The 113,218-nt window shown below is 38.6% G+C and overlaps 4 protein-coding genes across 18 annotated transcripts in view; 2 read left to right on the top strand and 2 right to left on the bottom strand.

Annotated features, from left to right (window-relative positions):
• Positions 1-254: 254 nt before the first annotated feature.
• On the top strand, positions 255-25,150 carry map1ab (microtubule-associated protein 1Ab). The gene is made up of 6 exons (XM_067379485.1): positions 255-285; positions 9,586-9,668; positions 9,832-9,969; positions 10,053-20,403; positions 22,455-22,684; positions 23,356-25,150. Exons 4-6 carry the CDS (start codon positions 10,206-10,208, stop codon positions 23,509-23,511), a joined length of 10,584 nt encoding a protein of 3,527 aa, XP_067235586.1. The 5' UTR covers positions 255-285; positions 9,586-9,668; positions 9,832-9,969; positions 10,053-10,205; the 3' UTR covers positions 23,512-25,150.
• A 7,589-nt stretch (positions 25,151-32,739) lies between these two features.
• ppip5k1b (diphosphoinositol pentakisphosphate kinase 1b) lies at positions 32,740-84,720 on the bottom strand. 15 transcript variants are annotated; one of them, XM_067380208.1, is made up of 32 exons: positions 84,596-84,720; positions 71,767-72,167; positions 71,483-71,675; positions 69,914-70,004; positions 69,736-69,827; positions 69,423-69,577; positions 69,252-69,353; positions 69,018-69,179; positions 68,808-68,929; positions 67,839-67,940; positions 67,608-67,694; positions 65,442-65,517; positions 64,765-64,874; positions 63,816-63,839; positions 61,652-61,737; positions 61,455-61,580; positions 59,561-59,602; positions 58,237-58,358; positions 56,252-56,434; positions 56,023-56,164; positions 55,642-55,865; positions 55,438-55,565; positions 54,181-54,304; positions 53,983-54,090; positions 53,790-53,906; positions 53,509-53,646; positions 51,508-51,604; positions 50,477-50,584; positions 49,206-49,268; positions 41,380-41,517; positions 38,345-38,482; positions 32,740-33,546 (listed from the first exon to the last, which is right to left on the bottom strand). In XM_067380208.1, the coding sequence occupies exons 2-32, from the start codon at positions 71,911-71,913 to the stop codon at positions 33,452-33,454; spliced, it is 3,642 nt and encodes a 1,213-aa protein (XP_067236309.1). In that variant the 5' UTR covers positions 71,914-72,167; positions 84,596-84,720; the 3' UTR covers positions 32,740-33,451. The 15 variants fall into 15 exon arrangements, with proteins under 15 accessions (XP_067236309.1, XP_067236313.1, XP_067236311.1 ...); XM_067380212.1 differs by having other exon boundaries at positions 38,369-38,482; XM_067380210.1 differs by having other exon boundaries at positions 54,181-54,295.
• Positions 84,721-96,692: 11,972 nt separating this feature from the next.
• Positions 96,693-102,999, top strand: acanb (aggrecan b). The gene is made up of 17 exons (XM_067379299.1): positions 96,693-96,768; positions 96,853-97,236; positions 97,332-97,506; positions 97,687-97,814; positions 97,904-98,197; positions 98,482-98,778; positions 99,060-99,243; positions 99,370-99,497; positions 99,585-99,878; positions 99,968-100,063; positions 100,161-101,201; positions 101,306-101,419; positions 101,822-101,980; positions 102,063-102,145; positions 102,234-102,378; positions 102,600-102,782; positions 102,907-102,999. Exons 1-17 carry the CDS (start codon positions 96,693-96,695, stop codon positions 102,990-102,992), a joined length of 3,867 nt encoding a protein of 1,288 aa, XP_067235400.1. The 3' UTR covers positions 102,993-102,999.
• A 4,767-nt stretch (positions 103,000-107,766) lies between these two features.
• Positions 107,767-113,218, bottom strand: part of hapln3 (hyaluronan and proteoglycan link protein 3) — a 10,547-nt gene continuing 5,095 nt past the window's right edge. Inside the window, exons 4-5 of the mRNA XM_067379238.1 lie at positions 110,548-110,850; positions 107,767-108,542 (exon numbers count right to left, since the gene is read on the bottom strand). Of these exons, the coding sequence (XP_067235339.1) occupies positions 108,256-108,542; positions 110,548-110,850 (590 nt within the window). The 3' untranslated portion in view covers positions 107,767-108,255. The remainder of the gene's footprint in view (positions 108,543-110,547; positions 110,851-113,218) is intronic.

Raw genomic sequence — 113,218 nt, 5'->3', positions numbered from 1 at the left:
AACAATATTAGACATGAAAGGGTTACTTGTGGTGCATTGAAAGTCACTAACTCCCCCTCCTCCCCGCCTGCCCCTCTTCTTCAGACAGTAGCTGCATCTGTAGTTTAATTGGCGGGTGGCTGCAGCCAGAGTTGCTGCAACCATCCTGCTCTTCTCGAGAACCCAAATCTGCCAACCTCACACGCTCCCGGCCCCTCCCACACACACAGCAGTGACTGCGCTCCCGAACACCCATCAGTCGCGAGACACACGACGCACTGTTAAAGTGGCCCGCATCAGCATACGGTATGTATCACTTTCTGTCATGCAGACTACTGAGACAGCGTTCTAGCATGCAATGCGGTGACTGGCGTGACTTTTACGCAGTGTCGCAGTGGTCGGGACAAAGAGTGCAGCTAAAAACAGTCAGTGACACTTTGCTTAAAAAACTGACGTCGTGGAGGGTGCGTATCCTTATTTGACCGCGTATTTGTTTTCTTCTTGACATTATTTATGACTTTGCTCGGGTAATCTGGGTTTATGGAGCTCGCGACATACGCATAATGATGCGTTTTTGCCGCGTTCCGTGACGACGAAAGAATTAGGTAATTAAATACCCAGACAGTCGTTTAAATCTACCTGGAATTGCGACATATGTCTGGGGACGGTGTGTTCGATGAACGCCTTCCTGTGCTTTATCCAAACTAACTGGATTAATTTAAGGTGATGGACGGAGGTTGGTGGAGAGCTCGTGCCGACAGACTAACTTTGTTGCCTTGAAGGTTTGTTTTAACAGGTGAAATTATGTGTGTATTTGACTGTTGCTATTTAAAGTTGTTTTTATTGTTATTATTTTTGAGCAAAATGATTACCTCAAGTGATTATTTGCAGCATGACGCATTTCTGCGTATTTTAGGTAGGCTGTGTTAAGATGCTAAACGTGTAAGTCTTTGTCTATGAATATATTATGCTCAAAAGTTTTGAGGCGTAATCTTAAATATTAATGTCAGAGTTAGGGAAATTATTTGAACGACTGCAGTTCATTAACGATTCTTTTAGTACTTTTGTGGAAGAAATATTTGGACAAGATTATGTAATTATTATCGCTGCCGTCAGATAAAATGAAATTATTATTATTATTATTATTTTTTTTTACTTATCTTTCAAAGATGTTTGAAAAATATCAAAATATTTTTCCTAACTAGCCTATATATTTAATAAAAAAAATAAACTGTTTAATTTCAAGTTTCATTAGTCCTACTGTAAATGTAACACAACACTATTATTAGTTCATGATGAAAATATCTAGTTAGAAACTTGCGGGTCATTTATGATTCATAATTTAAAGAGCCGGTGTTGTGCCAAATTCTGACCCCCGGCAGATTATTACCCGTCCAAGTCCCTGGTATAGGTAGGTTTAGGATTAGGTGTGGGGTTGAGGTTAGGATTAGGCAATCAGGTAGCGGCTTCAACGAGGGGGGTAATAATTTGGCAGGGAGACCAAATTTGGCACAACACCTGTTCGTAAGAACCGCTGTATGTTTTGATTAACTAAAAAGTATCGACCCAATTCATTCGTTCTAGGATCTGACTACACTAATCACACAGTATGTTTTGTGCTTTATGATTCAATAAAAAGAACAGACTCAAAAGACTCATTCCTTCGAATATATTTAAAATCAAAATAATGATAAATAATATTGGCTCTATTTCAAAATCTAGTACGCTTCCTTCCTAGACACCTTGTGATGCCCAAAAATGCTCTCTAGGTACAGCAGGTTTTGAGAACAGCCAATACACAGTCATCTCTACCACTCTTCTTATAATTTATTGGAATACATAACCCCCCCCATAAAAAAAAATCTTGATACATTTATAAGCAATTATCAATCCTAACACCGAGCTGCCTACTTAGACAATGTTCCACGAGACTATTATGCCCGAAAATGCTGTCTAGTTTATCAGTAGGTTTTGAGACACAGCCACTGATTTGTTTGCCCTCCGTGACTCAGCGTTGCTGTCTGTGACTCTTTCTCTCCTTCCCTCTTTCTCTTTCGTTCGGTTTGCAATCCATTTGCACATCTGGCCGCTTAAGGACCATTCATGAAAAATAATGACTAAATAGATGACTCGTTCTGTGTTTGAAAATAATTGTGAAGGCTAATTAAACTCACAAAATGACTCTTTCGGCACAGCTGACATTTGAATCTACTGTAATAATATATTCTGCTCTTGATGAAATTATCTGTATCATAGGAGTACAAAACAATTAACTAAATCAGACCTGTTTGAACTAAAAGTAATCTAACTGATACGATGAAGAGTTGATAGTCTAAATCCACGTTAGCTTTTAAGGAGATACTGGAGACTATTTTAAACACATCTCACAGTTCTGAAATGATTCAGTCGTTCCTTGGTTCTCTTTTCTGGCACAGCTGTTTGGGTGGGATTTTTACAGAGAGAAACACCCACTGACATCAGTGGGTCTAACAGCATTAGCTGCTGAGTCATTGTCCCATTGATACTGGTTGTAGCCCAAAGCAAAGTATAGTAGAGGTGCAGAGTGGACCTGCTTTTATAATATGAGATGGAAGTTCCTTCAATATATAATCCTTATTTAATTCATCTGTTTTGTGGCAGTGTGCTGGGTTATTAGGCTTAGAGAGATTCATCATTAAGCTTTCATGATATCATTGGTGCTAGGCTCAATGTTAGGACACTGAAGGGCACATCCATCTGCCACAGAGTAAAAATGGGCCATTGAAGACTTTGAAGACAAGGGTGAATGGGTTGTGAGGCTTTACCAAAGTGACTCACGCTTTGTTCCGTTTGACATTGGAAAATGCTGAAAAAGGAACAGCTATTTTAGACCTACTGATTATAGTTTCCATGGACAACACAAATTGTCCAACTTAGAAAATATTAGCAACTCAACTTTGGACTTACTGGATAATCTTTCAGGATTTAGGAACGGTCAGTTGAGACAAACAACCTCTCAGTGGTGGATTACTCAGCGGAAAGGGACACGACCCAAGTTGCAGGAGGTGCCTGTCTGTGGATTGTAGCACTTTTAATTACAATTCAATCTCTTGGACAGGCATGCAATTTTGTTCATATGTTTTCCCTTCAAACATTTAATCATAACGACTGTTTTGCTGCAGTCAAAATAAACCGTTAAATTCTAATTGACTTGTTTACTCTCAGTATTTATACTAAGTCAGCTTATTAGCTGATTTAAATGTATACTGGTAGATCTTTATGTAACGGCTCATGGCACCTGCTCATTAAGTTTATATTAAAGCAGCATTCATCATAGAGCGTATTCGAACAGTCTTGATGAAAGTCATGCACACAAGCGTGCTGAAAACAAGATGTGATGTCATGGTGCACACTGATCACTGTCATGGTGAGGTGGAATGATGTAAAGCTGTCCCATTTGCTCCAAAGTCACCTTTTGGTGAAAGATTTCAGTCTTTTGAAGGCGTTTTGTGTTGGTGGGTATGTGGGTGAGTGCGCAAATGGCCATCATCCCTGGGAGCTTGCAAATTTAGTGTGGGAGGATCACCCTCTCTTTCATTTGTAGTGCTGCAGTGAGAATTCCTCCACTGCTGCTGAATCACTGTGGTCTAAATTGGTCAATAATTGTTGCTTGTTCTGGTTTAAGATCTTTTACCTTATTATTTGCTAATCATACAGATTGCCTTAGGAGATTTTCTGTGTTTAAAGGGTGTTTCTTTGGTACAACTCTTTGTGTGCAGTGTAACTGCGGCAGGATATTGGGAATGTGGAACAATAGAATCTGTGTTATATGTGAATTAAATATAAGCTTGAGCTCAGAAATAAATCTTGTATTTACTTAATGCATAGAAACGAGGCATTGATACCCAAGGGATATCAAAGGGATACCGTACAGGGAGTCAGTTATTTACATACAATAAAAAAACAGGCATCAGGACTTAATTTGGATCTATTATTTGATAATGACTGGCTGACTTTACATTATCTGGTTTATTAGATTGCTGCTGACCAAATAAAGAAATATTATACACTGACAAGAAATACTGATTTGGGTCGAAATTATTTAGTAGATTATTTTAAAATTTAAAAAAATAGCCTATTACACCGTAGAAAACAAAAACTCCCAAGCAACGAGACAAAATGGCAACAATATTAATAAATACATTTAAGTCTTGCTATTATTATTAGCCTAATCTCCATTCCAAGTTCCTTTTACTATGGAGTAATTAGTCCATAACATATTTAACGACAACATAACGTTGTTCTCGATTTTATATAACTTTATATAGTTATAAGATCTTTGTGTTTCTTATTGTTTTTTCTGAGCAATTTTTGTACAGTTTTATGGTCACAATTTTCTGCTGTTTTATGTAGTCGGCAGTAATAATTGTTTAAAGATCCATCCCAAGATGGTGCCAATTGGAATTATAACATGCGTTTATATTCAAAGAGAGACCATGAGCGTTACGAGGGACATAAAAGTAGCACCAGTATGTTGCCACAATGGGAAATGGCCCAATATACTGTATACTTTAGTAGTCATGATACAAAAATACTTAGTATTTTAGTGCTCAACACTTGTGTATAAGATTTGTTGAGCTGTGTATAAGAGATAAAAGATAAAATCGTTTTTAGAAATTGCTTATTTATCACCACTATCATTTTAATCATTAACAGCTTTTAGGTATATGGGCAGTCATAGCTGAGGTTCAGTGGACAGTTGTTCACTTGATTTGCAGTCACTACAGCTGGGATACAATATTAAGATTTCTAATGAAAAATTTATCCACTTATTTGTAATAGGATCTCTTCAAATGGCTGAATACTGTTTAGAACAAGATTATTTATTTGAAAATAGGCTAATTTTCCAACTCTCCTAGAGTGAAATAGTTGAGTTTTACCGTTTTCTAATCCATTCAGCCGATCTCCGGGTCTGGCGGTACCACTTTTAGCATAGCTTAGCATAGTTCATTGAATCTGATTAGACCGTTAGCATCTTGCTCAAAAATGACCAAAGAGTTTCAATATTTTTCCTATTTAAAACTTGACTCTTCTGTAGTAACATTGTGTACGGAAAATGAAAAGTTGAGATTTTCTAGGCTGATATGCTAACAGTCTAATCAGATTCAATGAACTATGCTAAGCTATGCTAAAAGTGGTACCGCCAGACCCGGAGATCGTCTGAATGGATTCAAACGGTAAAACTCAACTGTTTAACTCTAGGGGAGTTAGAAAATGAGCCTATTTTAAAAAAAAAGTGGAGTGTTCCTTTAATACAGCATATCTGGCTCTGCTCATGTAACTTCTAAAGGCCTTGAGTACTACCGTTTGTTAATAGTCATTTAAATTCCTTACTCTAATGTTTAATGAATTATGCATGAAACATTGCACATTATTTCCATTAAAATTACTTCATTTATATTCTTTGATTTTAAAGATGGCAACATGAATACTCGATATATTTACGTACTATCAAATGTTAAAAGTATATAATTCAAAAAAGGTTAAAACCTCAGCCTGTCAGTTGCTAATTTTCAAGTCCACCCCTATGCTGTCTGTAAATCATCTGGTTTGAGGACCATGGAAACAGAGGAAATGCTGACTCATAGAACAGACCCATGTTCTCTCTTAGATCAGAAGGTGTTCGCTATTTATACTGCTTTCTACCTGCTTCATAAGCATGCCTCTGTATTGCATTTCAAACCTGTTATTAACATCTGAGCATGTGTATTTTTTCATCACTTGCTGTATACTCATGACATTTTCCTTTATTTGAACTGGCAGTGCTGGGTTATATTATATCTTTACTCAATAAGGCCAATTATAAAAGATGCACTTATCAAGCACTTACTATTTTCTTAGGTCTAAAGCTTTTCTTCATTTTTTCTTTTGTTTCTGCCTATTAAATTGTCACATTTATGTGGTCATATTATGTGTAATCTGAAGTTTTTGTGGCACTGGGACATTGAAATGGCACAGAGTTGTGGAGTCTCTTCAGTGTTGAAGAAACATCCAGCCCTTATTCAGAACCACAAAGATGTGGCTTCAAATGCTAATGACCGGTCTGTGTGGTGGCATGATCTCATAGTTGGCTCAGGTTTAGGCTGGAGTTTTCTGCCCCCCTTGGAAACAGTGGTACAGCACCAACAATCTTCTCGTACCCTTTTCTTTCTTTAAAACTTGCTTCCTCCTTAGTCCACATCTTACCTAATGTGCTCCTCTCACAATGCGCAAACTGAAGTCTATATTTAATGTATACTTAAATGTCTAACGTACTGTGTGCATTAAAAATTTTATAAAATAATGAAGATAAAAACTGTTCACAGTTGTTAGAGCAGAAGAATATTCTAAATATCAAGAGTGTTGCTTAAATATAGGAATGCAAAACCTACTAAACCTGTTAAAAGGTTTGGGGTCACTGTGAATATTATCATATAACATTAAAATAAGTTGTCTTGGTGAAAAAACGCATCGAACAAAAAAAGTATATGCACAATTACTTTCTTTTAAGTGTTTATTATAAATTTTATATTGGTTTCGATTTTACTTTTTAGCCTTATTACTTATTTTATATATTACAATATTACATATTACAAAGAACTCTGTATTTTGCCAGTATAAAAGCCACAATCAGAAATCCATGCAAATAAGGCATAAAAGCACAACATGCACTCTTGCTGGGGCATTGTGCCGCTGCCACACCCTTTACCCAGGTGGCTGTCTGAGATTCAGTGACACATCCACGATAAAAGAGGCTTTAATATGCTTAACAGCAAAATCATTCAGCATTGCCAAATCACAGGACTAGGATTACCAGAAGAAACTAGGGCACTCGCTTCTTGTGTAGATGCAAGTCCAAAGAAATATTGGGCAGCTTGTTTTAGGGTTTTATAGAGTGTATAGAGCACTTACATCATGTACTATGGCAGAAATTGCTCATCTGCACAAATGATATGGTGGCTAGCGCTATATTTATAATAATTTCTGATTACTACTTTAATGGTCTTTTTAAGTCTCCCATCATACTTCTCTCAACCACCAGTGTAGACTAAGACGACACATTTATGGGATTACCATAAGCCCCTCAAGTAACATTAATTCTCTCCGTGCTGAAAAGCTAGTTAGATAAAAACAAACACCTGTAGTGCTTTATGCCTCATGAATGTTCATGTCAAATTGGAAATAATAATAAAAAGAAACCTCTGTGTCATCTGTACATGCAATGGGAATTAATGGTCTGTTCCACTGGGACAGACAGATTTAGCATTGTTAATACAGCGCACCACAGCAAGATGTGCCGTTCACAAGGTTATTTGCTCCCAAAAGCACATAGGATGGTGGCATGACTGACTGTTTTAGATGCTCGGATGAGGCGATTCTGTTCCCAAACTTCCACGGGCCTCAATCTCTTGGGTGACCATATCTAGAGCAAAATATCTGGAGCAGTGCGGATGCTTGGTCTGTCTTCTATCATAGCACTGTTTGAGCTTATTTTAACAGAGTGCTCTCATTTCTAGAGTTCATGAGCAGATATTTATATCAAGCGGGTCAGGTGAGGTAGGACTGGATCTCTACACTAGACCTTCTTAAAAAATAAAATTCTTTTATGATGCTAATGCAATTAAGATGTTTCTGCTGTCAAACCTAAGCCATTAATTAATAATCAGCAGTTATGAAGTTGCTTGTTCAACAGATACATTGGATACCTTAACTTAACCTTGGACTTTTAGACTACTGTTACAATGCTACATTCTTTCCCATTCTTTAGTGACTGTGGAAAAATGCCAAAGGGAGAAGTGGAAAACTGGAAGCTGGCTGAACACACTGCTCTGCAAAACCATCTGTTTATTCAAAATGGCAAAGGAGTTTTGTGGTTTAAGTTTCGAGATCATCAATATGCTAATGTACTCCTAAAAGTTGGCAAAATTCACTTTTAGCAGATAAACATTTAAAATTTACAGTCTTTTTGCAGGTTTGTAAATATTCATCCATATTTTTTTTGTATTTAAAAAATGAAATTAAAATGAAGTAATTTAAGTTAAATTTATACTTTTTAACACTCTAACATTGATGTTTTAGCTAATTTTGACTGTCACAAGTTTCAAAAAAGTGTCATTTTTATCACCTACTGTACATTTGTTAATCTTCTGAGCTCTGCCTCTTCCTAAGATTTTCATCAAACAACAACAAAGAGAGCAACACACAAAGTATTCATTACAAAAAGCCAATAGACCCATGTAGCTCTGGGCATTGTGCCAATGGCAAGGCATTGCAGTGCCTGAGACTTTCTCTTGTTTCTTTGTACTTTGTCAATCTGCAGAGAGCAGCAGGGTCGGAGCTACTAGTTTGTCGTTTCCGTGGCAGCCTGTATTATTTGCATTCAGTTTGTCCTGGTGAGATCTGCCTCACCCGTTTTCACATATGTTGTACTTTCACTTCTGTACTTCCATCTCATACCATCTGGCTCATAGAAGCAATGCTGGGCTTAGGCCAGCTTGGTCCAAACCCCGGTCGTGCTGCGTTCAGCAGCTCTTTGATTATCCCACTAATTCCTCCATACACCCTGCTCCTATAACACTCTTTACACAAATGAAAACACAGGATAAATGTGTTTGGACTGGACTCTTAAGACAATGTAAAGACATTGCATTTGTGATTTCTCCCTATTAGCTTCACATGGACATCCTCTTATTGTAATATACACTTAAACCCCTAAACCCCTTACTTCTGACTATAATCCAAACATCCATGATGTTTCATTAACAGGACTCTTGCGGGATTGTCCTTGAAATGCATTGCACTAAGGTTGTTTTGTAGCTGTGGACATGCTACACTGTCCATCTTGGAATCCTTTTCTAAATGAATGAAGATTGATTTGAGTGATAGCTATGCCTTTCAGGGACATTCATTTTAATTAACGATGATCAATCATATGCCTACTATCATTGACTTTCAAATGAACAAATCAATACAGTGTTGTTACAGGACATGCTTTGGAGGATTAAGCTCTGGCTGTGGTGTTGGGTGTTTCAGTTACAAATTAGCATTTAGCACTTTCCCAAAGAATAATTTTGATTAGTGTGTTTCTCTTTTTTAGAATACTGACATACAGTTTTGGTGACACTTTTCAAGTAACAAGCAACCTAAATTGATTTGTCCTAAAGTTGGATTCAATCTAGTGAATTGGTTCATCCTAAAGTGCGATTCATTAAGTTGAATCAGTTAATTTGGCAGTAAATGAACAGAATCAAAAAAGAATCATTGATACAGTTATATACCTAAGGAATATTCTTATTTCATTTGTTATATTTATTATAAATTGGTGAGATCAAATTTGATGTCACTCTATTTTGGATTATTCATTTATTCATTCATTAATTTCTTTGTTTTTGTGCCAAAAAAGTGCAGTTTTGATGAAATTATAAATTTATATCATTGTATAGTTTTTTTTTTAATGTAACCTGCTTAAGTAGCTTCAGTGAAGTTAGTAGTTTGTAGCTTAGCCAACTACTTTCACAAAACAGTAGTCATAATGTAGTAACTTAATATCTGAATATCAATAATAAAAAACATATTTCTTTCTTCCAGGACAAAGGACTCTGCACCACAAAAGTGATGTTCTTGAGACTGTTGTATTAGTAAACCCGTCAGAAGATACTGTTATCTCTGAGGTAAGATCTCTGGACAAGGTGCTGTATGTTTCTAATAAAGATTGATGAATATGTTTTATGTTAGACTTAATAACCTTGTTTAAGCATAACCTTGCTGCAAACAGAGAGACTCTAATAGAATAATGTGTTTTAAATGTCCTCTATGTCTCTTAATATGTCCTAGATCCATTGTCTTGTATCTGACCCAGCTGTGCATAAACTACTGGTACTGAGTGGGCAGAGCTCTGACCAAGGTGACCTGGTTCTCCAAACTGGAGTGTTCAGTCATCAAACCTTCTCACGTGTGTTTTCTGACTCTGGGGTAAGCTTAGATAATATAATTGTATTTAAATTGATTTAAAAAAAATACATATTGACTAATTTTAACTTGTTTTCCTCATGTAGGTCAGTAATTTACTGGCTAAATCAAGCTCTGGACAGCAGGGATCACTGACTGTGTCTTGTCGTGGTGAGGCAGGCTGGAGCTCTCTTGGGCAACAGCAACACATTAGGGAGTTGCTGAATTATAGGCTGAATCCAGAGCCCATACTCCCTAAGATGGAGGGGGTCACTGAGTTTACTGAATATATATCTGAGACTGTGGATGTACCATCCCCATTTGACCTTCTTGAGCCTCCAACCTCTGGAGGATTTCTAAAGCTCTCAAAGCCCTGCTGCTACATCTTTCCTGGTGGACGGGGGGACTCTGCACTTTTTGCTGTCAATGGTTTTAACATTCTGATTGACGGTGGCTCTGACAGAAGGTCATGCTTCTGGAAGCTTGTCAGACATTTAGATCGTATTGATTCTATCCTTCTTACACATATTGGTGCTGATAATCTTCCTGGGATCAATGGACTCCTTCAAAGGAAGGTTGCAGAGCAGGAGGAAGAGCAGTCTCAAGGCTCAACCACCTACAGTGACTGGATGAAGAACTTGATATCGCCAGAGCTTGGAGTCATGTTCTTCAATGTACCTGAGAAGCTTCGCACATCAGAATCAAATTTGAAAGTTAAGCGAAGTATTGAGGAAGCCTCTCTTACATTGCAATACCTCAGCAAGCTGGGAATTAAGCCTGAGCCTCTTTTTCGAGTGGTTAGTAATACCATTGAGCCCATTACTCTTTTTCACAAGATGGGTGTGGGCAAGTTAGACATGTTTGTCCTGAACCCTGTGAAGGACAGTAAAGAAATGCAGTTCCTCATGCAGAAGTGGGCAGGTAACAGCAAGGCCAAGACAGGGATAGTGCTTCCCAATGGAAAAGAGGGAGAAATATCTGTACCGTATTTGACATCTATTGCAGCTCTCGTTGTATGGCTTCCTGCCAACCCTTCAGAGAAAATTGTAAGGGTTTTATTCCCTGGAAATGCACCTCAGAACAAAATCCTTGAAGGGCTTGAAAAGTTGAAGCACCTTGATTTCTTGAGGTATCCAGTAGCCACACAAAAAGACATAAATTCTGGCGTTTCACCTTCAGCTGTAAAACAAACAAAGCTAAAGCAAAGAACTGACAGCAAAGAAAGTCTCAAATCATCTCCCAAGACTCACGCACCAGCTAAGCCTTCTAAGAAAGAAACCGATGAGCATGAGGATGCATCCATAGTCGAAACAAAGAGTGACTCTGTCAAAGAAAACAAGATTGAGAAAAAAGAAGAAAAGAAGCACACCAAGCCATTGAAACCGAAAACAGAAGTGACCGAAAAGAAAAAGTTATTGAAGGAGAAATCACTGAAAAAACACCCAAAGGAAAGGGTGTCCAAAATGGATGAAAAGAAAGACAAAGAAAAGAGGGAAGTTAAGAAAGAAAAACGTGAAATTAAAAAAGAAGATGCTGTGAAAAAAGATGAGAAAAAGTTTAAAGCCAAGGACACATCAAAACTCGAACTTAGGAAAATAACTAAACCTGACCTGAAACCTTTCACTCCAGAGGTCAGGAAGACCCTCCACAAGGCCAAAACCCAAGGTAAACCCAAAACAATAAAGAGCAAACCTACAACTGCCAAGGTAGAGTGTGCAGAGATTGCGGCAGAACCAGTGGCTGAGAAGATCAAACTTGAGGAACAGGAGAATGGGTCAGGAGAAGCCATAATTCCTCCATCTACTCCCGAAGATTTAACAAAAGACTTTGATGAAATAAGACCCACTGAAGCAACAGATCAGTCTGAAGCCCCTAAAAGTGCCCTTACTGTCTCCGGATTGCCAGCTGAAAGAGATGATGAAACCTCAAATGCCGCAGAGGAACACGAACAAGATCATGTTACAGAAACTGATATTGTGGAACAGAAAACTACAGAAAAAGAAGTAGCGCTATCAGCAGAAATCAAAGAAGTGCCATCAGCAGAAGTGAAAGATCAACAGGATGAGCCCCAAACATCAGAATTAGAGAAATTTGAGGATGAGGGTGCTGCAATTGAAGATGAAGATGATGAGGAGGTTGAGATACAGCCTGTTAAGAAGACAGAGGAAGAGGAGGAGGAAGACATGGGAATAGGAGATGAAGAGGATGAAGGGGGAGCAAAGGAAACCAAAGACTTGGAGGGAGTGGACAGAAAACATGAAGTTGAGGAAATGGAGAAGCAAAAACAAGCAGAGGAAAGAAAGATTGAAGTTGAAGAGGAGCAGCTTGAAGAAGAGGATGTGATTGAAAAAGCTGAGTTAGAGGAAGCAGAGGATTTGGATGCCATTGCAGATGAAGAAATAAAAGATCTCTCTGCTGAGAAAATCAAGGAAGAAGAGGATGCATACTTGTCAAATGTTGGAGGTGTCACAGCTGGCATTACATCTACAGCCCAAGGAGCTGCTGCAGCAGAAAACTTATCATACATTCAGGATGAAACCATACCAGGTTACTCTGAGACTGAGCAGACCATCTCAGATGAGGAGATCCATGAAGAAGCAGAGGACAGGATACCACACCTTCAGTATGAGGTTGGTAGCTATGATGTCTCTGTCCCAGACCAACCAGGCTCCTTTGATGCCATCCATGGAATGAGAGAAATGCAAGCAGCTGCAGTGGGCAATGGAACAGGCAAAGTAGTGATGGGTGCACATGAGCCAGCTATTTCTATCTACACCAGCATACTCGCAGCTCCATTAGCTGAAGAGGAACATGTTTCTTCAGCAACATCCATAACAGAGTATGACAAACTGTCTTCTTTACCCACTTCTGTTGCAGAAGATCAGTCAGTGGCATCAGTCACAGCACCTCAGACTGAAGACACTGGAAAAAGCTCCCTGGTCTTGGACACTGTTCAACCGGTTTCTCAGACTGAGGCCACCCAAGGAAAAGATCACCTACATTCTGCTGGAACCATCTCACCAACATCTTCCTTAGAGGAAGACAAGTGCTTCAAATCATCTCCCTCTGATGAATCTCCTCCACTTCCCTTAGAAGGCAAAACCGAGGGAATTGAGATGGCTGCCCATTACGATGATGAAGAGGAGGATGAATATGAAGATCAAACACCAAATGTTGACATCTCACTTGGAAAGTTACAAGAAGGATATGCCTCACCTGATAAACTTGATCACAAGGAGAAAGAAATGGACAAACCCAAAAGTCTTGTGCCTTCAGTTCCTGATGCTTCATCTGATGAAAAATCCTCACCTCCTGAAATAGAGAATGCATCTGTATCACCTCCTAGGGAGGGTTCGTCTTTCGAAGTACAAACAATACCCTCTTCCCCATCGCACAGTGTTTCTAAGATTCCTGTTTCTGAAGCTAGTGTTTTTCCAGAGGTGGAAGACCGGTGCATTAGTCCTGATGACAGCACTGTGAAAATGGCTTCTCCTACACATTCTGGACCACCTAGTGCATCTCACTCTCCCTTCAGAATGTCACCTGTGGAAAGGAAAGATAAAATGCTCCTTAAAGAGACCCATCAAGAACCAGGAATGCCACTTTGCACTACTGAAATTAAATTTGAAAAGGAGAGTGGGAAACAAAAACCTGACATTTTAGATGAGAAGGAAATACCTCAAGCAGAGGAGGAAGAAAAGAAGATAATCCAGGAAGCAACCTCTGCACCATCTCCACTTGTTGATGACTTCTTAGCTAAAAAGGAAAGTATATCAATTCTACCATCAAAAGAAATTTGTGATACAAAGGTAATGCCTGATCCAAGTGTTGAAAAGAAGGGCGAAGTTGAAGAGGACTTAAAAGAGAGCAGTAAGGCTGTAATCCTTGAGGATAAAGATAGCAAGTTATCTGATGATCATGACGTTGAAGAAACTTGTGATTTAAAATCATCTACAGACAAAGAAGAGAAAAGAGAAAAGAAAGAAAAGGAGGGTGAGAGAGATGATGCTGAAGAGAAGCATATGGAGAAAGACAGATTATTAAAGTATGCAGAGGTTACAGATAAAGGTGATGTAATATCAGAACCTGAAAGAGCATTGCTCTCTAAAGAGGATTTTGATAAGAAAAATGCAAATGTAGAAGAGTTTCAAGACAAGAGTTCTCCAGCAGTTTTGGAAAGGTCGGAGACAGAGAAACAGGAGAAACAAGAAATTGAGTCAGAGAAAGACAAAATTTCTTCTAAATTGGTAAAGGAATCCATTGAGAAAGATCTGACTGATACATCTTGTCAGATTTTAGAAAGCCCAGACATCAAAGCAGAAACATTGACATCTCATACAGAGACACAGGACACTGTAGAGACAGATATGACAACTAAACCGGAAAAGACCTCTGAGCAGAAATCAGAGTCAGCTGATATTATACCTGAACAGGTGGCTTTGGTGGAAACTGATTCATCCATCTGTATAGCCCAGTTTAAGGAAGACACAGATGGCTTCAAATCTCAAATACAACAGTTAAGTGAAAAAACAGATGTTACCTTAGTAGATGAAGAAAAGGCGGAAAGTAAAAGTGAGGCTGAGCTGACATATGACAAAAATATTTCAGCTGCCAAAGAACATGAAGAATCTAATGATAAAAATGTAGAGGTAGTAAAATCTGATACACAAGAGCAAATTTCCCTCTCAAAACCAGATGTTCCATCTACAGAGATTCATGCAGAGGTGTCCATTATAACGAAAGATATGTCTGCTAAAGATGAACAAGAATCTAAAAGGAAGTCAGTGCAAGAGATGGAACCTCATATATTAGGGCCAACTCCAGGTGAGATGGAAATTACTAGTAAACAAGATGAAGACTTGAAGGAGAAACTATTGGAAGAAACTCAAACCACACAACATTTAGTAAAAGCAGATGTATCATCCAAAGAAGAGCCTCAAATTTCACATTCCGTCATTCCACAGGACACAGATGATGTGCAACAAACTAGCCAAGATATGGAAAAAACTGTAGAAGACCCTAAATCCAAAACACAAATATCCATTTCAGACAAAATGGATTCCTCACTAGTATCAGACCAAGAATCTAGAGATGAACCAGCAGAATTGATCCAAGGTCAAGTCTCGCTGTCTGAATCTGAGAAATTAGATTTGTCTGCTAAAGATGATCAGGACCACAAAAACAAAGAGGTTGTGAAGCTAACTAGCAAACCGGATGAAGAATCTACAGAATGTCAGACTTATGAAAAAACAGATAAGCTTACTATCTCTAAATCTGATTTTGAATCTGAAGTGAAGAGTGAATCCCAGGCAATAAGAGAACCAGAGAATAAAGTTTTGCAAGCTAAAGAGGATGAAATAAGCAAAGGCATATTTTTCAAATCTGAACAACCAGTTGAGTTTGAAGACATATCCTCAATACCATATGAATCAAAAGAGTATGCAGAACATACTCAACTTCAGATATCTACAGATCAATCACCATCTGACAGTAAAGGTATGGCTGCTAAGAAGGACCAACAGTATGAAGAAAAACACACAGAAGAGACTGTAACTGAAGTACCTCAAACAAGTATGGGAAAAGATGCACCATCAGACACAAAACAAAAACTTGAGACCATATCTGTGGGAGACGAAAAGACAGAACAGCTTACAACAGAATTAAAATCTGTGGTTTCAAAATCAGAACACGATACTGTACACCTTCCCATTGTAGAAGATAAAACAATTGATTCAAAAGTTAGCAAAGAGTCTGAGGAGCAATTAATGAAAGAAGATGCATCAAAATTGGTGTCAGATGACACTAAAATGGACTTGGGAACTAAACAGAAATCTCTGGATAAATCTTCAGAACAAATTTTTGAGACCTCAGATCGGAGCTGTGAAGAAAATTTGAAATTGAAAGATGAACCTAAAGAAGATATTAAACAAGACACATCATTACATGAAACGGATACCTTTCTATCATCAGACATTGGATGCAAATTAAATTTAGATTATAAAGAAAAATGCATTGAAGAAACCTCAACTGTAGACAAAACAAAAGACATCAAGTCAACCTTTGAAACTACGTTTCCAACCAAATTTTCAGATGAAGATGAAAGTACCGAGGAGGATGAAGGAGATGCTGTTTGTATGGGAGGTGCTGGTTCAAGACCATTATCAGTGGAACCATGGAAGTCAGAGGAACCAAAGGTAAGCAGTTCTGCACAACCATCTGAGACAAGTATGAAAAAAGAGGAAATTGTGGCCCATTTAGAAGAGAAAGAGTTGACCAGAGATTCAAGTGGCACATCAACTGAACCACTTAAGGTGGATACCACATCACTTACACCTCCTGCAGATACAAGTAAAAAAACTGTCTTGGAGACTCTAACTGAGAGCAAACCAATGAGTATCACACTGCCTAGCTTAGAAAATCAAGGCAGTGTTGAGGATAGCCAACATCAAACATTGATCTCTGCAAAGGAAGTCGCAAAACTCGAGAAGGAGGTTGAGAGGGAAAGGGAAGGAGAACGAGAGGCTGCCTCTCCAGGGTTAGAGTCACATTCTGATTTTCAAAAGACTGACAGTGCTGATGAGAAATGTGCTGAAAAGGTTGATAGTGAGAAAATGAAATCTGATGACAAAATGATGTATGAAGTGGAAAAAGAAAGCTATGAAGCTTCTAAATATGAGCCTTATGAAAAGCCCATTTCAAAAGACACTGAGAGAGAAAAAGAGGAAGAAGACCAGTACCCTAGTCTGGATAGAGATTCAGATGAACACAGAAAAAGTCTCGCCTCTTTGCTTGGAGCTACTTGTTCAGTAGAGGAACAAAGTGATGATGAGCCAGTGTCTTTCAGCAAGGTTGATTACCAGACTTCAAGTATTCACAGCAGCCAAAGTGCCTACTCAGAGCAAGACAATAAGGAGCGATACCAAGAGGAAGAATTGGTTAGAGAAGAGAGACCAGATCTTTTTGTCGACAGTAGTTTTACAACTGACAGCAAAACCATTTCTGCAGCAGGTTCAAGCTTGTTTGCCTCTAGTGATTTGCAAGACAAATCAGAGAAATTGGAGAGAGAAGAGAAGGAGAAGGAGAAAGAGGTCACACATTTTCTTCCTCAAGAAAAAGATGATGAAAGTCATGTTAAATTGTCAGATAAAGAACCATGTACATCTGCTTCCTGCCTTTCAAAACCTGATACGCAAGAGAAAGACCATAAAACAGAAGAAACATTGGCAATGTCTCATTCAGAGGACTTGGACAAGACCAAAACCCATGGGACTGAAGCTTCCACTACACAAGGCCCTCTCGCATCATCACAAGATCAAAGTCTCCAGAGTCTAACAACTTCATCAACATCTGCCTATGATGAGAACAAAATGGAGAGTCCAATATCAAGTCAAGGTAACAAAGATAAAAACAAACTGGATTCAGCTGAAAGCAAAGATGACCCGTTTTCTTCTGGTCGGTACTCACCACCTGAGAAGGACATGCTGCCTGCCAGGTTATTGGCTGAAGATCCCAGCACCGCCACTGCTGGTTCTTCAGGGCAGTCTGTGAAAGTTGATGACAATGTTCTTGCACTTGAGTGCACTGGCAAAACAGATTCTCTTTCCAGCAAGACATTGATTGTGAGTGCAGAGACAGAGGAATGTTTGGTCAGAAGCCAAAAAATATTTGCAGAAGAAGAGGATGATTATGAGGATGAGGAAGAGGAAGAGGAAAATGCAAGTGATTTGGATGTTGAAAAGGGTGCCAGAGAGATGTCTGAGAAAGAGTCCAAAGCAGCATTTGATACCACGACTACATCTAAACCACTCGAAACTAAACAAGAAGACACCACTGGTTCCTTAGCTTTTGGAGCAACTGCAAAAGTTCTACAGACAGACATGGTCAGTGACTCATACACAGAAAAAAGGTCACTCGCAACAGAGACATCATCAGTACGTGAAGAGCACCATGATGTAATCAGCAAGGAGGGTGAACAGTCCAAGAAAGAAGATACTAGTTCAATCCAATCTGACATACCTAAATCCAGCGATGGCAAACATGAACCACAGAAAACTTCTGATAAAAAGCCTGAAGTGTCTGAATCCCTAGCTGTTGCTCAAGCGGCCATGTCTGATACAACTTACTCATCATCTTCATCCTTTAGTTACTCTTCTTCAACCTCTGCCTCATATTCAACTGGTCAACATCTTGGAGAAGGGCTAGAACCACCGATTAATATTCCTAGTGTCCAGCTAAGGTCAGATGGAGACAGTATATCATTTGAGTACTCATCCCTGAAAGAGGAAGAATCACCCATTATGGATTTACCATGTTTAAAAAAAGATGAATACATGGAAGTCTCCGATCGAATGACACCTGCTACAACAACAGCTGAGTCAATATCCAGTCTTGCCAGGTTTTCTCCTCTCAGTCCCCTGGAGGAATCCAAATCATTTCTTCAAGATCAAACATCATCGGCAGAGGAAAAGTCAGAGGAGGATATGTCAAGCATTAAATCTGACAGGGATCTAGTCTCTGATCCTAAACATGTAGCAGAACCACATTCTTCAAAACTGCCAGAATCAGCAACTTCTGCAGCTCACCCAACTGAGGTGGTATCTTCCACATCCCTCAAGTTTGACATTGTACCTCTGGAGAAGGCTGACTCTGCAGACAAACACTCACAAGAAAAATCCTCTGACGATGAGCCTGAGGACAACAAAAGCAATTTTGAGGAAGGAACCTTGCCATGCAGAATTGAGTGTGAAAGATCTTCAGCTACTGAAAAATTAAGCACAGCGTCTTTACCAGAGCAACATACTGATGTAAAACCCTCAACCACAACAATACATTCATTTGATCTGCACACCACAGATGGACCAACAGAAATGACAAGTTCTCAGAAGGTGCCAGTCACAGCTTGTGGGACTCTCAGTACTAGCACACTAAGTGAACAACAAAGTATGAAGCAAGAAGGGGCAGAAAAGTCTGAGGAAAGTAAAGACTTGGCTGAGAAAGTACAGGAGAGGGTTGAAATTAAAGAATCAAAAGCGAGCAAGATGGAATATGAAGAGAAGAGTAAGACAGATGAGAAAGAAGAAGTAAAACATAAAGCAATAGAGGAAGAACAGATACAACCTGAAAAAGAGGTTGAAGTGAGGTCAGAAAAGATGGGAGAGATCCTAGATTGTTGCAAGAAGTCAGAGCAAAAGAGTGAAAGTGAAGGTAAAATTGAAGAGTCAAAAGTAAAGAAAGAGGTAGAACAAACTGAAATGTTTGTAGAAAAAGAATGTAAGGAAAAAACTGAAGAGAATAAAGAGCTAACAGTAGAAAAGATGATGGAAAAAGACAGCAAAAAAACACATACTGTTGAGTCTAGCCAGCATAGTACCCTTGCGTCCACAGAGCAGCATGAAGATGTTGTATGTCTAAAGGCTCCACCTGGCTATGGGGAAGATGTTCATGAAGGTATAGATGAGGAAGAGGGGGATGAAGAGGAGAAAGTGAAGTATGATTCAAAAGAACGTCCACCAACTCCTCCATCAGGAGCACAGGCTTGTTACCCTGAGGTCTCCAAGAAGTCAGATGAAGGATTCACTCGACCCTCTGATCTTGGAATGGAGGCCACATCCTCCCATTCACCTTCACTTTTCAAACACCGTAAAGGAGATATCTCACCGTCCTTTATTAACCCAAGCCCACAGGAGCTATCAAGTGAGGAGGGAGAGGAAGATGCCAGAAGCGATCATTCAAGAGATGACGAGCGTGAGCAACACTCTGTCAAAAGGAGATCCCACAAACAACAGCATTGTCATCCCCACAGTCGCCACGAGGATGGCAAAGAGGGATCGCACAGCATTCCGAGCAGTACAGCAACAGGCCACGGCATTATGCTAGCAGGGGAGGAAACTCCTCCTACATCTTTGAGCGAGTCACTCCCATCTCAGTCTGACTCAGATGTTCCTCCAGAGACTGAAGAATGTCCATCAATTACAGCAGAAGGAAACCTTGACTCTGATGAAGATGCAGAACATCTACCAGTGGACAAAATGTCTGCAGCTGGCAGCAGTGGAGGAAGCCATCATTCCTCCTCCCCGAGGAGTCACGATCCTCCTCCCATCCCAGTGAAAGACCCTCTTCCTCACCCACCACACCCTGATGTGTGCATGGTGGACCCAGAGGCCCTTCTTAATGGCCAGACCCACACAGAACGACCAGTGAAGAAAGACCTTAAAACAAATAGAGGCTTGAGGAAGACACTAGGAAAATCTGCATCGCCATCACGTAAAGGAGATGCAAAAGGCAGGAGATCTACTACCCCTGTGAAGCAGACATCCAAAGACTCCTCACCTCATGCTATTAAAAGAAAAGATTCAGAGAAGACTTTTCGCTTGTCCAAAATGTCTGAGACACAGGGATCCAGGGGAGACATCTACAACCCAGGAAGAGGATTGGTCAATGGCGTTAAGAGTAATGCAGGTACAAATAAAAGGATGCATGATACATTATTACCCTATAGTACAGATTTTATTCATTTATCGGTCGAAAATTAATATTGCTGTCATATAACACTCACTTTAAGGGTTAGTTCACCCAAAAATGAAAATTCTGTCATTAATTACTCAACCTCATGTCGTTCCACACCCGTAAGACCTTCATTCATCTTTGGAACACAAATTAAGATATCCGATGGTTCAGTGAGGCCTGCATTGCCAGCAAGACAATTAACACTTTCAATGCCCAGAAAGCTACTAAAGACATATTTAAAACAGTTCATGTGACTACAGTGATTCAACCTTAATGTTATGTAGCGACGCAAATATTTTTTTTGTGCCAAAAAACAAATAACGACTTTTTTCAACAATAACTATTCATGGGCGATTTCAAAACACTGCTTCATGAAGCTTGAAGCTTAATAAATCTTTTGTTTTGAATCTGTGGTTCGTAGCGTCAAACTGACAAAGTCACGTCATTTCAGTAAACAAGGCTTCATTATGACATACACTACAGTTCAAAAGTTTGGGATCGGTAAGATTTTTAATATTTTTAAAAGAAGTTTCGTCTGCTCACCAAGATTGCATTTATTTAATTAAAAATAAAGTAAAAACAGTAATATTGTGAAATATTATTACAATTTAAAATAACTGTTTTCTATTGGAATATAATATTAAATGTAATTTATTTCTGTGTTGGAAAAGCTGAATTTTCAGCATCATTACTCCAGTCTTCAGTGTCACATGATCCTTCAGAAATCATTCTAATATGCTGATTTGCTGCTCAAGAAACATTTATTATTATTATCAATGTTAAAAACAGTTGTTTACTTTTTTTTCAGGATTCCTTGATGAATAGAAAGTTCCAAAGAACAGCATTTATCTGAAATACAAAGCTTTTGTAACATTATACACTACCGTTCAAAAGTTTCGGGTCAGTAAGAATTTTTATTTTTATTTTTTTGAGAAGAATTTAAAGAAATTTTTCAGCAAAGATGCATTAAATCGATCAAAAGTGACAGTAAAGACATTTAAAATGTAACAAAAGATTATACTTCAAATAAATGCTGTTCTTTTGAACTTTCTATTCATCAAGTAATCCTGAAAAAAAAAACACAAATATTTTGTACATCTGTACACAATAAATGTTTCTTGAGCAGCAAATCATCATATTAGATTGATTTCTGAAGGATCATGTGACACTGAAGACTGGAGTAATGATGCTGAAAATTCAGCTTTGCCAACACAAGAATGAATTACATTTTCAAATATTTTCAAATAGAAAAGTTATTTTAAATTGTAATAATATTTCACAATATTACTGTTTTTACTGTATTTTTAATTAAATAAATGCAGCCTTGGTGAGCAGACGAAACTTCTTTTAAAGACATTAAAAATCTTACCGATCCCAAACTTTTGAACGGTAGTGTAAGTGTTTCGAAATTTCAATGGTTCACCACTGGGGGTGTGACTTTGGCAGTTTGATACATGCTCCAAACCAATGATTCGAAACACAAAAGATTAGTAAAGCTTAAAAGCTTAATGAACCAGTATGTTTTGAAATCACCCATCAATAGATATTGTTGAATAAAGTCGTTATTTGTTTTTTAATTTTCTTAATTTGTGTTCTGAAGATTAATGAAGGTCTTACGGGTGTGGAACGACATGAGGGTGAGTAATTAATTAAGAGAATTTTCATTTTTGGGTGAACTAACCCTTTAAAGTAATGCTTCAAAAACACTATTTAATAATACTGTTCAGTTTAATCTTTGGCAAATCTCAAAATGAAAATCTGTTTTTTGTACTTTATAATGTCATGATGCCTAAATTCACTTGTAGCATTCAAAATAACTGATTTCAGTTTTTAGTGCTTTGTTTTTAATTTATTTAGACAAACTAGTACAGATATTTTATATTGTCCATTTATTGATCATAACTAAAATAAATATCAGTATAAGCTAGACAATTATCTTGACTGCACAGCAGTGGTCCTGCACTAGACCATGTATGCAAATAACCAGTCTTATATTCTTTTAGGCTCCAACGTGAAATCCAGCACTGGGACTCCACCTGGACCACCAATCTATGTCGACCTAGCTTACATTCCCAACCACTGCAGTGCTAAAAATGTTGATCAAGAGTTCTTCAAGCGAGTGCGAGCAGCATACTACGTCGTCAGTGGAAATGATCCAGGCAGTGGTGAACCCAGCCGTGCAGTTCTAGATGCACTCCTAGAAGGGAAAGCGCAATGGGGCACTAATCTCCAGGTACCATTTGGCTTTACACTAAAAACAAAAAGTCATGGAACAAAGTTTGTCTGTTGTTGTAGTACTCCCCTAAAACGGGTTTTCAAACTGGGACACAAGGGGCTGTTAGGGAGTATTATTTATTTATTTATTTATTTTTAACAAAAGTTTTTTTTTTTATGCAGTCAAAGTTAAAGTGCACTTAAAATATTTATTAAATATGTTTAATATAAGTATTTTTACATTGAATTGAACAAATTTCGTGAAATAGTAAAAATAATAATATTAGTTTATAACTGTTTCTAAACTGTTCAAGATTTTTTGTTCCATTTGAATTTTTTATTAAATTTTATTTTATCCTATATTTCTATTTTAATATTCTATTTTTCTTTTTATATATTTTTTTATTTTCAATATCCTATTTACTGTACTAGTTTTTAACAGTAAGAAAAAAAATCTATATAGTTTTATGAAGAAAAAAATGTTTTAGCTTTAGGACAATGACGATATAAAAGCCAAGTATTTATTTTTTTTGTCACACATGAAATTACATAGATGCATTTATATTTTAGGAAAGAAGGTCCCTCGAAATGTTTGAAAACCTCTGTCCTCAGGTCTCACTTGCAAGCAGAACACAGACTTTTATAGTTAATCTGACAATCTCTGACAATGACAATCTTCTTCTCATTTAGGTCACTTTAATCCCTACACACGACACAGAGGTAACTCGGGACTGGTATCAGCAGACCCATGAGAAACAGCAGGACCTGAATATAATGGTCTTGGCCAGCAGCAGCACAGTGGTCATGCAAGATGAATCTTTCCCTGCCTGCAAAATAGAATTTTGAATTCTTTTTCTTTTGAAATTACCATTCATTCCTCATTCATTTCTAATATTTTAGGTTTAGAGTTACTCCACCCACAGCCTTCCATCTGCTGCCATTTATAGTTTATATTCTAATCCTCAAAAATGCAACAAAATCCTAGTGCTGTCAAAGGACTTTATTGTAAGCTTTGGTCCTGAATCTATTGTACATTTTTGATTGCATCTGCAAAGCTTTGGCAGAAAACTGAATGTTCACTAGCTAGCTGCTATGAAATAGTAATATAATGTTCAACGTAAGCTGAAGTTAAATTGCAAATTGAATTTACTCATATTCTTTAACATGACTTAAAGAGACCAAAATTTTGTCCTGCCTATAATTCGAATTCGAAGCACAAAAAATGCCCTCTGTAAATTGGTTAATGCATCATCTGATTCATCCGCATCCTTTATCATCAATCTTAGCACACGTACCACATATAGACACAGTTGCCTGGTAAAAATACTCTAAACTTAAGGTCACATGGCCTTAGAGCAAATAACTTAAGAGAACAGAGTCAAAACAGTTCTGTCTTGTGAACTACTATTACAATGAGGCTAAACAGTCTCCCCATGAGATCACATACCAGCATATATAAAAAAATAAATAAATGTGCTCTAAATTGCTAATCCAAAGAGGATTTGTGCCAAATCTCAATTATTTCAAATGGCATAAAAAAAAATAATCAACCATAATCCCAAGATTTATGTCCTTTAGTTGACAAGAGATTAATCATTCTTTCCAATGCAATTCAACAGTTTTATCTCAATAAAGTGATGGTAGTGAAGACTGTACATGTATATACATGCTTTTAAGAGTAAGGCAAAGTAGATGGCATCTTTACAAACTACCAACTCACTGATATGACAGATTTTGGTTGAATAGGCTTTGATATGAAAATGTGACTGGTTATAGAAGAACGAAAGGTTATAGAAAGTATAACAGTAGTTTTAATTTGGTATTGCAGTTACTTTCCTAAAGCATGATGCTCTTCAGACTAAACTTTGTAGGTACATTAATCTAGTGATCTGTTTGGGGGATCTGTTGGGGTCCACTCTTTAAAAAGTGACTAATAATGAGCAGCTTGCGTCCCATCTGTCCATTATTTGAGTAGACCACCATTAGAGACAGATGCAAATCTTATTTTGTTGCCAATTACATTATGTTCTGTTGCTTGAGTGATTTTGTTATGATAATTTTAGATAAAATCAACAAAGTATGATGGAAATGCGGCCACTTTAGGATCAACTAAATCTGTTTTATATTTTAATGTGGAGGATTCAGACATGCTGAATGTTTTGTTGGTTTAATGTTGATATACTTGACCTGATTTTTTTTTTTTTCCCCAACCTGAGATTCCCTAACCCACAAGCACTTTAGGTTTAACTGGTTTAAATGGAAACTGGCAGTGGAAATTATACTATATATATCAAAATGTAGCAATAGTGACATTTGTTTTAGAGAGACTAATAAATAAAATTGAATAGATTTCATGGATGTTGTAAGAGCAGACAGTGAGGGTTACCCTCGTGTGCCTTTTGCGTGTTGTTTAACGAAGAAAATGCAGAGTTATTACATAGACATTAAATATATATATATATATATATATATATATATATATATATATATATATATCGTCTATTAATATACATTTATTTTGGATTATCTGGAATTAGAAATTCTTTATAGCCTTACTTCAAGTTTACGCTAATACAGTTAATACAGTTTTAATTTAATGACAAGTTAAAGTATTATAAAAAGCAGCAGGTGTTTATAATGATAATATTGCACCAAGTACGAATGCACTTTTCTAAAATGAAGTCAGTTTGGTAGATAGGCATAATGTAAATAATTAAGTAACATTAATTTATTTGAAAAAGCAAATATAAAAAATTGTATTAAAATGACTGATTGTCAGTTACATATGTTTTTTTTTTTTTTTTTTTTGTCTGACAAAGTGGAGAGAAACTACTTAAGCTACCATTACCTAAGCCGCTTTTCCACTGTGGGGGCGAATGGTTGCAAGAACGGTAAGGAACAGTTCCAGTTATTTTCCACTTGAACTTGGTACTGCATGATTACAAATCATTCTCGGCCAGGAATTCAGAAAACTGTGCAAGTAGAATGCGTAGTAACGTGGCCACTCGGGATTGGTCACTTGTCTGTTGCCTGCCTGGCTGCCAGTTTCACTGTAGCTGTCCAAGCGCACTATTTGAGCGAAGTTAACGCAAGTTAATGATAAAATTAAAAGAAATATCTGATCATCCTCTAAAACGTAGTCGCTATTTACATCTCAGTTTACACCAAGGCAATGATTTACACATTGGTGTTACATTCCAAAGAGCTGTTATCAGCCCCGCAGTGAAATAAAACCATATCCATACCGGCTGAGCCGGATCGGCACTGAATGTAATGGTTAAGCAACGAGAACACTTTGGCCTGACAGTGGAAAAGCGGCTCTATATTGTATGAAGGTCAGTTGTTGAGAACAGAGCTATATTAATAAATTAATTGCCATTTTTATGAAGCTTAACTCTTTTAATGATAGTAAAATATTCATTTAACCTAATCTGAAGTTAAACTATTTACAAAAAAGGCAGGAAGAACATATTAGGAGTCTGCATATTAGGAGTATGCATTTTGAACTGAAATAGACTTGATTTGAGAAAGCTGCCCTACATCTTCAATTACATTGTGAGCAGTATCTTCAACAGCAAAACATCAAGGCCTCATTGGTAAATGCACAGTTGTTCTGTCCTTGAAAATAGCCTTGCTTTTAAGGCAGCAGTGCCATCATCTATTCTTTTCCAAAACGAGCTCTGAAATACTGCATCCCTAATCTTAATCCAGTATATTTACAGTGAGTGGATCTGTTTTTAGTCTGTCTTGATTTTTTTTTTTTTAAATGTAAAAGTCAGTATTTAGCATATTGTGTTATTTGAATATCTCTCAGACAAATTCTTTAAGATGGTCAAAGTGACAGGTTCTTTGTGTACTTTTACTGAGAATGCACAGGTTACCAGTGGTGGTCAAATAATTTTCCTCTAGGGCCTCAAAACGACAGTAGCCTTGAAGATCAAACTAGATCATTGATTAAATATATACAGTTTAATACCCAATTCCACCGGTGTACACAAATGAAACCCACACTGAGACCAAAATCTTTTTTTTTTTCTTTCTAGAAGGATTATGTTAAAATGGGCTGAATCTGTACTGTACGTCCTAAGGTGTGGATATATTTTCATATTTGAAAACGTTTTATTTCAAATACCTGGCCTTAGTAACAAGTACTATATGGTCTTGTTAATTAGCTGTGATTTCTTTACACAAAATAGTTTTGTGTCAAAGATGAATGCACTAACTTTAAATAATATTTTTGAATGTAAAAGTTGCTTTGCTGGATGCTGCTTGAACAAAACAAAGAACTAGCAAAATATGCACATGGAACAGTGAACCTCAGAAAATGGGTCACCGAAAGAACAGTGGTTACAATCGTGAGTGACTCATGACAAAATATTACGTTCAGCTGTTGCTGATTTTAATAGAACTCTCTTAAAAATAAGATTCAACAACTTTGGTTTGCAGAGGGCTACCAACTACACACTGAAAACTGAATACACTACAGACGTAAGGAGTCCTCCTTTACAGTGACTCGAAATGCCAAAATAGAAGTCAAAACAAATGGCGTAACCTGTACATATAAATCAAAATAGCTGACGTGGTCATTTATGTGAAACGCTTTCTCTTCAGGAAGTTCTATGGTCATTGTAATTCTAATTTCCTAAAGGTAAAAAAAAATACTGCAAAGTTAAAGTACCTCTACGAATCTCTATTAGTTCAGTTTCATTCCACATCAAATGCATCATCATGTGATGGATTCATTTGGCCATATGTCATGTATACGTATCCATCTTTGCATGTGACCTTATTAGTTATACTCCTGAATGTAATCGTTTAATGATCAGAATTAAAACAAAACTATTTTAAGAAGATATATTTGAAGCTAATTGTCTTTATGGTACTGAAATATGCATATATTATTGGGCTTGGCTTCTGTTTACCCTAAGATGTTGTCGAGAAGATGCTGTGATATTTCCTCGTTCTTTGGCGCTGTATGAATCTTAGTTCTTTTCTTCTTTAGTGCAATATTCAACATTCTGTCTTTAAAAGCTCAATGCAAAAGTAGATTTCTGCTGATTTACTGTAAAGGGAACCATCCTGGTCATCATCAATAAAAAACACAAAAATTTGGAAAACTCTGTCTGTGGTTAATTTTTTTCCCACTTGTCAGACTGTTGATCCAAAAACATGAAAAGAGTTGTATATGGACCAGTATTACCATCACAAAAGTCTGGGAGTATTACTGACCAGATATGGGAAATACCATGGGTCTGTGCTGAAATTATACCAATTCTGATATGTTATTGAGGTATTCTTCCAAGCAACGGCCATTTGTTGCCATGACGTGACTTTTTTTTTCAGGGGACATTCCTACCTTTGTGCCATTCTGCCCTCCCCTTTTGGTCATTCGTGTTAAACTGGATTGGTTGCTTTAAGGCTAAACCCACCCCCACAAGACACAGCTATTGGGCCATTGAGCACACAGACTTTACCAATGAAATGACTTTTGAGGAAACTTTAAATTTATCCCACCCAAAACCTTGCAGGTGAGTAATTTGATTGGTTGCAGGCCAGGTGTGCAGTTAAACTCCAACCCAATACAAAAATACAACTTCTACTTTCAGTTAAAGATTTCAAACAAAAGCAGTAAATGACACATGAAATGTGTCCCAGTAGATTCCATTCCTCACTGTAGCTCCTGCATGCATCCACATCAACAACAACAATCTTCCTCATCTTACATTGAGCTCCACCATTTCTGTCCTTTGAAATGCTCTTTCTGTTTGTCTCTGTTGACCTCTTCTCCTGCAACTGCAAAATAACAGTAACGTAACCACTGAAAACACTCGCAACAAATTAATAACAGCATACATATTTAAAAAAATTACATTGTTTTATCAATTTCTAAACTTACTGTTGTCTCTCTTTTGCCTTTTTTTGACTGTTTCAGCTGGGCCTTTCTGGGATGGGATGCAGGATACATAAGACATAAAATGTGGTTAGTAACAGAAAATATTTAGTTGGATAGATAAAACAATCGAAAAATGGATATTAAAAGATTCCAACACCCTTCTGAATGTTAATTTTTATAATCTCAGAAGATAAGTTGACCCAGTTTAAGGTGTAGGAAACTCTGGAAAAGAGATAAAATATAGAATACATATAGTTTTGATGTTAAATATATTAGTTTTACACAATATAGATAACCAGTCTTACCTGGTTTGTGCATCATGTTGAAGTGGATTCTTCTCAGAACTGCAGGATTGTGTTTCAGCCTATAGCTGTTGGCTGAAATGGCTCTTCAAGAAGTGGGGAGAGCACTTACTTGCCCCTGACACCTCACTCGCAGCACTCATTCAAACTTAAAAATATAGGACATATCATTCGTTTCTTCATAAATGCAATAAATATTTTGATTTATAGATTTTAATCTGCAATGTACATTTATGTACAGGCAAAATGTATTGAATGATGGAGAATACAACATTGCAGTCAAGTTGAAAATAATGTCCCATCGTCTGTGCCGATAGCCTTGTGGGCAGCTCGGGTGACCCGACTTTGAGTGCCGGCTCATGGACCTTTTCCCGATCCCGTCCCCCCCTTTCCCTTTTCCACTTGTTTCCTGTCTACTCACTGTCCTATCATAAGCATCGGTTGCTAACAAGTTGCTAAAAGGGACTTTTTCCTTTGGCGGGGACTTTAGACGTCATCGTGACAAACAGGAAATTTGGACAGCATTTCTCATGAAAAAGTGGATAAGTGTTCATTACACAGCACAGATCATAATCAGCGAGTATATTTTTTAAATAAAGTTGTTTCCTAAATAAAGTTTGAGGAAGCTTGGTGGTGGTGACGTTGATCCGCGACCATGGTGTGCTGTAGTCCGTTTATAGCCTTCTGTTAGCTTTTTATATCTGACGACTTTATTTAGGCTTCAAAGTGTATAAATGTAGTGTTAATTTGTAAAGATTATCTTGATAGACAAAACGTGTGTCATAACCCTTTGTTAAACAGAGAGCTATTTTTTTTGCGATTTTCCAAAAGTCTATGGGAAAAATGCATTGGCTTTCGATCGAGGGAACCCTTGTGCTGCTAACTTCCAGGTTTACCTACAAAAACACGTAATCTCTGAGGTACAGAGGGTAAGCACGTGACATCACCGTCGACCGTTACGCCTGCGGTTACACCCACTGAGTGGCACAAAGACTGAGCGGCAGCATTGGTTTTCAGTGTGAATGCAGCGAAAAACACACAAAACACATCCAAAACAGAAATGAGCTTTGCGATTGACTGTACAAATAGCTTTGACACAAATATTGTGTTGACAAATCATCAATTAAATATTTATCATATATTCTGCATAATTGGGTGTTTTTAAATAAACACTGACCAAAACTATACAAGTTTTAGGGCTGGACGATATTTACGATATATATAATATTGATATAGGTGATTATTTGGATTTAAACCTACCTATTGTAGTTATATAAAATATTCACAGGCAGATTTGCTTTATATGGTTCCCCGGCATCGAAATCAGGCACATATAAATGTTAGGAAACACGACTCGGCTACATGCCAATATCCATGGATTAGGTTTATTTGACAAGTTGTAAGAAACACTTTCGAGCCAAACCTTTAGTGTAATCGTTTGTTTTACTCGCGTTTTCGCAGTTTCCCCTATTAAATCCAGTCACACATCAGGTTCTTTGCCACTCAGTCCAGCTGAGGGAGCGCGTTCCTGCGGGAAAGTGATGTCGATGCATACCCTGAGGGGTATAGAGTGCCCCAGGGATGACGCGTTTTTGTAGGCAAAACCCGGAAGCGAGTTAGCATTTTAGGACTTCCGGTTCCAACGCCGTAAAGTCTATGGGTTTTTTGAATGGGTTTTTGTTAAATCGCCTGAAATAAGGTCTGTGGTTAACAAAGCCTTTAAATATTTTCACGTTTTGATCTATGACATAAAACACACCAGTTATAACCCACTTGTGATTTTTTAAAATTTTACTGTGTTAAAATCGGCGGTTGCTAACAAATTGCTAAAAGGGACTATTTCCTTTGGCGGGGACTTTAGACGTCATCATGACAAACAGGACATTTGGACAGTATTTCTCATGAAAAAGTGGATAAGTATTCATACACGGCACATATCATAATCAGTGAGCATGTTTTTAAATAGAGTTGTTTTCTAAATAAAGTTTGAGGACGCTTGGTGGTGACGACGTTGATCCGCGACCATGGTGTGCTGTAGTCCGTTTATAGCCTACTGTTAAGGCCAGAACACACCAAGCCGACGCCGACGAACTAGTGGAGACGAAAGCAGACTGCGGGGTTGGCTCACGTCGGCAGCGTCTGTGTCCAAAGTTGCCCTGACACACCAAACCGACGCTAAACAGCCGACGGCCAAGCAGCACATCAGTTCTGCGCCTGCGTGAGATGAAATGCCTTTCAGAAACAGCAGGCGGCAGTAGCTGAGCAGCCAATCAGAATGATCAGATGGCCCGACGGACCGACGAGCTCCAACACCGATTCAACATTTCGAATCGGCCGAAAAAAGGCAGACGAGGACCAACTTCAGCCGACAGTGCGGAACACACTGAGAAAACTTAGTCGGCCGACGAAGAAAAACTGCCCGACAGCCGACCGTCGGCTTGGTGTGTTCCGGCCTTTTATATCTGACGACTTTATTTAGACTTCAAAATCTATAAATGTTGTGTTAACTTGTAAAGATTATCTTGATAGACAAAACATGTAAGTGTCATAACCCTCTGTTAAACACAGAGCTTATTTTCTGAGATTTTCCAAAAGTCTATGGGACAAATTTATAGGCTTTCAGCCGAAGGAACCCGTGCGCCACTAACTTCCGGGTTGGCCTACAAAAACGCGTCATCCTTGGGGCACTCTATTACCTTCTACTCTATGTCCTTGCTTTCTGTGGGAGATAAAAAAAAAAAAAAAACACCTCGGATTTCATCAAAAATATCTTAATTCGTGGTCTTGTAGTCTTGCGGGTTTGGAAAGACATGAGGTTGACGACAGAAATTTTATTTTGGGGTCAATTAATCCTTTAAAAAGATATACAGATTAAGAACCATGAATTAGCCTAGGCTATCAGAAATTAACGTAAACTTTAACGCTTCTAAATTTTAAACACTCCGAAATTCATTGACTTCCACTGTAAGTACATTCATATTTCTTTCTTTAACCATCTATGGGATGAATCCAAAGTGTTTTCTGAGGAAATCTGGTGTTGCTTGCTGTCGATTGATCGATGTATTGCAACAGTCGTTTAAACAGTTTCTCCTCCTCTCTCTTTACAATGACATTACCTCATATTAAATGAGCATCCACAGCAATCCACATCCCTTCCAAAAATCTCTTGGCAGAAGCTGAAGTGGTTGTTATCCTCCAGTCTCTGGGCACCGGCCGGTGACACACTTCTTAATTCTCGAGCTCACCGCCGCGCAGTACTGGACTCGAGCTGTTGCTATGACGATGTCTTTTATTACCAGCAGGCCAGATTTTAGGACAGAGAGGTGAGAGCAATTTATGATAGTGTCTTTCAAACCTGATTAATGGCCTCGGTAACCTGTCAGAATTTATATCACACATAAATTGTGAAATGAATTATGTAGCTACTATGCAATTCAAACTAGGCAAAGTGAATATGCATGATGTCGTTCACTTCAAAGACCCAATTCAGTATATTTCACAACTCCATCTGTCCCTGTGGGAAAATATCTACTGAATGTTTGGCGTATGTGTGCCCACATGCATGAAAATGAACTAACAGCACAGTATGACTTTAGCTCCCAGGTTGCCTGTGATGACTTCACACACACTACTTTGCAGTCACTCATTCAGAGCGGCTCACAGTCAGTAAGCAGATGAGAATCCGTCACTATAGCAACGCAGCAGCACAGCTGAGGGCAAAGCATGAGTCATCATTATTGTTTTGCATCACACTCGCACCACAGATTGAATTTCAAAAACTCAATTAGGTCTGAGAGAACAAATCATGCCAGGTATAAACCAGTGGTGACATATACGGCCTTTCATTCATAAAACAGAACACCACACGCAAATACACTTTACAGCAATTTTATTAAGTAATGCAGTTCTCTAAAATTAAATATACTTATTTAAACTTTACAGAGTAAACACAACAGCAGATTGCAAACAGCTGAACATTCTCGAAAAAGTCTATTGCAGCTCATTCGGCACACATTTATTCATTCCCAAACAATACCTTTTGCATTTCACATAATAAAAATACAATTTTCAAAATAAATCATGTGATCAAACATCTAAAAAAAATCATAAAATAATTATACACAAATCAAAGAACAGTGGTAAAATTACATTTTCGCAACTGTATCTGATTAAATATTCATAATTCTTGTGGTCTTATTGGTCTATATGCTCTTTTGGATATTTATTCGTGTTGCATTATTCTGTGCAATGTAATTACATTGGTGTGGGGTGACAAAAAAAGATGCACAGACAATTACTATTGTCTGTAATGTCTCTGTCTCTGCCCCTGAATCTGGGATCATAATTACTATCCGACTCCACCGGAGTGCAGAAGTACAACGGAAGACCTAATTACTGGTTCCAGAGCTGTATTTGCTGACAGATTAAACTATCAGCTGAATCTTAGCCAAAGTTGCTCTATATTGTTCAGGCAGAAGTGCAGATAGCGCAATATTAGCAGCTTCCAAGTGGATAACTAGGACCATATAAATCTTAACATCAATTTTTTAAACATATACTGCAAAGCTGATCAAAAGTGTTTCCAAGACATCTACTCATTGTTGAATCCAAAGTTGGATGAAGGCTCTGCTACAGATGGAGACGATGGCCCGGCACTGGATACAGTACTGGAAGGGCCGCTGGTGTCTGCAAACAAGAACACACACAGAGTTAGAGGTCCATTCCCTGGTTGCATGAAATGGATTTCTTTAAGAGCATTGCAACAAACACCTTAAAGGGTTAGTTCACCCAAAAATGAATATAATATAATTAATTATTCACTCTCATGTCGTTCCACACCTTCATTCGTCTTCAGAACACAAATTAAGATATTTTAGATGAAATCCGGTGGCTCAGTGAGGCCTCCACTGACAGCAATGCCATTCAAACTCTCAAGATCCATAAAGGTATTAAAGATGTCTTTAAACAGTCGATGTGACTATAGTAGTTCTACAATAATTTTATGAAGCGAAGAGAATATATTTTGTGTGCAAAAAATATACAAATAACGACTTTGTTCAACAAGTTCTTCCCTTCCGTCTTGGGCCTCTGACGAGAACTCATGAAAGCACCACGACAAATGCACGGGAAGATGACGTAAAAGTCTTTCTGTATTTTCTGGTTCTGATAAGTATGGTTCGGCAAAAAAATGCATCTTTGTTGAAATCTGCTGACATACGAAGACTGTTTTATGTACAGAGCGCGTCTTCCTTTGTGGTGCTTTTGTGAGCTCTCATCAGAGGCCCAAGAAGGAAGAGAAAACTTGTTGAACAAAGTCGTTATTTTTATTTTTATTTTTTTTGCGCACACATAGTATTCTCGTTGCTTCATAAAATTATTGTAGAACCACTGTAATCACGTCAACTGTTTTAACGACGTCTTTAGTACCTTTATGGATCTTGAGAGTTTGAATGGCATTACTGTAAATGGAGGCCTCTCTGAGCCACCGGATTTCATCTAAAATATCTTAATTTGTGTTCTGAAGATTAACAAAGTGTCTTACAAGTAGGGCTGCATGATATATCGCATGCGATTATCACGCGCATTTCGTCAGTAAAGCCGGTTCCCTGATTGCCGCTAAATCGCCATCACCTGCTTTCAAATGAAGCGGCATTTAATAGACAGAACCGTAGATCACTGAGTGATAAGCCACGCAATATCGCGTTCATATCGCAGATGAATCACCTTCGATAATGAACGCGATATTGCGTGGCTTTTCAGTGATCTACGGCTCTGTCTATTAAATGCCGCTCCATTTGAAAGCAGGTGATGGCGATTTAGCGGCAATCAGGGAACCGGCTTTACTGACGAAATGCGCGTGACAATCGCATGCAATATATCGTGCAGCCCTACTTGTAAGACACTTTGTTAGCCCAGCCCTACTTATGAGTGTGGAACGACATGAGGGTGAGTAATTAATGACAGAATTTTCATTTTTGGGTGAACTAACCCTTTAATCGTCACCCTTACCTAAGTGTTTATACTAAGCATTGCTATATCTATGAAATATCCCACAAGAAACAGAACTTAACATTTAACGAAATATACAGCTGTACTACAATATTTGAGTTATGGAGATTATTAAAGGGGGTCTGATGGACGACATAGAGGATCCTAAAATTCGAACACATTGTTTCTGTGATTGTGCACACACCGATGGCGTTCAGGTATGACACCTCGCCACTCACATAGTTTTATATTTTTTGTTTATGTTTGCTAATCAATGTTTATATTAAGGCTGCACGATTAATCGAAAATAAACTGCACACCATTCGGAAATTGGCTGTGATTTTTTAATGCGCATCTTGTCAGTGAAGTACAGCTAAATGCTGCTCCATCTGAAAGCCAGAGGGCGCTCTCATGCAGAAACTCCAAATATGCTCCGCAGAAGAAAGAAAACACACATCTGTCCAATAATCCCTATGGGCATCACACTATTGCTGTAGCTGAAAATACAGAAGACTGAAGGAGCAGCATTTACTACTGATCAGAGAGCTGTGCTTTACAGACAAGCTGCACATAAAGAAAAAAAAACGAAAAAAAAAAAAAAAAAAAAGAGCCTTTGCGATTTCATAACCACGCTATGCCAAGCAGTGTAAGCGCGATTTCTTGGTTAATTGCGATTGATCGTGCAGCCCTAGTTTATATGTGTGTAAAAGCCTAAATTCAATCTGTTCATCATACAAAGCAACAAAGTCTCTTCAGAAAAGTTGGACTAAACCGCTCAATTCATATGGATTCGTTTTACGATCTCTTTTGAAGCATCAAAGTGGTAGTTGCATAGATTGTCAACGGAGAAACAGAAATATCTTCATTTGTGTCCCGAAGTTGAACAAAAGTCATACAGGTTTGGAACGACATGATGGTGAGTAATTAATGAGAAGAATTTTAATTTTTGAGTGAATTAAACCTTTAAGCACTAAAGTACAGAATGTGCCTAGTCCTGTGTGCTAACCGGCTTTAAAGTACTGGAAGCAAGAAATCTAAACCAAACAGGTCCAAAGACAAAAAAGCTATTCTTTTAGAAGACAGGGTAAAACACCCAAGCCTGCCGCTATAAACAGTTGCTTTACCATAAATCACAGGCTTCAGCTTCCAAAGCTTTTAAAGCATTTGTAAACACACAATTAATAATAATGTCATCAGTTTTACCTTAACAGTTTGAGCCTGAGTCAGATTCTGAAAATGTGGATGATCAAGCCAATCGATCAGAACCAACTTTGCAAGCACAATTTGAGCAGAACTTTTGACAGTGGTCTTTGTACAGTATCTCACAGAAGTGAGTACACCCCTCACATTTTTGTAAATATTTTATTATATCTTTTCATATAAGAACACTGAAGAAATGACACTTAGCTACAATGTAAATTAGTGAGTGTACAGCTTGTATAACAGTGTAAATTTGCTGACCCCTCAAAATACCTCAACACACAGACATTAATGTCTAAACCGTAGGCCACAAAAGTGAGTACACCCCTAAGTAAAAATGTCCAAACCGTGTCCAAAGTGTCAATATTTTGTGTGGCCACTATTATTTTCCAGCACTGCCTTAACCCTCTTGGGCATGGAGTTCACTAGAGCTTCACAGGTTGCCACTGGAGTCATACGTCACAACCTCTGGATATGACGCTGATCACGTGCACTCATCTTCTTTGGTCAACCATGGCGAGGCCTGTTCTGAGTGGAACCTGTCCTGTTAAACCGCTGTATGGTGTTGGCCACCATGCTGCAGCTCAGTTTCAGGGTCTTGGCAATCTTCTTATAGCCTACGCCATCTTTATGTAGAGCAACAATCCTTTTTTTCAGATCCTCAGAGTGTTCTTTGCCATGAGGTGCCATGTTGAACTTCCAGTGACCAGTATGAGAGAGTGAGAGCGATAACACCAAATTTAACACACCTGCTCCCCTTTCACACCTGAAGTCTTGTAACACTAACGAGTCACATGACACCAGGGAGAGAAAATGACTAATTGGGCCCAATTTGGACATTTTTACTTAGGGGTATGCTCACTTTTGTGACCAGCGGTTTAGACATTAATGGCTGTGTGTTGAGTTATTTTGAGGGGACAGCAAATTTCCACCGTTATACAAGCTGTACACTCACTACTTTACATTGTAGCAAAGTGTCATTTCTTCAGTGTTGTCACATGAAAAGATATAATAAAATATTTACAAAAATGTGAGGGGTGTACTCACTTCTGTGAGATACTTCATATATAGCCTGCGTTGTACACTCCCAGGTTCAGGAAGCTGTGCTCTGTAAAAAGCAAACTTTTTGGTTGTACTGCTCAGGAATAGCTTCAGAAATAAATCTTAACCTCTGAAAGCAAAGCAGTTTTGCTTTCGCATCCAGTTACACAGCGTCTCCGTGGCATGACGTCAACACACTTCAATTCACTGAAGCCTCGTCTTCTCTCTTTGCATTTGCTTTTGGGTGGCATTGTGCTAATATCTCACGTTGTAATGTGGACGTTTGAGGAAGTAATATCTGGACTTGGATCAAGGCGTTTTAGGCAGGTCTGGATCAGTGTTCTCTGTTAGTAAAGCCAGGCACACATTTAACGACTAGCTAAAACATTCTAAGACTGTGCTCAACACACAGCGATTGTTTCCTGCGACTGAAGCACAAGATTTGAACACCGACTGTAATCGCAGACTGAACGCAACTGGCTCTGACTGGACGTGTTTGAGCGCGATCAGTCATAAGTATCAATTTACATTCATAATCGGCCTTACAATCGTTAAGTGTGTCCTCGGCTTAAATCGTTTTGCGGGAGATTATGAGCTTTGTAACTTTGCAGATTGTATACATGCACAAAAAGATACATTACACACTAAAGGAAAACATTAAAAAGCATCATATGACCCCTTTAAAGCACACTCAAAATGAACCTTTAACAAAACAAAATAAAAGTCAGCCAAACCAGAACCTGTTGGTATTTGTTTCATCAATCATCTTTCACATGACCGCGTTTATATAACCGATATCCTGCTGTATTGTCCTACATACAGAGCCTCATGGAACTAATGTTATGTAACCAAAAACAGAACAATTACACCATTAATATGAAAGATACATTTGTCTTCCAGCATGTTCCTGGCCCTGCTTTCACAAACAATGATATTATAGTAAATGGGTTACAAAGAGGCAGACATGGCAGTGACTAACGCAACCTAGATTTTTACTGAAAGCTGCTGCTAAAGCCCAGACTGAACATAAATCACTAAACTCTCAGGGGAAACTTTGCGGCATTAAAAGCCAACAGTAATCATCTAAATGGCAAAGCTAAAAACTAGAATAAACTCAATGACTTAACTACTTTTTGCACCAAATATGGGGTTTCACATCTCGTCTCATAAGAGTGAGCATTTGAAGTGTCCTCAAAGTTCCTTACCCTACTAAATAACTATGATGGTTAAGAGATGACGGTATGTCGATATATACCATGGTAAAGGGAGGTGTACTCACACCAGAGAGGCTGTGCAGCCGGTTGGTTCAGCTGGACCGGGATGGACACTGGGGTCTCCGGACTATCAACATCTATGGATGGCTGGGAGTGTGACTCAAACATGGCAGACAGAGCTAAAGAGAAAAGAAAGTGTGATTTGTACACTACCGATACAGAAACATTTCTTGTTATAATTCTTATGATGAAACATATACTATCACTTTTGCTCAATTTAATGTATCTTCGTCAGGGGTGCTGATGATGCAACCCTATGATGGGCATAAGAGATTTTACCAAAAATATTAACAAAATCTTAAGTATTCCACACATTTGACTGCTAGTGCACTAGCCTGATGCGGTCATACTCAATTCTAGTTCGAATATAAGTCTGATACTGCTCCATTGGGCTTTGATTATGGGGGCGTATTTCAACCGATCCAGGAAAGACCTCAATTGGATAGACCTACAACCAATCAGAGCTACAGAGTAAGTGATGTATGTTGAGCGACGCATAGTTGTCAACAGAACTCAACTGCACACATGCTGGGACTAGTAGAAGATGAGCGTAAACAGTCTTTGCCGGAGTTGTAAAAAGAATAAGTATACACGGAGTACTTGCCAATTAATGCGCTGTCGATATCTTCTATAACGGACGCGATGGCGGAATCTACACATCTCAGTTCTTCAACAACAGCCATCATTGTTGTAAAATAATTCAACCCAAGCGCTCTTTGATGACGTGGCTGATTACGTTTCTGGTGACAATCTGTCAATCATCGCCCTGACAAATGTGATTGGTCTGAACAGTTTCTGTTCGGGCATAATTACTCCTCTACGGATCGAGTCTAGACCGAACTCCCCGACATCAAAATGTTGTGGGCGGGGCTAAGTTTGGCTGGCATCCAGGCTACTAGTGCACACCAATCAGGCACAACATTATGACCACCTTCTTAATACTGTGTTGGTCCCCATTTTCCTGCCAAAACAGCCCTGACCCGTCGAGGCATGGACTCCATTAGACCCCTGAAGGTGTGCTGTGGTATCTGCACCAAGATGTTAGCAGCAGATCCTTTAAGTCCTGTAAGTTGCGAGGTGGAGCCTCCATGGATCGGACTTATCTATTCAGCACATCCCTAGGATGCTCGATTAGATTGAGATCTGGGGAATTTGGAGGCCAAGTCAACACCTCAAACTCATTGTTGTGCTCCTCAAACCATTCCTGAACCATTTTTGTTTTGTGGCAGGGCACATTATCCTGCTGAAAGAGGCCACAGCCACCAGAGAATACCGTTTCCATGAAAGGGTGTACATGGTCTGCAGCAATGCTTAGGTAGGTGGTACGTGTCAAAGTAACATCCACATGGATGGCAGGACCCAAGGTTTCCCAGCAGGACATTGCCCAAAGCATACTGCCTCCGCCGGCTTACCTTCTTCCCATAGTGCATCCTGGTGCCATGTGTTCCCCAGGTAAGCGACGCACACACACCCGGCCATCCACGTGATGTAAAAGAAAACGTGATTCATCAGACCAGGCCACCTTCTTCCATTGCTTCGTGGTCCAGTTCTGTGCCCGGTTGCATAAAGCACCTTAAGATCGCCCTTATGTTTCCCTTAAACTTAAGGGTGTTGCAGAAAATAACCGTCAAGTATTACTTAAGGGTTTCTTTAGGTGAAACGTCATAAACCCTAAGAATTTCCCTTAAGTGTGTATTTTTCACTTAAGTAATCCCTTAAAAAACCGTAAGTGTTGCATAAAGCCCCTTAACCGTCATTTTCCTAAGTATAACATAAGGTTAGGAAAACTTCACCTTAAGTGTTACACGGAGTGAGCAGGTTCAATCCAAGTCTTCTAACGAGACACGATCGACCGTTTTATATGATAAACAAATTGTACTTTAGCGGTTTATTCACATAAACATTGATGAGATCACAAATGTAGCACATATCTTATATGGTCAACGGAAGCGCAAACGTGCGTACATCACACGCAAAAACAAGCCTCATTTGGTTCTTGCACGCACGTTTGAGCTTCCGTCACAGCCGTAAAAATTTGGATGTTTTTCAATAAATGGACATAAATGATGAGAGAATATTAAAAATATCTTTATTTGTTATCCAAAGATGAATGAAAGTCTTATGGGTTTGGAACGAAATCTCAATTTTGATTAAACTATTAATTTGAGTTTCTCGTCTGGTTGTTCTCTTTCATATTTGGCTTTCTTTTTTGTTTTCCTTATCCATCTTATGTTGTTTTCTGTGGAAACTTACCACGATATGTATTAACAAATAACGTGTCCATGGCAACAGTAGAATTTTATAACGGCAAAACCTGGGTTGCTGTCGTGAAACACTTAACGGTTTCCCTTACCTAAGTGAACAGTTTAAGAGATTATATGCAACACCCTTAAGTCATTCCCTTAGTTAAGGGGAAATCACGCCTTAAGTGTCATACTTAAGGGAAAAACTTAAGGTGCTTTATGCAACCGGACACTGATGCTCACGTGCCCACTGTTGGTGCTTTCAGCGGTGGACAGGAGTCAGCATGGGCACCCTGACTGGTCAGCGGCTATGCAGCCCCATACGCAACAAACTGTGATGCACTGTGTATTCTGACACCTTTCTATCAGAACCAGCATTAACTTCTTTAGCAATTTGAGCTACAGTAGCTCATCTGTTGGATCAGACCACACGGGCCAGCCTTCGCTCCTCACGTGCATCAATGAGCAAACATGACCCTGTTTCCAGTTCACTACTGTTCCTTCCTTAGACCACTTTTGATAGATACAAACCACTGCAGACCAAGAACACCCTACAAGAGCTGCAGTTTCACCTGTCAGTGGTCATAATGTTATGCCTGATCGGTATATATAGCTAAATGCAAAGGCCCATTTTACATGTAAATTTCAATGCATTTGGTGTCCATTTGTAAGTTAATTATAGTTTTGATGCAAAAGTGATCAACATCCTCATTTAAATTAGATTTCATGATGACCAAGTGTAATAATAAACATGAATGTATTTGTCCACTTACATTTGAGCCTCTTGAATTGTGCCTCGCTCCCGTTCTTACACAGCGCCGTGAGGAACTCGTCCACCTGCTTGAGGGACAGCGAGTTGTGCAGTGTCTCCAGTGGATAGATGGAGGGCACCAGGGAGCAACCTTCAAACCCTGCAGCAGATTCCAAATCACAAACTCTTTCAGTCGCAGCCATCATTATAGATATCCCACAAACAGTCTTTGAGCTCTTATACACGAGACACATGACGAGCATCAAGCCAACCTCATGTGACCTACAAGCACTGTATGGCCATAAAAACTTCACCCAACACCATTTAGTCATTGGGTATCCAGAACTGTTTTTAGGGGACAATTGCAGCCCCAAAAAAACCCAAAGATGGAACAACAGCACCATGATGGAACTGAAAATGCATTTTACCACAATGGCTTGTGACACAGAATCTTCACAATTAATTTGACGCTAATGAAAACAAGTTCTAAAACTTTGGTCTACCAAAAAAGTTTTTGGCTTCTCGTATGCAAGGTATTATCAGTTTAATGCCTAAAGAATTAGGCCAGACTGCTGCACACTAATAAACCAATTAGGAGCTTTACATGTTTAACTAACCCCCAAAAAATAAAAAAAGATTAGAGAAACTGTCATTTGAAAAACAACACTTTAATGACCCTAGACTGAAATGGGTTTAATTACTTCTTTGTTTGCTAATGTGTTTAGGTTAGCAGAAATGGAACTAGATGATGATAGAGAAAATGTTTAAAATTGAAGTGGTACGCTTTCCCAGTTTAATTACGAGAACATACTCAACTTAGAGGCAGTTTAATTCAGCACTTCATATAAGTAAGATTTGCATATTGTTACAAAAATAAAAGCTTTATCTCTTGAGCTGCGTGCAATGTAATTCTTGTCTTTCCTTTACAATTGTTGGACTGAACGGTGTCACCTCCAGTGAACTGTTAACTTGAGTACTTCAGACAGCAGATCATTCAGTCAGTGAGTTGAATTTGTGAACGAATCAGTCCCGATTTATGATGAAACATTTTGTTTCAAGGAAGCAATCAAGTGTGTCAGGCTGCTTTGTTTTGCATAGTAAATCAAGTCATGCTGTTTGTACACAGCATATGGCAACATCTACAAGCAAAAACAGTTAGACTACTCTGGCTGCTTTTAAATCCAGATGAACCAGAACACTATGAATCACCAAATAAAAAACAAAACCTTAGTATGATTTAGGCACAAAATGGCTTTTTCTTTGTCCATTTTTGTCAATTACTCTAAAAATGTGTAAAAAGATGCGAGATGGCTTCATAAAAGCATACTTACTCTATGCAGACGTCAACATAAGCAAGTGGTCTTCACATTCATCGAGCCATATGTACATTCATGCGGTAAGAAAAGAGGAACAGAGGTTATGAGGTGTTATACAGCAGAAAGAGAGGCCACAGAGTGAAGAAAAGCAAGAAGTCAGATAAAAGAGCAAACCAGACACTGTAACGGTTTGGTGTAAGCTGAAGCATCACACATTTTGTTGCACGTTTGTGTAAAAAATGGGTTAATAAGACCAAAAGCAGAGGAATGACTGAGCGAATGACAAGAAGGCTGACCAGAGAGGCATTCTGGGGGTTTCTGGCCAGCACAGAGCAGGTGGGAGGAGCAGCGGTGTAGGTGGTCAGCAGAAAGCCCAGCTTAACAGCTTTACTGAAAGGATGCAAGAGGTGAATGTTAACAGGGAAGGACAACAAATGTCTGCAGAGAGGAATTTTGGGAAGGTAGAAGAGAATTGGGAAGGTAATGAATAGTGTTAGATTTGAATGGTACTTTGAATTTGTCATTTGTATTGATGAAGAAAAAAAATAAGGAATTAGTAAATAAATTAATACATTTATTTATACTATAATTAAAAAAATTCTGGGAAGGTAGAGAAGAGAGAAGGTAAAAAAAAATAGTGTTAGTTTTTTAAGTATTATTCATTTCTCATTAATGAAGGAAATTAAAGTCCATCTAAAACTATCAATTATATATATATATATATATATTCAATTTAAAGTTTCAATTTGAAAAAAACTTAATGTCAAAATTAAAAATTAATTGGTTAATTTTATCATTAGTTATTGAGGAAGGAGAGTCAGATTCATCAGCAGAAAATTTTGAAATCCATTAAGTAACAGGAGGAAAATTCTGAGTAACAGGAGGACGAGGAGGGAGAGTAGGAGGATAGGAGGCAGAGGGATGAGGTAAGCAAAGATGTGGCAGAGATGGAGGAGGGATAGTGTGGGCCGTAGGGAAGTGAAGGCTTCGGGGATTCAGGAGGGAACCAAACACAGCAGGTTGAGGGGGAACAAAAGGATGACAGAGATGAAGGAGGAAGGAGAGGCCACTGCAGCACACAGCAAAGAGCCTCGACCCCTGCTGAGATGTTTTTACAGGAATGACTCAGCAACATATAATTGATGACCTGAAATTAATGTTTTTTTGTTTTGTCAGGACCTACAACTATTTTCAGAGGCAATCAGAGTGCAATTAAAGTCCATGTAAGAAGCAAAGCCTCTGAACACAGCCTTAAGATTGAGCAAAAAGCTCTTTGCGTTATCCTATGCTATTTGTATGTGAATGAAACATCTGAAAAGATTAGGTTTCACAGAACATGCAAACACTGCTGAAAGGGATAGTTTAGCCAAAAATGTTCATCTTTGAAACACAAATTAATATATTTTTGATAAAATCCGATGGCTAAGTGAGGCCTCCATAGACAGCAAGATAATTAACACTTTCAGATGCCCAGAAAGCTACTAAAAACATATTTAAAACAGTTCATGTGACTACAGTGGTTCAGCCTTAATGTTATAAAGAGACAAGAATACTTTTTGTGCGCCAAAAAAAAAAAAAATAACAACGACTTTTCAACAATATCTAGTGATGGGTGATTTAAAAAACACTGCTTCATGAAGCTTCAAAAAGCTTTACAAATCTTTTGTTTCGAATCAGTGGTTCGGAGCATGAATCAAACTGCCAAAGTCACATGATTTCAGTAAATGAGGCTTCGTTATATCATAAGTGTTTTGAAATTTCAATGGTTCACGTGACTTTGGCAGTTTGATACATGCTCTGAACCACAGATTCGAAACAAAAGATTCGTAAAGCTTCAAAGCTTCATGAAGCAGTGTTTTGAAATCGCCCATCACTGGATATTGTTGAATAAAGTCATTACTTTGGGTTTTTTTGGCGCACAAAAAGTATTTTTGTCGCTTCATAAGATTAAGGTTGAACCACTGTAGTCACATGAACTGTTTTAAATGTCTTAAGTAGCTTTCTGGGCATTGAAAGTGTTAATTATCTTGCCGGCAATGCAGGCCTCACTGAGCCAACGGATTTCATCAAAAATATCTTAATTTGTGTTCTGAAGATGAATTAAGGTCTTACGGGTTTAGAATGACATGAAGGAAATTAATGGCAGAGTTTTCATTTTTGAATGAATTAACCCTTGAAGTTTCATAACACTGCAAATCGCTCTTACAAAGTCAGCTGTAACAAGAAGCAATAATCTTGACCTGAAGCAATTTTCCATGCACTTCTGTTCTATGCAAGTACTAAGCATCCAACTAATTTCACAGAGCATGCATAAAATACAAACTTTTGCCTCTATTATATAAGTGATATACTTATCTGTTTTTAGACTGAAGAAACAGCCCAAATAAATTTATATTACCAATTAAAAGTAATTAATATTAATTACATAAATAATAATGAAATGAAGTTACAATAATTTGTAATAAAAACCTTAAAAGGCCTTAAAAGTGTAAAATGCAACTGATGTCAAATTACAATAATTACTAATAATTTTATAAATATTAATTTAATAAATTACAAAATTAATGAATTAACTAAGCAAAATTAACTGAGCAAAATGGTACTGATATCAAATTACAATTTATAACAAAATAAAAAATACAAAATTAATAATAAATAAAACTGACATTAATGCAAAATGCCATTGATGTCAAATCAAATTATAATAATTAATAATTATATAAATAGTAATTCAATAAAATTACTAAATTTATGATAAATAAAATGACTGACATCAATACAATTATAATAATTAATAATTATATAGAAAAGTAATTCCAAAAAATGATAATAAATAAAATGACTGAGATCAATAGCGCAACATGCTTAGGTAGTCAAAAGGTCAGACTCTCACATTGAAGTCACAGAAATTCAAATCCTGGATGCTTTATTTCTCACTAAGGTTAGCAGGCGGCATCTGATTGTGTGATTTTACTGACTTGAGTAAGTTGGTCTGCATTGGAGATTCATATTTTGTTAATAAAGTGGTAAATTATATTTTTTGTGCAAACAAAACACTTGTGTCGCTTCCTAAAATTTATGTTAAACCACTGGAGTACTTTAATGATGTCTTTACTACCTTTCTGGGGCTTGAAAGTGGTAGTTGTGTAGACTGTCAACGGAGGGACAGAAAACTCTCAGATTTCATTAAACAGATCTTCATTTGTGTTCTGAAGATGAATGAATGTCTTAAGGTTTTGGAAAGACATGAGTGAGTGATAAATGACAGAATTTTCATTTTTGAGTGAACTAACTCTTTAAATGCATCAGTAGGCCAACAAGTTCAACTGCATCATCCATTACAGCCTGCAATTTTACTATAAATTACAATGCAAAACCTAGTCCTTATGCACTACTAACACTATATCAGTGGAAAAACTGGATTTTTCATTTGTGCTGACAGCATGTCAATAGACAATCTTCCTCAATCTTGTCAAATATGCTAAAAGACTGGAAAAACTACTGACACATGTTGATAGGGAACACATGGATGGCCTGTCTGGGTTTTTAGATTTGTGGCAAATAATGAGTTTCCCTCAAGCAGTGTTAAACTGTCAAATGAAATAAGCAGTGTTTGATCATTTCAACTCTTCCCTAGGCTGTACTGAGTTGAGAAAAACACTTCAACCTCACCAAAACCCAACTGAACTAGATTCCCTACAGAGACATGAACATTCAAAAAAGACAGAGGAAATGGACGGAAAAAAAGCCTAGTGCTAAGCATTTTTTTCATTTCACAAGGGTTCATTTTCACAAAAGTCCATCAGCAACAGACTTTTTTTCAAGAGCAAACTTGGAATGAGTATAATGATCATCTTAAACATTTTGTATCTCAAATGTCAAAACTAAGCAAAAGTCAAATGCTTGGTAAACATTAACTGAAACTTTGACACATAAATGCCAGCTTCTTAATGATAAGATGTACAGGATAAAAAACAACCAATAAGAGCATGCAAATGTAATGCCCACATACAACATTCAGGTTTGTTAAAAAACATAATTTTCATATTTTATTGTAATCAAGATAATGAATCAAGTGGGGGAAAAAAAAAAAAAAATGTTAACCCTCACCCCATTAGCAACTATGATCATCATGCAAAGCACTGTATCCAAACTACAATAAATATATTTTTGTCTTGTTTTACAGTTATAATACAGTTTAATTATCATTAATATCAATATTCTTATCTCAAATACAAATACATTTAAAAGAGGACCTATTATGCCCATGTATTTTGTTTTTGGGGTCTACTAGAATAGGTGTTCAAGCTTGAATGTTCAAAAACACTTTTTTTCCACATATTTTACATTGTTGCGGCACCTCTCTTCCCAGTCTGTCAGTAACGCTCTGTTTAGTTCTGGTCTCTATGAAGCCACTCCTTCTGAAAAGTGCATTGTGCTCTGATTGGCTGGCTGGATTGATCATGTGTTGTAATTTGTCAACCTCTTCAAGCACGTTTTGGAAATGTCACGCCTCTAAAGGTCCTTGGCCACTGAGTATGAAATTCTCATCCGAAATTTCTGCACATTAAAAAAATAAATACGACCTTGTGTTGGTGTCAATCATATTTACACACTGCCTCCGAAACTTTTGTCCGTCATAAAAAATTCAGATCAGGTTAAATTTTCTGCGTTTTTCGCATCCGTAGCAAGCATTTTGAGAGGTTACTGACTTGAAGCGAATGCCAAAATCCAGAATGCCATCTGACAAGCTGATCCACTTGACAAACAATGTGCGGAATACAAGGAGATGAATAAATCTCTCCACAACCATTTAAAGGTGCCATCAAATTGAAAATTGAATTTTCCTCAGCATAACTGAATAACAAGAGTTCAGTACATGGAAATGACATACAGTGAGTCTCAAACTCCATTGTTTCCTCCTTCTTATGTAAATCTCATTTGTTTAAAAGACCTCAGAAGAACAGGCGAATCTCAACATAACACCGACTGTTATGTAACAGTCGGGATCATTAATATGTATGACCCCAATATTTGCATATGCCAGCCCATGATCGAGGCATTAGACAAGGGCAGCCAGTATTAACATCTGGATCTGTGCAGAGCTGAATCATTAGACTAGGTAAGCAAGCAAGAACAACAGCGAAAAATGGCAGATGGAGCAATAATAATTGACATGATCCATTATATTTTAGTGATATTTGTAAATTGTCTTTCTAAATGTTTCGTTAGCATGTTGCTAATGTACTGTTAAATGAGGTTAAAGTTACCATCGTTTATTACTGTATTCACGGAGACAAGAGCCGTCGCTATTTGAATTTTTAAACACTTGCAGTCTGTATAATTCATAAACAACTTCATTCTTTATAAATCTCTCCAACAGTGTAGCATTAGCCGTTAGCCACGGAACACAATCAAACTCATTCAGAATCAAATGTAAACATCTAAATAAATACCATAAAAACCCATACTTTTGCGATTAGACATGCTGCATGACGAACACTTTGTAAAGATCCATTTTGAGGGTTATATTAGTTGTGTGAACTTTGTTTATGCAATGATAGAGTCAAGAGCTCGGGAGGGGGCGGAGAGCGCGAGCATTTAAAGGGGCCGCAGCCTGAATCGGCACATTTCTAATTATGCCTCAAAATAGGCAGTTAAAAATTTTTAAAAAAATCTATGGGGTATTTTGAGCTGCAACTTCACAGACACATTCAGGGGACACCTTAGACTTATATTACATCTTGTGAAAAAACGTTTGATGGCACCTTTAAAATCACCAGTTTTAAATGCAATTAATATTAATTGCTTGAAGAGTCCATTTTGTATTGTTTTGAAAAAAATTCACAGCGGATTAATATGCATCAGACTTTTGCCATGAAGAACCTTTACCATAACCGCAAGTTTCAACACACTATCAATGCAACTCAGCCAGGCCTTGCCTCTTTTTTTGCGTATGCCTTGGGCGGGAATTACTTAAATGAGGAACACTGTGACATGTTTGATCCTGGAATAAAACAAATCGAGATGTTTCAAGGGAGTTCAGAAAAGGTGCTTACTGATATAGAGAATAATTCTCTTTGGAAACATTACTCACTAAAGAAAGTTGAAAAATGTAAAAAAGCATAATTTTAAGATTTTTTTTTTTTTTTGCAATTAAGATGCCTATTTTTGCATTTAAAGTAATGCATAAGTTATGTGATCAATGAAGCAGTAATGGGGGTGGAAGGGTTAACCATTTCTAAATTAAGTGGATGAACATGAAAGGTGGTCACACGAACAACAATATATCGAGAGATATATTCAGTACACAACCCATGCATCTAGCCAATCAGGAGGAATGAATTAAGATGGGTGTGTCTTGTGAATTCAAAGGAAAAAGATGAAGGAAAGCCTCCCTAATTTATGAAAAGAATGAAACAAAAATCACAAACGGTGCTAAATTACGAATGCTATGTTGAAGCAACGGCAGAGGACATGCAGGAGAGTGTCAAAAAAAAAAAAAAAAAAAAAACATGGACTCCAAACATACCATTAGTCGGATGCCTGGCATACGACACAGAAAATCTCTTTACTGCCGGCATAGAGAGCAGCTCTGAGGAAATAAAAGAGGCATTTGGCATTACTCGTCTCACTGGGCACCTCATGAGCTTTTGGTCTTACTCAAAACTACCAGCTTTTTTAATCTTCCCCCCATCAAGCTTTTCTGTCCCTCATAAAATTTTCTATAACAAGAAGGTAAAAGTATCAGTGGGGCAAGATGTTACCCTTGAATGTGGGGATTGAGAAAATATAAAAACGACAGATGGTCACAACAAACTATCCAGCATTCCCTGTGCTACATCGTCCTTTTGGATGCAGCATGACATGGCAGTATTTTGAGTGGTATTTCAAATGTCTTAGATGAGGAAAATTTCAGAGACACAGCAACACCCTGTGGACAAAAATGTTAATGCTGCTACCAAGGAGTGAGGGGTGAAAATTCATTTCAAATAATAATACATTTCAAATTTAATAAAATAATATAATAATAATAAAAAATATGAAAATATTTTTTTCCACTGTATGCAAGGAGTGAGGGGTGAATATTAATTTCAATAAATAATTAAATAATAAATCTAATACTATTAAATAATGTATTTGACACTGATGAAAATTAATTTCTTTACCATGTATGCAGGAAACTGGACTGCAATTTCCAATAAATGTTTTGAAAATAATCATAATATCCAGAGTTATTTAATTAATCTTTAGGGATTGACATTTGTGTTGCCATGGATATTATCCATCGCAATCCATCAAAGCACAAGTGTCAAAGGATGCTAAAATGTTTCCCTTTTTCATACAATTTAGCAAATTAATGAGCAAATGTTTGTTTACATGCAGCATGCAAATAATTGGTTTGGAGTTAGCAAAGGTGACAAACGATTAGTATCAAAATTATTCGGCTACTGTGGAATCCTAATTTCCCTAAGTGAGACCTTGATAAACAGTAAGACGCAAATGGTCAAAGAACAGCTCCTGCTGTGTGTAATGACTTGATTTGGGATGTTTTTAAAGGCTAGAATAAAATTTCAAACAAACTGAGTGAAGTATGCTGAAAAACAGTCACTAGGATAGATACTGTTTACAAGAAATGGTATTACAGGAATGTGAAAAGCTAATCAACAGTTTTTGTTGCATTAGGTGAGAGTGGAAGGAAATATTTGAAAGTTATTTGGAAGAATTAGAATCTTCATGTCTTCTGGTCACAGGGGGATGAGGTACATTATAACCCTGTATGTGCATGTGTTTGGGACATACCGGCTTGAGAAGACAGACTCCTGAGCGAGGAGGGCTTTTTGCGGGGAGCTCGTGTTAGGTCTCTCAGGTTGGGGAAGGAGGCACTGAAGAGGCCCGCACACTGAGCGCCTGCGAGTGGGAGGGAGGCCGTGGGGTGGAGCGGGTGGGAACGGGATAGGAAGGTGGTTAGTAGTGGTTAGTTTTCACAAGAGAACATGCAGCTTCTCATTTAAAAGAAGTTAAAGGGATAGTTCACCCCAAAAATGAAATGATCTGTTCTATAGTTGAAGTATTTCTGCATTTAAATGCAAAAAAAGATAAAATATCAGGGTGATACAACTATCATAACTATCAAAATGTAGTTTAGCATTATTTTTTAAATATTAAAATATTATAAATATTACTATAAATCATCTATAAATAATTTGAACCATCCTTTAAGCTTATTTCCAGGCGCACAGATAACCTTAGCAAACAAAACCCAGTTAAACTGCCTGGTCTTCTGCTGGGAACATAAATATATTTCCAGTGCAGGAGGGTGAAACTGACAAATGTAATTCAAGTAGGCATGTGGCTCCAAAAGATCAAAAGGCCATCTCTACCTTCGGCCACTAGAGGGCAGTACTGATAAAACAGCATTTTGTTTACAAGCTTAAATGAAAGACATGCCAGATGCAACATGCACTTAGTTATAAAATAGTGATCTGCAAATCATGCTTTAAGTCTTTAGTAAGGTGCAACCAAACCCGGGAAACAGTGTGCATTGTTGCCTTGTGAAATTTCTTTGGAGATGGAAATAGTCTAGACAAGAATAGCAGAGAGAGTCCTGCCAGCAGCCATATTTAGACCACTATTGGCAGCATGGACACATTTCCGACGCAGTGGGCATGGCAGGGTCCTTGAACGGTGTCATTTGTGATAAACAGAAACAAGCGCGTTTAACGGTCAACCACACCATGTCACTTAAGAGAAGTTGAAATGTTTCTCTAATTAAACTGATGACAAGAGAGATTTGCTACATGAATACAACACAAATAAAATGTAATTCCCACCTAGCCCGCTGGGTTTGATCTCAGGTGACTGACGGGAAGTCGATGGAAAGATACGATACGCCAGTCCACGAGAAGAAGTGTTGCTCTCTGAAAGAGCCTGCAAAGAGGGGAAACAAAGGCATATGGACAATAGGGCTGGGACAATAAATCGACTCTGAGATTTTCCGAATGCATCGTAATTCTCAGCTTAGTTTTTAACAGCAGATGGTGCTCTAGGCTAGATTTTAACCGCGCGCTCAAATGCTTATGAAGAGGAGCACTCTTGCGTTCGGCTGAATGTACTTGCACCTTAGAATGCCTTTATGATGCGAGATTAATGTAAACAGCCCACTGCAAACATCCTTGTAATTCGCTTCAACTTTTTTGAACTTTATGAATGATTATTTTATAGTGGTGTGTGTAAGGTTTTGAAAGAGAGCAGAGTAAGGTTGTTTCTAAAGCATGCAGCGCCATCTGCTGTTCAGCTCAGAATTGATTCGAGAGAGAATCGTGATGCATTCAGAAAATCTCAGAATCGATCCAGAATCATTTCTCAATTCGTGATCCAACGATTTATTGTCTCAGCCATAATGGACAAACATAAACCCCCCCCCCCAAAAAAAAACAAATCTATGAAAATTCAGCTTATTATACAGTTTAAATTTAATTTATTTTTTTTTAGATTTACACTACCGTTCAAAAGTTTGGGATCTGTAAGATTTTTAATATTTTTAAAAGAAGTTTCGTCTGCTCACCAAGATTGCATTTATTTAATTAAAAATACAGTAAAAACAGTAATATTGTGAAATATTATTACAATTTAAAATAACTGTTTTCTATTGGAATATAATATAAAATATAATTTATTTCTGTGTTGGAAAAGCTGAATTTTCAGCATCATTTCTCCAGTCTTCAGTGTCACATGATCCTTCAGAAATCATTTTAATATGATGATTTGCTGTTCAAGAAACATTTATTATTATTATACAAAAACTGTTAAAAACAGTTGTATATATTTTTATTTTTTCAGGATTTCTTGATGAATAGAAAGTTCAAAAGAACAGCATTTATCTGAAATATAAAGCTTTTGTAACATTATACACTACCGTTCAAAAGCTTGGGGTCAGTAAGAATTTTTATTTTTATTTTTTTGAGAAGAATTTAAAGAAATTATTTTTTTTTTTTTTCAGCAAGGATGCATTAAATCAATCAAAAGTGGCAGTAAAGACATTTATAATGTTACAAAAGATTAGATTTCAGATAAACACTGTTCTTTTGAACTTTCTATTCATCAAGGAATCCTGAAAAAAAATATTGTACACAAATATTTTGTACAATTGTACACATTAAATGTTTCTTGAGCAGCAGATCAGCATATCAGAATGATTTCTGAAGGATCATGTGACACTGAAGACTGGAGTAACGATGCTGAAAATTCAGCTTTGCCATCACAGGAATAAATTACTTTGTGAAATATATTCAAATAGAAAACAGTTATTTTATATTGTAATAATATTTCACAATATTACTGATTTTACTGTATTTTTAATTAAATAAATGCAGCCTTGGTGAGCAGACGAAACTTCTTTTAAAGACATTAAAAATCTTACCGATCCCAAACTTTTGAACGGCAGTGTATATTTATGGGCTTTTTGTGCCTTTATCTGGAGAGGACAGTAGAGAGCAGACCGGAAAGCATTGGGCGGAGAGAGGGGGGCAGGATCGACGGGAATCAAACTCAGGTCGCCGTGAACGCGTTTGCGACATAAATTTTTTAATTAGACCAGGGGGTTTAACTTTTTATGCCAAGAACTCCCATATAATCAGACCACAGTTACTTTTTTATTGATTACATGATTACACGTAATTCATGTTAACTTTTAAAGCCTAAAAAAAAACTAAAATGCCACCCCCTAAAATGGACCCAAATTTTATTCAAAGTATTTTTTATCATGTTATCAGTTACTTATCAAATAAAGAAAAGTAAAGCTTAGTAGCAGAGTTCACGGTACAGCACCGTACCTCCATAGACCCAGCCTTGCGGTTGCGTATAAGTGGCGACTTCCTCTGAATGTTGATTGGCTCAGTCAGTGCGGCTCTGTCGGGCTCATCTTGGGAAAGGTCTTCAAGACTGCCAGGGTTTGTTTGCTTCTCATGATTCTATTACATATGAAATGGGTGTGTTGGAAGGAGTCCAGCATGTAATATTTCTTAGAAAGTTGTATATATAATCCAAGGTTTAGCAGAGTAATATGGTCCAAAATAAATACATATAATCCTTAAGATGAGCAAAACACACAGACCTCTGAGGAGGCGGGCCGGAAACCGAAACCCATTGGTGCATTATCCTCATCCTTGCACCCCTTCACCCCTGGGCTAAAGTGCAACTCCACGTGAAAACGTTCCTCTGAGGAAGGGTCCTACAGATACAAATGCCAGCAAATTAAATAAGAACAGAAATTGGGCACAAAGGACTGAAGTGGGCACATCTCATACCTTGTTATTGTCCTCATACAGCATAATAACAATCTGTGTCATATAGTTGAGTTCGGTCACGGCACTGAGGTAGTCCATAGCCTGCTTCCACTGTTCATCTTTTTGATCCTAAACAGACACAGATGAGATAAAACAGTAGTAACCTGCATTAAACATGATGCCGGGCGTAATGTGCATGTCTGATGATTGCTCACTCACGTCTAACAGGCCTCCATAGCGGAAGATGCTAAGCAGGGAGTGTACGTGGCTCTCGCTGGTGAAATAGAGCCGGGTCCGAACGTGCCGACCCGGAGACATCACTCCCCGCGAGTACCTGAACCACCAGGAGGGATGAAATACACAATCTGATCACTCACAGGTTCTGTAGGTCACGGCTGAGTCTTCAGAGCTTCTACAACAATGTGAAGTTGTACAATATACAGTAACTGAAAGCATCAAATGTAGATAATGCACTTGTAATGGTAAAGTGGGACTTTTAAATATGTAGTTTGTCAGTACGTCAATGTCTCAATACTAGGACTTGCAATGTCAAATGTCAACACTAACTGTATAAAACTGCTCCATCTGAAAACCAGAGGGCGCTTTAAAGTAGAAACTCCTAATATGCCCGGCAGAAGTACCCTATGGCATCATACTATCGCTGTAACTGAATAAACAGAAGATTGAAATGCTTTGATTGATTAAATATGACTAATAAACACATGACTAATGCAATATATGGTTTATCTGAGTTTTTCAAGCCTTCTCAAGTATTTTCATGATAATAAAGTATATTTATAATGCAATGCTAATGCAAACTTGAGGTTATGAAGTGAGTTTAAACATGTTATTAAATGTTGTCTTTTGTTGGACAAGAGGTTCATAAATACTTCTCATGTTTGGAAAGATGTTTGACACATGTTGCTTTTTCAAATGCATGTTATAAGCGACTCAAAATCTCAGTGCTTTCAGAAGGAGCAGCATTTACTACTGATCACAGAGCTGTGCTTCATTGACAAACTGCATATAAAAAATTACATAAATAAATCGCAGCCTTTGCGATTTTATAATCGCACTAAGCCAAACGGTTTAACCTCAATTTCATGTTAATTGCAATTTATCATGCAGTCCTAATTTTAATCAACAATATCGACAAAAAAACAAATCGGCATGACGAACATCAAAACTAACTATGACTGAAACATACAAACAAACAAAAAAACTGTACAAGTGAACACTGTTTGCATCAGACAACTGTCAAACCAATCCTCTTACATGGCATGAGGAGTTTTGGATAATATTAGCCCAGAAAGCATGCATGGATGCTTACTTTCAAAATCCACAGGAAATGATACACCATAGTGAAATGTACCAACAGTAATTTGACACACTAAACAGGATGTATAGTGCGCAAAATGTGATTAAGCCTTCACACTGTCAAAAACTTTGCCGTTGTGCCCCAGTACAGAGACTCACAGTGGATGCAGCTTGTTGACGGCCTCGTCCTCATGAGTCCTCTGAAGATCCAGCTGAATCTTCTTGACCAGAGGTAGGCAGTAGGCACTAGCGATGTCCAGCTTCTCCGCTTTAGTGATTCCATACTCCTGAAAGACAGTGTTAGGTAAACACGATGAAAGAGAAAAAACGAACACTGTTAGCCACGTTTATCGAATCCTCTACCTGGGGAATGATGATGTCCGCAAGTGCTCTGGACAGACGGAAAAGCTCCAGCGTGTCCTCCAGATTCAGAGAACTGTTGTGCTGGGTGTCATATTTCACACAATCATAGATGTCCGGGATCTTACTAATGTCATAGCGGCCGTTCTTCATGCGAAAGTCACGCTCCAGTTTGGACCAGCGCTGCAACATGAGCTCCAGGGTCTCGCTGTGGTATAACTGCAGGTCTGTGAATGTCACACATAATATTTATGTTTAATAATACATAATATGTTTAATATTTACATTTTAATTAGAGTTATTGAGCAATAATAATACTGTAACACTTATATGAACAAGTCTTGAATGTTAGAAGTGCATCCTAAGAAGACAAAGAGCTCCAACCTGCAGATTTGGGGTCTTCCAGCCTTTTACAGATTTGGTAAGTAAGGCTTTTAATGAGGGTGTGAACTTGGTCACAAGTCCTGACTGGATTGACAATTACCCTCATGGAGTTTACCAAAGATGGGCTGCTTGTTGGAGCCAACTTAAAGAGACAGGACACATTTAGGGCTAGTTTAGTTATACTGAGATAATGAGCCATTTTCAAATAAGCAGCTGCATCTTTCTTCACCTTGTTGTAGTCCTCCTCACTGAAGTCTTTGTTCTTCTGCATGATCTCATGTAATCGAGCTTTGACTCTCTGCTGACAGTCAGTGAGAGAGTCGCTGTCACTGTCAAGCAGTCCGTTCATGTTGGCACTCTTCACCATCTGAACGAGGATTGGAGTCAACTCTCCTTCCAGTGCTAACAGACCCTAAACACAGACATACAGGTGCTGGTCATATAATTAGAATATCGTGAAAAAAAACATTTTTTTTATTGTAAATTATTTAAAAAAATGAAACTTTCATTTATACTAGATTCCCTACATGTAAAGTAAAACATTTCAAAAGTTTTTTGTTTTTTTTTAATTTGTTGATTAGAGCGTACAGCTAATTAAAGTCCAAAATCCAGTATCTCAAAATATTAGAATATTTACATTTGAGTTTCATTAAATGACCATCCCTACAGTATAAATTTTGGGTATCTCTTGTTCTTTGAAACCACACTAATGGGGAAGACTGCTGACTTGGCAATGGTCCAGGAGACAATCATTGACATCCTCCACAAAGAGAGTAAGTCACAGATGGAGATTACTGAATGTGGTGGCTGTTTACAGAGCGATGTATCAAAGCATATTAAATGCAAAGTTGACTAGAAGGAAGAAATTGGGTAGGCAAAGGTGCACAAGCAACAGGGATGACCACAAGCTTGAGAATACTGTCAAGTAAAGCTGATTCAAACACTTGGGAGAGCTTCACAATGAGTTAAATGAAGCCGGAGTCAGCGCATCAAGAGTCACCACACTCAGACATCTTCAGAAGAAGGACTACCAAGCCACTTCTGAAACAGAAACAACATCAGAAGCATCTTACCTGGGCTAAGTAGAAAAAGAACTGGACAGTGAACAGTGATCGAAAGTCCTCTTTTCAGATAAAAGTAAATTTTGCATTTCATGTTGAAATCATGGTCCCAGAGTCTGAAGGAAGACTGGAGAGGCACAGAATCCAAGCTGCTTGAAGTCTAGTGTGAAGTTTCTTAAGTTAGCAATTTTTTTGGGGGGCGTGACGTCTGCTGGTGTCGGTCCATTGTGATTTCCTTTTCCAGCAGGACTTTAGCACCTAGTGCAAAAACCACTTCCATGTGGTTCGCTGACCATGATATTACTGTGCTTTATTGGCCAGCCAACATGCCTGACCCCTGAATCTATGGGATATTTTCAAGAGAAAGATGAGAAACAGTCGATCCAACAATATACAGATGATCTGAAGGCTCATTAGTGCCTCAGCAGTGCCACAGGCTGATCACTTCCATGCCACACCTCACTGATGCTGTAATTTGTGCTAGGAGCAAGTCATTTGCTGTAATATGTGCTGCCGACCAAGTATTGAGTGTACAAATGAACATACTTTAAATAACTTGAACTTTTCTGTTTTGAAAATCCATTTTTTGATTGATCTTAGGAAATATTCTAATATTTTGAGATACTGGATTTTGCTGTACGCTCTAACCATCAAAATAAAAAAAATAAAAAAATGAACTTGTTGATGATATTCTAATTATATGACCAGCACCTGTACATAAAATTGTATTATAAATTAATATGTGAAATGACCAGTAGGGGCCAAAAAGTCTGACATTACAACTTTATATTTAAACCTGGAAAGAATGAGAATATTTGAATATTCCTAAAAACAAAAACAAAAGAAAGTAAAATCCACCTAATAATACATAATTTATATACAAAATATAAAATTATAATACAGTAAAAATAGTATTAAAGTAAAAAAAAAAAAAAAAAAAGATTAAAACAAAAATAAAATACAAATTAAATTAAATAAAAGATAAAAACAAATACAACACAAATACGGATATAAAAAGCAAAACAGCAGAATTTTCCCTAGTGGCCCTAGTAGACTTTTAAACCCCACTGTAAATCTACTGCAGTTTATATCAATTCCATCTAAAAGCATTATGTAATACCAAAATATCCCTGCAGACAAAACCCAAACAAACCTTTGCGAATGCGGCTGCAGTCATCTGCACACGACCTTCATCAGAGGCGTAAATTTTGAGGTCATGGCGATAAGTGCTGTGCAAACGGAGAAGGCCACAACCAGGGAAGCCGGCATAGTCACCTGCGAAAGCACAGAGAAGCAGACCTTGAAATAACAAAACCCCAGATGTATGTGCATATCCTGGAAAAGAAAAGGATCTGAAGATACACACACAAATTCACAATACAGAACCACTGTTTAAAAACAGTGCCTATAAAGTGCTGTACAATTAACTGGCTGAAGAATTTCTTCACAAAATTCAAAATCTCAATTCATGCATTTCAATGCATCCACACTATTGAAAGCATCTGGCGAAATGGGTTTAGGTGCTTCCCACTCAAGTAGCAAACAGAACTGATTTAAGATTCCAGAATGTCCATTTGCGAGAAGTGCTGTTCGGAGCGCCAGAGTCACGTGGTTTCAGTAAACGAGGCTTCGTTATGTCATAAATGTTTTGAAATTTCAATGGTTCACGTGACTTTGGTAGTTTGATACACGCTCCGAACTACTGATTCTAAACAAAAGATTCGTAAAGCTTCGAAGCTTCATGAAGGAATGTGTTTTGAAATCGCCATTATTTTGTTTTTTGCCGCACAAAAAGTATTCTCGTCGCTTCATAACATTAAGGTTGAACCACTGTAGTCACATGAACTGTTTTAAATATAACTTTAGTACCTTTCTGGGCATTTGAAAGTTTTAATGATCTCGCTGTAAATGGAGGCCTCACTAAGCCATCGAATTTCATCAAAAATATCTTAATTTGTGTTCCGAAAATGAACAAATGTCTTATGGGTGTGGAACGACATGAAGGTGAATAATAAATGACGGAATTTTCAATCTTTGGGTGAACTAACCCTTTAAGTCATAGATTGCTCAAATAATGGCACAGCAGTCTAAGAAAAGATTGTACTGATATCACTAAAGAAATTATGGGGGGAAAGTTACATAGAAAAAATGTGTAGATTTTTAAATCTTTTTTGATTTCTAAATATAAAGTGCTGACAAAACTAACTCTGAAAACAAACTGGCTAAACTTGCTTCTAAGCAAAAAAGCTCTCAAGAACTATGATGTCTTATCTGTGTATGTCTGAGTACAACCAATGTCCATATCATGGAATCTTCCACACAATCTGGCAAAAGCAAAGCATGGAATGTTCCTATGCCGTCCCTCTGATTGGATTAGTTTAATGAGATGGATGTCAAGGAATTAAAATGATGAATGCGTCAAATGGTTTGCATTGACCCAACATAAAGACCACACACAATCCAAAAGCTCTTCTTACCACAGTCAATTGGGGACTCACAGCCAAGGGACCTGCAGCTGTCTAGTTATCAATTGAAGGTAAAGAACAGCACAATAATCAGTAGTGAAATATACTGCTGACTCAGTGAAATTAGAAAAAATGGTTTGACTTTGTTAGTCTGTGAATTCTCACAATTAATAAGTTACATCCAATTAGGCATAGAGGGCAAATACAGTGGAATTTGAGGTTTGAGGGGATTAACTGAACTACACAAGAAAGAATCCACAGCATGAGATATTTGTGCTGGTGCACTAAGTTGAAGGTGTTATCTGAGGTAAAAGAAAGCATTCATTCCTCCCCGAGTCCTGCCCTTACATGCTTTTGTATGCCAGGCCCACTGATCAAACAGGTGAAACAGGTTTCTTGCCCAAAGCAATAAGTTTTGCAAAACTGCATCACTGTCCAACTACCTAAAAACAGGCACAAAGTCTGTCACAATATCTTGTCATGGTATACAATGTATCATGATCTCATGCAAAGAGAGCACAGAGCATCCAAAACAACTGATGATCTTCTTTCAGATTAACACAATCAGAGACATTTTTAAAAATATCATTGCTCCTGAATGTAGTGAATGGGAGGCCACATTTTGAAGCCAAAAACAATGCATCCATCCATCATAAATATAATCCATAAGGCTCCAGGTGGTTTATAAAGGCCTTCTGAAGTGAAGCAATGCATTTTTGTAAGAAAAATATCCATATTAAAAAAACTTTATGAATTCAAGTGACTTGCTTCCAGTGGACGACCGTACGCATACTGCACAAGTCGACTTGCGCCAAATGAGTAACCCTTCACGCGACGTATGACACAGGATGTAGGAGTAGCGTAAGCTCAGACGCATCTTGCGGTTCAAACAAATAAGGCTAAGGAACAAGCTCAAGCTCCTCTTCTCTTATATCAAAATCCTCTGACATTTATCTTTAAAAATGATCGATTTAGTCTTCTAATTCGTGACCGGTGTTTTGTTTTGCTCTATCCTCTGAGCTTCCGCATTCCTCATTACGTCGTACGTTGCATCAGAGGTTACTCTTCTGCCGCAAATCGACACGTACGGCCATCTGCCGAAAGCTAGGTTTTATAGTTAATATAGTTTTAAATATGGATATGTTTCTTACAAAAAAGCATTGCTTTGCTTCAGAAGGCCTTTATTAACCCCCTGGATTAATGTATGGATTACTTTTATTATGGATGGATGCATTTTTTTGTTTCAAAATCACGCCCCCCATTCACTGCCATTTCATAGCCTGGAGGAGCAAGGGTATTTTTAAATATACCTCTGATTGTGCTCGTCTGAAAGTCATATACACCTAGGATGGCTTGAGGGGGAGTAAATCATGGGATAATTTTTGGGTGTACTAACCCTTAAATAGAAGTTATATATAATATAATAGTTATATCTAAAGTTATATAATATATATAAAAAAGCTAAATGGCCTTCTGATATTCCTCTTCGAATCAGACTGTCATTTATCTTTATGTATGCTGTTGCATTAATTTATAGTCATTAAGAATGTTAATGATATCTGTAATACATTTAATGTTGGTTCGGTTCTGTTTACCCTAAGGGGGTTAATCGCTGCACTCCCTGCTCTTATCCAAGCTAGGCTGCATGGATGGGCATGGAGTTCTTGCCTAGAACAGAACCATAACGCCAATCCAAACTGTAACCAAATGTTAATCATGTTTAACTCTAGTGGTTCAGACACTTAAGTCACACTTATGTCTGAATTTCACTGTATTAGATATATCAAACCAAGTGGTTTTCTTACGGTTAAGTGTGACTTCATTTTCAAAATAGTATTTGGGTCCATTGTATTTTCATCCTGTTTATTAGTAAAGCTCTCTGGCTGCTGCAGGCATAGCGTTATACCTTGTCCTCCAGGGTACATGCAGCGGAAGGCTCGTCCCAGCTCCTCAGCCTGAACTCTACCTGCTGGGGTCAGCTCACCACCCCACTTCAGCACCAGTAGTAGGGATGGACCCTCCTTCAGCGCGTCTGCCATAGGTACAAAAGTTATACAACAGCACTGAAACATATATTTAAATGCATGTAATAAACACACATACCTTCCTCCTCACTGGATGCTTTGGGCTGCCCATTTGGCAGATAAGTCAGCTGCACCTTCCTGTTGATCCCAGAGAAATGGCCATACCTGAAAGACAATACATGGGGCAAGGGACATAAACATACCAGCCCCTCTTAATAAAACATTCTCCCACTGAACAACACAGACACACATCGAACATAACACTGAGCTCAAACCGCTAGCAGGTGCTCTGTGGCCTCCATGTTTCTGGAAACATGTATCTGAGTGACCTTCCCAAGCTGGCAGGGGTTAATCTGTGCCATACCAGGGCTGTCTCTACAGGAATGACAGGCTTTGGGAGGAATAAAACGTGGCTTCTGCAACAGTGCCACGTTTTTAAAGTTACACAATACAGCAGAGAGTGGAGAATTCTGGATGGTTGGTCTCTACATTTTAATGACTTTTTTCTGTTCTTTTATATAAAGCAATTATATGCAGCAAGATAAATATACACTACTGTTCAAAAGTTTGGGGACCGTATGAAAGAAATTCCTTTGAAAGAAATTAATACTTTAATTCTGAAAGAATACATTGAATTGATCAAAGGTGACAGCACAGATAATAAATGTTACAAAAGATTTCACATAAATGCTGTTCTTTATAGGATTAGTTCACTTCAGGATTAAAATTTCCTGATCATTTATTCACCCACGTCATACAAGATGTTCATGTCTTTCTTTCTTCAGTAGAAAAGAAATTAAGGTTTTTAAGGAAAACATTCCAGGATTTTTCTCCATATAGTGGACTTCAATGGCTGCCAACGGGTTAAAAGTCCAAACTGCCATTTCAATGCAGCTTCAAAGGGCTCTACACGATCCCAGCCGAGGAATAAGAGTCTTATCTAGCGAAACAATTGGTCATTTTCTAAAAAAAAAAAAAAAAAACAAACATGTATAAAATTATATTCTTGTTAACCACAAATGCTTTTATTGCACTAGCTCTGCGATGCGCCACGCATTACGTAATCACGTTGGAAAGTCACATGTGATGTAGGCGGAAGTACCAAGCAAGTGTTTGCAAAGCGAACATGCAAAGACTAAGTCAAAAATATCAAAATATTAAACAGCACATCTGTTTTCAACATTGATCATAAGAAATGTTTCTTGAGCAGCAAATCATCATATTAGAATGATTTGATGATCACATGACACTTAAGACTGGAGTAATGATGCTGAAAATTCAACTTTGCATCACAGAAATAAATTACATTTTAAAATATATTCAAAAAGAAAATTTCACAATATTACTGTTTTTACTGTATATTTAATCACATAAATGCAGCCTTGTTGAGCATAAGAGACTTTTCTTTCAAAAACATTTTTAAAAAAAATCTTGCCGACCCTAAAATTTTGAACAGCAGTGATAAATATTTAGGGAACAAGAAATATTCAGAAAAGGAGGCAAAAGTATCTTCACATAATTTCTTTTCAGTCACACCTTGAAGTTTTCAGGTTCAGACAAGAGATGCACAATAAATCAGTACCAGTTGTCAGTTGATATTTTTAATTTATTGGTATCTGGTAAGTAAATGGCCATTATTGCATATTATTATTTATTTAATTTTTATATTTATATTATTATTGACTTTGTTTAAAACAATTGAGAATAATAAAAAAAAAAATTTTGTTTTTTAAACAAAAATAACATTTATCAAAATTATTATCAACTTATCAGTATTGGCCATAATTGTAATGTTGGTGCATCCCTAGTTTAGTCTTTTTCTAATTTGATACAACTTGGTCTAAAGGTGTTCTTTTTTTATCTCATTGACCAGAAGCCAACTCTGGAGTGAATTTGCCACCATTTGCTCTGCTGCATTACATCCCAAAGCAAAGCACTTCCCCTAGCACCTGTTTCCTAGTTAATATACGACCCCGAACAACCGATAATGTGTTGATTAGGTTCCCCCATTTGAGTTCGGTGAGAGGAGGAGTAAAGTGAGGGATCGTGAGGGATTAGAAACACTTTCAAAATGGCATGCAGATGCCACACAGAATTGCAAAAGGGATTCATCTCCAAGGTACGTTCAATTTTTGGAGCCCTCATTAAAGTGTCAGTAATTCGGACAAGATCTCTCAGGTTAATGAGGGTTAGAATCCACTTTGCCTGCTTTCTAAAGAGACAGGGGATTTATGGGTGCGCACTGATTATCATTCAGACTGGATTCCCTTTGGAGAGACCGGCCAGGACACAAAGAGGGAAACAACAGAGAGGGGACAAGAGAGAAAAAAGGAATTAAGTTAAGAAACTCATCCATTTGAGGAGAACTAAGGAAGCTCATGAGTCAAGATCACACTACAGTCAGTTACATACAGTCAGCTGTTCATGAAATATCAAATGTTTTTTTCCTGACATAAGTATCCATGACACTCAAGACTAGAAGACAGAATAGCAATGCAAGTTTAACAACAAAATCAAATCTGACTAGGCTTTTGCACATAATCATATTCTATTCAAAGCATCTCCACAAAGCAAATTCATTTGAACTTCTTGCCTACTACAGACACAATATGAAATACAGCATACTCTTGATATAAATCTCAATCTTACTTCTAGGGATGCACAACATATTTGTACCATATCGTTTAGCAAATCTCAAAACAAATATTCATTTATAATGTACATTTTAATGTGGTGATAAACTTTTATTTTTAATATATTTAGGCAAAACAGTACAGAATTTTAATATTTGCCATTTATCAGCATGAAAATTATTATCTGCTTCTCTGTATCAGGCAAAATTTAAATATCAGTGCATCCCTAATTACAATTGAATGTATTGAGGTTAGCAACCATTTTTTCTTACTTTTTATTTTTACATTCTTCCTTTCATTCTTTACTATTTTAGCTAAACTGATAGCTAAAACAATGTGTAGAAAATATGCTAACAATTACTAAATTTTTGGCCAGACCTTGTGCCCTATGATGTGAAAAGAGAAGTAGGAATCTTTAGAGGATTAAATGGAAGACAGAAGGAATCCAAAATATTTTAGAAATGGATCGAGATGATGGTGTGTGTATAGTAGCTTTCTATAAACACACAGGGTTGGAAACGGAGGGTTGGGAATAACAGTATTATACTTATAAACTCACATCTCCAGAACCGTCTTCAGCTGTTCTAGTTTGGATTTCTTCTCCTCAATTTCACAATCATTATGTAGGACCAGCTCTGCCAACAGCTGACGAGCAATATCCAGCACTTCCTGTAAAACATCAAATAAAGTGTTCACGTTTTGATGTACATGTAATAATGTACAATCGCAGATGAAAATTGTCACAGATATTAATAGTACATTTTATTTATATTGTGCTTTTCTCAAACCCAAAGCGCTATAACACAGAGAAATAAAAAAATATGATTACAAAGAATACAAGCAAGCAAAAAAAGAAGAAAAATCAAACTCAAAGCAATAATCAGATTTAAAAAGATGAGTCTTCAAAGACTTTTTAAAACAGTCCAGTGTTGGGGATTGCTAATTTTTACATAAAACCCAACAGAAGATGCACATGACACCCCAATGAGTATCATGTCTGCAGCATTCCAGACATAACACTACATCTCTCTTAAAAAAAGACAGCTCAATCCTGTTTAACTTTTGACCCTGTGGTGCAAATTCCAGGCCTTGTACACAATAAATTATTAGGTTACAGGCAAGCCTGTTCTGAAACAATCATTGTGTACTTTCTTAAGTTGCAACTATAGAACAAGTAACAGGTGTCATAAAAATAAATTAAATGCATAGATCACTTGAGTTTCAAAACAGACCCACCTGGAGCTGTTTTGGTTTCTTCAGCTTGAGTTTTCCGCTCTTATAGCCACCGTATTTCTCGAACAAATCAAAAAACCTAAGAGAAATGGAAATGGTCATTAACAGAAGATAAAATACTTCAATCATAGATATATTTCATTGTGGTACATACTTGTATGGTGCCGATGGCACATACCGAGTTTCATAATGATACACTAAAGCCTTGTTTTTACCGAAAATACTCTGAACAATTTGTCCCATAAAGTTTTTTCCCCTAGACCTGTTGCTGTCTGCGTTCCCATTGTGGTCTAAAGTACTGTAAAGATTAGTCCGGTGACGTAGGACTGCACACAATTTTCCAGTTACTGCTGGATTTCGTTCTCTGCATATAAGTTTAATAAAGCCTGAACCTCATCGTCGGTCCATCTGTCGTATTCCATTGTTGATTTGAATAGCAAACAACTCTTACTGCATGCACTGCAACAAAAATAGTGGTTGAAATAAAATGTTGCGTGGAGTCAATCAAAGTACTGCATGAACTCAACCAATCAGTATGTTCAGTGCCCAAGTCCCACCCCCAAAAGTTCCTGAACTTTGTAGAAGTACCACTAGGGCCCTATAATTTCCATGATCACGGAATCGCGGAATCCATTCATAAAAACGGAATTTACTATAAAACGCGGAATTTGTCAAATTTTTGATGAATGAATTAAAAGCAGGTCAGTACACTTAAATTAAAGTTGCGATATAGACTAGTGTCTGTGAATATTAAACCACAAAAAGACTATTTAAACATGAATCCTGCATGCCTGTGTGACTCTGAAATGAATGATGCAGAAGCGCAGTTTCATTTACCTCACACCGCCTCACACACAATCGCGCGGGCGCACGCACGCTGAAGCACATGCGACGCTCGCGGTGTTTTCGTCCTCTGTCGCCTCACTATATGAATGCACATATTCATCTCCAGAGCTGCTCTGAAAGTCACTTCATCAGCATTTAACCGCTTCGTTTGAGAAAACTACCGTCATAAACATAGAGAAACTCAAAGCTCTAGGCAAACCGTCAAAATAAAAGTTCGATTTAACTTGACAGAAACAAATTACTGTTGTACAGTAGAATTTAGATCAATTAATTTAACAATAAATTATTAAAATATATTTTTAAACAATAATCTCAGTGTTTCTTCCATGTTTTAATATTAACAGTAAAGCTCATTGCAGTGCAGCACATTGTTGGACAAAAAAAAACTTTAATTTCATGATTAAAAGATAAATTAAATTGTATGCGTTAATTTGATTGCCAGAAAAATTTAAATACACAATAGAACTTCTGAAAAAAAAAATCATAAAAATATATTTAATTAATAAATATTGTTGTTTTTAAGAATAATTAATTAGACATGCTTTTTGATTATTAAAATGGAATTAAACCATTAAAATGGAATTCAGAAAACTGAATTTGGTAAAAATAAAATTTGAGGGAAAAGAATAAAACGTTTATCATAGGGCCCTAAAAAAAAGGTAATTTTTTTTGTTAAACTTTTATTAAATCGTTGGTAAATTGGACAAGATTCATTATTTCAATTAATTAGACATGCTTTTTGATTACTAAACTTTAATTTAACCATTAAAATGGAGTCAAAAAATAAAAAAACTGAAAAAAGCGGAATTTGGGAAAAATTCAAACGGATTTCATTGGGCCCTATACCACCTCTTGAGCAGGGACTTTCTGAGGGGGAAATTTTTACCCGTAATCATTTAGACCCTGTCCTGTGGTCAAAACATACCGAGTACCACCCCAAAGTCCCTAGTTCCTGGAGAAATTTCCTGAGGTGAAAATGCGGCTTAATGCATTCGTTAAATATTGCAATTTATATCATAATTCTTTATTGTAGTTAGTGGCAATTTCATGTTTTGTTTAATTACAGCACGACCAAGTGACACAATCCCGCCAAGAGTGCGCCCATACATAAGTTGGTGAAAATATCTAATTTTGATATTCGGTGCTTAGCTCTTAATAAACAGAACGTTATTGTGCGTTGGTGTGGATGCTAATGTAGTTATCGTTATAATTATCTTTATAGTTATCGTTCTTGGTGTGAACTGGCCTTTAAGCACTTAGAACAAGAGTGACAACTGTATTTAGTTGTATTGTGAAAGCAGCCTATAAGAATCTGTCACTTACAGGGCGTTTCTGACCTCCATCTTCATCTTCTGTTTGGGCGTACGGTCGCCATGACGAATTACAGCAATAACACAACGAAGCTCCATCCTTCAAACAAGAGATGACACGTCCCGTTTCAAAAACACAACACTCATAGTAAGCATATAATTCAAACTAATTGGTTTTAATAATCCAGACTCCACAATAAAAAGATACGGGAAAGAGATCCTTAGGACAAGAATGGTAACCCACATGGTTCCTGAGGTAGTCGGGACAATAGGGATGTCCTCTGCTTCCATGGGGATAGACCAGGGAATGTGGAACTGAGGAGCCAGCTCTCGCATTACCATGTTCCTAAGGGAAATGCATCAAATATGAGATAAAATAACCAGAAATCTTCTTATAAGGTAGGAATGAGTACATCTCAGCTGAACAACGACACTATTGCCTTCTTTAAAGCTGCTTAAAGCTGAATTAACCTCATTTCATAATTTAATTTAACCTTATTGCACTATTATTGAACTAGACAATCAACATTGAACTGATTTGAGCTGAATAATTACACTATTATCTTCTGTAGAGATGCTTTATAGTTTAACTGGTTTGCTACATAAATAATGAACCGTTGTTTCTCACTGTTATTGAAGTAAACTGAATCAACATTGAACCAAACTGAGATGAATAATGACACTATTGTCTTTTTTAGAGCTTCGTAACAGCTGAAATGTGTTTATTTCATAAATAAAAAACTTTGCAACATTAATACTGTTATTTTCTTTTTACTGTGAAGCTGCTTTGAAACAATCTGTATTGTATAAAGAGCTATATAAATAAAAAAAACTTGCTATTTTGCTGGTCTTAGCTGGTCTGAGCTGGCCTTAACTCCCAGCCTGCCAAGTATTTAGCTGGTTTAAATGGGTGGTCTGCTGAAAAGTCACCAAAACCACTCCAAATCCAGTCATGAGACCAGCCTCACCATGCTGGGAGACCAGCAAACTAGTTTAGGCAGGTTTAACATGTTTTTTCATCAAAGATGCATTTTAAATTCAAAGCTTAGTTCAGAAAAGAAAAGAAACAGAGTGTTTGTTTGATGATCAAGTGTGGAATTCAAAAAATTGTTTGATATTTATGTGGTTATATAGTTGGAAATTGTAAAGATTGCATGACAATGAGATTTTCGAGTTACCAATGACAAGAAGACAGCAACAGGGCTTCACCTACCCCAGAACTTTGGCACAATCATCATAGTACTTCATGGAGTTCTTTACAAAGCTGAAGCCATTAACGTCACAAACAAAAGAGTGGCCATTTGCTCGGAGGAGGTCAAAACCGCAGACTGTTTGCTGGGTTGCAAAGACGTTATGAGACAAAAAACTCATTCATTATCATTCTTAACCTTTAGCTACTTAGTTTTTCTTTTGCGAGGCTTACCTTAAAGGCAAGACACACTTTTCTGGCCACAAGCTTCTCCATTGCGGTTAGCATCACAGGATAGCGGATCTCCTTCCCCTCACTGTCTCTCTCTACTTTCCCATCCAGAGCAGGAGACTTACGGGCCTCGGCATGAGCGTAATCAGGCCCTACTGTGTAAACCTACAACATCCATCAAGAATAAACAAAATATCCGGCCACTACATAGCGTCTAGACATGAGATACATAAGTACCTTAACATCTGTGCCATCTGTGGGCATGAACTCCTCGTAGATGTAAGATCCAGTCTTACGAACAGTACTTTCAGGAGAATACACACTGCTCCGACTGCCAATCTACAAGACAGACGGTATGAGCTCCAGACCAAACAAATCTAAAGTTATTAAAAGTTATCAGTGCTGTACCTTTCTAAAGAGACGCTGGCTGCCCCCACCGGCCGAGGTTGGGTAATAGATGTAGACATTGTGGTCCTCAGCGGAGACGGGCTTCTCCACAAAAGGTTTATGAAACACTTCCCCGTTCACTTCCACATGGTCCTCGCTCTCCACCAGGTTACACTCTGGTGTCGCAAAGTCAAAATGTCACAATAGTTTGCAATACAAAGAGTATTTATGTACACACTATGAGGAACATTGTTAAATGAACAATGCTGAGCTTAACTCTGAAACACGCAGCATCGCACACACATATATTCAAAATTATGACCAAGGTAATAACCTTTACCCTCTGGTCTGTCGGGGTCCCGGTTCAACACTGCATAGCGTGGAAGGTCAATGCCTTCTTCTTGTAGAATCCTGTACACTTCCCTCCTAAAGCCATGAGCATATAGTTATGTGTCTTAGTCAACTCTCATAACAGAGGAATTATAATTATTTCAGAGGAAGATTTACCACACCTGTCTTGAATGAAATACTGCATGTTGAGGTCGTTGATAAGAAGGGGGTTTCTTAGTTTGGCATAACTCACTGCTTTGTCAAGGGGAAATCCTTCAAGATGAGAGAGAGAAAAAAAAAAATTGTATCCATTCACATTATTAAACATTAAAAGCTTGGTGTTGGTAATATGTTTTTGAAAGAAGCCTTTTATGCTCACCAAAGTTGCATTTTTTTCTTCCCAAAAAATACAGTGAAACCAGTAATATGAAATATTTTTACAATTTAAAACTAGATTAAAATGTTTGTAGGCTTAAGAAAGCCTAGCCAGGAAGTAGTTTTAACAGCTTTAGGTTTAAAAGTTTTAAGCTTGACATAGTTTTTAGATAGATAGATAGATAGATAGATAGATAGATAGATAGATAGATAGATAGATAGATAGATAGATAGAAATCTTCAGAAATCATTTTAATATGTTGATTTGCTGCTTAAGAAATGTTTATTATTATCAATGTTAAAAACTTTGACTAAAATCTCAGACATTTTTCCAGGATTCTTTGAGGAACAAAGTATGAACAACAGCATTTATTTGAAAAAAATAAATCTTTTTTATTCATTAAAAATGTGTTTACTATCAACTTTTATTCCACAAGGATGCATTAAATTGATCAATGTATTAATTTCTTTAAAAAAAAAAAAAGTTCCAGGTCAGTTAGATTTTTACTAAATTATAGAGTTAAAGGATTAGTTCACTTTCCAATAAAATTTTCCTGATAACTTACTCACCCCCATGTCATCCAAAAATTAAGGTTTTTGATGAAAACATTCCAGGATTATTCTCCTTATAGTGGATTTCAATGGCTTCCAGACAGTTGAAGGTCAAAATTACAGTTTCAGCACAGCTTTAAACGATACCAGACGAGGAATAAGGGTCTTATCTCGCGAAACGATTGGTCATTTTTGTAGAAAAATATAAATCTAAATGCTTTATGTAAACAAATGATCGCCTTCCAAGTGCTTCCCCCAAAACCGCACTTTTGTATCCTTCAAAAAGCTTACGCTGTATGTCCTATGCCTTCCTTATTCTAATTACGGAAAAAATGGAACTGGCGCTGCGTTCGTTCCATAAGTAGAATATACATTTCTATTATTTTTCAAAAAAATAACCAATCGTTTCGCTAGATAAGACCCTTATTCCTAGTCTGGTGTCGTTTAAAGGCCTTTGAAGCTGCACTGAAACTGTAATTTTGACCTTCAACCATCTGGAGGCCATTGAAGTCCACTATAAGGAGAATAATCCTGGAATGTTTTCATCAAAAACCTTAATTTCTTTTCAACTGAAGAAAGAAAGACATGAACATCTTGGATGACATGGCGGTGAGTAAATTATCAGGAAAATTTGATTTAAAAGTGAACTAATCCTTTAACAGTTGCATCTTAATTTCACTTCCATCATTTGGCACACAAACCAACTCTAAAAGCCGAGGCTCAAAGAGTTTCCAATTGGTAAAAGTGACTATGATGCACTCATCTTATAAAATAATCATTGAGATGTTTTGAAGGCATGTGAAACTGAGTGTGATGTCAATTACCTTTGGAATGGAAGGAAATGAGGCAGTCACACAACGGCCACTTCTCCACCGGTTCATTGAGTATAACCTCCTCTGGAAAAATGACCACGGTGATGTACTCAAACTTACAGAGCCTCTCCATAATCTCAGTCATTGGTTTGGATTTTGATTTCTTCATCATGGAGCAGATCCCCACCACAATCTGGCGCTCTGACTAAAAGAAGAAGACATCACATGATCATCACTTATAAAATTTTCAACAATGCTTTGATCCCCGTTTCATTGATCCCTGAGCAATTCCTTACCTGATCCTCCTCCTCATCCTCCCCATAAGACCCTGAGATGTTCCTCATGTCTGCGTCGTCCAGTTCTCTGATTTTACCAACCTCACTTCCAATCAGGAACCGAGGGAGTCCGCTGTTGCACATCCCCTGTCCGCTTGAGCCTGACATTTCTGTCGAGTCTCTGTCAAACAGTCAAATTCCCAGAACACCATCTCGTGCTGAAGCTCAGTGGTGGAAACATTCGATAGATGAGGTGTGTAATTCAGTTGGATGAGGCTCCTGAAGTGACTTCAACGTTTGGGTTGTCTTAGAAAATGATGGTGTGTTTAATCCTTACAGATTTGGGGTCATCCTTCCAAAACCAGTAATATTTTGAATTTATGCAGATGAATTTCTCTCACAAAATCTCTTCCTGTTTTTACCTGGAATAAAGTAAGATACAACACACAATATAAGTTAATATATTTATGCACAACATTTAGAGTCAGTAAGATTGTTTTAGGAATAAATGAATACTTTTATTTATTTTGTCACCATTACTTTGAACAGCATAAACACAGTTTACACAGCTAATATAACCCTCAAAATGGATCTTTACAAGATGTTCGTCATGCATGCTGCTTGCAAATATCGGATCATGTGAGTATAGTATTTATTTGGATGTAATACATTTGATTCTGAATGAGTTTGATAGTGCTCTGTGGCTAAAACGTCTCGGTTACGTATGTAACCCTCGTTCCCTGAAGGAGGGAACGGAGACGTACGTCAGTAGTGACCGACGAATTGGGATATCGCTTAGAGAGCCCTATCATCTTCGTGTAAACTAAAACAAGCCAATGGAATTGGCGTGCGATATTTGCATAATGCGCACCGCCCCCGACAGGTGTATATAAATAGGAAGCAGATGCAATCGCACTCTGTTTTTCGCTGAGGAGACAACTGGTGTCCGCACTACAGCGAGGGTACAGAAACTGTGGCGACGGGACGTACGTCTCCGTTCCCTCCTTCAGGGAACGAGGGTTACATACGTAACCGAGACGTTCCCTTTCAGTCGGTCACGTTCGACGTACGTCAGTAGTGACCGACGAATTGGGATCCCAACTAAAGCGCCACAGTTACGAAACCCCTTCCAGTGCCCAGCGCAAGCTCAGCCGCCCATAGCACCGGCTGGCGGTGAAGGGGGCGAGCTTACACCGAGAGAGTCTACTGCTGTCTACCACTACCCACTAAGTAAACTAGACACACTGGGAAAGCGAACCCGAAGGGACGCTGCGGAGACCACTACCTACCCAATGGGGGAGGAGTTTACGTGGGAATACACATATGGACTGGCCCGGGGGGCAGTACGCATATGGAGTCCCTGGGATGGCTCCACCTGGTTAGGGGGAGACTCATCTGACAGGTGACAGCAGAGCTGGCTCTGCTAAGGGAAAGACACGGACTCGGCCCGTAGGGAGTTTTAAACCGTGGAAAATACACATATGGGACCGCTCACGTAGAGGGGTCACGACATATGGGCCCCAGCCAACAGACAGCGTCAGCGACGGATGTAGGCCTGGCATCAGACACTCCGCAATGTCCGAGCCGAAGGGGGAGGCGGAGGAACTCGACAGGGTTCGCCAAGCGGGGAACGCGACTGGAGTGAAAGTATGCACGTATCCGGCCAGAGGCGGGAATGGCATTGCAAGCCGACACTTAGAGTGGGTACAACACGTCTACCGACTAGTGGATGCGAGTACACGCGAGGATACCGGCTCTACACGTAGGCTATAAAACCTAGCGAACGTGTTAGGTGTCGCCCAGCCCGCAGCTCTACAGATATCTGTCAGCGAGGCGCCATGAGCCAGCGCCCAGGAAGAGGCCACCCCTCTGGTGGAGTGGGCTCTCAACCCGAGCGGGCAAGGCACGCCCTGGGATTCGTACGCCAAGGCGATGGCATCCACTATCCAGTGGGCCATCCTCTGCTTGGAGACAGCCTTTCCCTTCTGCTGGCCTCCGTAACAGATGAAGAGCTGATCTGAGGTCCTGAAGCTTCGCGTTCTGTCCACGTAAACGCGCAGAGCGCGGACGGGACAGAGCAAAGCTAGGGCTGGGTCTGCCTCCTCCGAGGGCAGCGCTTGCAGGTTCACTACCTGATCTCTGAAGGGAGTGGTAGGAACCTTGGGCACGTATCCAGGCCGGGGTCTCAGGATGACGTGAGAAGCACCGGGCCCGAATTCTAGGCACGTTTCGTCGACCGAAAATGCATGCAGATCCCCTACCCTCTTCAGGGAAGCCAATGCAACCAGAAGAACCGTCTTAAGAGACATTAGTTTCAGGTCGACTGATTGCAAAGGTTCGAAGGGATGACCCCGGAGAGCTGTGAGAACCAGGGTCAAATCCCAAGAGGGTACGGAGGAAGGGCGAGGAGGATTCAGTCTCCTGGCCCCCCTCAGGAATCTGACGATCAGATCGTGTTTCCCCAGGGACTTACCCTCAACTGCATGGTGATGTGCGGCAATGGCGGCAACATACACCTTGAGGGTGGAGGGAGACAGCCTTCGCTCCAACCCATCTTGCAGAAAGGAAAGCACGGATCCGACCGAACATGATCGGGGGTCCTCTCGGCGAGAGGCGCACCATTCGACGAACAGGTTCCACTTCAGCGCGTAGAGATTCCTAGTGGAAGGAGCTCTAGCGGAAGTGATGGTGTCTACGACCGCTTGCGGGAGATCACTCAGAACCTCCGCATCCCGTCCAGGGACCACACGTGGAGGTTCCACAGATCGGGACGCGGGTGCCACAGGGTGCCCCGTCTCTGAGTCAGGGGGTCCTTCCTCAGAGGAATCGGCCAGGGAGGTGCTGTCACGAGGAGAATGAGGTCTGAGAATCAGGTCCGAGTGGGCCAGTACGGAGCCACTAACAGAACCTGCTCCCCGTCCTCCCTGACCTTGCACATGAGTTGTGCGAGAAGGCTCACTGGGGGAAACGCATGTTTGCGCAGACCCGGGGGCCAGCTGTGTGCCAGGGCATCCGTGCCGAGCGTGCCGCCGGTCAGGGAATAAAACCACTGGCGGAGGGCAGTTTCCGGGGAGGCAAGCAGGACTACCTGGGCCTCGCCGAAACGCTGCCAAATCAGCTGGACCGCCTGGGGGTGGAGCCGCCACTCGCCCGCAAGTAGATGCTGCCGTGACAGCTCGTCGGCTGCACGGTTGAGCACACCTGAGACACGAGTGGCCCGAAGGGACCTCAGATCCTTCTGACTCCACAACAAGAGATGGCGGGCGAGTTGCAACATGCGACGGAAGCGTAGACCACCTTGACGGTAGGTGTACGCAACGGCCGCAATGCTTAGTGAGCGGACTAGAACGTGCTTGCCTGACAACAGCTCCTTGAAGCGGGCCAGCGCAAGACGAACCGCTAGCAACTCGAGGCAATTGGTATGCCAATGCAGCTGAGGCCCCGTCCAAAGACCTGTCACTGCATGCCCGTTGTACGTGGCCCCCCATCCCGTGGCAGAGACATCTGTGGAGACCACAGCGTGCCTGGACACTCGTTCGAGGGGTACTCCGGCCCACAGGAACGAAGGGTCCAACCACCGGATAAGGGTGCGACGGCAGCTCGGTGTCATGGGGACACGGAGCGTGCCGCACTGCCACGCCCATCTCGGGACCCAGCCGCGGAGCCAGTGTTGAAGCGGTCTCATATGAAGCAATCCGAGCGGCGTTACCGCGGCTGCAGATGCCATATGCCCCAGGAGCCTCTGAAAATCTTTCAGTGGAGCCGCTGTCCTGCACCTGAGCGAGCTCAGGCAGTTCAACACCGACTGGACGCGCACCTCGGTGAGACGCGCAGTCCGTGCGACAGAGTCTAGCTCGAGACCGAAACAAGAGATCCTCTACCCGGGGGCGAGTTTGCTCTTGTCCCAGTTGACCTGACGACCCAACCGGTTGGGAGCTACAACCATGTCGGGTAGGACTTTGTACTGACATGCCCGACCCTCGAACGCAGACCGACCTAGGAAGGGTCTGTGTCGAGGCAGAATCGAGACATGAAAGTATGCGTCCTTCAGGTCTATTGCTGCAAACCAATCCTGGGGACGGTCCAGGATTGGCCGTAGCCCACCGCCCTCTTACGGTACAATGAAGTAGGGGCTGTAAAACCCCGACTTCATATCGGCTGGAGGGACCGGCTTGATTGTGCCCTTCGCCAGGAGGACAGCAATCTCCACCCGGAGAACAGGAGCACTGTCCAACGACACCGGAGTGAAGTGGACAGCCCTGAAGACCGGGGGACGCCGGGCGAACTGAATCGCATAGCCGAGTCTGATAGTACGAATGAGCCAACTGGACAGGCTGGGGAGCGTGCTCCATGCTTCCAGACACTGAGCCAGCAGGACCAAAGGCACCACAGACGCACCGGGGGTGGGGCAGCAAGGCAGAGAGGGACCCGACCCGGACAGCTTGGGGGCGGCCCGGAGTGGGGTCAGACTCTGCGAGGCAGCAGTGTGCATGGGAGACGGCGCACGGGACGCGGTCTGCACCATCACACTGCCACCTGCTGGCGAATGGGGAGGGAGCTGACAGCAGCGAGGCGGAGCCTGGCACACTGGCAGACACCCCCTGTTGTGACCTGGAGTTTGAGGAAACTGCTCCTTTTGTGGCAAAGTGGGTACCGCTGGACTCCGGAGAGCCAGCGGCGGTAGATGGACAGCCGCCACAAAATCCCCCGCGGCCCTCCTCCGGGGGTGGGAGAGCAGATGGAATACTCTCCCAAAGGGCAGGAACCTTCCGCTCCAGGTCGCCCGTCTCAGGGCCGAGTTTTCCCCGACCGCTTGCCACCTGGCTGGCAGAGACGGGCTGGGCACCACGTCCGCGCCCGGCACCCTGCTGTTTGGCTGGTGTAGGCTGCTGCTTTGCCAACTTAGCAGGGGCGGAGGAAGACGCAGGCGGGCGCCCTCGGCGACGAGCGGGCTGAGGCTGAGCCACGGGCGGCTGGGTGGAGGCAGCAGCGGACCGCCGTGGCATGACATGTCTGATAGCCTCAGCCTGCTTCTGTGCAGCGGAGGACTGTTGGGCACAGCTCTCCACCGCGTCGCCGAAAAGGCCGACCGGAGACACGGGGGAATCCAGGAACCGATGTTTGTCGGTCTCCCTCATGTCTGCCAAGGTCAGCCAGAGGTGGCGTTGCTGGGCTACCAGAGTAGACATCGCCTGGCCAACAGAACGCGCTGTCACTTTCGTTGCCCGGAGGGCAAGGTCAGTGGCAGCGCGCAGCTCCCCAAGCAGCTGTTGGTCAGGACCTTCCTGGGGCATCTGCGACAGCGCTTTTGCCTGATAGACCTGCAAAAGGGCCACCGCGTGCAGGGCAGAGGCAGCCTGCCCACAGGCACTGTAAGCTTTCTCAGTCAGACCGGCTGAGAATTCACAGGCCTGGGACGGGAGACGCGGCTCACCGCACCAGCCAGCGGCCGTTGGACACAACTGCGTCGCAACAGACCGCTCGACTGGCGGGATCTTCGCGTACCCCCTGGCTAGCCCGCCGTCCAGGGAGGTGAAGGCGGACGAGGGACCAGGCCCTGTACGAGCCCCAAGCGGAGCTTGCCAAGACCTGGTCACCTCATCGTGTACTTCCGGGAAGAAAGGCATTGGGGGGGACGCTGGATTTGACCAGCGTGACCCCCGCCAAGTACCAATCGTCCAACCGAGATGGGCCGGGACAGGGTGGAGGGTTCCACTCAAGCCCGACGCACAAGGCGGCCCGGGAGAGCACAGCCGTAAGCTCGGGATCCGACTCGGGCAACGCTACCGTCCCGGGCGGCAGCGCGTCCGAATCCTCCCCCGAGGACTCAGGCTCACCTTCCGATGCAGCGATCGACATCTGATCCGCCGCCGGCACACCAAAGGTAACGGCTGGACAGTCCGTAGAGGGCCCAGCGGAAACCAACGGTGGCACGATGGGTTGCGGTGCTGATGAGGCGGCAGGGGCCCGAGGAGCGTTTCCGCTCGGCGGGGAAGCCCTGACCGTAATCCTCCGGTCACCCTTCCTATACAGCGCCGTACCGTCATTCCGGTTCCCGGGGCCGGAAAAACGGTCGTACGCGGCATAGGAGAGGGGACCCCCGCTTCCTGAGACTTCAGGAAGGAGAGTCTCGACCTCAGCATCGCGATAGTCATGTTCCCGCAATGGGAACATGAACCATCCACAAAAGCTGCTTCAGCGTGCAGAATGCCCAAACACGAGATGCAACGATTGTGCCCATCAGCAGGGACCAGGGAACGACCGCACCCATTAACGCACAGACGAAATGACATACTGTCAGGGTTCGTCTGTAAAGCTCTTTTAGAAGGGGAAGTCAACTCACTCGTGCTGAAGCACCCAGGGAGCGACGCGATGTGTCAGGTACACCACTCCCTGACACACCGAGGAACCGGCCCAAATCGCTGCCTCACACACACTCTTTTTTGTGTTGCTGTGAAAACAGCAGTTTAGAGCTTATAGCTCGGCTCCTCAGACACTCGCGACCTCGCTGCACGTGCCCTCTTCACCAGCACCAAAGCTCGCTGCAGATCCTCTTCTGAGGCAGTGTTTTAGTAAGAAAAACACACGAAGAAAGGAGTCTTCTAAATAGGACACCAGTGAATGGCTCCGAAGCGAAAGACAGAGTGCGATTGCATCTGCTTCCTATTTATATACACCTGTCGGGGGCGGTGCGCATTATGCAAATATCGCACGCCAATTCCATTGGCTTGTTTTAGTTTACACGAAGATGATAGGGCTCTCTAAGCGATATCCCAATTCGTCGGTCACTACTGACGTACGTCGAACGTGACCGACTGAAAGGGAACTAACATTACACACTGTTGGAGAGATTTATAAAGAATGACGTTGTTTATGAATTATACAGACTGCAAGTGTTTAAAAATGAAAATAGCGACGGCTCTTGTCTCTGTGAATACAGTAATAAATGATGGTAACTTTAACCACATTTAACAGTAGGCCTACATTAGCAACATGCTAACAAATCATTTAGAAAGACAATTCACAAATATCACTAACAATATCATGATATCATGGATCATGTCAGTTATTATTGCTCCATCTGGCATTTTTCGCTATTGTTCTTGCTTGCTTACCTAGTCTGATGATTCAGCTGTGCACATCCAGATGTTCTGCCCTTGTCTAATGCCTTGATCATGGGCTGGCATATGCAAATATTGGGGGGGTACACCCCGATTGTTACGTAACAGTCGGTGTTATGTTGAGATTCGCCTGTTCTTCTGAGGTCTTTTAAACAAATGAGATTTACGTAAGAAGGAGGAAACAATGGAGTTTGAAATTCAGTGTATGTCTTTTCCATGTACTGAACTCTTGTTATTTAACTATGCCAATATAAATTCAATATTTAATTCTAAGGCACCTTTAAATACTTTTGAGATTTTACATTTTAAATGTTAAATTAATTAAAGGGGACCTATCATGAAAATCTGACTTTTTCTGTGCTTAAGTGCTATAATCTGGTCCCTGGTGCATCTACCAAACCAGAAAACGTGAAAAAGGTCAACCCGGTAACTTTGTTTTAGTAAGCCTTTCTGTGAAAAAACGAGCCGCTCAGATTTTCCTCCCCTATTGACGTAGGAAGGGGATCTTATTATAATATTACCACCCCCTAAATCTGTATGTTTCCACCCAAGGTGCCACCATTTTGTTTTCGCAAACGACAACAGTGTACCAGTGACACTGGTCCTGAAGTGCAGCTGTCCTGCATAGTTTAGCTACAACCCTGATCAAACACACTTGAATGTCTTCAGGATTACTAAAGCTACGTGAAGAAAGGCGAGTTGGGTCGGAGCAGAACTCTTCAGGACAGCAGCACTCAAGAACGTCTGTCCCTGAGCTCGTGATATGTCTCAGCTATGTAAACATTATCGCTGATCTTAAAGGTGCACTAAGTGATTCTGGGCGGAGTAACTTCCTGTTGACGTTCGAAGTGTTGTCAAACAAAACAGAGGCTAGCTAGACCCTCCCTCCTCCTCCTCCTCCTCCTCCTCCTCCTCCCCTCCGTGCTTCCTGAAACAGTCATGAACGCGCATTTAAAATGATTCTTGTCCGTTATTGGCTGGAGCATGTTTATTATGTTTTGTGGTCCAGGCTGCACCAGTGTGTTTTTATTGCCATTTTCGGAGCTTGTGGCGACTACAGAGACCGCGTTTTTTTTACAGTGTGTTCAGAGGACAGGTAGCTAGCGGATAGTGAGGAGATGTTTACTGTATGTGACAAAAAATGTTTTGGCCTAAAAATGCGTGACATCACTTAGAGCACCTTTAACGGCGATAATAGTAAAAATATGAGTCTCCATAAACTCCTAGTATCTGAGCCACTAAGGATGCAGTGTTGTAATTATATCTATGAAGGGAATGTGTCCAGATAAATTCATATACCAGTATGTGAAAGTCATTTTACACCAGACTGCTTTTCACACGAGGGTCAGTAAAACACAGGATTTGCACAGAATTTAATTTTCAAAGATGGATCGATACCAACTGTTCATGATGCAATTTCATATAGGCTATATTTCATCATGTTTCTGAACGTGTTTCGTTAGCATGTTGCTATTGTACTGTTATTTTCATTTTAACCCAAAAAAAGGTTGCAGTCTGTATAATTCATAAATGCCTCTCCATTCTTATTGAGTCTCTCCAAAAGTGTGTAGCTTTAGCCACGTTAGCCGTGCAGCACACTATCAAAGAATTGAATGTTAGCAAACATCCACAAAATACATACAATACCTGCGTAGTCTGATATGCTGCAGTTTGTAATTATCCATTTTGATCCATTTTAGGCTATAACCTTATTCTAAGTGTTACCACATTTTCTTGTATATGTGTTAATTTTGCAGATGTTTTATCTAAAATAACATTCAAAAGGGTAGTAAAAAAAATGGCCCAGTTTCACAGACAAAGCTTACAGGATAAAGCCTTAGTTCAAATAAATAAAAAAATAATAAAAAATAATGTTTGGCTAAGCAAGTACCGCTAATATAATGCTAATAAAAATTCTACAGTAGTTAAACAAGTCTTACATTTACACTACAATTTCCAAAGGGATGCAACGCCTCCAGTATGCTGACACCAAGGGAAAGAATGCACTGTTGCATACATATGCTGTTTCATATCATATTTCCATACCATGCTGATACATGCCATGCTAACTATCCCTCTAAACAAAAAGAGCGCTGTAGTTCAATCCAAACTATCACTGGGATACTTTTTATACAATGTATAACCTCCCATCAAGCCATCCAGATATGAAATTGATATGTTCCTCCGACATATTTTGCAGTTTGTACGAATACTACAAATACCAAAGAGTTTGCATGTGACTTAGGGCCCAATAATAGCCACAGGCCCCTGAATCTGGGGGAGGGGTGAGACTTGGATCAAATGCAGAGGTCTACGGCTTCCAAAGATAACTCATCACGCTGTGGACGTGTTGACAGGGAACATTAAGTTGAGAGGAAGCCGTCTACAGCGACCCAGGGTCAGGCAAAACACACACTGAGATAAACAAACTCATAAATAAATGTTACTATCACTTACAGTTAAAGCAACTATGGAACCAGAGTCCAATATCTTTACAATATAATATAAAGATATAAGCCTTTTGAAAGATTTTCAACACCTTAACTTACCCAACGCTGATCAGAAACAAAGATGAGGTAACAAATGCTTGCAAAAATATCTTTTGACACAGACAACACCCTTGGATAATGTAAAATGTATTTGACATGCCTTCTTAAGTTGTGCAATCTAGATTTTGTGTTATGCAAACACTTAATTACTTTGACATGTTTAAGTGTATGTTGAATACCACATACTATGTAAATGTTTACTATGTTTCTTCATTTTTCATCCTTAAGTGGACAGTTTTCATTATGTTTATGTCTCTACAGCCTTGTTAAATGTGAAGTAATTTCTGGAATTGCAATAAAATGCTTCTGAACACACCCCTATCTGCTATTGGTCAGACAATCAGATAGCTCCGCCCCAAGCATGTGTCAATGGTTGAGTTGATGTTGCCGTGTCAGGCTGGTCTGGAATTTTGGTGGCATTTACTGACTCTCTTGTTTTTCCAAACCTGCATGCATTAACGGTAGCAGTAACGGTATTACTAACTGTCAAGAATTTTATTGTGGTTGCCGGTTTATTGACAAAGCAGTAACAGTTGCATCCCTAGTAAAATATTTGTGTTTGGACCCCACTGACTTTCATTGTATGGACAAAAGCAGTTTCTTTTCCACAGAAGAAAAAGTCAAAAAGGTTTGTAATGTCCATGACGACTAAATGGCGTCAGAAGTTTCATTTTGGGGTGAACTGTCCCTTCAAGGCATCTGTTGTTTCCAAATCAGAGCAACTCGGTGCAAATTTCCATCTCACGTCATAGGAAACAAATCAGAGGCCAGAAAGTATGAACATGCCAACATGATCCTATGATGATGAATCTAGCAGTCCAGGAGATACTTGCAGAGAGAGCCAATGACCTTTGAGATCTTATTATGACTGGGAAGATTGCCACTATTTAACAGGTTATTCCTGTCATAAATCATTTATCCTTAAGATATAGAGGACAACAGCAGCATTGCAACAACCTTGCAATTGTGTACCAATGAATGAACATGACTATATGATTTTTTTCACCTAATATAACCACAATATTTTCTTGTGTGTGTGTGTGTTATATATATATATATATATTTAAAAGGTTAGTTCACCCAAACTAACCTTTTACAAGTACAGTGGTTCAATATTAATATTATAAAGCGACGAGAATATTTTTGGTGCGCCAAAAAAAACAAAATAACTTATATAGTGATGGCCGATTTTAAAACACTACTTAAGGACGCGTCGGAGCACAATGAATCAGCGTGTCGAATCAGCGGTTCGGAGCGCTAAAGTCATGTGATTTCAGCCGTTTGGCGATTTGACGTTCGGCAATCACTATATAAGTCATTATTTTGCTTTTTTTGGCGCACCAAAAATATTCTCGTCGCTTTATAATATTAATATTGAACCACTGTACTCACATGAACTGATTTAAATTTGTTTTTAGTACATTAATGGATCTTGAGAGAGGAAATGTCATTGCTGTCAATGCAGGCCTCACTGAGCCATCGGATTTCATCAAAAATATCTTAATTTGTGTTCTGAAGATGAACGAAGGTCTTACGGGTGTGGAAAGGCATTAGGTTAAGTAATTAATGACAGAATTTTCATTTTTATGTGAACTAACAATTTAAAGTTATGAATATTTTGGTTTGTATTTATGGCAAAAATATGCCAAATGTAATAGATTTTACCAAATCCAACCAAATTTTTCATCATTTTGAAAAATGTAATTTATTTATTTAAAAGTATGATTCTTTTGGTTTGCATTTTTGTTTTGTTTATTGACAATAATAAACAAATGTTAAGGACTTTAGCAGACCAAACAGTATTTTTCAACATTTTGATAATTTTTAATTTAAAGTTATGAATGTTTAAGTTTGTTCTTGATGCAAATTAAGTGCAAGAATGTGCAGATATTAATGTGAATGCTTTACTCTAATTATTAATAGATTGCACAATTATTGATAATGTAGTAAAATTGAGAAACAAGCAAATGTGCTTGCATTTGCAGAATATGAAGAGTGCTAACTTGCCTAACTGGTCCAAAATGGTATATAATTAACTAGAGAGTTAATCATTAAGGCCTGGTTTCACAGACAGGGTTTAGATAAAGCCAGGATTAGGCCTTAGTTTAATTAGGACATTTAAGTATCTTTTATAAACGTGCCTATATAAAACATTACTGATGTGCATATTGAGACAAAACAATGGCACTGACATATTTTAAGATATGACGGTGCAAGTTGCTTTCAGATAGACAGCTCAAAAATGCATTTTAGTCTATGACTAGCTTAAACCTTGTCAATGAAACCAGGGGTCAGAGTTTATAGTAAGAATCCTTGCTAATATACTACTAAATAAATAAAAATCATAAACATGCTGGGGGTAGGATCAAACTAGGAACATCTGACAAAGCATACAAGCCAGTCTATCCAAAAATGAACATTTTTTTCATCATTTAGTCACCCTCATGTCATCTCAAACCCATCTGACTTTCTTCTGTGAATCACAAAATGGAAAAAAAGAGCAACTTTAACATTATGTTTAACATCTTATTATATTTCACAGAAGGTCATACAGGAATCAATTCTCATTTTTGGATGAACCATCACTTTAAGTGTTTCTTTGGCCATTTACTAAGATTTGTTAGCATTTTCAGGGCACTTTTCAGTTTCACAGGCATGCAACTGGCATGTACTGTACCAATTTCACAAATTAACCACAATGAACAAGCACGCCACGCAAGCACAGCATGATCAACAGTGTGGAGACTCAGATGTGGAGCTGTCAGACTGATGGCTGCATTTTAACACTGCCTTAAAAGTAGTCACAAGAGACCAGGGAACACAGAGCCTGAATGCCATCCTGATGGTGGATGCATCCATGATGGACCAATGAGACAAAATGAACTGACAACTCTTATGCATCTGTTTCTATGCAATATAACATAATGACGAGTAAAAGGACAAGATAAGGAGTTATGGACACAAAATGAGATTATATTGAGCAAAACGAATTATGTAATACAACATCCTGCTCTCATCGCATCAGTCGAATGACAAGTCAAACAAGTGTTGCAGCGCTCCATCACTCAACCGACTTCACATAAACTCAAGCAGCAGACTACAAACACAAACTTTATATGGTACTAAACGATGAACAGAAACGACTGCGACATTTCAGGGTCCATACTGAAGGATACTCACTTGTTTGAAAGAGGAACTCGGCCGCGGACAGAGTTTGACTTCCTCGTCTGCTGTCAGTCAGTGTGAAACTAGAGCTCCGCCGAGAGAACTTACCTTCAGAAAACGTTTGACAAGCGCTGTCTTTCGTGCTCTGGGACACCAAAACTTCACACACATGACTGCCACCTACAGGACGGGCGAAACAACGTCTTTCATTTAACCCTGTAAGGCCTGACATATAATACTAAAAAAGTATGAACTATCAATCAGACGAGAGAAGACATGTGTACTATAGTAATTTATAGTAAATACTATAGTGTTTTTGAACCATACATGTAAAGAACTTGTGATAATTTTATAGTTGATGTGATTACATAACAGCTATAGTATTATAAATAAATTACCCAATACTGTACTAACTTTTCTACAATATAAACTAAACTATACTACTTTATTTATTACTGTTTATCAGTTCACTATATTTAATACTAGGCTACAGTATGCTGTAGCATTCATTAACAAAGTGTTTTAAATACTATACAGTATACTACAATTTACTATATGGTTCAAAAACAATATAGTATTTATTATTTTTCACCTGTGTACAACGGGTTTTTCAGCAAAGATTTGAACATGTTGATAATTTAGAGGCCTATATACTGTTTTACATCACACTGACAGTCCAGTCCCACCCTTAAAGGTGCCCTAGAATTTAAAGTTGAATTTACCTTGGTATAGTTGAATAACAAGAGTTCAGTACATGGAAATGACATACATTGAGTTTCAAACTCCATTGTTTCCTCCTTCTTGTGTAAATCTCATTTGTTTAAAAGACCTCAGAAGAACAGGCGAATCTCAACATAACACCGACTGTTACGTAACAGTCGGGATCATTAATATGTACGCCCCCAACATTTGCATATGCCAGCTCATGTTCAAGGCATTAGACAAGGGCAGCCAGTATTAACGTCTGGATCTGTGCACAGCTGAATCATCAGACTAGGTAAGCAAGCAAGAACAATAGTGAAAAATGGCAGATGGAGCAATAATAACTTACATGATAACATGATATTTTTAGTGATATCTGTAAATTGTCTTTCTAAATGTTTCATTAGCATGTTGCTAATGTACTGTTAAATGTGGTTAAAGTTACCATCGTTTATTACTATATTCACGGAGACAAGAGCCGTCGCTATTTTCATTTTTTAAACACTTGCAGTCTGTATAATTCATAAACAACTTCATTCTTTATAAATCTCTCCAACAGTATGTAATGTTAGCTTTAGCTACGAAGCACAGCCTCAAACTCATTCAGAATCAAATGTAAACATCCAAATAAATACAAATACTCACATGATCCGAATGGGCTGCATGACGAACACTTTGTAAAGATCCATTTGAGGGTTATATTAGCTGTGTAAACTTTGTTTAGGCACTGTATTATAGTCGAGAGCTCGGGGGACAGGGAGGGCGCGATTTAAAGGGGCCGCAGCCTGAATCGGCGCATTTATAATGATGCCCCAAAATAGGCAGTTAAAAAAATTAATAAAAAAAAATCTATGGGGCATTTTGAGCTGAAACTTCACAGACACATTCAGGGGACACCTTAGACTTATATTACATCTTGTGAAAAAACATTCTAGGGCCCCTTTAAAATTACCATAGTAACCACAAAAATATCATGTTCTCCAAATAAGCTTACTACAATAAAAATGGTGCTACTATTAGTCACCATGGTGCAATGAAAGTATCATGTTACTTGTAACTATTATCATGCTCATATACCATGTTATCATATGCAGAAATGCATAGCAAAATAATACCTTTTCAGTTTGTAGTCATAAAACCCACTGGAAATACCTGAGGGAACCCATGGTGAATTGGCCTTAAACAAAAAGTAGGTTAATTCTATTCAGGTTGTATTTTGTATACCAATTTTTATCTGTTATAAATATACATATTCCAAAGCAGTTCGAGTTCAGTTCAAAGACAGCAATGTCTTATTCACATCACATACAACATGTTCGGTCACTGCATGCCGTTACATGACAGATTGTTATGTTCTGAAGTATTTCAGCGTATCAGTGTTCAGATTAATAGGAAAACACACCTACACACCCACAGTCATCCTGCTTGCTCTGGCTCCACTTAGGTGAACTGATGTCTCTCCAGAGTCCACAGAATGTTTCCGATGCCAAAGATAAGTGTCTCTGATGGAAAAATATGAAACTAAATCATCTCTAAAATGTGGACAAGTATTTATAGTGCTTTTCACATTACAGTAGATATTGTTCCAATATATTTCATATAAAATAGAGAAGAAAGAGATGGTTCAAGTATTGTTTTTTTAAAGAATAAAACTAAATGATTATACAATCAAATAAATAAATATAAAACCATTTAAAAGAGAAATACTATAATAAACAAACTATTACAATTTTTAGTAAATAAATAATTAAATTGTGTAAACCCTACATTAGAATGCTACACTCTAAAAAATGCTGGGTTAAAAACAACCCAAGTTGGGTTGAAAATGGACAAATCCAGCAATTGGGTTGTTTTAACCCAGCGGTTGGGTTAAATGTTTGCCCAACATGCTGGATAGTTTTATTTAACTCAAATATTGTTTAATAATTAATGTATTCTTTGCTTAAAATTAACTCAAAGTATGTTGGAAATTAACTTTTTTAATATGTTTAATAAATGAACATTTTTTTAAACTAATAATAATTAAACAATAAACATTAATTCAATTGCTTATTAATAAATGTTCACCTTTTGATTACTATTGTTGCCTCTAGTAATTATTTGTATGATTTTTAATTTCCAACCTATTTTGGGTTCATTTTAAGCCATATAGTAATTTTTAATCAGTAGATGGTCTAACATTTAACCCAACCGCTGGGTTAAAACAACCCAATCGTTGGGTTTGTCCATTTTCAACCTAACTTGGGTTGTTTTTAACCCAGCATTTTTGAGTGTACTATTAGTATAAATGTCCATATGTCAAATATTAACTTCATATTATATATATTAATACAATTAAATTATTATAAAAATAAATATAAAATTGTAAATAATAATGATAAATTAATAAAATTATTAAATAATTATTTAACTGTATAAACTAAATAACTATAGTTTAGGTAATTATTTAATTTTTTTTAAAAATACAATATTTAAATTGCATTCTGTATTATGCCAAATGTAAATGTAATGTAGCTCTGTACATCAATAAAAATCAACATATGCAAATTACTTTAGTGTGCTACTGTAAATATAAATGTCCGTAATAAGCCATATTAACTGTCAATATATTACTTCTAATAATTAAAGTAAATTATAAGGAATTAAATAAATAAGAAGTTAATAAAAAACACAAAATTGAATTGAATAAATCCTAAGCAATTAGCTTAGGAAATCATTTTAATTTCAAAGATTCTGACTTCATGCATTAATGTCACTGTAATTCATCTATATTAATACATAAGTTAAAATAAAATAACCTCTCTGTAACCCGTCAGTTGACCACTGAATGCACACATACAGCAGTAGGGGTCCGTGGCTGTGACATCTCCATAATGCCTCCATTCATTTAAATGAAACCCAGTAAAAAGACTGTTTCCCCCTTAACGGACGCCGAAAAGCTGTGTCAATACCCTGTTGAGCAGGCGAAATGGGAAGTGAGTCAATGCGAGCTTGTTCAAATCCAGGCCCTGCATCAAACTGGGGTGAGTGATGAGAGTTTGGGTTCAAGACCTGAGCTGGGGTCAAAGAGGACAATCAGGTGTGTGACTCACTACAAGCATGTGATCACAACTAATCACATGTCATTCAGTTCACCACATTCGATTCCAATCAAAGCATAATAATGAATCATTTTAAATATGATCTTTTTTAGCTTGAGATGTCAGAACACTGATGACTATGAATCGACCATTATATAGTCTCTAAACATTTCATATATTTTCAGGGCAACCAAATTAAGACATGAAGTATATTTTTGCACTATGAATCATCAGTTTCCATTATTCATTTGCCAGAAGCTAAATGCGAAGATAGGCCTATACTCAAAACACTGGCACTAGCGTTGACCAAAAAACAAGAATTAATCATAAAGAGATTACACAAGTATTTGTTTTGGTGGTAGGCCGAGGTCTAACATTACCATTCGTGACATGATTTGAAACAGTGTATCTCTTTATTTTATGACCAGTTTAGAGGCTATTAGTGCACTTCACCTCTTACACTGTGTCCTTTATGCCAACATTTCTCAACATTTCTTGAGTACTGGACTCCCAACATATTTCAAACAATCCTCAAGGAACATCTAGGAGAAAATATACTCGTTATTGACTTGAATTTTCAGCAAAATTGTCAATTCTGTGGCAATTTCTTTTACGTAATTACTTATAAGACATTTATTTATAAAATGTACGGTCCATCTGCAATTACATCAGTTACAACTAGGAGGCCAAGGATCCCTCATTTTATGATTTAGTAAATTACATCAGTATAATTAAATGAGCTACATGTATCATGCTACTCAATGAGAGAAGATGTACACAGCAAAACCCCCAGAGTTAAATCAACTCTGCTCAGATTACATATGGTCCCTCTTTATATAGTGTTAAAGTAGCACTGAGATAATTAAGTGATTAATTAAGTTATGATTGAGCATTAGTGATGAACACCTGCTGTTAACAAGCAGAATCACTGAAAAGAAACACAATATCTACAAATGACTTCCAGCCACAGTCTTAGATGAAATCAACTGAAGATAAAAGACATTAAATCTCTCAAGATCTGATTAAACAACTCCACAAACAGCATATTATCTCATTAACTTTAACTCTGCTTCAGTGTTATTTTAACTCTATGTAGAGAGGGACCATATATTCTCTGAGCAGACTCTGGGGATTTTGCTGTATAGAGGATCTAAGCCATATTTGAGTAATTTGTGAACATTAGCAACTAAAAAGTTCCTATCCCATGATGACGCTCATCCCCAAACAGAAAACTGAAGCATCAGCAGTCTTTTACAGGCCTGAAATTTGTCACCTCAAAGAAAACACTACTGTTTTCCATTCCTTCCACATGTTGGTCTGCAGAATAAGCAATCCAGCATGTTCACTCTGTAGTCAAATGAAAGCAAGAAACACATATTCATCAGAGACACTTGAGCAAACATGCCCATTTCCAAGCAGGGCTCCTGCTGTGAACAATAAAATACTGTGTCATGATGGTCTGAATGACATCTTTTAAAGCTTTTCAACAACAATACTATGCAGCACAACTGTTTTCAACATTGATAATAAGAAGAAATGTTTCTCTAGCAACAAATCAGCATATTAGAATGACTTCTGAAGTATCATGTGACACTGAAGACTGGAGTAATTATGCTGAAAACAGCTTTACCATCACAGGAATAAATTACATTGCAAAATAAATGAAAATAAAAAGCAGTTATTTTAAATTGCAGTAATAATATATATATATTCATATATTATATACAGTACAGTCCAAAAGTTTGGAACCACTAAGATTTTTAATGTTTTTAAAAGAAGTTTCGTCTGCTCACCAAGGCTACATTTATTTAATTAAAAATACAGTAAAAACAGTAATATTGTGAAATATTATTACAATTTAAAATAACTGTTTTCTATTTGAATATATTTGACAAAGTAATTTATTCCTGTGATGCAAAGCTGAATTTTCAGCATCATTACTCCAGTCTTCAGTGTCACATGATCCTTCAGAAATCATTCTAATATGCTGATCTGCTGCTCAAGAAACATTTAATGTGTACAATTGTACAAAATATTTGTGTACAACATTTTTTTTCAGGATTATTTGATGAATAGAAAGTTCAAAAGAACAGTGTTTATCTAAAATATCATCTTTTGTAACATTATAAATGTCTTTACTGCCACTTTTGATTGATTTAATGCATCCTTGCTGAATAAAAGTATTCATTTCTTTAATTTCTTTTCAAAAAAATAAAAATAAAAATTCTTACTGACCCCAAACTTTTGAACGGTAGTGTATAATGCTACAGAAGCTTTGTATTTCAGAAAAATGCTGTTCTTTTGAACTTTCTATTCATCAAGGGATCCTGAAAAAAAAAAGTACAACTGTTTTCAACATTGAAAATAATCATAAATGTTTATTGAGCAGCAAATCAGCATATTAGAATGATTTCTGAAGGATCATGTGACACTGAAGACTGGAGTAATGATGCTGAAAATTCAGCTTTGCATCACAGGAATAAATTACTTTGTCAAATATATTTAAATAGTAAACAGTTATTTTAAATTGTAATAATATTTCACAATATTACTGTTTTTACTGTATTTTTAATTAAGTAAATGTAGCCTTGGTGAGCAGACGAAACTTCTTTTAAAAACATTAAAAATCTTAGTGGTTCCAAACTTTTGGACTGTACTGTATATATGTATATATATATATATATATATATATATGGCACCGAAAGCACCAACAGTGGGCACGTGAGCATCAGAACTGGACCACGGAGCAATGGAAGAAGGTGGCCTGGTCTGATGAATCATGTTTTCTTTTACATCACGGGGATGACCGGGTGCGCATATGTCGCTTACCTGAGGAACACATGGCACCAGGATGCACTATGGGAAGAAGACAAGCCGGCGGAGACAGTGTGATGATTTGGGCAATGTTCTACAGGGAAAACTTGGGTCCTGCCATCCATGTGGATGTTACTTTGACACGTACCACCTACCTAAGCATTGTTGCAGACCATGTATATCCTTTCATGGAAACAGTATTCCCTGGTGGCTGTGGACTCTTTCAGCAGGATAATGCGCCCTGCCACGAAGCAAAAATGGTTCAAGAATGGTTTGAGGAGCACAACAATGAGTTTGAGGTGTTGACTTGGCCTCCAAATTCCCCAGATCTCAATCCAATCGAGCATCTGTGGGATGTGCTTAATAAACAAGTCCAATCCATGGAGGCTCCACTTCACAACATACAGGACTTAAAGGATCTGCTGCTAACATCTTGGTATATAATAAACAATATAATTTATACAATAATAAAAATAATCTAGTAATCCAAATGACAGTACACATTCAAGAGCATTTAAACCAGCAGTACAACACATATACTATTGATATTGCAATTTATATGATGTCACCACTTTACCTGCTCATGACTGTTAACCAGCCTCCAAGGACGTGTGAAATCCTGTCCCAAATGAACTCACCCCTTCACTAAACTACAACAGTTATAAACTAAGCATGTTATTAAGGGTCAACTTTTCACCCCTAAGCCCAGACAATACCTGCAATTCACTGGCTTACAGAATATATTTTGAAATAAACCTGAATGGTCACTCATGAGACCCCTAAGGTTGTTAGATTTGTAAAGTAGCTACACAGAGCAACAATGTGCTAGTATGAGAATCAACAAAGCACAGCCTGTGTGACCAGACACAATATGTTTTCGTTTGACCGGTCCAGGGTTTTCCAGGTAATTAAGTTTCTATTTTACACACATGGTTTATAGTTCACACATGTGAATATATCGCAGGCTTTGTATATGTTGCATGTGTAATGAGGTGTACCAGCTCATTGGAGCTCCCTTTTTTAAGGACATTATAGATGGGGCTGTAAGTACCTGTGGGTAACGTTTCCTATGGCAATTTTTAGAAGTCAAATAGTTAAGTCTGAAGAAAACATTCAAAGTGTAACCAAGCAATTTTTGCGTAACTTCTACTCTGCTCTGTTAAATGTCTGAAATGTTGCCCATGGTAGAGTTGCCTATTACATAATTACCCAGTCTTATCACACTTCCTGTGACAGGGTTCATGGGTTTAAAACAATATAATTTCCCAATTCCTGACCATATATAGACCACGTATAGGTGATGGATTCCATCATATTGATTTACTGAATTTATGCACCATAGCAGGCAAGTTCAGCTGCAGTTGCCAAGATAATCAACTTGTTTGGGTATGTGAAGAATATAAAATGCCTACTGGGCAAAGAACGTTTCTTCCCACATAAGGATATGAGAGTTAAAGGTGTATCTCACACTTCAAAAACTTGCAGAAAAAGCAGCTTCTGTTAGTGAGTCAGCACTTTAAAGTTTGAACTGTGAAATTCCAGCACCATCAGATGCAGACTGATATTTGGTTGAGAGATTCTTGCAAGTTTTTTCAGTGTCCCTAAATATACCACACCAAAGGCCCGCAATAGAGCCTGTACTACACGGGAAACTGAAGCGTATATTTCCACAATAGAGTCATCATATTTCCGCCCACCTGATGATGAAGACTTATGTACATTTCATGATATTTACTACTCTATTTGTACACAAATACAGGCAAGAAAGCAATGACCCCAATAGAGTTAAATTAAAAACTCAGAAAATATAATTTAAACTGAAATACTGGAATGAAAATTGTATGATGATTAGGGGGAAACAATTTCCATTCATTGCTGAAAATGCTGATGAAACGAACATTAAGATAACCAAACACTGGGTAATTAATGGGTTATTTATGGTGAGTTCAGCCTGTTGAGTCATTTTATTGGGTTATTTTTAATGTGTTTACCAGGTGCTGGGTAGTTTTTATGTAACTTAGCTGATGGGTCATTTTTACAGTCAATACAAATGATGAACCCCCTCACATATCGATCCAGAGCTGGGTCAGTTTGACCCAATGTTGGGTAGTATGTGCCGAAACAGTTAAAACTGGATACATTTGTCAATGGCCATTTTGTATTCTGTACCGACAGAACATTTCCTGAGGGGAAACTTCCTAAATGAAATTAAGGTTTGTATTACATCAAACTATTACAGTACAAATAGGAACACGTCTTACATGGGAGCGCTATTGATCTAGTGCGCTAGCGTCGCAGCTGTGGTCACGCTATTCGTTTCACGGGTTGAAACTTGTCTGACAGACGAGATACCAAAAGGTAGAGCTGTTTTTGATGTAGCTTTGCAAACTTGAATATTAGCACAAGATTGAACTGGAACAGCATACTGATGCCAGTTTTCTTCCCACAGATTCCCATTGGCTGCTCTTGCTCTTACTACATTTTTTTTTTTTTTTTTGAGTATTCTACAGTTGATATATGAAGACTGATATATATATAACAGAGATTTTATAGTGCATTTTTATTATTTAAATGAAAACAACATTCAGTATCAGGTTAATTGACCCAGCACTATGCCATAACCCAGCAAATGGCTAAATGTATAAAACCCAGCAAGTGTTCTGTCCAATATTTACCCAGCACTGGGTTGCTAAATAACCCAGAAATTGATGTTTGCATTTTTTGGTGCAAATGAGAATGAAATTAAATGAAACTAAAAAACCCAGACACATTTAATGTCAATAAATATTTCCTAAATTTATCTAAATATATAACTGTTATATTCTATCTTTGACAAAATATTTTTTACTGATTGTAAAGAGGGAAAGCACATTACATTTTTGTGAAAGCATCCTATTATGTCCCAGAATTGAAACCTGTGCCAATCAAACATGCTAGCCTATCCACCCCTGTCTCCCCCAAAGTTGTGATTTGAAAATTCAAAATGCCACTCAAGGGCACTCAATAGTCCCCACTCCCACTTTTCTGCCTCCTTCTGCCCTTTTCTATCTCTCTCTCCCACTCACTTTGCTAAACTTCTGCCCAATTTAAATTAGATCCCTTTCTGCTCCTGACTCACACAGGGAAGGCAAGCAGTCCAAAAACACGGGAATTTAGACATTTCCCAACCAACAGATTAATGCAAGACACAAGGACATTTCAAAGAACAACTAAAACAAACAAGAAGGGACAATACTAGTTTGGTAAGTTTTTTATATATATAAATAAAAACTATTTATAGTTGTTAATATTAATATAGCTTCAAGTTTGAATATGCATTTATTGATATATGTATGAGACCAAGTATTGGTTATACAGTTTCATTGATTACATGATTAGCAATTTCTCAAATTTTGTTATTTTATTAATATTCAATGTTAAAGCATGTGAATTAGAATAATAAAACTCAATATTATGGCTATATCTATTATATTTTCTAATTAAATTAACATCTTACCAATAATAAATTAGTATGCTTGCCTTAATTACATTGAGGTCTGGGTTATTTGGTGTGCTCCAAGTCCTTTGTTTCTTTTTGTACACACTTTCAATGCAACATTAATTTTGTGGTTTTAATTTGCATTTTAAACATTAGTTATTACTACTAACTTTTCATCTTGCATGTTAAATTCTCCTGATAAGGATGGGCAAGGTGTGTCGTAGGTGAAGCTACCTCTCTAAATGCAAGTGTGCATAATAGTTGTGATATATGTGACCAAATGCATACCAACAGATTATACTGTACGTAGTATGTTCATGCATTACTATTAACATGACATACTTTCACTGTAATAGACTTGCTTACCTGCCACTCTGTGTGTTGAATGTGGACAGTGTTCTGGTTCTGTGGCACTCTTGGGGTTTTGGTGATTTAGGGCCTCCTGTGGAATACAGCAGAGTATTTACATTGGCTTTAACGCAGGCCTGGGTCCATGAGCACAGACCACAGCAGGAACAGAACTCTGCTTATTGGCCTGTGCCTGATGGGAAGGGAACATACCACACTGGCTGAATGGAGATACTGTGGAGGTCCTCTCTCCACCTCTGCTTGACAAGACCAGAATATAACTGTAGACATGAAGTGGCATTTTTTAAAACAGCTTTTGAAAGGCACATGTGACTGGTCATTTTAAAGAAGGCAGGACACAGTTTACTTTTTTTAAGACTAGAGTTGGAGCTAGCCAGTAAGCAGATATACTTATAAAGAAATCATTGTAATAAAAAAGCATTCACATTCATCGTATTAAAAGTGCTCATTCATTCATTCATTCATTCACTGTGGGACGTTATTCATTCCTCTGGAATAGAATGTAAACTTGTCTTCATGACAGAGGAGATCCTCCATGACTCACCTCAGACAGCTGAGTTAACATATTTCCGTCTATCAAGAAGATGTTGAATGTGGCGCTTCTCACCTCACACAACCTATTTGTGTGTGTGTTGGTGTATGTGGTATGAAAAACATATTTTCAGTGCAGAATCTATTGAAAATAGAATAGGATTGCATATAAAAAAACAACCAAACTATACTGACTACACAGAATTGTCTCTGAGTACTATATAAATCAATGAAAGCATGCTTGAGGTCTCATTCACTTGTATAGGAAGTGGTCTTTTGTTCTTATCCTACTGGCATAAAACAGTAAAACAGAAGTAAGGCATTCGAGGTGGGAGATAAAAAGCTGCTTCAGCGCAGTGCCAGGATGGAGGTCTCCTACAGTCACTCAGTGCATTTAAAACAGCTTGATTCAGAAAACCTGAGCAACAGCCAAGAGGGAAAAATTTAGACAAAGTGGTGAATGATACACTGTGCTCATTATCAGATTGAACAGTAGCATTTATATTTCATACAAGAAAATATTATGCTTTTTTTCCAGGCAGATTTCACAGTAACTATTGATTAAAATTCAACGTACCAAGCCCAGAACACTTCCTGTTGCACAAACAGTGAACTATTCTTCTTTAGAGAGAGACAGGGAGAAAGAGTGTACGTGTGAAAATTTAAATGGGAGAGTGGATTAATGACGTCATGTTTCCAATCTATTCCAAATTTCCACCCGGAGTACAGTATAGCTCAGTCAGGCCCTGTAAAGCCTCAGAAATGGAGAAACTCTTGAGTGATTTGCTCAGTTTATTGTGCCCTAGATACATGCTCAGAAAAAAGTGTGCAAAACTTGTACCTTTAGGGGTACAACATCTTGTCACTTGTCAAAGGAAAATCTATGTACCTTATTTACCTTTAAATGGTTCACAGTAGTTACCTTAAGGGTACAAAGATGTGCCTTTAAGGGTACTGCCGTAGTGACAAGATGTTGTACCCCTAAAGGTACTTTACAAGTTTTGCACAGTGTATCTTTGTTCTGGCTGTTGAGGCCTTAGTTCAATGCATCACTGTTGAATATTGGTCAAATGTGCATGGTGCCAGATAAATTAATGTAAAACAAACACTCTTTTTCTATATTTTTTTAAGGTGAATCATGTCTTTGATTTGGCTTCTGCTGTATGCATGCATCCATGCCATTCATGGCATGATAATTTTCGGAGACATGGCTGGTAGGTGAATGTTTGTTGCTTTTTGGATGGCTAAGTTTTATTTCTTTTAAGTGAATGAGAATTTCAAAAAGTTGTGTTGTACAGATCAGGACAGCCCCCTCAGTGTGAGCATCCCTGTGGAACAGACTCTGCGCCCTCTACTTGGGGGGAGCATGGTCATACCCTGCTACTTTCAGGACAACACTTTCCAGGACCCTGGTGCCCCAACCATCGCCCCACTGTCCCAGCGTATTAAGTGGAGCTACATCTACAAGGGCAGAATATCGCTTATTCTGGTTGCCAGTGATGGCTTGGTGCAGGTTGAGAGAGATTACTTGGACCGGGTTCATATGGTAAACTACCCCATGGTGCCAAATGATGCTACAATTGAGATCTCAGAACTCCGCTCCAGTGACTCTGGCTCCTACCGGTGTGAGGTCATGCAGGGGATTGACGATAACTATGATTCAGTGGGAATGCAAGTTCAAGGTAATGCACTTTCAAACTTTTCAGGTAAAATAAAGGACATCAAATATATCAATAACCGAAAGTGAGAATTAAATAAATGGGTCAAATTTTTACAGGTATTGTGTTTCACTATCGAGCAATTTCTACCCGATATACATTGACATTTGAAATGGCAAAAGCAGCCTGCATCCAGAACAGTGCTGTTATTGCAACTCCCGCACAGTTGCAAGCTGCCTATGATGATGGTTACCATCAATGTGATGCCGGCTGGCTTTCAGATCAAACTGTGAGGTAATGTGAAGAGGTCAATATCTAATAACTATATAAATAAAAGCCACAAGCAGTCAATACACAATCAATACAATGGAACTGATTTTGTACTAAATTTTTTTATCTTCTAAAAAAACACTGAAATGACACAAGCAATACTAAGCTGATAACTATAATAACATTCTATGCAATTCTCCATAGGTATCCTATTCATGAGCCAAGGGAGCCTTGCTATGGAGACAAAGAAAATTTCCCAGGGGTACGAACATATGGAGTCCGAGACATCAATGAGACCTATGATGTGTACTGTTTTGCAGAAAAAATGTCAGGTACCTCAGGCAGTGTTTCCAAACTGAAATGTATCTAGTTGGTGAGTTTTTGCTATGTTTTTACTTTATGGATTCTCCTCGTCACCCAGGCAGAGTTTTCTACTCCATGTCTGTGGAAAAGTTCACCTTTGCAGAGGCTGAAGACCAGTGTGCAAAGTTGGGAGCCCAATTGGCCACCACGGGGCAACTGTACCTGGCATGGAAGACTGGCATGGATGTGTGCAATGCTGGCTGGCTAGCAGACAGGAGTGTACGGTACCCCATTAACATAGCTCGACCCCAGTGTGGTGGGGGGCTTTTGGGAGTGCGAACAGTTTACCTGTTTCCAAATCAGACTGGATATCCATACCCAGACTCCCGCTATGATGCAATCTGTTATGGAGGTAAGAACAGACAAATTATTTCATATTTTATTGCATTTTTTGTTTGCTATATCGATTAAAATAATTTATACATTCCAGATCAATTATATCATAAAATCAATTAAGGAATAGAAACTTAAAAATGAGAAAAAAAAAACATTATTTACTCACCATTGTGTTATTCCAAAGCTTGTACCTATTTTTATATGCAGTTGCAAAGAATTTCCAAAGATAGAACATCCAAGCAGATCCTTGTCCTTATATGACTCAAAAGTTTCTCACAAACATTGTAAATTATTTTTCAGAAGAAACAGAAATGGTTTTAACAAACACCTCACCATTTCCTGAAATATACACTACCACCGATTCCATGTTCACTGTGGCTACAGTCACCTCAAGCTCATCAGACTATACTGAAGACGTGACCACAGAAGGAGAGGTCCGTGGCCAACTGGTTACAGATGAGCCTCTTAAAGTCACAAGCATAGAAAGTCACCTAACACTACCTTACAACATCACTGAGGTTGAGGAGGAAGTCATCAAAGTGGCCGCGGCTCTGCCTAATCTAGGATACGAGATTCCCAAGGACAATGTCACTGCTGGTAAGTAAACTAAACTGGATCCAATCTGTGATATAGCCACATAATGTTAGTAATGCAAATGCCAATGCATCCCACACACCACTGAAGGAACTTATACTGACATTATAATTATGCCAAATGTAATAATTGAGCCAAAACAAGGATTTGCAAAGAGTTGCAGGCACAAAATTGCAGGTGCCTCAACTGATTTCCAAAACATGTCTTAATACCATAAACAGCATAGTTTTGCAGCTCCTTGAATGGTTCCCTATCAAATATGGCCAAATCTTTCTTCACCCTAGAAACAAAGGGAGTAGTATTCCACTATCGCGCTGCCTTGAGCCGCTATGCTTACACCTTTGAGGAAGCCCAAGTGGCGTGTCAGAAACTGGGAGCAGTCATAGCCACCCCTGAGCTCCTTCAGGCTGCTTATGAAGCTGGCCTTCATCAATGCAGTGCAGGTTGGCTACAAGACCAAACCGTCAGGTGATCATATTTTTTACAAAGTGCTGCTCTATGTTCCTCACTGCATTTGTTTCTGTGAATTAACTGTAATCTTGAGTCACATATTTGCATGTTGACACCTTATATAGTATTCTACATTGTGTTTAGGTATCCAATCGTGCATCTTCGAAAGAACTGCCTTGGAGATCAGGAGGACACCCCTGGTGTGCGCTCCTACAATGTTAGGCCTGCATATGAGCGGTATGATGTGTACTGTTACATGGACCAAATAAAGGGTGAGTAAGTTCATTCATGACAATGCAATGGACGTATATTGTATATTTAAATGTCTATAATCTCACGGTTTGGTCTTTGTCCCTTAGGGGAGATCTTCCATGTGAGTTCACTAGCAGGCTTCACCTACTACGAAGCTGTTGCCCATTGCAGAAAACTGGGTTCTACTCTAGCCTCAACTGGAGAACTCTATGCTGCATGGAATCAGGGTTTCCACGAGTGTAGTCCTGGCTGGCTGGCTGATCGCAGTGTCCGCTATCCTGTCCGCAACCCAGACTTCAGTTGTAGTGATAACAAGACTGCAGTCCACACTATTTATGCTCAACCAAACCAAACAGGCTTCCCAAACCCATACTCCAGATATGATGCATATTGCTTCAAAGGTATAACAGCTTTTAAGCCTGCATGCACGAGTTTCCACTGAAAGACAAGACTGGGTGTTGATATTGGAGTTTCTCTTTTTTTTTTTCAGCAAATCTGTCTATACTCCTCGATGAGGATACGTTGAATGTTACAAGGACGGAGAAGGATCTTAACATGACGGACATAACAGAGCTGCTGAGACCTGGTACCAAATATATTTGATTTCTCCACTTGCTACTGCTAATCTATTCTGCATTATTGTCATATTTAGGCATGCTTACTTTCAGTAATGTGTGTTGCAGTTCGTCCAATTGTCCCTCCCATGATTGTGGACCTGTCTGGTTCTGGATCAGGCTCAGCATCAGGCGATCCTGATTCCATTTCTGGACACATGTCAGGGAGTGGCATAACCAGTGGGAGCATATCAGGTTCTGGCCAAAGTGGTGATGGATCAGGTCTTCTCGTGAGACTCCAAGAAGGTGCTGATACACTGATGTGGCAGACTTCTGCCTCAGGCAGCACTTTGGAGGCTAAAGAAGGTAGTGGCAGTGGTAGTGGTGTTATCATAACTTCAGGAATAGGATCAGGGGACCAAGGATCTGGAGAGGAGTCTGGACTCTTCCAAGAACAAAGTGGAGCTAGTGGCCTTCCATCGGGACTCGGCAGTGGAATTAGCGGTTCAGGAAGTGGATTCTTCAGTGGTGGGGAATCGAGTGGGTCAGGCTTCTTCGATGTGTCATTTATAGACTCAGAAATGACTGATCTGACTGCAAGACCTTCTGGAGAACAGGAATTGTCTGGTATAACCCCATTTGGCTTGACTGATGTTAGTGGTTCTGGCTCTGCCATTGACTTTGGATCTGCCTCTGGCTTTGGATCTGGATCTGGCTCTGCCTCTGGATCTGGCTCTGCCTCTGAAACCTCAAGTTTCATCCCTTCAGGTCATCCCTCAGGAGAGGTGTCTGGTCACAATCAGAAAAACGATGAAGAGATTGTAATTCTAACAGACAATGAGGTCATTGAGTTGACATTTGGGTCCACCTTTGGGCCAGAACAGGGTCGTGGATCAGTGGAAATCAGTGGAGAGGGCAGTAGTCAGGAACATTATTCTGAGGACATATCTCTTTCCAATAGTACTTTATATGAAGATTACTGGAATGCCAATGAAACAGATGATCCTCTTCCAGAAAGAGATGAGCAAATTAATGTCACCACACAAGTGTTTGATATGTCTGATCAGTCGCCTCTGAACACCACACCACCCACCACTTCTGTACTCACCACTTCTCCTTCAGCTTTACTACAAATGCCAAAAGCTATAGAGGAACCATCTGTTATTGATGGTAATAACTGAACAAAACTATAATTTTTGTTGTTATTCATCTAGTGTACAACAGCCTTCATATTAACATTTGGAAATTAAGGTTAATATATCTCTCTTTGGCAGATTCTGCTAACCCCTGTGATCCAAACCCCTGTGGTCAAGGTTTATGCTCTCTACAAGATGGCTTTGCTGTATGTCAGTGTCATTCAGGATTTAGTGGGGAAAACTGCTCAACACGTAAGTGAAAAGTCATAGAGCATATTAAAAATCACTGACCACAAACATACCATCATGCTATGTACTTTATCTATTGTGACCAAAGCAAAGTTTTAACCACCTTTGTCTTGCTGACTTTTTACTTCCTACACATACACTTCCTACTTCATACACAACTTACATGAAATTCTAAATCGTAAGGAGTGTATGTTAATGATGAATTACTAGGGTATTTGAAAGGAACACATTTTGCCTAGTGAAGTACACAGATATAACCCTGCTCAGTGTGTAGGGAGCAGTGAAAACTGCACAGGGACCCTGTGAATTGAAGCACAGCCTGACAGTCTGGCGTAACTAGCCACCCTTTAAAGAACACATAATCGAAACTATATCAGATTCATTGCCTCTTTTGTGTTTTCTCAGCGATTCAGGGATGTGCTGAGGGGTGGACAGAATTTATGGGCAGCTGTTACATTCATTTTGATGAGCGAGAGACCTGGACCAGTGCTGAGCAGCACTGTCAAGAGCTAAACTCTCATCTGGTTAGCATATCCTCCCGACAAGAACAAGAGTTTGTAAGAAGTGAGTTGAATTTGGTTTCTTATAAAAGATATGTACCTTTTTGATCTAAATGAAAGCACTTATACATTTCTGAACCACCTAGATCAAGCGCACGACTATCAATGGATTGGGCTAAATGACAGGAATGTGCAAAATGAGTTTCACTGGACAGATGGAAGTCCTTTGGTGAGATTTCTTTTAGAACTGAGTGACATCCATGATCTGAGGCATCTGCAATATGTCATTGCTTCAACCAGTGCTACTTTCTCTGCAGGAATATGAAAACTGGAGACCCAACCAGCCAGATAATTATTTCAACACAGGAGAAGACTGTGTTGTTATGATATGGCATGAGGATGGCCAGTGGAATGATGTACCCTGCAACTATCATCTTCCTTATACTTGCAAGAGTGGACCTGGTAAGAAGAGGTGATAGACATTAACTTCAGCACCAAGTCAGTCTCACCTAATTAGCTATGAGAGCTCATTAAATAGCTACATCACAATAGCTATTTATTGACATTACAGTCATTATGTTAATTACCAATGGATATTGTAAATGCAAAAGAACTACAATTCCTTGTTTTAATACGAAGAGAATAGTATTTTGCTATTTTATTTTACTCTTTTTTTTCTGTAGTCACATGCTCATCACCTCCTGAAGTGAAGAATGCCAGGATGTTAGGCAACAGCAAAGATCGCTACCCTGTTAACTCCATCGTTCGATACCAGTGTGACAGTGGATTCATACAGCGCCACCTTTCTGTAGTACGCTGCTTACCCAATGGTCAGTGGGAGGAGCCTCAAGTGGAATGCATAGGAGGTAAGTATATGCCACACACACTTGAGGACAAAGTTAAGGTTAGAATGTTATATTTTGTGGAGTAAAGTTCCAACTCAAAAATCAACAAACATATTTGTGTCCATGTTATTACCTACCTCAACAGGCAAAACAATCAACAGGCTACGGAAAAGATCCGTCAAGACACATCCCAAGCCAGTCAATAGTCGGACGTGGAGGAAGGTCCTCTAAACAGGACAAAAAACACACATTTTAAAACATCCAGAGGACTGTTATTAATAAAGATCACCTGTACAGAAGCCTTATTTACTCAAAAGAAAATCTCAATGACAAGGGAACAACCTTATGTAGTGACAAACTTTATTTAGCCTGTCTGGCTGATTGGTTTACAAGTTCTATTTAGAGCTCTGTTTTGGAGAGAAGAAAAAAAGATATCTGGGTTTATTTAAATTTATTTGGCATTTCCGGATTGTATTTCTACTACTTTTTACCCTAACCCATAAATATTGGGTGACAAGAGATAATCTATAAAGAATAGACTAAATTGCACACAGTGCAAAGAACTAGCAAAGAACAGGAGTTTACTTTAGATAGTTGGTGCATTTTCCTCCAGGCCACAAGGTGACACTAATGCTTACTTGTGTGAACATTTTTCTGCTAAGATCTGTGGCTATGTTCAGAATGAAATAGTGGCTGCATCCGAAATCACATACTTCCCTACTATATAGTAGGTGAAAAACAATATGTGACAAAAGAAGTATGTCCGAATTCACAGTACGTATAAAAGAGTAGACAAAAAGTACCCGGATGACTGACTACTTCTGGCGAGATTCTAAAGTGTGCATATGATGGACACTTTACCATCCCATGAGGCCACGGGAGAGGATTTGTGAATGGCAGTGAAGCGACTTAACTGATGATTTCTGACGCAGCCACTAGCTTACTACTTTCTGAATATGGCACAGTATACTGCCTACAATTTGAAAAATGAAACAGTAGGCATTGCATCGTCACATCACCTATTACTCTGCATACGAGTAGCATCAATAAAATGTGCATACTGTTCACAGTATACATGCTAAATATACATACTAAATACTGCACCAATAGTACAAGTAGTATAATAGTTGCAATTCCAAACACAGCCTCTAGAATTATCAAATGCCGCCCCCCAATTTGCATACTCCTAGTATGTATTTCACCAATGCACATTTTGAATATGTAGAAAAACAATAACAGTATTGGGATTTTTTTTTTTATTGTATTGTTGCATACTGTTTGCATTTGAATGTAAGTATTAGGATGAAGCTACACAATACCTTAGCTTAACTTTTAGGTTCATACATTTCCATGTGGCAACATTGGCATTGCATTCCTTGTTAGTTTTTCTACAATTTAAAAAGAGGACACAAGGGGTTGTGAGCAATATTAGCCCAAAAAGAATGCACAGATGCACTTCAGAAATCTGCCAGAAATAGTGTACCATCCAGGCACCTTTGGCATACTATTTTTAACATACTATGATTTGAGATGCAAAAAAAATCTTATCTGGCATACTACTTAGGGTAGATAGTGTGCAGATTGGGACAAAGTCCAAAAACATCAGTGTATTAAGTAGCACAAAGGTAATATTGTCTGGATAATACCAAGTTCAGAACAAGACAAAAGGCTTGAATGGCCACAGCTGGAAACAATTACATTTAAGTATATTAGTATTTCAAATTCTTTAATTAAGATGTGTCTTTTTTATTTGATTTGTTGTTTGTTGTAGTTTAAATGTCTAGCTGTATCTCTGTGAAACTGTGAAAGATAAATTCCCCAGCTTGATTCTAGGTCAGCTTGCATAGTATACAATGTTTACTCAAACTAGAAAGATATAATATCCTGTCTACATTAGCTGTAATGACAAAATGATATAAGTGACTTTTCTGTCACAGGAAGTGAATGGTTGCTTATGGCACTTATTCCTTGTTGTGCAATGCATTCACACTTCCTTAATTTATTAATTCACAAGTTCACAAGATTCGTCTTGGCCTTCATAACATACTTGAGCTCTTATAAATGAAATTTTGTAGATGTCAAACAATCTAACGTATGAGACAAGCATTAATATTCAAATAAGCACAATATGGCATCAGAAAACAAGACAAGAATTATGAAATGGCCTAAACATTAAAGTATATATTATTAATCCAACACACAAAGTGCCCCACAACGTTTGATTGACAGAGTCAATCGTTTCCAATCCAGTGAACGAAGACACTGGAATTACTCTCTGTTCCCAGCAATATCCATCTCTCATTTTGCACTCTGTCACTGTCATCTCAATGCTGAGCTCATATCTGTCCTAGTACCCCTGAAATAAACTGACTAAATGTGTGTGAAAAAGGTGTTTTTCTTTTAATACCACAGAATGATTAAAACCAACCATTGCATCACAAAAAAATTAATTGCAAAAATAATGTCTGTTTTCAAACAGCTTTTTCGAACACTCCATTCGTCTTCCATTGGTCAGCCAAACAGATAATCCTGCCACTGGTTTAGCCAATGTTGTTGTTGTGGGGCTCATAGACATATATATTTATGTCTATGGTTGGGCTGGTCAAAATGTTCAAATAGACAAAGCCAGACTGTGTTCAGACCTTTATAGAAAATAAACCTACAGAATAAACGTTCAGAAATAAACCTACCAATGGCTTACTTACAGTTTTTTTCCTGCATATTAAACTGGGATGGAAAGTATTTTAACATAAAAACCTACTAAGATTTAAGTGGTTGTATGGTGAGTTTGTGTGAGAAAAAGAGAAATGATGAGAAAAACTTGCGCTGGGTTCTGACTGATTTAACTAGTTAGAACTTGGCCTCTATTCAATATAAAGTCATTTTACCCCAAATTACCATAGAGATTTTTCTAATGTCTAATCTTTACTCTATATTCAGGGTTCCTACACCCTGAACAATGCATTTCCATAACTTTTCAATGACAATTGCAATCATTCATGATTACTAGATAATGATTATTGAGACTGAAGAAATAATTAATATTAATAGAAAATAGAAAAAATATTAATACAAATATCTGATTTTTTTGTTTGTTTGTTTTTTACATTTTCATTCATTTTTTTGTTTCCAGGCCTGATTTTTTTTTTTTTTTTTTTGGACATTTTGTTATATTTTTAGATTAGCTGTGGGCACCCTGAATTCTGTAAATAGTGGCAACAAATAGCATTTGGACAAGTAAAAAAAAAAAAAAAAAAAAAAGGTAGAAAAGAAAGTGCCTAAATAAATACTTTATAGTTTGTCAATCTTTTCGCAAACTTATTTTGTGATATGTTTAAAGGTGCCCTAGAACGCTTTTTCACAAAATGTAATATAAGTCTAAGGTGTCCCCTGAATGTGTCTGTGAAGTTTCAGCTTAAAATACCCCATAGATTTTTTATTATTCAATTTTTTAACTGCCTATTTTGGGGCATCATTAAATATGCGCCGATTCAGCGCACGTCCCCTTTAAATGCTCGCGCTCCCCACCCCCAAACTCGCAACTCTATAATACATTGCATAAACAAAGTTCACATGGCTAATATAACCCTCAAAATGGATCTTTACAAAGTGTTCGTCATGCAGCCTATCAGATCATGTGAGTACAGTGTTTATTTGGATGTTTACATTTGATTCTGAATGAGTTTGATAGTGCTCCGTGGCTAAAGCGAACATTACACACTGTTGGAGAGATTTATAAAGAATGAAGTTGTGTTTATGCATTATACAGACTGCAAGTGTTTAATAACGAAAATAACGACGGCTCTTGTCTCCGTGAATACAGTAAGAAACGATGGTAACTTTAACCACATTTAACAGTACATTAGCAACATGCTAACGAAACATTTAGAAATACAATTTACAAATATCACTAAAATATAATGTTATCATGGATCATGTCAGTTATTATCGCTCCATCTGCCAATTTTCGCTATTGTTCTTGCTTGCTTACCTGCATAAAGTCTGTGTGCTGCTCCAGATGTTAATACTGGCTTGTCTAATGCCTTGAACATGGGCTGGTATATGCAAAATTTGGGGGTGTACATATTAATGATCCCGACTGTTGTGTCACAGTAGGAGTTATGTTGAGATTCGCCTGTTTTTCAGAGGTCTTTTGCACAAATCAAATTTACACAAGAATGAGGAAACTATGGTGTATGAGACTCACTGTAGGCCTATATCATTTCCATGTACAGAACTCTAATTATTTAACTATGCCAAGTTTAATTCAATTTTCAATTCTAGGGCATTAATTCTAGGGCATTACGTATTAAGTATTTCTTACTTTAAAATAAAACTATTGTTGAAAAACTGGTATATATATATATATATATATATATATATATATATATATATATATATAAACCTACAACAGTTGTGGACATATACCCAACTTATACTTAACTTATCCAGGGCCTCATTTATCCGGCAAACAACACTGTGTCTACTTCATGACATTTTCCCAAGGGAAAAGAAAATCCTAAAAGCTGATGAATATACCTCTCTTACCTAACACTGTGCATCTTTATGTGCCGTTAGCAGAGTGAAAAAGCGAGACTGAGGAACACTGTTGTGCTCCACTCCACTCCTCCCCCGCCTTCCGTTTATGTTTGGGAAGCAGGTGTAAATAGGGAACGTCTCTGACGCCAAAGGATCATGAAATCCTGTGGAAAGGGTGGGATAATCATACCCACTCCCATATTTGGCTTAATGTTAAACAGTAACAGCGTTATGAAGGATGTCGACTGAGTATGTTGTTTTTTTTTAATCCTCTGATCCCGCTGACTCACATTCGCGCGCCCCCTGCTGGTCAGAATAAGAAACTACCCAAATCAAATGTCATACAGAGGACGGGGGCAAGGCTGTCTTATTCCAAAACAGAAACAGTATGTCTCTACGTGATTTATTGGGTGGTCTGGACATTTGAAAAGGCTGTAAGTAAACACATACAGAATAGTTGTTGGGAAAAACTATTTATTGACAACACAACTGGCTTTTCGGATGACGACGTCTCATATAATAGTAAGAAGTCATGCATACAAATGTGATACGAGCAGATGGCACAAACTAACTGATTCTTTTTTTTTCTTTTTTTGCATTAAAATGCTTCATAATTCAAGCAATCAGATAATAAAAGTGTTTAAAGAATGAACCGCCACCAAATTCAGGCTTTAACCCTAAAAAAACACTGTAGAACTATACATGCTGTATAAAATGTAATAACCACAGTTATAACCTTCATTTTTTTAAAGTTTTAAATTGTAAATATCCTAATCAGCACTGGGAATGTCATTTTACCACACAGTAGAATACTTTAGGGGAATTCCAGGACATTTTAAATCAAATCAAGACACAATACAAACACGTATATATCAGTAGTGTAGAAAAAGAAGTACTAAACTGTCCGTTGTGGTTTTCACAGAAGTGTTTATACATTTAAAATGAATTGTACTGTTTACCAGCGGACTTTGTAGCAATACACGCCATGTTTTAAATGCTTCGGAGGGAAGCCAAAGCTGCGGACTCCTGGTTCTGATGTACCACAGTTCACCCTTGGTTGGATGATTGGGTAACGTACACTACCGTCAGCCAACCAGCCTGCATCACATTGGTCCAATCCCACAAACCTCCAGGCTGCGTATAACTGGCCAACTTTAGCAATATGACCTCCATCGTTCTGACAGGCTTCCACCGCCTCGGTGAAATTTAGTTTGTTGGGATGTTGCAACAAGTAGACCTCTCCTGAAGTTGAAGAAAGACATGAGGTAATTTGTCACATCATATTTGGTGACTTAACACTAGCACTACCGGAATTCTATAACTACTAGAACTGCCAATAGCGGTCATTTTGACTGTTCATACCAGACAGCAGTGAATGTCATTTTTGTCATGTTATATTTACTTCAAAGCTTCTATGGTCATGTTTTATGAAAAAATGTGGGGTAATTTAAGCATACATAATATAATATGTTCGTGATATTATTGTGTAAAAGCTACTAGACCTCCCACAAAAGTGCATGCCGCAATTTGCTTTCCGCAATTTGCATCCGGCAAGCTGGAGATCAAAGTTTTTCACCGCAGTTAAAATGTTGTTTTTGAAAGTCAAAATGTCAACAAATATAAAATGAAGCAGAATATTTCGTTAGATAAAAACATATTGTGAATTTTGGAAATGATTACATCTGTCTTTATTCAATACATTTTGACTTTTGGAGTTTACAATGCTTTAGCATTATCGGAAATGTTTGGACCACACGAATCGGAAACAATTTTATGCAGCCTCTAATGAAATCTAGAATGAATAAATAGTTCTGTTATGTTAGGACAGATAATAAACATCATAACACAAAATTGAAATTCTGCTCCTCCATCAGACTCTGCATCATCAATGTTCTCAAGCAAGGATAAAACCTCAGTGACAGTCATTTTCTTTCTTGTTGCCATTTTGACGGTAAAGCTAAGTTTTAGCTTAGCAAAAGCACACAAAACTGCCAGAGAAAGGTTGCTAGGCAACAGCTACGCACATCTTTAACGGCGGGAAAAAGCGCTGAGGAGATACAACGCCTGTAATATGTGCAGTCAAATTGACCGCTATGGCCATTCAAGGTAGAAATACTCAGAACTCTTTTGTGTTTTGTAATTTTAATAAAATAACAATGTTAAAATAAAATTTACATTAATTTAAGAAAAGTCATGGAACTGTAGTTATATGGGTTTTATTTCAACAAAGTTATTACATTGCAAATCTTTAAAACGGTCAAAATGACTGCCTTGGTAGTTCTAGTGTTAAAGGGATAGTTCACCCAAAAATGAAAATTACTCAAACTAATCAAGCCATCCTAGGTGTATATGACTATCTTCTTTCAGACGAACACAGTCGGAGATATTTAAAAATATCCTGGCTCTAGAAAGCTTTATAATGGTTGTGAATGGGGGCCAGATTTTGAAGCTCAAAAAAAGCGCATCCATCCATCATAAATATAATCCATATGATCCAATCCGATTATTATACTTCATAAAGTTTTAAATATGGATATTTTTCTTACAAAAACCCATCGCTTCGCTTCAGAAGGCCTGTATTAACCCCCTGGAGCCATACAAATGATATTTATGATGGATGGATACCATTTTTTTGGGGCTTCAAATCGCCCCCCATTCACTACCATTATAAAGCTGGGTAGAGCCAGGATATTTTTAAATATCTCCAATTGTGTTCTTCTGAGAGAAGATAGTCATACACACCTAAGATGGCTTGAGGGTGAGTAAATCATGGGATAATTTTCATTTTGGGTGTATAATCCTTTTTAAATACAAATATGACCTCACCTCAGAATTGAATGCCAATAATTGACCCAAGATAGACTGCAGAAGCAAAATTCAACTGGCATATCAAGGCAAACAGCTTTAAAATATATGCATGACTGATTAAAATAGGGAAGAATGCCATTTTATAATTAATCCCCTTTGGCAAGTTGACCCAACTTGTCAATCTGAACTTATATTTATAAAATAGGAACCTTTTCCAGAATGAGCAATGCAGCCACATGCACAATATCATGAGGTGAATTTACTATTAATTCATCTCTGACTCTGATTTAAAAATGTAAAACACCTGTTGAGAGCACAGCTATGAAAATATTTAAACATTTATCATGGAAACACACAAGTGTAAGCCAAGACTGGATGAAGTTATACAATGTCATATGAAGTTCCACTTGTCAGTATAAATATATACAAACATTATTACCTCTAATGGATGAGGTGAAGCAGAAGGCATCAAACCGGTCCAGACTTTTGTCTCGAACGCCGTAGCTCCGTACACCAGGTGCCAGGTGGGTGCCGCCACAAGCCTCTCGTGGCACTGAGACAGGATATTGCGCCGTCCCATCAAGGAGCCACCCAGCATTACACCAGTCCAGCCCTTCCTGCCAAGCAGCGAAGAGCTGCTCAAAGGTAGCCAGGTGTGCGTCTTGCATCTCACATGCCTCCTTAGCCTCATAAAAGTTCATCAGATAACGCCCCCTAAGGGAGTAATAGGGGAACACCACACCTGTGGAGCACAAGAGTACAATGCACCACTGAATAACCTGTACTGATATGAGACAAATATAACATAATTAAAGGGTTAGTTCAACCAAAACTGAAAATTCTGTCATTTATTACTCACCCTCATGTCGTTCTACACCTGTAAGACCTTCGTTCCTCTTCAGAACACAAATTAAGATTTTTTTGATAAAATCCGATGGCTCAGTGAGGCCTCCATTCCCAGCAAGTTAACTTAGACGTTCAAGTGCCCAGAAAGGTACAAAGCTGAATCTAGTTACTTATTCGTTTGTTACTTATTGACGTGAGAATCTCCCCTTTAAATAACGTGACGCTTCCTTAAGCGCATGGTTACATTCATGTTTGTTTTCATTGCCTTCAACATGTACATTGTTTGTAGGAAAATATTGGGCAGAATGTGAAATATTTTTTTAAAAATTAAATACAGATTTTTTTTTTTATATAGTTCAAATAGAAAAATATACAAAATACCAAGATTACACATCGCCATTCAGCCCAAAAATAGAGATTTTTTTTTTTTTTGGCCATATCACCAAGTCCTATGGCATGCTTTAAATACTGAATTTTCCATGTTTTAGATAAGCAGTAATTATACATTACATCATATTATTACATTCATTACATAACAATTAGCCTATTCTGCATCTCTAATTCTTTTTTCTTTTCTTTTTTTTTAGCCGCCCGCCACTGTAATTGACTGTTAAAGAAACACCACCTTTTTTTTTAAAACAGGCTCAATTTCCAACTCCCCTAGAGTTAAACAGTTGAGTTATACCGTTTTCGAATCCATTCAGCCGATCTCCGTGTCTGGCGCTACCACTTTTAGCATAGCTTAGCATATTTCATTGAATCTGATGAGACCAATAGCATCTCGCTCAAAAATGACCAAGAGTTTTGATATTTTTCCTATTTAAAACTTGACTCTTCTGTAGTTACATTGTGTCCTAAGACCGACAGAAAATGAAAAGCTGCAATTTTCTAGGCCGATATGGCTAGGAACTGTACTCTCATTCCGCCATAACAATCAAGGAACTTTGCTGCCGTACCATGGGTGCAGCAGGCGCAATGATATTACACAGTATACTTTTTGTGCACCAAAAACAAAATAACGACTTTATTCAACAATAGGCTTGCTCGACTTGATGCAGCACTGCACAGACCGATTGGTGGCTGACTTGAAGCAGTGCATGCCGGTAAGACATTTTGTCCGACTTCACGTCTCCATTTTCAGCTCCTGCCCCACCTGCACGCGGTTACTCTCGCCGATTAGTTGCATCCAACCACAGCCGATATTGTGATCTAGTGAAGGACGATTTCAAAACACTGCTTCATGAAGCTTCAAAGCTTTACAAATCTTTTGTTTCAAATCAGTGATTCAGAGCATTGCCAATGTCACGTGAACCATTGAAATTTCGAAATGACACACTATACACTATGCACTTAATACACTATGTGCTTATGCACTATGTACAAACCCGATTCCAAAAAAGTTGGGACTGTACAAATTGTGAATAAAAAAGGAATGCAATAATTTACAAATCTCATAAACTTATATTTTATTCACAATAGAATATAGATAACATATCAAATGTTGAAAGTGAGACATTTTGAAATGTCATGCCAAATATTGGCTCATTTTGGATTTCATGAGAGCTACACATTCCAAAAAAGTTGGGACAGGTAGCAATAATAGACCGGAAAAGATAAATGTACATATAAGGAACAGCTGGAGGACCAATTTGCAACTTATTAGGTCAATTGGCAACATGATTGGGTATAAAAAGAGCTTCTCAGAGTCTCTCAGAAGTCAAGATGGGCAGAGGATCACCAATTCCCCCAATGCTGTGGCGAAAAATAGAGGAGCAATATCAGAAATAAGTTTCCCAGAGAAAAATTGCAAAGAGTTTGAAGTTATCATCATCTACAGTGCATAATATCATACAAAGATTCAGAGAATCTGGAACAATCTCTGTGCGTAAGAGTCAAGGTAGGAAGACCATACTGGATGCCCGTGATCTTCGGGCCCTTAGACGGCACTGCATCACATACAGGAATGCTACTGTAATGGAAATCACAACATGGGCTCAGGAATACTTCCACCGTGCCATTCGCCGTTGCCGGCTTGAACTCTATAGATCAAAAAAGAAACCATATCTAAACATGATCCAGAAGCGCAGGCATTTTCTCTGGGCCAAGGCTCATTTAAAATGGACTGTGGCAAAGTGGAAAACTGTTCTGTGGTCAGACGAATCAAAATTTTAAGTTCTTTTTAAACTGGGACGCCATGTCATCCGGACTAAAGAGTACAAGGACAACCCAAGTTGTTATCAGCGCTCAGTTCAGAAGCCTGCATC

Source organism: Chanodichthys erythropterus, chromosome 24 (assembly GCF_024489055.1).
Source record: "Chanodichthys erythropterus isolate Z2021 chromosome 24, ASM2448905v1, whole genome shotgun sequence".
NCBI classification, from domain to species: domain Eukaryota; kingdom Metazoa; phylum Chordata; class Actinopteri; order Cypriniformes; family Xenocyprididae; genus Chanodichthys; species Chanodichthys erythropterus.
This window is presented reverse-complemented; position numbering and strand designations above follow the sequence as displayed.

What these genes read in the sequence shown, in the direction of transcription:
- map1ab (XM_067379485.1), top strand. Translation starts at nt 10,206, where the DNA reads ATGGAGGGGGTCACTGAGTTTACTGAATATATATCTGAGACTGTGGAT. An exon ending in TGGCGTTAAGAGTAATGCAG is followed by an intron (nt 20,404 to 22,454) that starts GTACAAATAAAA and finishes ATATTCTTTTAG; the next exon opens with GCTCCAACGTGAAATCCAGC. An exon ending in AATGGGGCACTAATCTCCAG is followed by an intron (nt 22,685 to 23,355) that starts GTACCATTTGGC and finishes CTTCTCATTTAG; the next exon opens with GTCACTTTAATCCCTACACA.
- ppip5k1b (XM_067380208.1), bottom strand. Translation starts at nt 71,913, where the DNA reads ATGTCAGGCTCAAGCGGACAGGGGATGTGCAACAGCGGACTCCCTCGG. An exon ending in CTGAAGACGGTTCTGGAGAT is followed by an intron (nt 63,840 to 64,764) that starts GTGAGTTTATAA and finishes GTCTCTCCAAAG; the next exon opens with GGAATCCAGTCTGAATGATA. An exon ending in TCCGGCCCGCCTCCTCAGAG is followed by an intron (nt 53,647 to 53,789) that starts GTCTGTGTGTTT and finishes CATATGTAATAG; the next exon opens with AATCATGAGAAGCAAACAAA.
- acanb (XM_067379299.1), top strand. Translation starts at nt 96,693, where the DNA reads ATGTCTTTGATTTGGCTTCTGCTGTATGCATGCATCCATGCCATTCAT. An exon ending in TGGGGAAAACTGCTCAACAC is followed by an intron (nt 101,420 to 101,821) that starts GTAAGTGAAAAG and finishes GTGTTTTCTCAG; the next exon opens with CGATTCAGGGATGTGCTGAG. An exon ending in TACTTGCAAGAGTGGACCTG is followed by an intron (nt 102,379 to 102,599) that starts GTAAGAAGAGGT and finishes TTTTTTCTGTAG; the next exon opens with TCACATGCTCATCACCTCCT.